This window comes from Scaptodrosophila lebanonensis, unplaced genomic scaffold, assembly GCF_003285725.1.
Source record: "Scaptodrosophila lebanonensis strain 11010-0011.00,11010-0021.00 unplaced genomic scaffold, SlebRS2 tig00000061-arrow-pilon, whole genome shotgun sequence".
In the NCBI taxonomy this organism is placed as follows: domain Eukaryota; kingdom Metazoa; phylum Arthropoda; class Insecta; order Diptera; family Drosophilidae; genus Scaptodrosophila; species Scaptodrosophila lebanonensis.
In genome coordinates this window covers 1,665,424-1,809,602 of record NW_022060554.1, presented here as the reverse complement: position 1 = coordinate 1,809,602, position 144,179 = coordinate 1,665,424, and the positions used below count along the sequence as shown (strand labels likewise).

Sequence of the window (144,179 nt, the reverse complement as noted above, 5' to 3'; positions counted from 1 at the left end):
AATTACCCCAAATTTTGGGCAAGATTGGAAGCAAGGTATGACAATAATGTTCTAATTTTTCAAGATTGTATATCTAGCTTATTTGAGCTACCTACGATGGTACAACCTGAGGCGACAGCTCTTCAAAGGCTCGTCGATAATGCATCTTCAATACGCGGATCACTTTTGTCTCTCGGATCTGCTCAGGAAATTATGGATAGCGTCCTATGCCATATTGTTCTTACGAAGGTGGATGCCGAAAGCAAAACCAACTACAACGAAAAACAAAATCTAGAGAAACTGCCGTCGTGGGATGAATGTTGCAACATTCTAAGTCGTCGGTGCCAGTTCCTCGAAAGTCAACGAGGAAGTATTCGCCAATCGGAACGGCGTAATATTAAACATGAAACGAAACAATCTTCTACAACAAGGGCCTTTGTAGGTACACAATGCCAATGTGTGTACTGCAAGGCAACTGCACACTACATTACCTCATGCAAGGATTTTGCTGATTTGTCACTGGAACAGCGCAGAGATGCAGTAAGGAAGGCTGGCATATGCTTCAACTGTCTGCGTAAAGGCCACAGGGTGAAAGATTGCTCATCCACATCCAGATGTAAAATTTGTCAAGCAAGTCATCATACTTTATTACACAGTTTTACAGTCGCAACTATTCAAAGCATGCAGGTTAGTTCACTTCCAGATAACGCAGGTCCAGTCAACATTAAAGTTGAAACCTCAACTCTACATTCGTCGAATGCTGCTGCAAGGATTACTCCAATCAAAAGAGGCATTCTTCCGACAGCCGTTGTATACATAAGCGACAAATGTGGTCAGCTACATTTGGTCCGAGCGCTTCTAGATTCTGGGTCAGAAGTTTCGTTTATAACAGAGGAAACTACAAAAAGGCTGCGACTTGACAAACATCGCATTCATCAGGAGGTCAGCGGTATTTCGGCTGTTAGGCAAAAAATCAAGTTTAATGTCTATGCTAAACTGAAGGCTCGCTGCACTGAGTTCAGTTGGGCTTCCACATTTTCTGTCGTCAAGCAGATTTGTGTAAATCAGCCACCGCAAACTTTAAAGACGTCAAACTGGAGTATACCACCGAACATTGTTCTAGCAGATTCAAAGTTCTTTGTATCAACCAAAATTGACATTTTGATCAACACTGAAGGTTTCTTTGAAGCCCTCAGAGAAGGCAAGCATAGTATGGGCAACGGAATGCCGTGCCTTATCAACACAGCTTATGGATGGGTAGTTGGCGGTGTCCTCGATCACAACGCTGATGGACAACTGCAACACTGCAACTTTTCTCAACAATCAGTTTCAATTGAGAGGCTAGTTCAGAAATTTTGGGAAATAGATAATTGTACTACAAAACCATCCGAATTTACAGAAGAAGAGCAACGCTGCGAGCAGCATTTTCGCCATACAGTTTCTCTTCTCGAGGACGGCCGGATACAAGTCCGACTGCCGTTTAAAAGATCACCATCCGAGCTTGGTGAATCTTACAAAACCGCACTACATAGGTTCAAACTGCTCGAACGCAGACTTGAAAGCAACCCGATTCTGAAGAAGGAATATGCTGGATTTATAGATGAGCATATAAATCTCGGGCATATGTCCCTTGCGTCCAACGTGGACCACACACAACCACACTTCTACATACCGCACCATTGCGTGTTGCGCCCTCAGAGCCTTACGACAAGGCTGCGAGTCGTCTTTGACGCATCAGCCAAAACGACTTCTGGCCTCTCATTAAACGATCTGCAAATGATTGGCCCAACGATTCAGCAAGACCTCATTACAACGCTTCTTTCATTTCGTTTACATAGATTTGCCCTCACCGGAGACATTACGAAAATGTATAGGCACTTTGTTATCGACGAAAGAGACAGGTGCTTTCAATCAATACTATGGAGACCTGATCTACGCGACGATGTGAAAGCATATCAGCTACACACTGTTACATATGGGATGTCAGCTGCGCCATTTCTTGCTGTTCGAGGACTTCATCACATAGCCGAACTGTACGAATCGGAATTTGCTGTAGGAGCCGCCGTCCTGCGGAATGACCTGTATGTAGACGACCTACTCACAGGAGCAGACACCATAACAGAGCTTCAACACAAAAAGGATGATGTTGTAGCGCTACTTTTGAAAGCAGGCTTGCAGTTAACCAAGTTCAGCAGCAACTCTAGTGACATTGCTGCTACCTCATCCAATGAAGTTTCAATCAAACTCGAGGATAATGAATTTGTGAAAGCGCTGGGGCTCGCATGGCAGCCCAATATAGACAAGTTTGCATTTCGCAATGAATTTGGACCACCTGACCAGGTAACAAGACGATCCGTTTTGTCAGTGGTAGCGCACAAATTTGAATTGCTGGGACTTATCAGCCCAATACTTATCCGCTGTAAAATCTTTATACAGGATCTGGCCTTAAAGGGTCTAGATTGGGACACGCCAGTCGACGACGTCTCTCGAAACAAATGGATAGAGATGCTGGAAGATCTTCGTACCATAACCACACTTCAGTTTCCACGCTTCGTTTTCACATCGCCAACCGAGCGCTGCGAAATTCACGGTTTCGCGGACGCATCTGAGCGGGCTTATGGATGCTGCATCTATGTTCGTGCTCAGCTGCCAGATGAGATAAAAACAAATTTACTCATTGCAAAATCGAAGGTTGCACCGATACGAGTACAATCATTGCCAAGATTGGAACTATGTGCCGCCCTTCTTCTGTGCCGCACGTGGCGCTAATTTGAGTCCAAACTGCGTTCATATACGAGCAACGTAACGTTTTGGACTGACTCAAGGATCGTTCTACAATGGATGAGAATGCACGCTTCGCAACTGCATTGTTTCGTTGGAAACAGGATTTCGGAATTGCAAGAAAACAGTGGTAACGTTACCTGGAGGCATGTACCGTCAGCGTCGAACCCTGCGGACATAGTATCTCGATGACTGGCTGACTGGGCCAAGCTTTTTATATTCTTCCGCTGAGAAGTGGCCGCAACTAACTGAAATTTTACCTACGACACTCGAAGTACGCGCCAAAGCTGTACTTATCCGTAACAACAGTAACGTGAACTCAGCAGTGGAAGAAGGCATACGGAGATGTTCTTCCTACACGCGAGTAATGCGAATCTTATCGTACGTCTACAGATGTTTTAATCGCATAAAGCCAAATTGCGAGTTGAAGCCACCAGATGTGGTACATATCCCTGCATCTGAAATTAACGCAACATTTTGGAAGGTAATCGCGCACATTCAACAATCGTCATATGCAAACGAGATATCCTTACTTCAAAAAGGGAAGAGTTTGCAATCCAGCTTGCAATGTCTAGCGCCGTTTCTACACCAAATGGACTGTGGCGATTTAGCAGTGTGTGTGATGAGAGTAGGAGGTAGATTGGCAAACTGCGACATGCCATTCGACGCCAAGCATCAAGCTTTAATACCTAGGAACCATCCGTTCACTCGTCTTTACATCGAATTTATACACAGAACCAACATGCACGCAGGACCGAGAGTTCTCATTTCTAAACTTCGTGAAAAACTCTGGGTAATCAACGCAAGAGAATTGATCAGAAAAGTGGTGCGCAAATGTACTGTAGTGTGCACACATAAGGAATACACACTGTAACACTTTGTTGCAATGTTTATACAAACTCAAGAGCTAAGCATAATCCATACGCGACGTAATATGATCGCGCATGCATTGGGCGACATAAGCGCAGCGTCAGTGCAATTAGTGTCAGCCACCTCAAGTGCACATAACATACTCTCTCGCGCTCTCGCTGCCAACAGCGCTGAGTACATAAGCTAGTATATAATGCAGCCGCTCCGCTGCCGGCGTATCGGGCAGTGCAGCTACGCGGCCTTAGCTTAGTTTACTTTAAGTAAAAATGTAAAAGTTAAAGTTTGAATAAAGAATTGAACACATCAACGCCTCGGGATTATCAATGCCAACTTTGGCACGGGACGGACAATTGGGGCCGTCCCGCTTACCGAGGACTAGTGCTATCGCAACATGGCGACCGTGACAGTGATCCTGGAGGATCAAGGACCAATCTAATTTGAAAAGATATAATCATGGCAGGCCTATTGGCTACATTGGCCGCATATGAATGTTGTATCAGGCTATAAATATTTGGCTGAAGCTAAAGACAGTACTTGCCTTTGTCGGATTTTTATTTCAAAGAGCAGAATATAACGTATTATAATTGAATTTATTTTGACAAATTTGCTAAGCGAAGTTATGTCACATATTATAAAAAAAAAAATAGAAGAACTAAATAACTGATGAGTTATCAAGAATAACCATCAAAGAATAGAAATAAAAAATAAAAATAAATAAAATTGCAAAAAGGGAAAAGTATGCAAGATGGCAAGGTAGACAAAAATCCTGCGCAGGAAAAGAAAAATGGAAATTGCCTAAGCAATCCATAAAATAAAAGCTTCAAAGCCCAACGTATACGACAACGTATACGTCAAGTAATATGATGTTGGCGATTTATATATGTACCAATGGAATTCTCGACTTAGGTCAGTTTTTCCAAAGGCTTGAAAGGCAAGCCGGTATATACAGAATCGACCACACTCAAAGAGGTACCGTGGAAAAAGATCTTTGAATTAGTTCAATAGATACTTTAAAAATATGGGCAATAAAGAATAAATTTAATAAGAGTAGCGCTACTCGACCCGGTGACCCAAGTAAAAATAAAAGAAGAAGCTATTTTGTCTGCATAGATTGTCTGTATATGAATTAGTGCATTTTTGAATGGCATTTTCAGTTGTACCTTTGCAAAGTACTTACGATTAAAGGACGAGTTAACTAAAAGGAGTCTCTACGGACGATACGTTCATGACCCTGTTCATTGGCATTCTCAAAATGCTGGGTCAGCAATCGCCAATCGTCAGTGGTTAGCTTTTACACAAATATATTTTTGAATGTTTTACTCTGAAGTACGGTCCTGTGAAGACGTTCATTATGGACTTGGGAACAGAGTATAAGAATTCAATAATTGAAGATTTATGTAAAAATCTAAATATTAAAAACATAACATCTACTGCACATCATCACCAGACTGTAGGAACCGTGGAGCGAAGCCACAGAACATTTAATGAGTTCATCAGGTTATACATCTCAGTCGACAAATCAGATTGGGATGTGTGGTTACAGTACTTCGTATATTCTTTTAATACTACACCCTCAATGGCACATGATTACTGTCCATATGAGCTAGTTTTTGGTAGAACCTCAAATTTACCAGAGTATTTCAATAGCATAGATAGAATAGAACCACTTTACAATATAGAAGATTATGCTAAGGAATCTAAGTTTAGGATAGAACAAGCTTTGAAAAGAGCAAGATTAATGCTAGAGTCAAATAAACATAAACAGAAAATTAGTTATGACAAGAATAGTTTAGATCTGAAGTTAAAAATAGGAGACCAGGTTCTATTGAAAAATGAAACAGGTCACAAGCTAGATTTTAAATATACAGGACCATATAAGGTAGAAAAAGTAGAAGAAAATAATAACATAATAATATCAAATAATAAAGACAAAAAACAAACAGTACATAAAGGTTAAAGATTTTTAATTCGTAACTTGAAGTATGGCCATACACAAGCATAAATACATATATATAAATATCAATAAATACATTAAAAAAAAAAAAATATACATCAATTTTCTATGATTACATCAAAAAAAAAATAATAATAATAGTAAAAAAAAAAAAATTATATATATAACTAGATATACATGAAATTAATAGATAAATAATTTAGAAAATAACTTCATAATATTACGTTATTTTTCAAAAGGAGGGAGATGTAGTGTGCACACATAAGGAATACACACTGTAACACTTTGTTGCAATGTTTATACAAACTCAAGAGCTAAGCATAATCCATACGCGACGTAATATGATCGCGCATGCATTGGGCGACATAAGCGCAGCGTCAGTGCAATTAGTGTCAGCCACCTCAAGTGCACATAACATACTCTCTCGCGCTCTCGCTGCCAACAGCGCTGAGTACATAAGCTAGTATATAATGCAGCCGCTCCGCTGCCGGCGTATCGGGCAGTGCAGCTACGCGGCCTTAGCTTAGTTTACTTTAAGTAAAAATGTAAAAGTTAAAGTTTGAATAAAGAATTGAACACATCAACGCCTCGGGATTATCAATGCCAACTTTGGCACGGGACGGACAATTGGGGCCGTCCCGCTTACCGAGGACTAGTGCTATCGCAACAGTACACACTGCTTCCATTACAAACCCCGCCTCATACAACAAATTATGGGGAATCTACCGGCGGACCGCCTTCGAGCCGAGCGACCGTTTATGGTTACCGGCGTCGACTTCTGTGGACCGTTCTACACTTCATACCGGATAAGAAGCAAAACTCCGTACAAAACATACACAGCAATCTTCGTTTGTTTTGCTTCAAAGGCAGTTCACATCGAACTTGTAACTGAGCTGTCTACAAACGCATTTTTACTATGCATCCGCCGATTTGTTGCGCGCCGTGGCATTTCTGCAAGGCTCTACTGCGACAACGCAACAAATTTTGTTGGCGCTGCATCCAAACTTTCCGACTTCGCAAGTCAAATGTTAAATCAACAGTCTATCGATTTAATACAATCTTTCAGCTCAACTAAAGGTTTTGATATGTGTTTTATTCCCCCCAGAGCTCCGCACTTTGGTGGCCTCTGGGAGGCCGCCGTCAAATCGGATAAGACGCTGGTCCTGAAGAACATCGCAAACGCACATTTAACACTGGAAGAGCTTCAGACCGTTTTCATTGAAGTAGAAGCAATCTTAAACTCAAGGCTGATTGCTCCCATAACAGATGACCCGAACGATGCCACAGCTATCACACCCGGACATCTCTTGATTGGCAATGCGCTAACATCGCCACCTGATCAGCCTCTGTTTTCCACATCGGATGATGCTGAGAAGAAAATGCGGTACCTTGACAGATGGCAAAGAGTGTCATACATTAAACAACAGTTCTGGAGCATGTGCCAAAGAGATTATGTCCACACTCTTCAGCAACGAGCAAGGTGGACAAGGGATCAACCGAACCTGAAGGTGGGACAAGTTGTAATCGTACATGAGGACAACCTGCCGCCACAACAATGGTCATTGGCCAGGGTGACTGCAGTCATTCCTGGAAAAGACGGCAAGGTTAGAGTAGCTGATATTGCCACAAGAAGAGGTACACTAAGGCGTCCGGTCCACAAACTTGCGCCTCTCCCTCTGGATGAATTTTGAAAGTCGAGCCTTTCAACGTGGGGAGGATGTTTGAGGAGATATTATTTACTGCCATATATTTATAAGTTGAATTTGAATTTAAACTGAATTAACGAAATGTATAATTGAATTTTGTCTGGCAACGCCAGTTATCTTAATTGTTTATGCATCTCTTTCGCTGTAGGCTTTGTCATGCCTGCACTAGTTCTTTATCATTAGTCTAGTAGCGACTCGCTTCTGTAATGGTCGAGTCCAGTCTCGACTCGATAAAGCAATTGGATTATATGCAGTGGAGTTTATTATAACGTTTTACAAAACCCAATAAAGTGTATTTATTTGGGCACGTTGTACAAGGCAAATGTGGAGCGTGGGGAGCTACTTGGGAGTGCAAGGCGAATAACTAATTTTGCTGGATTCTGCAGCTACAAAAGGTAATGAACTCGCTGACTCAAACGCCAAGTCAGCTTACAAATTACCCCTCATCACCACAATTAATTACAATACAAATGACAATAACAAATATTACAAAACTCAATATACATCGGACCAACAAAACCACAATCTTTGCTCCACCTGGTACAAAAAAATAAACCCAAAAAAGACTAACATTCAAAATATCTTGAAAAATTTACAACACAATGAACTCTCAAGGCTCGACCAAACCAAAATTATCAAACTAAGACTGGGTCACACAAAACTCACAAACGAACACTACTTAAATAAAAACATCTCCAAATTCTGTCCACTATGCCAAACAAACAGCCAGATAAATATTGAACACTTACTCATTCAATGTCCCACATTAACAGCCGCACGCACAAAATACCTAGCTGATAATAACCCCATCCACATCCTCTCAAATCCTACAGCAGAAAACCTAAAAATAATAATAAACTTCCTAAAAAAAACCAAACTATACAACAAAATTTAAGGCTATTACATATAAGCATCTGTCAACACATATCTATAAATGTAAATAATGTAAATATAAATTTAAATAGTACAATTAATTATTTAATTAATAGTTAAAATGCAAACAAATATAGCTTAAGGCCCTGGTAGCCAGGCTATAAACCTCTGTTAGCTTATAGTTTTAACTTTAAGCTAGCCCATAAATAAATAAATAAATAAAAATTTTTTCACCTTATAAGTTACCAGTAGGAAGGCATTTAAGGTATTTAAATGAACATTTTCTGTTCTTGACAAAAAATTGTTCAGTAGTCCGTTACATTTTTGTTCTTGCCAAACTATTTCGTTAAACGAACATGACCACTATAACTAATATTTTTTAAAGCTCGTTTTCCCCCCTTTGGAGCTAGAATTTTCCAAAAGCCTTTCTTAGTGTGCTGCTACACTATGATGGATACTATGAAAGGATACTTGAGTCCAAATTTCATCTTTTACCGTTTGGGCTGTGCGTTCATCACCAGGACAAACTGTTTTATATATAGAGATAACGCAACGTTTTACGTATATCCTAATTTTAAATTCACATTTGAGTCTTTTCGTGCCATATTGAGTCAATACGGTCACGCACAAACTCGGAATGTGAAACACGGCACTCGTGTCAATGCCGTGCAGCGATGAGCCACGATCAAAAAGCACTGACACTTCTCATCTCCATTTGCTAGAGTAAAACTTTCGATAGTTGAAGCCACCGATACCATCAAAATATCGAAGTTTGAATGCAATAAGCAGAATATTTAAATAATAAAATCTAATTATTTATTGAGATCGATAAGAACAAATCATATACATACATACATCTGCCCGCAATGCGAAGCAGAATATGCGTAGCCCCGTTATTCGGTTTCTGCTTTACTATCGCTTACGCAGTCGTTGCCTAGCGACGGTAACTGTAACATTTTGGCGTTTTGCCTTTGCAAATAACATTAAATGGTCAAAACGAAAGAAGAAGAGCGAGCCAATGACTTGCAGTTGTTGTTGTTTTTAGAGCATTACTTTTTTTACAATCAAACAACTGTGTTCGATTACCCAATGTATACATTAATACGAATGTAAATACATGCTATATTCATACACAGGCATACATACATACATACATATGTATGTATGTTTCTATTTACTTTTTCAACCGTACGTAGAGAACCGCACACATAGACACGAACAGCTGCTTGCATGTGTGTGTGTGTGTATGTATACTTAGTTGTCCCCAACTGTTTGATATTTTGTATTGTTTGTTCTGCCTGCTTTTGTAAAATGCATATTTTGAAAATCCTTGAATGCAAAGTTGTAGATTTAGTTACGTAGATTACATTACCCAAATTTTAAATCTATCGGACTAAATTTATAACACAACCTTTTCATTTGAAAAAATGAATAAATATTAAAACCCCAATAATTCAAGCTCCAACACAAATGAGTATGCAGTTTTGTTTGTATTCTTTTATAGATTATAAAAACCAAATTTAAAGTTGATCGATTCAAAAATGCAGAATTTTCAAACAAACTTTGGAGCTACTTTTCCCCCCTTTGGAGCTCGAATCCCCAAAATCCCTTCTTAGTGCGCATCTACACCATGATAGGATACTTGAGCCCAAATTTCAGTTTCCTAGCTTTTACCATTTGGGCTGTGGGGTGTTGATTGTGTTTCAATTTTTCCACGGAAAACCCCCCCTTTTTCATGCCCCAGGAAAAATGGTGAAAAACCAAGTATACAGTTTTTCTTGTGTTCTTTTTGAGAGTATACAAACTAAGTTTGAGTTAATTGGATAAAAATTGTAGATTTTTCATACAAACGTTGGAGCCCGTTTTCCCCCCTTTGGCGTTCGAATTTCCCAAAATTTTCTTAGTGCTCACCTACACCACTGAAGACAACATGTGTCCAATTTTCAGCCTCCTAGCTCTTACCGTTTGGGCTGTGCGTTGATTGCAAATAGCTTTTCGTTTACCGAATTTTCCACCGGAAAATCATTATTATTCAGGCCGCAGAAAAAATATTGAAAATCTAAGTATACAGTTTGTTTTGTATTCTTTGTGAGAGTATACAAACTAAGTTTGAAGTTAAATAAAAAATTGTAGATTTTTCATACAAACGTTGCAGCTCGTTTTCCCCCTTTTGGAGCTCGAATTTTCCGAAACCCCTTCTTAGTGCTCACTTTCACTATAAGAGGGATCTTGTGTCCAAATTTCAGCTTCCTAGCTCTTACCGTTTGGACTGTGCGTTGATTGCCAATCAGTCAGTCAGGACAAACTATTTTATATATATAGAGATTACGTCATCGTTTTATGTATGCACTTAGAAATGACTTTACTACCGCACTACAATTATTTATACATGCACATCAGAGAACTGCATGAGTGCCTATTTTTGTCACTCTAAGTATACTTACTGAAAAAGCGGTTGCGGTGTGATCGCACCCTCTTACTTTTTTGTCTATTCAGTCACTGACTTAAAAGGCATTTTTGTATTGCTATGACTGGATCACTCTAGCACTCTACAATTCATACTCTATCATGGGTGTATGCGGTGTATGCTTTATTTATTCATCGCACATTCTTCTTGTTGTTTTCTGCACTCGTACTTATACTCATACGCGCACAATACAAATATTGCGTGCACAAGAAACGATGAGAGAAGAGTTGACAAAATCAATGTGATGATTAGTGAAGCAAAGACCAAGTACTGCGAACACCTCATAGGAAAACCGAAGCGAAGCAAAGACCAAGTACAACGCATGTGTATAACTGCGTTTTTCTTATTTTTGCTCATTATGTACGGCAAATTACGAAGTAAATAATTCCTTTTAATTGTGTGAAAATCTTTTTTTATTTTGCATTGTTTATGTTTCAGCAATATGTGCAGATAAATGAAAATATTAGTACATATGTACAACAGTGGACAAAAGTATTTTGACAACACATTGCAAAATTTAAAACCGCTTATTTCTGCAAACTTAGAATATAATAGAAATGGATAACGTTATCCATTCAATTTTTAGGAGAGAAAAGATATTAAAAACTTTAAGAGAATAAAAGATCGCACTGATAACGTAACACATTTCTTTTCTATGGTTATCTGCGTAGTAGATTGTGATTTTTTGGCTGGACAAAAGTATTTTGACATTGCTTTTCATATTCCTTTTCAAGGATTTGCTTGCCGTACAATTTTTTGTTAAATAATAGGCAAACACGTTAAATAAGTGAATTAATTAAAAGTGAAATGGTCACTAAGTAAAAAGCAAATATTTCTGTAGAATACCTTAGCAAATAATAGAACATACTTAGACAAACAATTTATTACCAAATTAACAAAAAGAAGAAGCATTATTCCTTCAAAAAGAAGCTCAGTTCGGAAAGATCACGCAAAGCAAAGCCTATAGAATACACCAAAAGCAGTGTCAATAAGTAGAAAAACTATCCTAATACGGCTAAGAGAGGCCGATTTTTTTGCATATATAGCTCGTCCAATTCCTTTAATTCCAACAAAAAATAATCTAAAAAGGTTAATATTCGCCAAATTCCAATAAACAAGTCGCAATCGTTTTGGGAACTAGTATTATGGACAAATGAAAGCTCTTTTAAATATCATTTATCGAAGGAAAAGATTTAATGCACGTTGAAATGAGGCCCATGTGCGAATGGGGATTACATGGTGGAGGATTGGTAATGTTCTTGGGTGCATGTGCTTCAATGGCTTGAGAGCTTTGGTACCAATTGATGGAACAATGAACAAGGACAAATATTTACGTGGCCTGAATGAACACGCATTCATTTTCGGTGACCAGCTCATTGGACAATTATTTATACTGCTGCAGGACAACGCTCGATGCCACAAGGCCCAAATGAAAACTGCATTTTTGGGGAATGTCGAAGTCACTACATTAAATTGGCCACCTCAAAGCACCGATCTCAATATAATAGAAAATGTGTGAGCTTATACTATATATATGTATAGCCCTAAAAGGAGACTATATTGAATAAGCTAAAAAAAAAAATTTTTTTTAAATTTTTTTCATTCCCAAGGAGGTTACTTTTCACCCCACCTAGTATAAAAAGAAAACGAAATTCAAACTTAACAAGGACGTGCGATACACATTTTCTGCGTATTCGCAAAAGGCATCTTGGACTAATAATCTCCGAGATATAGGCGATTATACGAATGGAAAATCGGGAAAACCCCCATAGGGGGGAAGTGGGGGAGAAAATCAAAAAAATAAAACAAACTTGCACAGCATACACATAAGACAAGTCGATATAGCCATGTCCGTCTGTCTGTCCATCCGTCTGTCTGGCGTCTGAGCGCAAGGATCTCAGGAAGTACAAGAGCTGGAATAACCAAACTTGGTATCGAGGTTCCCCTAAGTCCTAGGCAGATCAAGTTTGTTTTTTTTATAGCCTGTGTATTTATAGCCGGTGAAAGGCTATACTAGTTTTGTGCGCATATATGTAACACACAGAAGGAGGCGTGGCAGACCCCACAAAGTATATATATTCTTGATCAGGATGAGAAGACGAGTCGATATAGCCATGTCCGTCTGTCTGTATGAGCGCAAGGATCTCAGTAAGTACAAGAGCTAGGATAACCAAAATTGGTATCAAGGTTCCTATAAGCCCTAGGCAGAACGAGTTTGTTTATTTTTTCTGATACACCCCCCCCCCCCCCGCCCCACTCCCCCGCAATTCGTATTTTTTCGTATAACTTCCGTAATTCTCGGAATTTTGAAATCATTTTGGTAGGTACATCCAGTTAGTACTAATGTGTCCGTGTGCCAAATTTCATCATGATAGGTCAATTCTGAAGAAAGTTATAGCCATAAGTAAAATCGCTGCTCATGCGCTGCCTGCAGCTCTGTCAGCAGCGCTGCCCGCAGCTGTTGTTGTTGTTGCTGCTTTTGTTCAACTTTGTGCTGCATACATACACGCATATGAACACGCATAGGTACGTGATGTAAATGTATGCTGTTTAAACTGAACATAAACATGTATTCTAATTTAATTTAATTAATTATTTTAATTAATTAATTCATTCATTTTTTTTAATAATTTAATTTTTTTTAAATTTTTTTTTTTTTTAATTTTTCTTTTTGTGGAGAGTACAGGCTATTTTACTGTCGGGCTTGCTCGACTGTAGCGTTCTATCTTGTTTTTTATTCAAATTTGGCTAATACATTCTTTTTGTGGTTACCTGTCCGTATGCCGTATTCATCATGATAGATCAATTCTGAAGAAAGTTATGCTTGCAGCTCTGCCTGCTGCTCTGTTGTTGCTGCTTTGGTTTGTAATGCATACATACACGCATAAAAACACGCTGAGACACGATCCTGATGTATGTAAATGTATGCTGTTGGAACGGTACATGAAAATGTCTCCGATCTACTTGAAGATAGTCATCTTGGCCCATTATTATTTACTCTCTTTATTAATGACCTCCCTTCTATCTTGTCACATTCTCAGATACTGATATATGCTGATGATGGGAAGCTCATCTTTTCTTATAACTATCCTCTCTTCCACACTCGTTTGCAGGATGATCTGAACTACATGCAGAGAGGGGGCTTGGTTAACAAATTGCACCTTAACTGCTCTAAATGTAAGCTTTTCTCTTTTTATCGGTCCACACCCCATCTAGTCACCTATACGATTGATAATGATTTTTTGCAGCGTATTTCTATTATTGAGGATCTGGAAGTACTTTTTGATTCAAAATTTAACTTCAATTTTCACATTTCTTCTACTTCTCAACAAAGCAAAGGGCGTTCTTGGATTCATTTAACGTTGGTCCAAAGAATTTAATGATCCCTATACCACTGAACTACTTTAAAGTTCACTGGTACGGCCTATTTTAGAATACTGCTCATGCGTTTGGTGTCCGCAGGATCAAATTGAGTCTGTTCAGAAACAATTCCTCCTTTTTGCTCTTTGCGGGATCCCAACCTTCTTTTGTCGCCTTACTCAAGCAGACTTCTGCTTATTAATCTTTCTTCATTGGCTAATAGGAGGACTGTTCTTGGAGCTGTATTTCTCCACAAACTGATTGCCGGTAGTGTCGATTCTCCTTTCCTATTAGGTTGTCTTAATTTCTCAGTTTCTTCTAGAACGACAAGAAATTATCTTCCCCTTTCCCTTAGTAGATCTACAACTGATTATGCATCCCACAATCCTTTTCGGGTTTTATGCTCATCTTATAATGATTATTTTCACCTGCTCTGTCTCCTCCTTTAATAAATGCCTCTCTGTTTAGCCATCTCCGGAATCTCTGAACAGGAACGGCTATGAGATGGGGCATAGCTTGCCGGACTGGCTAATAAATCTTCCCCCAACGGGTCACAGATTCCTTTTTTTATAAGATTTTAATTAATTCTAATCTTCTTCTCAGTTAAGTTTTTCTTTTTTATATCAGTAGATCTATTGACGCCTCTGACCACACTTGGCTGTGAGACGGGGCACAGCTAGCCGAAATGCAAATAATTCCCCCAACTGGTCGGAGACGTTAATTAGATACATATTAGTGTAATTTGATTAGATTTCCTCCTAATTAGGCTTTTCTTGCTTATAAGATGCTTTTTGTAATTTCTGTATATTGTCCCCGTATGTCGACTGTCAATTTTTGTTGACATACATATAAATAAATAAATAAATTTCCAAGTATCGCAATTTAACCAAGTTGGAATAATTTGAAATTTGCACTGGAAGCATACCCTCATAAAAAGATCAACATTTTGAAATTAAGCATGTTGTTTAATAGTCATGGCTTATTACTACTTTGAAATGTTCTAATACAAAGTTTAAAAATTTATACATGTATTAACGGTTATTGCCATTGGTTGCACTACCGTTACTGCAAGCTTTGCCATTGACAGAATTTTCAGCACGTGCCTGTTTCTGGTCCAATCCCTTTTCCCTCTTTACTCCATGATCATTTGTAAAATTGGAAAAGTCAAACTACAACGAAAGTGATAACTATGACGCACGATGTTTGTATTAAATTTATTGTAATACTTACGCGCTGTTCAAGAGTCATGTGGGAAATAGGTGGTAGCCCAATGCAGCCACGCAAAATATTCTCGATTGCGGCTCTCTGACGGAACAAAGAGTTTACCACCTGAGAATTTCGAGGAACCAAAGGTGCCTTGCACAAATAGCTCAGAAGTGAAAGAATTGGCTTAAATGGTACCCAGGGCGTACTCGAATGTGATGCGCTACGTATATGAATGCGAGAACTTAGCTCTGCCAAAATAACCAAATCCAATATTAGAGGCGTGGCCAGGAGCGAATCCTCACAGGTATTGTGAATGACTAATGTGTTATGGCCGCCCATCATTATCTCCGACGTGTACTCATCCATGGCACGCTTGCTGTCGCCAACGTAGGGCACATATTTTATAACAACGACATGATCTGGCTGCTCTTTGGCGCCATAGAGTATTTTGTTCGAAGCAACCATGTCATCGACTACATTGCTCTTGGATATCTAAATAAAAATATTCCGGAATAAATAAGTATAAAATTATATAACCTCTATTCTCATTGTAATCCTAAAACTAAGGCATTTGTTGTTCCATAGTCTGCCAAAATTACAAGCATACTCGAATGTGGTATGAACATACTTGTATGTACATGTGTAAAAACATATGGAATGCACGTCCTTGCTGGGCTGAATATTTTTGCTAACAATTACATACATACTTGTATGTCCAAGGACGTATGCAGGGAGAGGCACGGAGAGGCCATTGACCCGGCCCCTCCTCCTAAATCTTTAGAATAAACTGTCTTTGTCATTTTTTTGGCTAACTATTTTGCCTTTAAATGGAACTGAGTTTGATTTGTTTAAGTTTTTTTATTGATCATACGCATAAATTATTATTTAAACGCATCGTGCATTATTTAATCAAAATTTTAATTTGTTTGCCCCCTTTGGAAAAAGCTAAACGACCAATTGTTTCAGTCGGCAGCAACGCACGGCGAGCCGCGGCAGAATTTCTCGTGGGTCCGAATCAGTCGTGCTCTCATTTTACGAACCCTGGTTATTATGTACCAAAATGAGCAAATTTAATATCGGGTTTTCAAATGTAAACTTGATTGATACAATTTTGAGGTAAGAGTTTAGACTCCTAGTAAAAAACTTTAAAATACTGGAAATAACTTATTTTTCTTCAAAACAAATGAACACCGAAATAATGAGGCTTAAGATGTTTTCTCAATACACTTTTTCCTGTGCCAACAGAAGAGATTACCAATGCTTAGACGCTATTGAACCGTAATATTTGGACTGTCCTAGTAAAATTCTTGCTCTGTTGAACAGAGCTCTTTTACATAAAGGTTTTAAGCTTACATTTATGAATTGGGTAAACAAAATATTGCTAGCTGGCATACACATCAGCTACAAAGCTGCCACAAAGACACTGACATTCAATTGTCATATTTTCTTAATTTTAAAACTATATCAGAAGCAACAAATTCAAATTAAAATAAATACAATAATATAAGGTGTTAAGGCCACCTTATTAAAATACTTAATCATACTGTTAAATTTAGTATACAAAATTTTGTTCTGAAAATCTCACCTCCTTGGAGCGAAATTGTTCTGGCGCGGATAAATTTTTACCGTCGTTATTACCCAAATGGTTGTAGCTAACGATGGACACTGGCTTAATACCTGCTCCGACTAAGAAATCCACCAAAACGCTCTTTATTTTCGTTTGACCCGATTTAAAGTCGTCGCCAGCAATAAACACGCCTTTAGCTTCGGCCATCTCAATCAGGCCCGGTACGAAAGTATTTTGTGGAGAGCCATTGATATATGTGCACTGTGAAATATGAAAAACATTTCTTAATCTTGTTACATTGAGGAATAATCTGCTTTCATACTCCCTCATCTATACTGGCCATAGCAAAAATAGTAGACGGCGACAGCTCTGCTTTGTTCGCCTGCAGTGTAGTCTTCAGGTCCTCCATTGTGTTGTTTAAGCCCTCCCGTACATCGCAAAAACGCTCCGTATTGGCCGTCCACAACACTATGACTGTCTCCACGCCACTACGTTGCTTAAAGTCACGTATATCGCGACGGACTTGTTCGTACTGCTCCATTTTACTGCCCTTGATCACATTATTGGCGCGACCTACCTGATTTGCAGCTATAAAGCTAGGATCGTAAATAGAAGCACGCGGTTTCAGTCCGACCAAATTTTCATATAATTGATCTTGAACTCCAATATCGAGAACTTCTGCGCGACGCATCGCATCCCCAAGATTTAAACCACTAATATCCCATCCATCAACCAATATATCATTTGGCCTCACCATGGGAAGCAGCTCATTCATGGCCACATGTACATCGCTGCCTTCTTCATCGGAGCCAATCAAAACGGTAGAGGCTTGAGTTATGCTCCCGTACCAATTGGCTTTTTGAATTCCCGTTCGGGTTCGCCATTGCAACTGTTGACGATTGGCCTCCAACGCTGCCGTCAATGTAGATCCGTTATTCCCACCCCATCCGACAAGCATAAGACCCAGCTTAGGGACGTTCCGAGCCGTACGTATTTTTAATGCTGTCGTCTCCGGATAAACCTAAGGCGGTAAGATGGTCATTACTTTAACTTTCCAATAGGTTGGACTTTTATTGACAGTCTAGAATATGTTATACAATTTAGTTCAAACAAGAAAGGAATGCTAGATTCAAGTGAACTGAGCTCTTAAATACCCAGCGCCCATCCACTACTCTGTACATGAAATATACAAGAGTATATCCTAATATACCGCAAACCTATTTGCGGGAGGTGAAAAATGTACAGAGTATATATATTTTCTTGATCAGCAGGACAAGACGAGTCGATCCATGTCTGTATGAATACCTGGATCTCAGAGACTATAAAAGCTAGAGACACCAAATTTCCCCCTATGGGGTTTTCCCGATTTTCCGTTCGTATAATCACCTATATCTCGGAGACTATAAGACCTAGGGGCACAAAATTTTAGTGAAAGATGCCTTTTGTGAATACGCAGAAAATGTGTATGTGTAAATGTGTGTTTGGAATTTCCCTCCCTCCCTCCTCTAACCAGCTATCAGTGGTCACCCATAACTCTTATGTGTCCGTATGCCAAGTTTCATCATAGGCCGATTTAACAGGAAGTTATAGCTATATATATAATTGCTGCCCAAGCGCTGCCCGCAGCTGTTGTGCTGGTGCTTTGGTTGACTGCAAAAATCACGATTTGCGGGGGAGAGGGGGGAGGGAGGGAAATTCCAAAATACACATTTTCTGAGTATTCACATAAGGCATCTTGGACTTAAATTTGGTGTTCCCAAGTCTTATAGTCTCTGAGATATAGGCGATTATACGAATGGAAAATCGTGAAACCCCCATAGGGGGGAAGTGGGAGGGAAAATAAAACAAATTTGCACGGCGTACACATATAACGCATCTTTGTGCAAAGTTTGGTGTCTACATCTTATAGTCTCTGAGATCCAGGTATTCATACGAACAGACGGACAGACAGACAGGGCTAGATCGACTCGTCTCGTCATGCTGATCAAGAATATATGTATATACCTTGTGGGGTCTGCCACGCCTCCTTCTGCCTGTTACATTTTCAGCTCCCGCAAACCTAATATACTCTTGTTCATTTTATGTACAGAATGTACAAAATATTCAAAACATGCACATATACATTTACATCAGAATCGTATCTATACGTGTTTGTGTACTTGTACTTATGTATGTTTGCATTAAATAATTATATCAAAGCAGCAACAACAGGTGCGGGCAGAGCTTGGGCATATAATATATTTAAGTCTATACTTGTAACTTCCTTAATTCCCCCTTCCCATTCCCCTATGATACTTATAATGCGATCTCGTAATCACTAACTGGAGGTATTTTCCAAATCTGAGTATCAGAAAAACAGCCCAAACTTGTCCTTTTTTCGACTTAAGAAAATCTGGATACCAAGTTTGGTTATTCTTGCTGAGATCCTTGCGTTCATACAGACTAACGGACGGGCAGACGGACATGGCTATATCGACTCGACTTGTCATTAGGGATGTAAAAAAACATCGATATATCGAGCAGCGACGATGTTTTTACCACGATGCATCGATGTTTTACGATGGTTTTTTGCTAACGATGCATCGTCGATCCATCGATGTTTGTCCATACATTGAACATTATTCATGTTTTGTTGGGCGATCACATTTCTTTGTGCAGTTTACCGAAGACGGTATATTTTTATTATAAATTATTTGAAGTTTTTATTCAAATAAGTATATTGTAATATAAATATTAGATTGTTAAGTATTTGATCTTCATTTTTTCGTATATAATGTCACACTTAATATGCTTAAAAGGCGTAGGTGAAACGCGTCGTTGTTTTTAAAACTGTATATACAGGGGTGCCACAGAAAACTCCGGTGGTTTCGGCTACAGTTGTTTTTGAAAGAAATACGTTTCCAAGCCGGCTGTGAGACACAGCTGACTGTCGACGCCTACATTTGACTGACTAATTGTAATTAAATTCTGTAACGTACTAACTTAAAGAAATAACAAATATGCCATTTGCATTAATATTAGCCTTCAAGAATTTGCGGAAACGCCAATTAAATGTTGAAAAAATACAACACAAATGTTTGAGAAGTGCATCTGATCCCAATTTGGCGGAATAAAGAATTAAATAAATTAAATTAAATTTATTTGTAAAATTTTTTATAACATCATATGGAATTTTGCGCAATGTCGGGGTATGCTTCCATAAAATGGACGAAAATTGCGTCCAGTTATGGCGATCTATCTTTTCCCCTGCAAAAAACTAGCATTTGAAAGTGAATTCATAAATTAAACAAGTAGGGCAGCTAAAGTCGGGTGTCACGACTTTAAAATACTCTGTACATACATATGTGTACAATAATTATGCGTGTAGTATGTGTGTGTATGCCTGTGTATGTCTCGTGTGCCTGTGCAAAGGTAACAACAACAACAGCTACGGGCACTGCGTGGTCTTATGTACATGCAAGGACGTAGGCAGCTTTTACCAAATTTTACCAAATTAAAATATTTATTAAATAATGCACGATGCATTTATAAAATTACTTATGCACATGATCAATGAAAAAACTTCAACAAATCCAACTCAGATCGATTTTAAGGCGAAATAATGTGTCATCATAATGAACGTGTGGTCGACTTTATATGGCAACATTTTTGTAAAAATTTTCTGGAAATACGGGAGCAATGCGCGGGAGAGGGGGAGGGAGGGAAATTTCAAAATACACATTTTCTACGTATTCACATAAGGCATCTGAGACTAAAATTTGGTGTCACTAGCTCTTAGTGTCTGAGATATAGGCGATTTTACGGAATAGAAATAGAATAGATGGACTCGTCTTGTCACGCTGATCAAGAATATATATACTTTGTGGGGTCTGCCACGCCTCCTTCTGCCTGTTACATTTTTCAGGTAGTGCAAACCTAATATACTCTTGTACATTTCATGTACACAGTATAAAATGTCGAATGAAAATGAATTTTTTATAGCCTGTACCAGTAGGGTAAAAGGCTATATTAGTTTTGTGCGAATGTTTGTAACACACTCCCAAATTTTTGATAGACCGATTTTACAGGAAGTTATGGCGATAAATATATTTTCTGCCCAAGCGCTGTGCACGACTGTTGTTGATGTTGGTGGTTTGGTTGACTGCAAACATGCTCACACAGACACGAATAGACACACATAGACATGCATACACTCACATAGACGCAATTTCAATGTAAATGTGCACCTTTCACATGAGTTGAATACCGAGAATGGTAAAATCGATCAACATTTTTTATAGCCTGTACCCAAAGGGTAAAAGGCTATACTAGTATTGTGCGAATGTATGTAACATACAGAAGGAGGTGTGGCAGACCCCACAAAGTACATATGTACAAATATTATTGATCAGGATGACAGGCCGAGTCGATATAGCCATGTCCGTCCGTTTGTATGAACGCAAGGATCTCAGCAAGTACAAGAGCAAGAATAACCAAACTTAAATTAATAAAAGCTTTTTAAATATATACATATATTTTTTTAATTTTCTTTTTTGTGGAGAGTACAGGGTATTTTACTGTCGGGATTGCTGGACTGTAGCGTTCTATCTTGTTTTTCGCTTTAAATGTGTACGTCTGTCCCGTGCGACATCATGGAAATGTCCATATATACAGTATAAATATCTTTATTGACAGAGTATGTTAGAAAACAAACAATAAAGTTATGTTTAGTTTTAAATATAAAAATAAATAAATAAATAAACCATATCAAAGATACATAAAATGTACAAGAGTATATTAGGTTTGCGGGAGCTGAAAATGTAACAGGCAGAAGGAGGCGTGGCAGACCCCACAAGGTATATATATTCTTGATCAGCATGACGAGACGAGTCGGTCTAGCCCTGTCTGTCTGTCTGTCTGTCCGTCTGCCCGTATGAACATCTGGATCTCAGAGACTATAAGAGGTAGAGAAACCAAACTTTGCACAAAGATGCGTTATGTGTGTACGCTGTGCAAGTTTGTTTTATTTTCCCTCCCACTTCCGATTTTCCATTCGTATAGTCGCCTATATCTCAGAGACTATAAGAACTACGGACACCAAATTTTAGTCCCAGATGCCTTATGTGAATACGTAGAAAATATGTATTTTGGAATTTCCCTCCCTCCCCTCTCTCCCATGCAAATCGCGATTTTCTCCCGTAATTCTTGGAATTTCGAACTAAAATTTTGCAAATACCCCCGTATGCCAAGTTTCATCATGATAGACCGATTTAAAAATAAGTTATAGCCATAAATATATTTGCTGCTTGTTTTAATTTCTTTCATTATTGTAAACATATGTACAGAGTATTTCAAAGTCGGGACACCCGACTTTAGCTTTTTTACTTGTTTTATTACTAACAGAGTATAAATCTAAGACTCCGATCGCATTATTTTAGTTTATTAAACCGGCTTTTGCACCTGTTGCTTTTTCTTGATATTAGACAACGAGTCTCTGGTTTATTTTTGTATTTATTCATACTGAATTGTTAAAATTTGCAAACTAATTTCCATCTATATTTGTGAGTCGCATAATTAATTAAAACAGACAAAGAACTTGTTATAAATAATTTATCAACCCAAATTTACTGTAAATGGGTTGGATACACATTCCTTCTACACGTTACTGGACCCACCAACACTTTGTAAAAGCTTTAAATGTTTCCAGAGCTATCACTTAAAATGTGAATAGGTGTGCAGCAACATGCATGTATCAGGACATCATTAAGAGATAATATACTATAGTAATATAAAAGTATTTTTATACTCTGTACATTAAATGTACAAGAGAATAGAACACACCCCACAAAGTGTGTATATTCTTGATCAGCATGACAAAACGAGTCGATCTATGTCTGTCTGCCTTATGTGTGTACGCTATGCAAATTTACTTCTTTTTTTTATTCCATTCGTATAATCGCCTATATCTCAGAGACTTTAAGACTATATAACAAATTTGAGTTTTATTTAAATACGCAGAAAATGTGTATTTTGAAATTTCCTTTCCTCAGAATCACTGATTTTCAATAACCCCCGTATTTCTGGGAATTTCGAACTCAAATTTGGCAAATACTTCCAGTTTGATGATAAGTCCGTATGCTAAGTTTCATTATGATAGACCGATTTAACAGGACGTTATAGCCATAAGCGCTGCCCGGAGCTGTTGTTGTTGCCGCTATTTTGTGCTGGATAAATGCTGACACAGATGCGAATAGATACACATAGGCATGCATACACTCACATAGACTCAATTCCTATGCAAATGTGCAATTATACACCCCGAATACCAATAGAGGTAAAATATAGTAAATCAAAAATTTGTTTTATAATTTTTTTAATTTTTAAAATTTCTATAGGTATTCTACACATACATATGTACAGAGTATTTTAAAGTCTGTACATGTTTCTTCTCTGTTTTCTCTTATACCTTTTATGTGCAAGACTTGCAGTTACTTTCTTGATATTGTTTCAAATTCAAGGTCAAAACATACTACGACATTGCCCTTCAACATGCAGCAAGTGTCAGTTGTATCATATGTTAACAGCGGACAGGGTGAGTGTACAGGCATACATACATATGCTCAGTTAGCACCTGCAACACTTTGAATTACAGAAAATCAGAAATATTACACTAATAAATATATACATACTCGTATGTATACAAATTTTATTTACAATGGAATTGTTTATAAGTTAATTTGAAATTGTAAGCCCTATGTGAAATCGGATACTTTCGGCAAAAAAGGTGTTGCACACCGGAGAAACAGATAACATTCGATATCAGAAAAAATACACCCTACCTTAGAAAAATGTTGCCTATCAATATTTTTAATAATAAAACTGTAACAGGCAAATTGATATAAATTGATTGATATAAAATACACCCTACGCCACCAAATATTGAAATTGAAATTTGTTATTATTAAATTATTGTTGTTTTAATGTTTATGTAATCCACTCCATGTAATCATTCATGGTTTTTTAATAGACCAGACAACTTCCATGAAACCTAATTAATATTATTGACTTTTATGTTAATTAATTTAGTTTTACCCACCTGCACTTTACCATCAATTCGTTTTACATTAGATGTTTTATACTCATAGTCCGTTTCAATGAACTCATCATCAACGTGAACGTTTGGTGAAATTATCTCCAGCACAGAATCTTTAATAGGCCTCATTTTTTGCATAGAGTTCGTCTGCACACCTCTTATTTATCACTTTTACTTAACACAATTCACAAAACGATGATAGGTTTATTTATAAGATCCGATGCCTTTAACGAGAGAATGCCGCACGCAGAGGCGAGTATAGGCGACTTATGCTACTTTTGTATTCTCAGTCCAGAAGTTCGCCACGTAATGAGCTACTGTCTAGATGAACGCCGTATTTATTAACTACATGTGCAAAAATTTCTCTTGTCAGTGCTCTAAACCTGGCTCTCTCCACTCTTTGTTTTTATGAAGCAATAATTATCAGGCGACGCATTGCGCAGATGCGTTCTCACAAGAGCGTAAGAAATGGTTTCGTACGTAGAAAAAACCATGTTTTTGCTGAAAAAAATTATAGGTTATTCATCAATTTGAAAATTACGCGTTGTTCTTCATTAAAACTTAAATCTGGCTTTGAAATACAACTCTAAGTTCCAGTCTATATATTTATTTCAAGAACTGAGATAACGTTTTAAAAATTAACCAAATATATATATAATATAAAAATATATTCTACTATTACTTTTCTCATTGACGACCCAATTGTATTGATTGACATACGCCTAAAAAACACATGACGATATTTCAATTTCCACTTATACAGTAGAAACAATTTCATTTGAATGTTAAAAATGAAGAAAAACCGCCAATCAAGTGACAACTGGCTGGCTATAGGCATTGGAAGGTTAAAAGTGTGCCCTTTTTACTATGTACTTGTATGTGTTTATGTACAATGTATGGATTTACCTGAAGCAGGTGTCTTCATAAACAGTTTTTCCTTCACCCTCCCTTTTACAACCGTGTTTTTTTCGTTCTCAACTGGATTACCGTCTTGTCGCTTGTATTTTTGTAAAATAGGTAGACTTGGTAACAAATGAAGAAACATACACAGGTACATACACATAAGTACATACATGTACATATGTATATACATATATGAAAGTTAAATTAATATTTTTGCGAATCAATATTCCATTTATATTACTACTAGCAGGTCTTGTCCGTCTTTGCTGGGCTAAGTAAAATGTGCTTATAATTATAACTTTATTTACTATATGATATTCTTCTTTCGACGCTCTCTAAAGTTTTTTAAAGAGTTCATTCGTCGAACCTTTCAAAAAGCAAATATAATACAATAAGTACTATGTATGGTTATACGTAGATACATACATATGTACATATGTATGTATCTTCGTTACGCACCGGGCGGACTGCCAGTCCTCACTTAACTGTGTGCTTTCTCAACACGTTGTACACATGGTCGAGTTATCCCCGAAAAGTCCGACGCGGGACATTTAATTTTGATTTATAAATCGGGGCGTCCCGCCAAGATTGGAGCGTTCGGAACCGCTGATATGTACATACATTTAAATTTTTCATGCAGGCGTTATCCGGCTATATACATACACACATACATATATAAGTATGTATTACATTTTTTAATTCAACACTAATTTGTGTCTTCAATTCCAAATATGATCGTTGTGAATGTAAAAGGTGTGTTTTTGCTTTTGTAAATCGCATGAATACACTCACAAAATAGGCTTAACGGTAAATGACTCTTAGATTTGTTCAGAGTATATTTGTAGCGTTGTTAGCTAACACTAAAACGGTAAGTCGCTGTAAACACTAACCATACAACATATAGATGCGTCATTTCATACAACGAAAACGTCCCATCGAAATTGTTAGCGACAGCTCCCATAGCTGTTCGGGTATTTGCCGAATGGGAGCTGTCGCACTTCGGCTATGAGCCGACTGGGAGCTGTCGCATTCGTGCTCTCTGTGAGCGAATTTCATTTCATTCGCAGAGAGGCAGTCTACAGAGACGGTCGGTTCACGCCGCTTATGCTCTTTGTATGTGTGCGTGCACATATATACATGTATATGTTTATATGTATTTGTGCATTTGGTCTTTTGCTGTTTGCGAGCAGCAGCTTCAATTTCGTTTTCAGATTTTACCTGCTACATGGGCATCAGAATTTCATACACTGTTGCCATATTTCTGTCGCATTGTATTTTGGGATGCGTATGCAAGTGAAGTTTGTCAGTAGTGTATGGGTTTCTCATAACGCCTATAAAAGCACACATACATACAATTACATACATATTTATGTGTGCAAATGTTGTGTTCATATGCAGACCTTGACATTGTCATGACCTGCCTCAACTTATATTTATGCACAAGCAATTTTATTGATAGACTATTTCTTATTTTTGTTTGACTTGCATATTAATATGTAATATGTTTGTTCATATACAACATTAGATCGGTAACAAATTTGAGCGGCGAATTAAAAAAAAAAACAATATATATTAAATTATCAAAAGATGTACATACATATAAACATATATGTATGTATTTTTATTTATTTAATTACACTTGTTTTACAAATTTTACCACATTTTGCGACCCTTAAATGTACTTATTTTCATATTAAATATCGGCTAATTTGCCAACCGACATTTTTACCAAGAACATAAATAAAATAATATATTTTTAAACTAATATTTTTGAATTAATTTGATTTAAATGCCAACTGACATTTTTACCAAATATTTTGTAATTAATATGCAAGTCAAACAAAAATAAGAAATAGTCTATCAATAAAATTGCTTGTGCATAAATATAAGTTGAGGCAGGTCATGACAATGTCAAGGTCTGCATATGAACACAACATTTGCACACATAAATATGTATGTAATTGTATGTATGTGTGCTTTTATAGGCGTTATGAGAAACCCATACACTACTGACAAACTTCACTTGCATACGCATCCCAAAATACAATGCGACAGAAATATGGCAACAGTGTATGAAATTCTGATGCCCATGTAGCAGGTAAAATCTGAAAACGAAATTGAAGCTGCTGCTCGCAAACAGCAAAAGACCAAATGCACAAATACATATAAACATATACATGTATATATGTGCACGCACACATACAAAGAGCATAAGCGGCGTGAACCGACCGTCTCTGTAGACTGCCTCTCTGCGAATGAAATGAAATTCGCTCACAGAGAGCACGAATGCGACAGCTCCCAGTCGGCTCATAGCCGAAGTGCGACAGCTCCCATTCGGCAAATACCCGAACAGCTATGGGAGCTGTCGCTAACAATTTCGATGGGACGTTTTCGTTGTATGAAATGACGCATCTATATGTTGTATGGTTAGTGCTGTAAATAAGCGATCAGCTGAGATGCTAGAGATGGGCATGTGTCGGATGCTCTATATGTTAGAGCATCAAAACTATCGATAGTTGAATTCGTCGATACAATCAAATCCATCGAAGTTTGAATGCAATTAACAGAAAATTTAAATAATAACATCTTATAATTTATTGAGATCAATTAGAACAAATCATATACAAACATACATATGTACATCTGCCCGCAACGCGAAGAAGGATATGCGTAGGTCCGCTTTCATTTCTGCTTTCGCTATCGCTTACGCAGTCGTTGCCGTCGCGACGGTAACTGTAAACTTTTGGCATTTTGCCTTTGAAATTAACAGGCGTAAATGATCAAAACGAAAGAAGAGCGAGCCAATAACTTGAAGTTGTTGTTGTTTTTCGTTTTAAAAATTTGATTTAAAACCATAGAACATTATTTATTACAATCAAACAACAGTGCTCGATTGTGCAATGTATACATACATGCATACATACATACATACATACGAATGTACATACATGTTATATATGTACGTACACGGGCATACATACATACATACATATGTATGTACATATCAGGGTTCGTAAAATGCGGGCAAAACCTGTTCGGGCCCGCGAGAAATTCTGCTGCAGGTCGCCGCGGGTCGCTGCCGACAGAGGCCGCGGGTACGATCGGGTCGTCTGGCAGAGGTAACGGGTCGTGCGGGTACGCCGTGCTTCGCCGCGGGTCGCTGCCGACAGCAGCAGTGTCGTACGAGCCGGTCTGCAGTAGCAGAGCGCTCGTTCGTGCTGAGTGAGGCTATAAGGGATGAAATGCATCGCGTACATTTTGCCTTGAAATATATACACGCAAGCATTCCATCATACAAATTTAACACATATGTACGACCCAATCGTACCCGCGGCCTCTGTCGGCAGCGACCCGAAAAAAACCCACAGCAGAATTTCTCGCGGGCCCGAACGGGTTGTGAGCACATTTTACGAACCCTGGTACATATGCATGCATGTTTCTCTTTACATTTTCATACATAGACCAGAACTGTTACTTGTTCTGTGTGTGAGTGTGTGTATATGATGTCCCCAACTATTTGATATTTGCGTTCTTTGTAATTTGTTGTTGATGCATAAAGTTACTAATGAAAACCCCAATGCCAAATGTACCAAACAAAGAAAAAATTACTTTTAAAAATGTTAAATAATTTTTAATAAATTAACATTTCTTGCTCTGTCAGTGCAAGACGAATGAACATACATATATACATACATAGATTTGTACATATGTATGTGTGTACATTCACACATTAGTGTCTCACATTTTGCTTTGGCTATTTCAATCGTTTGCACGCAACTACACCAACAGCTGCTTGTATATGTGTGTGTGTGTATGTATACTTAGTTGTCCCCAACTGTTTGATATTTTGTATTGTTTGTTCTGCCTGCATTTGTGGAATGCATATTTTGAAAATCCTTGAATGCAAAGTTATAAAATTAGTTACGTAGATTACAGTCCCCAAATTTGAAATCGATTTTGTTTGTATTCTTTTATAGATTATAAAAATCAAATTTAAAGTTGATCGGTGCACAAATGCAGAATTTTCAAACAAACTTTGGAGCTCGTTTCCCCCCTTTGGAGCTTGAATTTTCCAAAATCCCTTCTTAGTGGGCACCTTCACTATGATAGGCTCCTTGAGCCCAAATTTCAGCTTCTTAGCTCTTGCCGTTTGGGCTGTGGGCTGTTGACGCGGTTTCCTTTTGTGCCCCATTTTTTTTTACAGGAAAACTCCCATATTTCAGTCCCAAATAATTCAAGCTCCACCACAAATTTCAAAAAACCAAGTATACAGTTTTTCTTGGAATTTTTTTGAGAGTATACAAATAAGTTAATCCGATGAATATTGTAGATTTTTCATACAAACGTTGGAGCCTGTTTTCCCACCTTTGGAGATCGAGTTTTCCAAAATCCTTTCTTAGTGGGCACCTGCGAATGTATGTAACACACAGAAGGAGGCGTGGCAGACCCCACAAAGTATATATATTCTTGATCAGGGTGACAAGCCGAGTCGATATAGCCATGTCCGTCCGTCCGTCTGTCCGTCCGTCCGTCCATCTGTCCGTCTGTATGAGCGCAAGGATCTCAGAAGTTACAAGAGCTAGAACTACCAAACTCGGTATCCAGGTTCCCATAAGCCCTAAGCAGGTCAAGTGTATTTTTTTATTCCGGCAGCGCTGCCCGCAGCTGTTGTTGTTGCTGCTGCTTGGGTTCAACTTTGTGCTGCATACAAACACGCATATAAATACGCAGAGACAAGATTCTGATGTAAATGTATGCTGTTGAAACTGTACATGAACATGTCTTTAATTTAATTAAATAATTTAATTAATATACTTTTTTTAATTATTTAAAATTTTTTTTTCCTTTTTTGTGGGAAGTACAGGATATTTAAGAGTTGAACTTGCTCGACTTTAGCATTCTTTTCTTGTTATATTTAAATTGTCATTTATGAAGTGGTTGAAATTGAATTGGTAGTCATTTAAGATAGTAGATGTAAGATTGAATTGTTAGTCATTTAAATTAATAGAAGTAAAATTGAATTGTTCATTTAAGTTTAAGTTTGTAATAGAAGTCAATGTTGTCATCTCTTGCGCCACTGTACAAATGAGTAAAACGTGTAAAACAGTATTAATCCAGCTGTCAACCTAAGCAATCGCGCCTTTATGTTGCCGAAAATCAACATTGTCTCTCTTCTCTTGTGACCACCGAAAACAGCGGACGTTTTATTCTTCACCAAGCGCAACAGCCGACTACTTTTGTCAACTTTTCCGCAGTTCCATTTGTTTGCAGCTATTTCACGTAAATGCATAAAAATATATTCCATTTTTGCTAACGATTTCATTTAAAAAGCATATTTATTTTATATCCATAAATGTCGGGTACAGCCATACTGTGCCGCCTTTTGGAGTACTTTCAACGTTCACGCCAATTTCATGATTATGTTGTGTCGAGCCAAAAAAGAAAAGCAAACGTATGCCCCATCTCTAGAAATTTAGTGATTTTCCGTTTTAGTTTGAACTATTTCCTGAGCAAATAGTTCTACACATGTAATTCAAAGGAATTCTGAGAGTCATTTAAGCAGGCCATCCACAATCGACTTTGTTACCCCAATTTGTTGCGTTCGACGAAATGTTCGACGTTAGTGAAGATGTTCGGGTTAAATTTAACACTCGACATTTTGTTCGCAAAGAAATGTTTCTGTCCTGCGGCCTTTCGTGCCAACATGCTCGATAGTGGATGGCAGTGTTGCCCGGCTGTGTTGCCCGAGCAACAATTTTTGCTCCAAATCATTGCATGCCCTAAACTGAGCCATCATTGTGGAAAAGTAAGACTAAAGATTATAAAAATAAACATTTTCGCATTAAACCTTGGGAAAATATACTTATTTTTTGGTTTACGCATATTTTAACTGACATTAAGGGGAAACCCGTGTTTTCGTCCGCACAGACGCATCCATTTGATGTGCGCACTAGCCGAATTTTTTTCAAATGATGTTCGCGAGCAATGTTCGCCTCGTTAATGGGCAAATGTACATATGTATATATATTTGTATATATTTGTGCTGCCGAATAAGTTCAGGAAACAAATTCCCCTATGGCCTGCTTTAGCGATAAGCTCATTCTTTGAATGTACAAGATTGCTGCGAACAAGAAGCACAAACAGAATAATACAGATGTATTTAATATAAAATAAGTAGAGAAGCTAAAGTCAGGTGTCCCGCCTTTGAAATACTTTGTACAAATGTTTAGAATAATTATAGTAATTAAAACAAGAGAGAACGCTACAGTCGAGCAAGCCCGACGGTGAAAAACCCTGTACCCCGACAAACTTCCGTCACTGAGTTATATGCGCCCATAGCAGCAGCAAAAAGAGGAAGAAGAAGAGCGAAGAAGAAGAGCGAACAGTTTGGAGGGGATTGTACTGGAGTGAGATTGTTTCGCTAATAACTTTTCTTAGAATTTACCGAATTGAATAAATTTTAAACTAAAGTAGATAATTGTACACATGTAATTCAAAGGAATTCTGAGAATCATTTAAGCAGCCCATCCCCAATCGACTTTGTTACCCAAAGGAAGCATCTTTGGTTATGCGTTCATTCAGACAGACAGACGGACGGACGGCCGGACAGGCGGACATGGCTATTTCGACTGGGATTGTCATCCTGATCAAGAATATTTATACTTTGTGGGGTCTGCCACGCCTCCTTCTGTGTGTTACATGTACACTCGCACGAAACTAATATATCCTTTTACCTTTTGGGTGCAGGGTATAATAAATATTAAGAAAACAAGAAAGGAATGCTAAAGTCGAGCAGGCTCAACTCTTAAATACCCTGTACCACCCCACAAAAAAGTAATTAAATTAATTTAATTAAATTAATTAATTAATTTAATTAAATTAATTAATTTAATTAATTTAATTAATTAATTAACTAAAATAATTTAATTAATTAACTAAATTAATTTAATTAATTAACTAAATATTCCATGCATGCATAGATACATTTACATTTACATCAGAATCGTGCCTTATGCGTGTTTGTGTACTTGTACATATGTATGTATGTGTGCATTGGGCCTGGTTATATGGCTATAACTTTCTTTCCGATCATTCTATCATAATGAAACTTGGTATACGGATATACAATTACTAACTGGATGTGTCTACCAAATTTTAGTTCAAAATTCCAAGAATTACGGGAGTTATAGAAAATCGTTAATAGGGGGGGAGTGGGGGGGTGGATCAGAAAAAATGAACAAACTCGTCCTTTCTCGGTCTCAGGAGAATCTGTATACCAAGTTTGGTTATTCTAGCTCTTATACTTTCGGAGATCCTTGCGTTCATACAGACAGACAGACAGACAGACAGACGGACAGACGGACAGACGAACAGACGGACAGACGGACATGGCTATATCGACTCGGCTTGTCATGCTGATCAAGAATATATATACTTTGTGGGGTCTACCAAGCCTCCTTCTGTGTGTTCCATGTGCACTCGCACAAAACTAATATACCCTTGTACCCTTTGGGTACAGGGTATAACAAGTAAAAAAGCTAAAGTCGGGTGACCCTACTTTGAAATACTCTGTACATATGTTTACAATAATTGTAGAAGATTAAAAAATTAAGTAAATTAAAAAACAAGTAAAAAAGCTAAAGTCGGGTGTCCCGACTTTGAAATACTCTGTACATATGTTTCCAATAATTGCAGAAAATAAAAAAATTAAAATTAATTTGATTAATTTATTAAATTAATTAAGAAGATTTATTTAATACATAAATAGAAGACATCTTTATGTACAGTTTACATTTACGTCACGTGTCTATGCTTATTTATATACGTGTATGTTTGTAGCACAAAGTTGAGCCAAAGCAGCAACAACAATAACAGCTGCGGGCAGCGTTGCAAGCAGAGCATGGGCAGCGAGATTTTTGTGGCTATAACTTTCTTCAGAATTGACCTATCATGATGAAACACGGACACATAAGCAATAACTGGATGTAACTACCAAAATTTATTTCAAAATTCCAAGAATTACGGAATTTATTTTAAAAAACAGGAATTGCGTGGAGTGATGGGGGGGGGGGGGGGGGGGGTGTATCAGAATAAAAAAATAAACTTGACCTGCCTAGGACTTAGGGGAACCTCGATACCAAGTTTGGTTACTCTAGCTCTTGTACGTCCTGAGATCCTTGCGCTCATACAGACAGACGGTCGGACGGACAGACGGGAATGGCTATATCGACTTCTCTTGTCATCCACATCAATAATACAAGTATATATACTTTTGGGGGTCTGCCACGCCTCCTCCTGTGTGTTACATACATGCGCACAAAACTAGTATAGCCTTTCACCCTTTGGGTACAGTAGAATCTGGATACCAAGTTTGGTTATTCTAGCTCTTCTGCTTTTCTTGCGTACAGACCGACTCGGCTTGTCATTCTGATCAAGAATATATATACTCTGCCACGCCTCCTTCTGTGTGTTCCATTTACAGTCGCACAAAACTAATATACCATTTTACCCTTTGGGTACAGGGTATAAAAATAAATATATGTACTAGGTGGGGTGAAAAGTAACCTCCTTGACCACCACAATGCGCTACTATTGCAAAAATGATTACGCCGCCTTATAATTCATTCATATTTAGGTAGGCATGTTGAAATTCAGCTTGATACAGCCCGGCTGATGTTTTTGTTGACGTGTTTGGCATCATGTTCGGCATGGAAAAAATGAATTTCATTCCCTCAAAAAACATTATTTTTTGAGACGCAAAACAGCAAAGGAAACTAAACAAAAGTTGGATAAATATTATGCGGCTAATGCTCCTTCAGGTTACACCGTGAAATATTGGTCTCGAGAGTTTCGTGGTGGCCGAAACTGCACTACCGATGAAGTGACAAGTAGAAGGCCCTCCGATGCGGTTACTCAGGAAAATGTCCAAAAAATACATGAAATGGTGTTGGCTGACTGAAAAGTGAAACTGCGCGAACTAGCAGAGGCCACAAGGGATAGTACTGAGCATACATGCCATATTTTGGGAGAGATTTTGCATATGAAAAAGGTATTCTGCCGTTGGTCATATTGGTTGGGAATCGGGAGGACGATTGGTGACCTTCATCCACTATTACACATCAGAGAACAGAATGAGTGCCCGGCAAAGGACTGAAGCTGGCACAAGTGCTCCGAAACAGCCGAGAGATGCTCAATGGGTCGGAAAGGTTATGGCTTCCCCATGCACCTTATTCACCTGATTTGGCTCCCTCGCCCTATTATCTCTTCCCAAACCTCAAAAGATGGCTCATCAATAAAAAATTCAGCTCGCGCGAGGAGATCATCGACGCTGCAGAGGCGTATTTAGTAGACCTTCCGGAAAATTAATTTTCAGACGGGATCAAAGAGTTGGAAAATCGTTGGAAGTGTATCAACCTATAAGGAGACTACGAGCCCTAACCACTATTAATTGGTACGGCTACGTTTTTTTCGATAGAGCAACTTTCAATGACTTTTTTTATTTGTGGGTGATGACTGCACAAACATATTTATACTTTTTAAAAAGGTCATTGAATTACCTTTAATTTTATACCAAAACATGCACACGTTTCACATAACAATAATGCAAAAAATCAATTTAAATACATCAACTTTTATAATACGAACTATTTTTGACCATTAATAATTGGTACGGCAGTATTATTTTTTTTAAATAGGACTGTAAAAAATAAAATATCAACAAAAATTGTAAAACTAACCTTGTATAAACAAGAAAGGAATGCTAAAGTCGAGCAGGCTCAACTCTTAAATACCCTGTACCACCCCACAAAAAAGTAATTTAATTAATTAATTAATTTAATTTAATTAATTAACTAAATTAATTTAATTAATTAACTAAATTAAATATAAAATAGTCCATGCATGCATACATACATTTACATTTACATCAGAATCGTGCCTTATGCGTGTTTGTGTACTTGTACATATGTATGTATGTGTGCATTGGGCCTGGTTATATGGCTATAACTTTCTTTCCAATCATTCTATCATAATGAGACTTGGTATATGGTTATATAATAACTAACCTAATATGATTACCAAATTTTAGTTCAAAATTCCAGGAATTACGGGAGTTATAGAAAATCGTTAATAGGGGGGGAGTGGGGGGGTGGATCAGAAAAAATGAACAAACTCGTCCTTTCTCGGTCTCAGGAGAATCTGTATACCAAGTTTGGTTATTCTAGCTCTTATACTTTCGAAGATCCTTGCGTTCATACAAACAGACAGACGGACAGACAGACGGACAGACAGACGGACAGACGGACAGACAGACGGACAGACGGACATGGCTATATCGACTCGGCTTGTCATGCTGATCAAGAATATATATACTTTGTGGGGTCTACCAAGCCTCCTTCTGTGTGTTCCATGTGCACTCGCACAAAACTAATATACCCTTGTACCCTTTGGGTACAGGGTATAAAAACATATATGCCATTGGGTTGTAATTTTTAATATATTTTATAATTTTTTAGCACGATGGCACGAGGTAAGCCAGGTTGTGAGTACGGTCGAGCTTCAAATATGGAAAATTTCAATTTGGGCAACAGCTATAGTATGAAATAAGAGAGAACGCTACAGTCGAGCAAGCCCGACAGTAAAATAGCCTGTACTCTCCACAAAAAAGAAAAATTAAAAAAAAAAAATTAAATTATTAAAAAAAATTAATGAATTAATTAATTAAATTAAATTAGAATATATGTTTATGTTCAGTTTTAACAGCATACATTTACATCACGTACCTATGCGTGTTTATATGCGTGTATGTATGCAGCACAAAGTTGAACCAAAGCAGCAACAACAACAACAGCTGCGGGCAGCGCTGCCGACAGAGGCAGCGCATGAGCAGCGATTTTACTTATGGCTATAACTTTCTTCAGAATTGACCTATCATGATGAAATTTGGCACACGGACACATTAGTACTAACTGGATGTACCTACCAAAATTGATTTCCAAATTCCGAGAATTACGGAAGTTATAAGAAAAAACACGAATTGCGGGGGAGTGGGGGGGTGCATCGAAAAAAAACTCAAACTCGTACTTTCTCGGTCTTAGGAGAATATGGAAACCAAGTTTGGTTATTCTAGCTCTTATACTTTCTGAGATCCTTGCGTTCATACGGACAGACGGACAGACAGACGGACAGACAGACGGACGGACGGACAAGGCTATATCGACTCGGCTTCTCATCCTGATCAAGAATATATATACTTTGTGGGGTCTGCCACGCCTCCTTCTGTGTGTTACATACATGCGCACAAAACTAGTATAGCCTTTCACCCTTTGGGTACAGGCTATAAAAATCGTATGCTTTCTAAGTCTACGGTACAAAATAAATTGTAAAGGTATAGAAAGATTGACAATATTCACAGTAATACAGTAAACAGAGGTCGAGTCTCAAAAATTACTTCACGTGACAAAAAAAGTTTGTCGACTATAATTCAAAATCAGCGAATTACAGTGAGAGATATAGTATAGCAGCAAAGTGGTCAACAAATATTGGGAAAACAGTAAAACATGAATGGACGCGACAGAAAATGAAACGAACTTAATATGGCTTCTATAAGGTATGTTTACAGCTCCTGTTGAACATAACAATTAATTTTGATATTTTTAGGCAAAAGAAAAACCTTTGCTCACAGCTTTGCCAATAAAAAATGACTGCTATGGGCAAGAGGATAGACTGGGTACTAAGGCAGTGGAACTCTATTATTTTTAGCGAGAAATCCAAATTTTATGTGTTTGTCGGTGACTCATCTTGTCATGCTGATCAAAAATATATATATTCTTTGTGTTACATATACACTCGCACAAAACTTGTATACCCTTTTACCATTTTATAAGACCAAATAATATAATTAACTGTGAACACGCCCAGAAGCATGCGTTATATCGCAGACTGAAGCATCATTTTTGGAGAGTTTGAGAGAAAGATACATTGGAAGATCTTCAGCATGAAGAAGAAAAAGTGAGGAAAGTGCTCGATGCGGGTGTTGGGGAAAATAACACCAGCTAGAGAGCGTACTCTCTGTCTGTGAAGTAATAAACTGAAACGGTGCGTCATATCATAACCCAATAACGAGTTTGATGACAAGTTAAGTAAAATAGAAAATATTCAATGCATAAGGTATCTGTGTGTCAAATTCTCCTTTTATGGTCTCTAAGGTCTAGGTGTTTATACCGCTTAATGAAATAAGAATGAGTAATGAGCCTGCTCGATTCTCTTAAATAAATTACGGGAGTTATGGAAGGTCACATAAAGCGGAAGAGGAATGCATCCGAAAAAAAAGGGCGGACATGGCTATATCGACTCATCTTGTCCTACTGTGTGGTGCTGCCTTGCCTTCCTTCTGCCTATTACATTTTTCTCTTTGTACAAACCTATGTCATATACTTTTGTACATTTCAGATACAGAGTATAAAAAGACTATGTAGATATCATATATGGTGCGTAATTCGAAAATGCTTTTTTTTTTTAAATTTTTGTTCACATAATCTGAATAATTGTGCTCAGGTACGTCACATCCAGAGTCAATAATCGCTTGTGGTTAGTGTTCTTTTAATAAAAGTTGTAACTCACTATAATTATTTTTGTAACCACTAAATAATTTTTGTCATATTAGGGTTATAAATTAAGAGAAATGATAACGAATTAATCTAATATGAAAGTAGGTAAAGTGAGTTTTAGGTTCGTACGTACATATGTATGTACAGAGTAGTTCAAAGTCGGGACACCCGACTTTAGCTTTTTTACTTGTTGTATACTTGTATGTATCGACAGCACTATTTGTTGATTTACTAAATAAAATAATATATATATATATATTTATATATATATATATATATATATATATATATATATATATATATATATATATATATATATATATATATATATATATATATATATACATATATATATGTCCTCCTTCGCTGCTTGTCTTATTTTCTGCCTTTCTTCATCAAAGTTGTCGCATATTTATTATTGATACATGAATGGTGCTGTTTATGACCTTCTGTACTCTAGCCACAAACTTAAACCATTTTTCAGGACTCTCTGATGACAGCTTGGATATGATTTGTAGTTTCGACCGGTTAACGCGCTCTACTTGGCCGTTTCCTCTGGGCACTCCGGTGGTACTCCAAACATGCTCGATACCATTTTTGCTCATGTACTCCTCGAAAGCTGAAGATGTAAACGCAGACCCTCGGTCACTGATGATGCGACTGGGATTACCGAAGATTTCCGACCAGCTGTCGAGCTTTTTAAGAACTTCTTCGCAGCTTGTTGTCTTTGTCGGATACAGCCACACGAACTTAGTAAATGCGTCGACTATAGCAAAAATGTATTTATATTACTTCGCTGTGGCGTTCATAGGTCCGAGATGGTCAACATGCAATGTGTGCAATGGCTCTCCTCCTTTCTCGACGGGATGAAGAAAGCCTTCCTTTTTACCCAACTGTTTGTTGTGGACAATACATTTAATACAATTGGCGATAACAGGAGCAACTTTTCCTTCCAAATGTGGTATCCAATAGCTTTGCTTGATCAAGTGCGTTGTCTTTTGAACAGCCCAGTGTCCAACATTGTGAGCGTCGACAATTATTTCTCGCTCCATCGACTTCGGTATAACCAGCAGATCAGTTCCTTCTATCGACTTAAACAGCAATCCTCCTTTGATTTTAAAATTGTCATAGGGGCGGCTGCTTAGAATCTCAAAAATAGCTTTTTGTTGAGCTGCAACCTTTTTGTTGAGCTGCTTTTATACGGGCTGAGACTTCTAACGTGACCACCATTACTTGCTGTGGGTAGCGACTCAGACAATCGACGTGCCTAAGACGATCTCGACTCGTGTGCTCCACTTTATACTCGAAGTCCTCCAAGTTTTCAGGCGGGTTGTTTTCTTTCATTGCATCAATATCAAACGGATTTTCATCACCCTGATCCTCAACGTCATCGTGTCCCTCATCTACATTGTTCATATCGCCAAGGTCCATTTCCTCTGACTCTGGTGGCTCCTCAAGCTCATTGTGAAAGACATTCGTTTGCTCTTCGTCCACGTCGGGACTCCTAATATCATCAATGTCCTTAGCTTGCTCCTTACGTTTATCCTCGGAGTTTGGCTCGTTGGTGGCGTCTAGCCCATCTTTTTCATGCTCATCCTTTCCATCTAGAATTTTCCTAAAGCCTTTCTTAGTGTGCTCCTACACTATGATGGATACTATGAAAGGATACTTGAGTCCAAATTTCATCTTTTACCGTTTGGGCTATGCGTTGATCACCAATTAGTCAGCGCAAAGTGTTATATATATAGAGATAGAGATATTTAAGATAGACTATGTGCAAAAAAGGGGAATAATTATAAGGGTATATCCTAAATTTAAATTCACATTTGAGTCTTTTCGTGCCATATTGAGTCAATACGGTCACGCACAAAGCACTGACAATTCTCATCTCAATTTGCTAGAGTAAAACTTTCGATAGTTGAAGCCACCGATACCATCAAAATATCGAAGATTGAATGCAATAAGCAGGATATTTAAATAATAAAATCTAATTATTTATTGAGATCAATAAGAACAAATAATATACATACATACATCAGCCCGCAATGCGAAGCAGAATATGCGTAGCCCCGTTATTCGGTTTCTGCTTTACTATCGTTTTCGAAGTCGTTGCCTAGCGACGGTAACTGTAACATTTTGGCGTTTTGCCTTTGCAAATAACATTAAATGGTCAAAACGAAAGAAGAAGAGCGAGCCAATGACTTGCAGTTGTTGTTGTTTTTAGAGCATTACTTTTTTTTACAATCAAACAACTGTGTTCGATTGCCCAATGTATACATTAATACGAATGTACATACATGCTATATTCATACACAGGCATACCTACATACATACATATGTATGTTTCTCTTTACTTTTTCAACCGTACGTAGAGAACCGCACACATAGACTCTAACTGTTGCTTATTGTGTGTGTGAGTGTGTGTATGTGATGTCCCCAACTATTTGATATTTGTTGTTGCTGCATAAAGTTATTAATGAAAACCCTAATGCCAAATGCACTAAACAAAGAAAAAATTACTTTTAAAAATGTTATATAATTTTCAATTAATTAACATTTCTTGCTCTGTCAGTGCAAGACGAATGTACATACATACATACATATGTAGATACATATGTACATACATAGATGTGCACATATGTATGGACATTCACACATTAGTGTCTCACATTTTGCTTTGACTATTTCAAACTTTTCATTTAAAATAGTGAATAAATATTAAACCCCCAATAATTCAAGCTCCAACACAAATTTCGAAAATCTAAGTATGCAGTTTTGTTTGTATTCTTTAATTATTTTAGAAACTAAGTTTTAAGTCGATCGGTTGAAAAATGCGGATTTTTCAAACAAACTTTGGAGCTACTTTTCCCCCCTTTGGAGATCGAATTTTCCAAAATCCCTTCATAGTGCGCATCTACACCATGATAGGATACTTGAGCCCAAATTTTAGCATCCTAGCTTTTACCGTTTGGGCTGTGGGCTGTTGACGCGGTTTCCTTTTGTCCCCCAAGAAAACCCCAATAATTCAAGCTCCAACAAAAAATTTAAAAAACCGAGTATGCAGTTTTCTTTGTATTCTTTTATTGATTTTAGAAACCAAGTTTTATGTCGGCTAAAAAATGCGGATTTTTTAAACAAACTTTGGAGCTCGTTTTCCCCCCTTTGGAGCTCGAATTTTCCAAAATCCCTTCTTAGTGCGCATCTACACCATGATAGGATACTTGAGCCCAAATTTCAGCATCCTACCTTTTACCGTTTGGGCTGTGCGTTGATCACCAATCAGTCAGTCAGGACAAACTGTTTTATATATATACAAGTTGATATTTGAGCGATTCATTTTTATCACTTGCCACTAATGAAAGTTCCGCTAAGAACATTTTTGTGGACTTAGATTCAATTTACGAGCGCAAAAGCTTGGCATCTCAACTTTCCGTTTGAAAGCAATTGCTATCTTTGAAATTGAAAAGTGGTACACCTTTAATCAATCATTTTAATATTTTTGACGATCTTATTACTGAATTAATTTCATCGGGTGCAAAGATTGAGGAGGTGGACAAAGTTAGTCACTTATTGTTGACACTGTCTCCTTGCTATGATGGGGTTATTACTGCTATCGAAACATTGTCCGAAGAAAATATAACTTTGACATTTGTCAAAAATCGACTACTTGATCAAGAGATCAAATTAAGAAATGCCAGTAAAGACACAAGCGCAAAAATATTACATGCTGTGAGCAGTAATGGGCATAATAAAAATAGAGAAATTATGGCTTTGAATAAAAACAACAAAATATTTCGTACAAACAAATATAAAGTAAAATATAATATAAAGTGTCATTTCTGTGGTAAAAAGGGACACATTAAAAAAGATTGTTTTAAATTTAAAAAGAGTCTACAGAATACTGATAAAGAGAAGGAAAAGCAGGCCCAAACAGTTGTAGTTGCGCCGGAACGAGGTTTTGCTTTTATGATTAGACAGGTAGTGAGCAATGCCGAAGTAGGTGGTGTGTCTTTTATTTTGGACTCTGGAGCAGCAGACCATATTATAAATAATAAGAATCTATTTGTTGATCACATCGATCTGGAATCACCTATTGGGATTGCAGTAGCAAAGTGTGGAGAGTATGTTCATGCTACAGCAAAAGGCATAGTTAAGCTCTGCAGCAGTTCCCAGGTGAATGTCACCCTATAGGATGTTTTATACTGCAACCAAATTCCTCATAACTTTCTTTCGGTAAAAAGAATGCAAGATTCTGGTATAACTATCGAATTCCACCCAGAAGGAGTGAAAGGTATATGTGAGTATAATGTACCAATTGTTAAATTTGAGTTATGTCATAATGCATACTTAACTAATAAAACAAATAAAAAAGAGTATCGATTGTGGCATGAAAGGTTGGGGCATATTAGCAAAGGAAAATATTTAGAGATGAAGCTTAACGGTATGTTTGAAGATATTCACCTTTTAAAAGAAATTGAGTTTAATGATGACATATAGTATGTGAAGCATGCATAAATGGAAAACAGTGTAGACTTCCATTTGAATAATTTTAAAATAAAGAGTACATTAAAAGGCCATTGTTTATTGCTCATCCCGATGTTTGTGGTCCAATTACACCTTCGACTGTAGATGGTAAAAATTATTATGTGGTTTTCGTTGACCAGTATACACATTATTGTGTTACATATCTCTTGACCTACAAGTCCGATATATTTTATAATTTTAAAGATTTTGTAGCAAAAAGTGAGGCCCATTTTAATTTGAAAATGGTCAACCTCTATATAGATAATGGAAGGGAATATTTGTCAAATGAGATGCGGCAGTTTTGTGTAGATAAAGGAATAAGCTATCATTTGACAGTACCACATACCAAATAGTTAAATGGCGTTTCTGAGCGCATGATAAGAACAATAAAAGAGAAAGCTCGCGCCATGATAAGCGGAGCACATCTAGATAAAAAGTTTTGGGGCGAAGCTGTACTGACAGCAAGTTATTTGCTAAATAGAAGCCCAAGTAATGCGTTACGAGGCAATAACAAAACCCCATATGAGATGTGGCACAACCGAAAACCAAATTGAAAATATTTAAAGGTGTTTGGTTCAATAGTATACGTACATCAAAAATCTAGGAAAAGAAAATTTGATGACAAATCGTCTAAAGCTATCCTTGTAGGTTATGAACCAAATGGTTTTCGACTGTGGGATTTAAATACAAGAAAATATGTGGTAGCAAGAGATGTTATAGTAGATGAAACTAGTATGAATTCTTAAGTTCAAATCCAAGAATCAGTTCCAGATGACAAGTTCCTGAACGAGAGTAAGGACGATGAAAATTCACACCAAGTGGATATCCTGAATGAGAGTAAGGATTATGGTCAAAGTAATATCCTGAATGAGAGTAAGGAATGTGCAAATTCAGATCTTTTAAATGTAGACCAATGCGATATCCCGAATGAGAGTAAGGATATTAGGAGCTGTGATAATAAAAGTGAGAATTTCCAGAATGATAGTATGGAAGAAGATTCAGTTGAATTTATATCTACTTCTCTTGAAAATTCTTGTAAGATAATTGATGTTCAATCCCCTGGTGAGCAGAGTGATATTAGGCGAAGTGAAAGACTAAAGGGCAAACCACTGACTTCTTACAGATTTCTAAACAGTTGCTTAATGAATGCTCTGAATTTCCCAAGTAACATTCCCAAGTATTTTGATGAGATTTAGGATAGAAATGATAAGGCACAGTGATATAAAGCTATCAAAGAAGAATTGGATCCTCACTATCACAATGAAACCTGGACTATAGTAGAAAAACCGGAAAATAAAAACCTAGTAGACAGTAAGTGGGTTTTCTCAATAAAACATGATGAATTTGGAAGTCCAACTAAATATAAAATGAAAAAAATGAAAGAGGAAATTATATGATAATTTCTGAAGGTTTATCACAAGGGAGGAATAAAGTCTGTAAATTAAATAAAGCTATCTATGGACTTAAGCAAGCAGCGAGATGCTGGTTTGAAATTTTTGAGAAAGCACTGAAAGAAATAGGTTTTGTAAGTTCAGAAGCAGACCGTTGCATATACATCATTGATAAAGGTGATGTTTTCAAAAATATCTATGTATTGTTATACGTAGATGATTTAGTCATAGCAACGAAAAGTCTTGAAACAATGTCATAATTGAAGTCATATTTAATGAGCAAATTTAGAATGACTCCTTGTCGAAATTTGATCGGTTGCCTAATGTATATTATGTTATGTACACGTCCTGATTTATGTACATCATTGTGCGTTTTGAGTTGATATACCAACAGAAATAACAAAGAACTATGGCAATGCCTGAAAAAAATTCTTAGATACCTAAAAGGTACAGTCAACTTGAAATTAACGTATGCTGACTCTGGGCAGGAAGTGAAGTGTAATCTAATTTGCTGGAGTTGTAGGAAACAGAACTCAGTGGCAGCCTCTTCTACAGAAGCCGAGTATATGGCTTTATTTGAATCAGTTATATAAGCTTTATTGCTGAAATCATTAATGCAAGGAATAAAGTTTCAAATAAACGAACCAATTAAAATTTTTGAGGATAATCAAGGATGTATAAGTATAGCTAATAACCCAATATGCCACAAACGATCAAAACATATTGATATCAAATACCATTTCTCCAGAGAACAAATAACAAATAAATAAAGTATTGTTGAGTATATTCCCACAGACAACCAGCTGGCGGATATGATGACGAAACCCCTGCCTGCAGTTAGATTCCTGAGCTTAAGAGGTCAGATGGGTCTTACTGATGACGACTTAATTGATGAAGCGAATTTTATATTGAATCCACGACTTTTCGTTTATATTTTTTTTGTAAAGAATTAATTGAATGTTTCATTTTTTTTTAATGGTCTGATTGGGTTTTTCTGGGTTTTCTCCAATCCTAGAAACAAATGTTGGACCATAGAATTGTATCTCCCCAGAATGCATTAGCTTGCCGAATAAGTTTAAAATGTAAACAATTTAATTATTGAATAATTTTTATTTTGTTTTAAGTTTTTTTTTTCAATCATTGTTTCTTTTGAGGAGGTGTGTTGAGAATACACATTTACTTCTACCAAATATCTATCTGGCCACTGTGGTGTTGTCGCAGTGTGTTGTTGCCAGATTGTGTTAATTATATACGAAGGCAAAAGCAACAATGATAAATGTATTAACCGTGAACTCTCCACGTATTCCCTTTTGCTTTTGTATAGTTTTCTCTTGTTGCATATAGTCGTTTTTGGTTACTCAATGTGAATGGAACGGCAAGCTGTGCGCAATTAAGAAACAATTAAAAGAAGTTTAATTGAACAATTTAAAACATAAAATAAAGTCTTTTATTTGCGTATTTTTAACAGGTACAAACTGTTTTCTCTCTGCGTACACTTTTTCGTTTGTTTCCGTAACTTCATATTTCTCTCGTAATTCTTTGAACGATGTGCAGCTATACAAATTGTATTTAAAACCAGTTTTAAGATCCACAACATATCGAAATAACGATTCAGTATCCATCACTCCACGGGCTGCAATGTTCTTCATTTGCAACAAATACTCATGAAAATGTTCATCTTTGCGCTTTGTGCGAGCACTTAATTGTTTGTGAATTTCGGCACTGCAAATTTTGCCTCGTTGAAATTCATCGATCACCTGTTCACGCAACGATTTGTACTCGTATATGAACGTAGACTCCAAAAACAATGCTGCTGTGCGCGTCATCTTGGCGTGTGCCTGAACATACTTTTGTTTTTCGTTCAAACCATACGCGTCTGCATTTAATTCAAAATTTGTGAACCACTTTTTCACTTGCATATTTTCACCGTCAAACTCCGGAATAATTGTAGAAAAATTTTCCACCACCAATTTGCCTTCTTCTTTGCTGCTATCTTCCGTTTGGCATTTCAGGGTCAATAGTTGCACTAGCTGTTGCATGGTAACGCTGTTTTCGGCTGTTGTGGTTCTGTTTGTTTCTTCTTGCATTCTTCTTGTTTTTCTCTGTTGCCCTGGGACCTTTCTGGCAACATCGCCTCATATGATATTGTCAGTGCGTGCTCACTTGTAACGATTTCTTTGTCCTCTTTGTTATTCGTTTTCGTGAGCGTCGACCGCGTTGAAACTGACGGCTTTTTTGCCCTTGAGACTACTGGCGCCTTTCCTTTTAGAATAAACTGACTCACTCGCACTCGCTTCGGCTTAGCAACTGTGGGTACTGGCGTCGGCTTTGGTTTGTAGCCTGATCTCGTTTTTCTGGCACTCATGTAACTTTAATTGAATTTAATGTACATATGAGTATGCATGCCACTTTTCACGCACTTTTTGTCTTTTTTTTCACAGCCTTTTTTTTCCACAGCTTTCAAAATTTTTAGGTTGAGCTCCCAAATGTGATCTTGTGTATCATACAATGTTTATTGTTGATAACGATACCAAGATATATGATATAGTTTAAAATAGGAATATAATGTAAAATGATGATGGCGAATATTCATTTGGCGGAGTTCCGAAACAAATCTTGAAAATGTTCTTAGTCTTCCCAAAAACTCCACACCTACTCTAGTTTTAGGCGATTTTAATTCCTGGCATCCAATTTGGGGCTCTCCTAAGAGCAATTGAAGGGGCGAAGTATTAGCCAAATACATAACACAGCAACACACAACTATATTTTACTGAACAACAAAAGCCCAACACACTACTCTACACACCATACATTTACTCATATAGATTTATCATTCTGCTCTGCAGAATTGGCCTGGGAAGTGATTGATGACCTTAATGGTAGCGCTAATTTCCCGATATGCATCTCTCTCTTCCCCACCCCAATTTACCCTACTTACACTGCCAAACCCACTTTCAAAAAAATGGCCAATTGGCAATTATTTTATAAAAAAATGCAACAAATTAACTCGCTTAAACCACCAAGCAATAATGTCAACAGAGAAGCTTCCTTATTAAAGAAAATTATTATCCAAAACGCCCATTTGACAGTACCATAAAACACAACATTTTCTAAAACTCATACAGTTCCCTGGTGAAATCCAAGGCTAGCTGCATTGAGAGAAAACAAAAACGCTTATTGGATGATATAAAAAAAAAACAAATTAATCAACCAAACATAATAAACTATAAGAAATGCTCTATTTAGAAGAGAACTCCGCTGTTGATAATTTTACCTCAGATATCCAGCCAAACTCTATCTCTATTAAAATTTAGTCAAACATAAAAAGATTATGTGGACCACATCAAACAAAACATATTCATAACCTTTATAATCCAATAACAAAAGAATTGTCAATAGACCCAAATACAATAGCTAACTCATTCGCACAATTTTGGTCAATTGAATCAGATGACATGAACTTCTCCCACAAATTCACCTTAAACAAAAAGAACTCTTTAATTTGTAATTTATCACATATTCCATGTAAAGCGACACTCGCAATAGAAAACAACATTACCTTTATTGAACTCCAGTCAACCCTGAATTCGCTCAAAGGACTCACACCCGGACATATCTTATCCAATGATCAAAAATACACCATTAGCCTTCCAAACTCTCATCCTTGATCACTTTAACAACATTTTTAATTCACATATACCACAATCTTTTAAACTAATACCCATTTTGAAACCTAGCAAAGACAAATCGGAATTATCTTCTTACCGTCCAATTTCACTGAACTCGTGCCTTGGTAAAGTTTGGATAAAATAGTAGCAAAAAGATTATGGTGGTTTGTTACTGTCAACAAGCTAATCCATAATAACCAATTTGGTTTTAAAAGGGGTAAATCAGTTACAGATGGTCTACTCTACGTAGACCACTTGGTAACTAGATCAATTTCAAAGAAGTAAAAAAGCTAAAGTCGGATGTCCCGACTTTGAAATACTCTGTACATATGTATGTTTACAATAATTATAAAAAATAAAAAAAATTAAGAAAACTGAAAAAAAAAAGTGATCGATTTTACCTTTCTCGGTATTCGAACTCACGTAAAGGGTGTACATAGCAATTGCGTCTGTGTGAGTGTATGTATGCCTATGGGCATCTATTCGTGTCTGTGTAAACATGTTAGCAGTCAACCAAACAGCAACATCAACAACAGCCGCGGGCAGCGCTTGAGCAGCGCTGCAGCAGCAAATATATTAATGGCTATAACTTCTTGTTAAATCGGTCTATCATGATGAAACTTGGTATACGGACACATTACTAACTGGGGGTATTTCCCAAATTTAAGTTCGAAATTCTAAGAATTACGGGAGTTAGAGAAAATCGCGATTTGCATGGGAGAGGGGGGAAGGAGGGAAATTCCTAAATATATATACTTTTTGGGGTCTGCTACGCCTCCTTCTGCCTGTTACATTTTTCAGCTCCCGCAAACCTAATATACTTCTGTACATTTTATGTACAGAGTATAAACAAGATAGAACGCTACAGTCGAGCAAGCCCGACAGTAAAATAGCCTGTACTCTCCACAAAAAAGAAAAATTAAATAAATAAAGTTAAATTATTAAAAAAAAATTTCATTAATTTATTAAATTAATTAAGAAGATTTATTTAATACATACATAGAAGACATCTTTATTTACAGTTTTACATTTACGTCACGTGTCTATATACGTGTATGTATGTAGCACAAAGTTGAACCAAAGCAGCAACAACAACAACAGATGCGATCAGCGCTGCAAGCAGAGCATGAGCAGCGATTTTATTTATGGCTATAACTTTCTTCAGAATTGACCTATCATGATGAAATTCGGCATACGCACACATAAGCACTAACTGGACGTAACTACTAAAACTGATTTCAAAATTCCAAGAATTACGGAATTTATAAGCAAAAACACGAATTGCGGGGGAGTGGGGTGGTGTATCAGAATAAAAAAATAAACTTGACCTGCCTAGGGTTTAGGGGAACCTGGATACCAAGTTTGGTCATTCTACCTCTTGTACCTTCTGAGATCCTTGCGCTCATACAGACGGACGGACGGACGGACATGGCTAAATCGTCTCGGCTTGTCACCCTGATCAAGAATATATATACTTTGTGGGGTCTGCCACGCCTCCTTCTGTGTGTTACATACATTCGTACAAAACTAGTATAGCATTTCACCCTTTGGGTACAGGCTATAAAAACAGTGTGAAAAAGAGTTAGGTATAGCAATGTCTTCTGAACAATTGCAGTCAATAATAGAAACTGCAGTTAACAATGCACTTGCCTCTCAAAAAATAAGTTTTCATGCACAGATACAGGATCTGAAGCAGCGTTTACGCAGTGTCTGTGTTAGGACTCCAGAAGTAGAGAAATACACGACGCAGAAATTCGTGTAACGATTAAGCGCAGCGAAACATTAAACATAGTGAAATCTTTGCCGGACTTTAAAGGAAAACATGAGACATACGTCTCATGGAGGAAAGCGGCACACACCGCCTATAAAACTTATGAGAAATATGACGGTAGCTCAAAACATTATCAGGCTTCAGGTATTGTTGTTGTTTGTTGAGTTAGCCCCTAGTAATAAACTAGTAGCTGAGTATTTTACAATCGGTACTTGAACCAAGTGTAATTCGGAGGAGCTGAAAGGGAATGTGAGATCATAAGAGCAGGAGTGTTCTTTTTGTTCTGTCTGTTTATTGATTGAAATGCAAGGGTTTATATATAAAATTGAGAATGTGCGTAGATCTAAATATTACTAATAAGGGATTCTTAAAATTTATCGTCGCTGCACTATGGTTTTTTTGCCCGTTTTTTTTGGCAGATTTAAATTAAATATGAGTTTATTTTAATTTTTTTGTTTTTTCCCCTCCCCACTTTGCCATGCTACACAATTTCGTTAATACTGTCCACATTTCAAAAGCTACATAAATAAAAACACGAATTGCACACGTAATTTATATAAAATCATCTATCTTTGTTTTGTTTTGTTCCAATCAAATAGGTAAATTTTTAGAAAAGTTATTATCGAAAACATTTCACTCTAGTACTACGCCCAGAAGCTACGGCATCAAGCTAGCTCATATTCTTATTTTTGCTTCCGCTATGGGCATATATAACTCAGTGCTTGAAGTTTGTCTAGGTACAGGGTATTTCACTGTCGGGATTGCTCCACTGTAGAGTTTTCTATCACGGCTCAAAATCGCCATCAGCATCAACAATCATGTTAAAAGCAAAACAATTTGTGTTTTTTTTGAATGGCTTTAAAGTTCGATTACAACTTGGCATGTGTTTTTTAATATAATTGGAGAAGGATTTTACTTTTACCGATATTAACATAGTATTGTATTCATCTAAGATGCTTACGTTAATTTTCTGTAACATATTCTGCTTAAATACGTATTGTGAGCCTTTGTTGCTACTACAAATTAATTTAATTTAAACAATTTATAATGAAATTAAAATACAATTTTTTATATTTAGACAACATTTTTTTTTTTGATTTTCTGCCGGGGTTTCCTCTAGTTTCCGACAGAACTCATCCAGTTTGATATTTGTCGGCTTCTCCTTTTGGTTTGATGCGGTATTTCTTGAAGATGTACACACCAACAATCACAATCGAACTGAAAATTGCAATATATGACACGACGTGGTGGTGTGTAATCGGATCCAAATTGTGCGGTAGCTCCTGGTCCAACATTGGCAAAAGTTGATATTTTAGGTTTTCTAAGTCCTCATGTCTGCTTGAGTTGTGATTCCTCCTTGTCAATATGGGACGCCTGTATTGTGTTGGTAGTTGTGTTATGACCAGTGACCGTAATACTTGGATTACGGATTCTGCACCGAGGATCGATTGTGGGTAGTCCTGTTTGCTTCAGTTGTAGATTAAACAGCTCGTTGTTGCAAATAGCTGAGAACTGCATCGGTTCTCGAGTTGCGAAAACCCATTGGTGTTTTGCGTGCATTGGTAGCCAGGGAAATAACTTATTCCTATGAGTCATTGCACAGTCAGATGGACTTTGATCATTGAAGATTTGAAATTCACAATTGTAGTCACTCGAAAACATCAATTGCTTGTCATAGCATATCCATTCATCATTTTTTAGCAGATTACAGTTGCGTACATCAGTATTAGTCAGACAAAATGATCCTTATGATTATTGACTGCTATGATCGGAACTTGAATATTGATCGTTGATATGTCAGACCGTGTTATTAGAGGAATTGGCACAAAGTTGTATAGCTCCAGTGGTCGAGATGCTCCGATTGGCACAGTCAATTTGAATATGATATGGTTATCCACCACTGTTCTTCAGCCTTTATCAATTTATAAAACTGAATAATATGGTTGCTACTAGCTGAACTGTAACTGCCCTTCCAATTGCCGTGGCGAGATGAAAAGCGGGTTTATAGTGCTGTGACGAATGTCTGTGAGAACCTTTAGTATCTCTGATAGCACTCTTTGTAGATTGGATGCCAGTAGTGTAAGTTGTGTGGTTATTGCCACATACCACTGGTATGTTTTGCCATGGTCTTCTAATCCTGTCAGTTCTTCCAATTGTTGTTCCCAATGGTCCATTCTTTTGTACAACGCAAGCTCGTTGCGTTTCAGAACGTTTATTGTTGAGTCAATAACCGAGGTTTGGTTTTTGACAAGCACTAGTAGAAATTCCTCATTCATTTTAACTTTGTGAATAGTATTGGACATCTCCTTAGCGTATTCCGAGTTGAGAACTCCGAATAGACTACTGGCTATGTTTCCAACGATGTCTAGAGAGGATCTCCTGGTTCGTTGGTACTTTAACAGCTCGTTTTCGGTTTGGAGCTCTTCCTCTATATGACAGAAGTATTTGTGCAGCGATACACATGCCTGTTTGTTATATGTGTGAGGACATAATTTGTTGAGACTTAGTATGCCAGATCGGAATACATCCATATCGTTCCAATACGGGTCTAAGTCGTAGTAGGCAATTATGTTGCATTCTGCAATTGCTAACTTGGCTGTCCCAATTCGTTCATAGAATAGTGCTGGGAAGCCTATCGGCTGGTGCCTTTTTGCTTCGGCATATTTCATTACATCGCTCGGATGTAGATGCAATAACGTATTATGTTTCTTATTGCAATTAAGGCATCCTCAGTATTTCTGGGGCGATTTTAGTTTAAATCTGTCGCAATGAAAAAGCGGTGTTTGGGCTGATTACAAAATGCACATGTTTTGTCTGTGTCAGCTTTGGCCGATGCGTATGCCTTATATTTCTGCATGTTTCCTTGCTTGCTTCCGATGGCCTCCAAAGCGAGAAAGCGTTGCTCAAGGAAGGATTTCAACTCATTTAATGATTGGAGTTTCCGTGTGTCCAGTATGGACTGTTCATACAAAGTGGGGGTTTGGCGATCCAATTTCTTCGTCAGAATGTGCAGTAAAATTGGATCCCATGAAAGTGTTTATCTTCATATTTTTCAAAGCAGCCATTGTTTCATGAGTGATGTCATGAAACTGTTTTATTGACCAGGCTTCACTCACAACTTGTGGTTGGCCTACGAGTTTTTTCAGTAGCTCTGAACATAGAACTCTTTGGTTGTTAAACCGATCCTGCAGTATTTTCCAAGCTGTCTCATAGTCTCTCAAGTGTGGGGTGTGCAGTAGCTGTTGCATTCATCTTCAAAACAGCACTATACAATACTACACAATAACATTATTATTGCCCGCTTGAAACTGCTCGCCTTGTTGACTAATCGTTCCAATACAAATTGTCGAAAAACTGCCCGATAGCGAAATATCTAGCACGTAGTTTCAGCTGGCACAGCTTCCTTGTTACGGTCCTTCCGTCAACCTTTGCTTTGTTGAGGTTTCTTGGGCTTCTTTGAGCACGACAAGAACTGCTGCCCAACAAAGCTCTCTTCAATAGAGTTCAATAGAGTTGACGTTGGTCGCCTTGTTGACCAATCCTTCCAATCCAGTTGCGTCCTCAAAGTGTGTGATCCTTTATTAAGGATCACGTCGGGGTTAGTCCCTAGTAATAAACTAGTAGCTGAGAATTTTACAATCGGTACTTGAACCAAGTGTAATTCGGAGGAGCTGAAAGGGAATGTGAGATCATAAGAGCAGGAGTGTTATTTTTGTTCTGTCTGTTTATTGATTGAAATGCAAGGGTTTATACACAAAATTGAGAATGTGCGTAGGTCTAATTATTACTAATAAGTGATTCTTAAAATATATCGTCGCTGGGGTACCATATGTAGCTAACTGAGTCGGTGCGTGCATATCCCGCGTAGGTTATATTGTGCACATGTGCAGCTATTATAAATCGGCTTGACTTTACGTATGCGGACAAGCGCCCCATATATTTAATAGAACAAGAAATGTCGACACTCCAACAGCGGAATTTGACACTATTACAGTACTACGACGAGGTAGAAAAGAAACTTACGCTACTAACGAACAAAACGATCATGACCTACGACAATACCATAGCTGTCGCACTGAACGAAAAGTAAGACCGGAAGATCTTCCTTCCGGTTTGGCTCTAGCCCAAGAGGAACGAACAGAGGCAACAAGTCAGAGACAGGATGCCGGCAGGGGAAAACGGTAATAGCCCACATTGGAAAATCCACATTTTAGTAAACGACAGGCACCTCCTAACGGACCTCCCCAGAGACAAGAACAACTTCAACCTATGGCCGTAGACAATTCATCAAAGTTTAGACAAATCATGCAGTATCAAAACCAGGGTAATACTAACAACCATGGACAGGCTAACAAGAGATCAAGCAGTGGCACTACAAGGTTTACGGGACCGACCCATCAAAGAATGAATCATTTGACCCAAGATGACTCTCCACCTGACCAATACACTTTTGAATACCAGACTGAGGCAAGCCTAGAGGTAGATGACATTAACGATGACCTTTTAGTGTACGACCAGGTTAATTTTTTATGCATAACTCCCTTCTACCAGACTTACATTTACGAGCATAATACTCAAATATTTTACAAGCCAGGGAAGAAGAAATAGAAGAAAATTACGTTGCAGATGCACTGTCACGACAAAACATCCACGCTCTAGTGGAAGATGCACCGATATTGCAACGATACATAGGGAGTTATCACTCACTTGCACTGTTGAATCTACAGACAAACCAGCCAACTGTTTTCGGAACCAAATAGTAATAGAAGAAAGTAAAAGTACTTAAGTAATGCAAAACGTATGGTAACCGATATTTTAGATAAAAGCGAACAGAAAGAAATAGAGTTACAGAGCACAATAGAGCATAGGGCCGCTCAGGAAAACGGAAAACAGATTCTCCAAGATTATTTTTTTCCCAAAATGACCCAACTCGCAAACGAAGTGGTTGCAAATTGCAAAATTTGTCAAAAAGATAAAAGATATATTGCACGTTGACATATTTTCAACTGACAAGAAATATTTCCTCACTTGTATAGACAAGCTTTCAAGGTTTTCGATTGTCCAACCTATTGCCTCCAGAACAATAATAGACATACAATCAGCAATCTTAGAGCTCATGAACTTCTACAGGTACACTAAAACAATATATTGCGATAACGAACCTTCCATAAAATCCGAAACAATAAAATCAGTTCTAAACAGTGGAAGCAGACTTGGGGACCACAGCCTTAATTAAAGGGAGGGTGGTTCATAAAGATAATATAAGGTAACTATAATATGGTTTTTCGACACTCGACTAATTTAACAATGTACGCGAAAATAATGGGTGAAACAGAGAAATTGAGGAACCATTTTCCTCAATCACACATGAGACAGATACTAGACTCGGGCATACGACACACGAGAACACTCTTACCAACAATATACATTCACCATCGGCACGCCAGAAGCATTAATATAGTAGGCACTGTTTTAAAGGTAGTAGCTGGGACTTTGACGAAACTGATACAACAGAAGCTCATTAAATTTACAAATTGGCAGGTAAATATTAATACGAAAACGCAAAAGCAGTTAAATAAGGTAACAGACGCAGTAAACATGCAAATAAAGGATTCAAATAATAGCCAAATAAACACAGAACACAAATACAAAATTTTGCTCTCAAGAAATAGATTAATTTCGGAACTTGAAACTTTAGTTTTTACATTTAATACATTAAATACGTCCTCAGTCGTATAATAATAAATAAATAATCACACTGAAGGAGGCGTGGCAGACCCCACAAAGTATATATATTATTGATCTTGTGACAATCCGAGTCGATATAGCCATGTCCGTCCGCCTGTATCAGCGCAAGGATCTCGGAAGGTACAAGAGGTGGAATTACCAAACTTGGTATCTATCTGGTTATTTGGTTTCCCTAAGCCCTGGGCACATCGTTTGTTTTTCCATTCCGATACCTCACCCCCCCCCCCCCCCACCCTTCACGCCCACGGAATTCGTGTTTTTCCCATTATTCTTGTAATTTTTTGAATTTTGTACTCAGATCGGAATCGAATTTTCCAGTCGAATCGAACTTCACAGTGTAAAAGGAAACTTGCGTTCAAATTTCAGCCTCCTAGCGCAGATGTAGTAGTTTTCGTCTCTTCAACATAAACGATAATGCAATACAGCTTAATAATTTTGTTTATTGATGTTTTTTTTATTGATAAATGTAATTAAATCGTAGTTCTTTAAATCGCATTATAATAATCCGAATAATAGCAGTTGGTTAATTTGTATTGTAGTAACCGCTAGCCATAATTCATATTTGTACTATGGGCAGCCTGGTAAGAGTTGGATATGTTTTTATGCTGTTGTTGAGAATTAGACTGATGCGTCTGTGAACTATAGCTTTTAAACAAGGACTCGTCTTTAACTAAATAATTTTCATGCCACCATTCAACAAAATCGTCAATTAACACAGGCCAAGCACCCTCAGAGTCGTAGTTGCTCATCTTATCATCAATGACCGTTGCAAAATCCAAGAGTAAATTCCAAGTGTCACGAGATATAGCCCGCTTATGTTTTTCTTCTAAAAACTTGCACCAAATATCCAGAAATTTAAAACGACCATTTAACACGATGCACCAGTAAGCAATAGCCATGTCCAAATCGATTCCTTTTTGACCTGGATCCTTAGCGTAGTTAAATGTAAAATGATAGAACTCTTTAAATTTGCCAGCGTCACTTAATTCCTGCTCTAACATTGGGAGCTTAGACTTCAGCTTCTCAATACTGTCCACACCCACATCACACATGCCTGTTATAAACTCGTCTCGGGAAAACTCACACTGAACCTCTGCGTGAAATTTCCAGGCTATTATAAGCACTAATTTTGAGTCAGGACTGAGCTCAAGATCCTCTAGAAATCGAATCACTCCTTGAGAATTGATCTTTTGAGGGTCGCACGGGTCCCGATATCTTGTAAACAAATGTTCTATTTTTTTTTTATCAAGTTCTCGGTAATAGTCCGGATCTTGATAAAAGTTATCACACGCCAGCTCAATTTTCCAGTCGTTTTTCTGAAGACAGAAGATTGCAGTCTGCTCTCCTGTTTGTGTGAGTGAAATAAATTTTTTGACTTTGTCACGGTGCGTTGATTTAAGTTTGTTCTGTAAAAAAACTCATATGAGTATAAATTTTCATTGAATTGTGCCGTCACTATAGATGCATGTTCTAAATATTTCAAATAATATACATATGTATGTACATATTGCGTATTTCATGTCAAAAAATTTTAAAGGACATGGTATATATTTAGATACAAACTATACAAATGTACTTTTATACACACATGCAATATGTATGTATGTATGTATGTACATATGTATGCGTGCATATACACACAAGTCGTACGTAATTAGGCCCTTTGTCAACATGAAACCCGTGCACATTTATTTTTGCATCTACACACATGTGCGTATTTATAAATATGTACACAATCCTGTGTTAAGGCTTAATTATTAAAAATTACTCTTTGTTACTATTTCGAACATACAAACGCAATTACATCCGTACAAAAATATACACATATGTACATACATACATACAAATGTAGATGGTACACTACATTAAAGGGAGTAAAAACTAAAGCACATATAACGCATATAATGTATATACATTCTATGAAATTCGGTACTTTAGATTTTAAAATGAGACCGACCTACCATTGTTTCTTGGCGTTAAGCACTTTAAATAAAACCCAGTTTGGTTGAGTATTTTTCCTCAGTTCGACGACAAACACACGCAGTTTGGCAGCACTGCTAAGTTATATGAGTTTCACTTGAAAGTTATCATTGGCCACATTTTATATTTCAACCTACCACCACTAATTGACCTTTTGGGCAATGTTCCCACTTTGGGTTTTTTCCCGACAAATCTGGATGTTTGCGCTGTACTTATTTGTTGCTCAGCAATTGCGCAGATTGACCACTTTAACAACTTTTGCACTACCTAATTTTAAGACGAATATTATGCGAATATTATATTAAATGATCACTCAGTTAATTACAAAACATTATAAAAAACATTTCTCTAAGCATTTTTTGCAAAACGAATTGCAGCTTTTTACGCTTCGTTGTCAAAATGTTTAGTTTTATTTTAATCTTCACACAAGAAACATTTTTCTTTGTAAAAAGTTGGCAGCACTGCTTGCGAACCATATATTAGTAACAATGGCGTAGGCGGGAGGGGGACAGGGGGGCCGTTGCCTCCATACAAAAAATTTTGCCATATAAACTCGACCACACGTTCATTATTATGACGCATTATTTCGCCTTAAAATGGTTTTGAGTTGGATTTGTTGAAGTTTTTTCATTGATGAACAGTTATACTTACATATACATATGTATATAAAGGAGGGCGCAGTACTTTGCAAAAATTATAAATTACAATTATCGATACCGCATTGTAAAATTTGGGTTCGAAATTCCAAGAATTACGGGAGTTATGGAAGATCACTGTGTGGGAGAGGGAAAAGGGAACAAAATTCCAAAATACACATTTTCTGCGTATTCACTAAAGGCATTTTGGACTAAAATTTTGTGCTCCTAGGTCTTATATTCTCGGAGATTTACGTGAATATACGAACGGCGTTTCCAAATATCCCCCATAATGGGAAGTAAGGGGCAAAATCAATCAAAATCACACATAAGGCATCTTTGTGCAAAATTTGGTGTCTCTGTCTCTTATAGTCAGTGCTGCCAACTTTTTAAAGAAAAAAAAGCTGTTTTTGTCATGAAGGCGAGTGAAAAAAAGCAAAAAATTTTTGCAAAATAGCGTAATAAAAAGCTAAATTTATTTTTACAAGAAATGCTTAAAAAATACATTCCAATACATTTTTCTATCATCTTGGTGAACATTTTAAATGATATTTACGCATTTATACATTATATACATTATATACATAATTAGTAATTGTAAGTCACTTTTTGCATAAAAATAACTCAATAAACTACCATCATTAACCACACATACGCAAATATTGATAAAAAATAATGATAAATCTGCTTCGTTTTTACATAAATGTTGGCAAAATTACAAAAAGCGGAAAAAAAGCTAAATGTATTTTTAAAAAGCCAGAATTCCCGCTTCCCGCAATTTCGAATATTTTCCCGCAATCTCATTTCAAAAACAACCAGATTTGACGGGAAAAAAGCCAAATTGGCAACACTGCTTATAGTCTCAGAGGTCCAGGTATTCATACGGACGGACAGACAGACAGGCCTAGATCGACTCGCCTTGTCATGCTGATCAGGAATATATAGTCTGTCAACTAATTGTTTGCAAAATGAAATATGTCACAAAAATTCAACTTTAACATAATTATTTATTAGGAAAGGCACTTGTTTTCATGTTCAGCCTTCCACAATATGTTTCATAAAGGTATTCTTAAATCAAATATTTAACAAAATTAATAAAAATACAAACAGAAACATAAAAATTCATAAAAAACAAAAAAAGCAGCAAATATTAGCTGTATATTAATTGTTTGCAAAATGCAAACATTTATCATAAAGTGGCGATATCTTTGTAACAAACAGCTATAATTGCCTAATATTTTGTAATCCCGACGAGAAAGCTTTGGGGGTCTGCCTTGAGAGCTGTTTAATATAAACTGTTCTAAGCTTAATTTGAAATGTTTCCGCCAATTCTTTGGGTGTTATAATGAAAAAACACTAATTGAATCAAATTATCATCAGTGCGTTTGCCAGGCAGTGCAAAAATCCTCAAAGTAACTGATATGTGACCGAACTGACGCAAATTTTACAAGGAATGGGTGCAACGAAGACTAGAAAAAACAATGCGACAGGTCGTTTTTAATTTTGCTGTCCCGTTACTTTTTCTATGGTCTTCTTTCAACCAGTGTTTACATTTTGCAAAGAATTAATTGACAGTGTCGTAAATGTCGTTGTTTTGTTTTCTTCATTTCTTTTACGTTTTTAATGGAAATTCGTCTCTTTTTTTTGACATACCCATAGCTTATACATATCTTAATAATAATTGTTAAATAAAATATTCCCAAATAATGCCATTATTTATAAATTATATGTTAAAGTTGAAATTTTGTGACAAATTTCATTTTGCAAACAATTAGTTGACAGACTGTGTGTATATACTGTCACATTTTTCACCTGCCGCAAACCTAATATAGTCTTGTACTGTATAAAAAACGATTCTTCGCAAAAATATGAACATCGATATAAACAACGATACATCGTTGAAGTAATCATCAATGTATCGATGGTTTTTACATCACTACACTGTGGGCTATTTATTGATTATTATTTGTTGGGTTTCACTGTGCAAAAAGTTGTGCGTAGAATAAACTGAGTCTCGTTGAAAGTGTGCTATATGAAAAACAGCTTATTTTATTTTCGGCTTAAATTCAGGCGATAAATCAAATTTAAGACGATGGGAGATAATGAGCAGAAAGCGTTACAGCTGATGGCTGAGGCCGAAAAGAAACTGACTCAGAAAGGTTTTCTTGGTTCCCTTTTTGGGTAAGTAATTGTAATTGCGTACCAATGTATGTATATATTTACTTTACCCAATGCAACATTTGTCCATGTAAAAACATATCGGTGAAATATTTGTACTTTAGTTATGTACATACATTTATGTAAATATGTATGTTCGTTATATGTATAATTTGTTGTTGTTGGGTGTTTGTAATTTACGCTATAAATGTTCGCGTAATACATATGTATGTATGTATGTATGTATGTACATATATATGTACATATGTACGTACCTGCCCCGTACTAACACATCTTTCCGTACTGTTGGTATGTAAATAGTACATATATATATGTACATACTTGCATACATACATACATATATGAAACAACGAAAATAAACAAATGTCGGATACCCCACATTGTAATACCCTATTTGTAAAATAATTATATAAATACAACGGTGGACAAAGGTATTTTGACATTAGAAAAATAAGATTGTTATGGAGATTTTTTATAATTTATTGAGTTCACAAATTTTAAAGACTTTTTAATTTATAAAGAATATATTAAGTTTCTTAAATTCAATAAATGATAATTGTTCATATTACAGTTTCGAAACTAAAGTCAATATTTTATAACTGTTGGTGGACAAAAGTATTTTGACAATTCAATGTTGGTTAACTAAAAGAGGGAAAAAGTTAGTACATATTGGTAAAAAATAACAAAAATATTATTAAAAATTAAACTCTTCTTTCATATCAATGACCTTTTGTAAGCATACAGGAATTGATTTTACGATATTTTTTAATGTTTCTAATAAAATATTGTGCCGAAGTCCTTGAACTTTAGCAGTCGTCTCGCACGTCCTTGATAAGTTTGAACTTCGTTTTCTTTTTATATAAGCCCACACATTATCTATTATGTTGAGATCGGTGCTTTTAGGTGACCAATTTGATGTATTGACTTCGACACTCCCCAAAAATTCAGTTTTAATATGGGCCTTGTGGCATGGAGCACCCAAGCCATTGAAGCACATGAACCCCAAGAACATTACCAATCCTCGACCATGTAATCCCCATTCGCACATGGCCCTAATTTCTTGGCAAATATTCTTTGGCAACTTCCAATAAATCTTTTCCTTCGATCCATGATATTCAAAAGAGCTTTAATTTGTCCATAATACTTGTTCCCAAAACGATTGCCACTTGTTTTTTCGAATTTGGCGAATAATAAACAGTTTAGATTATTTTTTTATTGGAATTAAAGGATTTGGACGAGCTACATATGTTAAAAATGTGCCTCCTTTAGCCGTCTTTGGGCTGTTTTTCTACTTATTGATATTATTGATATTGACACGATACACCAAAAGGGTGTATTCATCACATTTTCTTTAAGTTTCCTCAATATTATGCGGCCTTCTATAGGCTTTGTTTTGCGTGATCTTCCCGATCTGAGCTTATTTTTGAAGGAATAATACTTCTTCTTTTTGTTAATTTGTAATAAATTGTTTGTCTAGGCATGTTCTATTATTTGCTTAGGTATTCTACAGAAATATTTGCTTTATACTTAGTGACCATTTCACTTCTAATTAATTCACTTATTTAACGTGTTTTGCCTATAATTTAACAAAAATTACGATCAAACAGTGATTATTATTAATAAAAATGAGAAAGCGAATCCTTGAAAATGTATATGAAAAGCAATGTCAAAATACTTTTGTCCAGCCAAAAAATTACAATCTACAAGTACTACGCAGATAATCATAGAAAATACATGTGTTACGTTATCAGTGCGATCTTTTTTTCTCTTAAAGCTTTTAATATATTCCTTCTCTTAAATATTGAATGGATACCGTTACTATTCGAAATTTGCAGAAATAAGCGGTTTTACATTTTGTAATGTGTTGTCAAAATAATTTTGTACACTGTTGTATAAACCAAGAATAGAATGCTGAAGTCGGGCGGACCCAACTCTTAAATACCCAGTACCCTATCACACAAAAAAAAAATTGTATACCCTACATCCAAAGGGTAAAAGAGTATACTAATTTGTTTAGTGCGAATATATGTATGTAGCACAGAGAAGGAGGCGTGACAGACACCACAAATTATATACAGCGAAAACTCTCTTGGCCGGACAATCACGGTCGGGCAATTTTTGTCCGCCCAAGGGGATACTTAAATACTTTATACACCATCGGTGTTTTTAGAAAAAGTGTACCCCGAAGAGAGTGTCCGGATAAAAGAGGTGTCCGGATAAAAGAGGTGTCCATTAAGGGAGTTTTTACTGTACATATATTCTTGATAAGGAAGAATGACCTGATGAGTGAATATACAGCTGTTGACAACTAATTAACAACGACTAGAATTGAAGGGATTTTTCTACTCTCATAATAACTACAGTTGGTCTAACGGTACCTAATCACCACTTATCTCTTATTTAGCTATTCCTTTTTATAAATAGGTCGCAGTTTTAATATGAACAGCAACGTTTAATTATTAATTTCGATTTTTAAGTTGGTTAAAATTTTAAAAAAGGTTAACATTTTTGCATTTTCGGTACATTTTTATACAAATCAAGTAGGTTTTTGTAGATTATGGTTCTGAGAACGCATTTTAATTAAATTTGATCAATATAAAATATATTCAATCATGGGTAAAGGTAACAGATGTACCCCGGCCATGCGTAAGGCAATTGTTGAGCTTTCGGACACTGGTATGTCCTATCAGGCAGTATCAACAGAGCAAAGTTGCTTAAAAATGATGGTTTTTAATGATCTTAAGCATTTGCAAAAGTATGACACAACAGATAATATTCCACGCAAAAAGAGACCACCCAAAACAGCTTGAATTTTGGAATTTTGGGAGAGGTAAAATCGATAAAAATTTTAATTTAATTTATGTGTGTCTGTCTGTCCGTCCGTATGAACATCTAGTCACTGAGATGACTATAAAAGATAGAGACACCAAATTTTGCACAAAAATGCCTTATGTGTGTACGCTATACGAGTTTGTTTAATTTTTTTTGATTTTCCGCCCACTTCTAACCTATATCTCCGAGACTGTAAGACCTAGGGATACCAAGATGCCTTATATGAATACGCAGAAAATGGAATTTTGGAATTTCCCTCCCCCTCCCCCGCAATTAGTAATTTTCCATAGCTCACGTAATTCTAAGAATTTTGGACTCAAATTTGGCAAATACTTCTAGTTAATGATTATAAGTCCATATGCCAAGTCATGATAGGGAAGTTCTAGCCATATATTGGTTTTCTCTGCTTAAGCACTACCCGCAGCTGTTGCTGTTGCATCCAGTGCTGTCATAATTTTTGATCAAACAGCTAGATTGCCAAAAAAAAAAAATAAAATAAAGCTAAAAAAAGCTAAATCCAAGGCAAAATAAGCTAAATAAAATAAGCCTGCTTTAAAAACACTATTTTCTTGGTTAAATTTAAGGAAATACATATCTGTTTTAATGTTTTCATATTAATTCTATATTCTTAATTCATAATTTATAATTATAATATGAGATTCTTATAAAAAAAAATAGTAGAAAATTCACATTAAAATCAAGCTAAAAATTCTACAGTTGTTCATCTAAACTCACAGCCCCTTCGTCAGCATAATTTGGTGTTACGATTAAGTCCGTATCTTAAATTGAAAATTAATTAATATAATTATAATATAATATTTTTTTTTTTTTTTGCTCTCAAAAACCTAACTTAAGCTTAAAATTGAGTTAAGCGTATTTAAATTTATCCCATTTCTTAATTTGGATTTAAGTAAGATCACCTGGCTGAAGACCCGCTCCACTTCGCTAACACTTTGTTTATACACTTTAGCCATATCTTAATGCAGCGAAGAAGAATAAACCGTCTTATGCTAGAGCCTGGAGGTGATTTTTGATAGATTTTATTATCGAAAGTCGTTTATCACTGCTTATATTCATGATTTTAAGTGTTGACAAAGGTAAGGAAAAAATATATATGGTGAAAAATAAAGTAAAGCTAGAAAAAGGCTAAACAAATTTTTTTCATGCTGAAATTCCCGCAACCCCCTATTTTCGAATTTTTCCCGCACTGACATTAAAAAAAAAACAGATTTACCGGGAAAAAAGCTAAAATGGCAGCACTGGTTGCATTTGCTTTCGTTGAACTTGGTGCTAGAGCATGATAAATATCGATAGTAGAGTCCATCGATGTTTTCGATAATTTTGTATGAATCCATCGATACTATCTTGATTAACCCTTACATTGACGCCGTAGTAAATACTGATAATAGCTTTAGTTTTATGTGTGTAACTCCCTGTGATGTCCTGAGCTCTGTTCTTAAAATTAAGTCGAACGCCATTGTATGGAGTATGGATAATATGCATCCAAAATTTCTTAAATTAATTCTGCCCAAAATAATTAATCACATAACGCACATATGTAACACTGCGCTTACGACTTCGTGTTTTCCCGATACTTGGAAATTTTCCAAAGTAATTCCCGTTCACAAGGGTAAGGATGAATACACACCAATACCAATTCTGCCATTTCTATCCAAGGTTTTCGAAAATATTATGGCTATTCAAATCAATAAATACAACATTCATTACTGTGCAATAAGCAATCTGGTTTTCGCAAATTTAGAAGTTGTGCTACTGCCATACTAGACGTTACAGAAAATATTAGAGAGCAACTTGACGATAGTAATGTTACATGTTTAGTATCTTAAGTACCAAGTTACACAAATTCTTTAATTTTACAAGCAGTGCTGTAAAATTAATATCAACCTATTTACATGGACGAAGCCAAGCTTTGACAACCGATAGTGCTATATCAACATTTCTAGTTGTCCGTTACGTAGTATAAATGAGTGTGTGAATTTATGTAATGATGTACTGTAAAATGTTAGTAAATGTGCTAAGTGCAATGGCTTGTCACTAAATCCTGGTAAATCGAAATGCATTATAATATATAAAAAGTTACTGAGTACGGAAAATTTGCCTAAGTAATCACTCAATAACGCACAAATTGAATACGTAGATCATATCCTAAATCTTGGTATCACCATCAACAGTTCTTTGTCCTGGAGTGATCACGTATCCAAGGAAAAACTTATGGCTTACTCAGACAACTTTCGTTGACTCAGCAATTCTTGCCCATAGATATCAGACTATTAATCGCTAAAACTTATCTGATACCCACGCTCTTCTATGGTACAAACTAAATGTAGCATATAATAATATAGCCCGATATGTTTATAATGTAAAGAGGGGAGGGCACATATCCAGTTTGGCACACAGCATTTACCATATGAAGTTTAGAACATGGGTAGATTCTAGAAACTTAATTATGATGCATAAAATTATATATACCAGAGAACCGGGCTATTTATTTGAAAAACTACGTTTTAGTGCATCCTCAAGAACCAATAATATAAACAGTATACGATATTTATATATAGTATACGATGTTCTGAACGGCAGTTCTTTATTCATGCTACTCGTCTGTGGAATCAGCTACCTCAATATTCAAAGAAAATTAGTAGTGCATCGCAATTTAGGGACAAATTAAATTTGTTCTTAAAAATAAGTAACTAACAACAACTAACAAAATATCTGCAACATAATATAGTCTATTAGATTTAACTTCAATTTTATAAAATAGGTTAAGCAGGTTAATCAAACCGTCTTAAATTTTCACGGGACAGTGGGAGATCGTCCACATGTTTTTCATCAACGACCAAGACGTTCCAATGAACTGATTGAAATGGTAAGAGAGAGTGTTGCCCAGGACCCAAATGTGTCGTATCGCCACCGTGCTCAGCATTTTAACGTCAGTGGATCCACTCTGCGGCGCATTTTTAATGACGATTTGCATTTGTTTCCGTATAAAGTGCAATTAACTCAAAGAATTTTGCCGACAGACTGTCCACGTCGCTTGGAATACGGCCAAACAGTTGCTCGAATGGTTGACACTGAACCTGATTTTTGAAAGCAAATTTTGATGACTGACGATGCCCATTTCACACTCTCTGGCGGCGTTAACAAGCAAAATTGCCGGATTTGGGGAACGGAAAATCCACACGAGATTCATGAAACACCATTGCATGATCAAAAAGTGACTGTTTGCGCCGGTGTCTGCGCCAAAACAATCATTGGGCCATTTTACTTCAAAGAAGGCGAAACAGTTGATGGGAATCGATATCGGTGGATGTTGGCTCATTATGTCTGCCCGCAAATGCGTGAAAAAGGTCTGAACGGTTGCTGGTTTCAACAAGACGGTGCGTCATGCCATACTGCAAATAAAACAATTCAGTATTTACAACGAAAATTCCCTGGACGTCTGGTATCAAAAAAAGGCGATATTGATTGGCCACCCAGATCTCCAGATTTGACGCCTCCGGACTTCTTTTTGTGAGGATATTTGAAAAGCTAAGTTTACGCCAGCAAGCCTCAAACCATTGACGAGCTCAAGGCAAATATTCGTGCAGAAATCATCGCTATACCACCTGAGATGCTAGAAAAAGTGATGGAAAACGCAGCAAAAAGGGCGCATTTTACTGTGTCCAATAAAGGCGGCCACTTGATTGATGTTGTTTTCAAAAATTAGTCTGAAGAAATTGTACAGAACCAAATTAAATAAAAATATCTCATACTTGAAAATCGGTTGTTTATTTTCAAAGATATTCAATGTTTACATACCGACATAAAAGATGGCGCACCCTGTACATGTTAGTATTGAACAAGCGTATTTTGTTGTAAAGGCTTTTTTTCCTGAAAATGTTTCCACAATGTTTCTCTCTTCGCCGTGGCGCTTCCAATTTTTGATTCAGAGACTGTTGTTTCTTAAAAAACAAGTAAAAAAGCTAAAGTCGGGTGTCCCGACTTTGAAATACTCTGTACATATGTTTAGAATAATTATAAAAATTTAAAAAAATTAAGAGAATTAAAAAACAAGAAAGGAATGGTAAAGTCGAGCAGGCTCAACTCTTAAATACCCTGTACCACCCCACAATAAAAGAAAACAAATTAATTAATTAAATTAATTTAATTATTTAACTAAATTAAATATAAAATATTCCATACATGCATACATACATTTACGTCAGAGTCGTGTCTATGCGTGTTTGTGTACTTGTACATATATATGTATGTGTGCATTGGGCCTGGTTATATGGCTATATCTTTCTTTCTCAACCTATCATAATGAAACTCGGATATATAATCACTAACTGGATGTGTCTACCAAATTTTAGTTCAAAATTCCAAGAAGTACGGGAGTTATAGAAAATCACGAATAGGGGGGGGGGGGGGGGGGGGGGGGGGGTGCATCGGGAAAAATTAAGCTTGCCCTTTCTGGGGTTCAGGAGAATCTACATACTACTGGCTATATCGACTCGGCTTGTCACCCTGATCAATAATATATAGACTTTTTGGGGTGTGCCAGAAACAGCTGCGGACAGAGCTTGGGCAGGCATAACATTTATGGTTATAACTTTATTTCTAATTGATCTATAATGAAACCTAATGCTTCGTATTCACATAAGGCATCTTGGACTAAAATTTGGTGTCCCTATGGTAGGAGATTATACGAACGGAAAATCGGGGAGAATCAAAAAAATAAAACAAATTTGCACAGCGTACACACATATCGCATCTTTGTGCAAAGTTTGGTGTCTCTAACCTCTTATAGTCTTTCAGGTCCAGGTGTTCATACGGACAGACAGACAGACAGATAAGGCTAGATCGACTCGTCTCGTCATGATGATCAAAAATATATATACTTTGTACATAAATATTAATAAACTAAAACTACACTTACCTAGTTTTTGTATTCCTTTTAACGTGCCATAATTTCACCGATAGTTCCAAAATGTAAAACTATCGATCGCATATAGTGCCATCAATATTTGTCGTGCTCTACTTTGTGCGACTTTAGCTTCTCCATTTCTTATTCCATCAATTAGTTCCGACTCAGTTTTTCTTTTCAGACTCCTATACTTTGCGTGCTAACCATCTCCAAACATTTTGCATAAATTAACACATCCAGCTGGTCATAAGTCAGTCACCGCTCGATCATGCAGAATAAGAATGATTTTGGACATGGTCATCAATTTAAGCGTATGACTCGCGCACGCGCACTAGCATAGTCGTGCGTAAGCAACAACAGGGCATTCACCGTCCACTTGCACTTGCAGAATGTGCCATATCAGCAAATGTGGGTCACAGGGCTAGCTTTCATTTGAAGAACCTTTCTATACTTAAAGTTAGTTGATTTTTGGAAATAAACCGCGGCGGTCATCGCCACATCAAAACTTTACATTAAAAGTCTACTCATGTGTGCGCCACCGCCCATCTTATTAATTCGCTCAACAGCGAATTGGTGTAAAACCTACCTAAATAGTGCTACACCGCGCACCCCATGCATTTGCCCAACAGCGAACTTGCTTAATTTAGGTTTGCGCGAGCTGAAAAATGTAACAGAAAGAAGGAGGCGTGGCAGACCCCACAAAGTATATATCTATTTTGGGTGACAAGACGAGTCGATCTAGCCCTGTCCGTCCGTATGAACACCTGGATCTTAGAGACTATAAGATCCTTTATGTGTGTACGCTGTGCAAGTTTGTTTTATATTTTTGATTTTCCTCCTATGGGGGTTTTCCCGATTTTCCATTCGTATTGCCTATATCTCAGACGCTATTGGTGCTAGGGTTACCAAATTTTAATCCAAGATGCATTTTGTGAATACGCAAAAAATGTGTATTTCGAATTTTCCTCCCTTCCCCCTCCCGCCGTATATGTATATATGACCAAGCAGTGCCCGCAGCTGTTGTTGTTCTTGTTACTGCTTTGCACAGGCACACACACATAGACGCATAATTATTCTACATACATATATAGAATAATAATATAAGAGATAGACACACCAAATTTTGTACACAGAGGGAATCTGTGGGAATATGTGTACGCAGTACGAGTTTGTTTTATGTTTTTTGTACCCTCTACCCAATGGGTGAAAGAGTATACTAGTTTTGTGTGAATGTATATAACACACAGAAGGAGACGTGGCAGACCCTGTAAAGTGTATATATTCTTGATCAAGATGCCAAGCAGAGTCGATATAGCCATGTCCGTCTGTCCGTCCGTCTGTATAAGCGCAAGGATCTCAGAAGGTACAAGAGCTGGAATAACCAAATTTGGTATCTAGGTTCTCCTAAGCCCTAGGTAGGCCAAGTATGTTTTTATACTCTGTACATGAAATGTACAAGAGTATATTAGGTTTGCGGGAGCTGAAAAATGTAACAGGCAGAAGGAGGCGTGACAGACCCCACAAAGTATATATATTATTGATCAGCGTGACAAGACGAGTCGATCTAGCCCTGTCTGTCTGTCTGTCCGTCCGTATGAACACCTGGATCTCAGAGACTATAAGAGATAGAGACACCAAATTTTCCACAAAGATGCGTTATGTGTGTATTCTATACGAGTTTGTTTTATTTTTTTGATTTTCCCCCCCACTTCCCCCCTATGGGGGTTTTCCCGATTTTCCATTCGTATAATCGCCTATATCTCGGAGACTATAAGACCTAGGCACACCAAATTTTAGTCCAAGATGCCTTGTGTGAATACGCAGAAAATGTATATTTTGGAATTCCCCTCCCTCCCCCCTCTCCCCCGCAAATGCGATTTTCTCTAACTCCCGTAATTCTTGGAATTTCGAACTAAAATTTTGCAACTACCCCCAGTTAGTAATTATGTGTCCGTATGCCAAGTTTCACTATCATAGACCGATTTACCAAGAAGTTATAGCCATAAATATATTTGCTGCTGCAGCGCTGCTCAAGCGCTGCCCGCGGCTGTTGTTGATGTTGCTGTTTGGTTGACTGCGAAAATGCTTACACAGACACGAATTGATGCGCATAGGCATACATACACTCACACAGACGCAATTGCTATGTAAATGTGCAATTATACACCCTTTACGTGAGTTCGAATACCGAGAGAGGTAAAATCGATCATTAAACTTTTTTTTAATTTCTTAATTTTTTTTATTTTTTTTATTTCTATAATTATTGTAAACATATGTACAGAGTATTTCAAAGTCGGGACACCCGACTTTAGCTTTTTTACTTGTTATACCCTGTACCCGTTGGTTGAAAAGGTTTGTGCAAAGCATCTCCGACCCAATAAGGTATATATGTTCTGAATCAGCATGACGAGAGAAATTGATCTAGACATGTCCGTTCGTCCATCTGTCTGTCTGGATGAACTTCTGGATTTCGGAAACGGGTTCAAGTTCAATTCACCAAACCTGATATGCAGACCTTCCTAGTCCCTAGTCTATGCGAGTTTATTTTATATTTTTCGTTTTGTAGATTAGAGCGTCACTTTCCACCCTTCACAATAGTTTTAATTTTGGTAAGCATTTCTGTTACATCAAGTCTGAATTCTGCTGAGGATATGAGTTTGCCACGTGATGCATTGGACCAATGAGCTCGTTGGTAAAGGAGTTACGTAATACTCATGGTTAAGGTGGTAAAAAAAAACTCTAACTTGCAAACAAGTAAACAAGTAAAAAAGCTAAAGTCGGGTGTCCCGACTTTGAAATACTCTGTACATATGTTTACAATAATTATAGAAAATAAAAAAAAACAAGTAAAAAAGCTAAAGTCGGGTGTCCCGACTTTGAAATACTCTGTACATATGTTTACAATAATTATAGAAAATAAAAAAAATTAAGAAATTAAAAAAAAGTTTAATGATCGATTTTACCTCTCTCGGTATTCGAACTCACGTAAAGGGTGTATAATTGCACATTTACATAGCAATTGCGTCTGTGTGAGTGTATGTATGCCTATGCGCATCAATTCGTGTCTGTGTAAGCATTTTCGCAGTCAACCAAACAGCAACATCAACAACAGCCGCGGGCAGCGCTTGAGCAGCGCTGCAGCAGCGCTGCATCAGCAAATATATTTATGGCTATAACTTCTTGTTAAATCGGTCTATCATAATGAAATTTGGCATACGGACACATAATAACTAACTGGGGGTATTTCCAAAATTTTAGTTCGAAATTCCAAGAATTACGGGAGTTACGATTTGCGGGGTAGAGGGGGGGAGGGAGGGGAATTCCAAAATATACATTTTCTGCGTATTCACACAAGGCATCTTGGACTAAAATTTGGTGTGCCTAGGTCTTATAGTCTCCGAGATATAGGCGATTATACGAATGGAAAATCGAAAAAACCCTCATAGGGGGGAAGTGGGGGGGAAAATCAAAAAAATAAAACAAACTCGTATAGAATACACACATAACGCATCTTTGTGGAAAATTTGGTGTCTCTATCTCTTATAGTCTCTGAGATCCAGGTGTTCATACGGACGGACAGACGGACAGACAGGGCTAGATCGACTCGTCTTGTCACGCTGATCAATAATATATATACTTTGTGGGGTCTGTCACGCCTCCTTCTGCCTGTTACATTTTTCAGCTCCCGCAAACCTAATATACTCTTGTACATTTCATGTACAGAGTATAAAAAGACAGAGGCGTCCCACACAACAAATGCCAAATAAAATGTTACTCAGTTTGGCCATTGGCCTATTTGGACCGAAAAAAGAACTTGCGTCTAATATACATATATAGCCCATGTGCGCAGAACTCTCTTAAAAAGAGTGAGAAAAATTTTTACTTAAATGAAATCTCTATATATATAAAACAGTTTGTCCTGACTGACTGATTGGTGATCAACGTACAGCCCAAACGGCAAGAGCTATGAAGCTGAAATTTGGGCTCAAGGATCCTATCATAGTGAAGGAGCCCACTAAGATTTTGGAAAATTTAAGCTCCAAAGGGGGGAAAAATCTATACAATCTATAAAAGAATACAAACAAAACTGCATACTCGGATTTTTTTTATGGAGCTTGAATTATTGGGGTTTTAATATTTATTCACTTTTTCAAATGAAAAGTTTGTGTTATAAATTTTTTCCGATCCATTTAAAATTTGGGGACGGTAATCTACGTAACTAAATCTACAACTTTACATTCAAGGATTTTTAAAATATGCATTTTACAAATGCAGGCAGAACAAACAATACAAAATATCAAACAGTTGGGGACAACTTAGCACACAAGCAGCTGTTCGATTAGTTGCGTGCAAACGATTGAAATAGCCAAAGCAAAATGCGAGACACTAATGTGTGAATGTACACACATACATACATATGTACACATCTATGTACATGTACACATCTATGTATGTATGTTCATTCGTCGTGCACTGACAGAGTAAGAAATGTTAATTAATTAAAAATTATTTAACATTTTTAAAAGTAATTTTTTCTTTGTTTAGTACATTTGGCATTAGGGTTTTCATTAGAACTTTATGCAGCAACAACAAATTACAAAGAACGCAAATATCAAATAGTTGGGGACATCATATACAAATTAATTAGTCACTCTGAACGTTATAATTAAAACCGTAGCTGGTCGAAAGACGCAGCATTAAAACACGGAGTGAGTTTTATTCGGATGCAGATGTGCTGAGCTTGTGCCTCGTGCAGCGCGTCACATTACCGCGGCGGACGTCGTTGACCAAGCTGCTGCCCATGGGAATGTTGGGTCAGCTACTTGGGTGCAAATGCCTGGCGGTGAATTTGCTCAAGCATTTGCTGGTTGGGTTGGCGTTGTTGGTTAATTACTCCCCCTTTCAAGACGCGGCCGTCCTCGGCTGTGCTGATGCTTGCCACCATCTTCTTTCGTTCGCATGTGTTTTTTCTTTTCATCATGTATTGTCTGACGAAAACACAGCCGCAGATCGCCAGGCAGCCCCCAAGTCCCATGGAGATTCCCACTGCCAGTTTGGCATTTGCAACTGCCTCATCCTTAACCTCCTCAATAACACGTATGTTATCTTCGTTTAGTCTGTGGAGGAAGAGAAGGCTCAGCACCGGGTCGTGTGCACCGATGTAAAGCAACGGAGACGATGCGATCCCTGGGAACTTGCTTTGAGCGTTGTTGCGGTTCACGAATCTAGTGTCGTTAATGCGGGCAGAACCTCCGAATGTGACAAGGTAAGTGCCAGTCATGGTTATCTCTGGCCCGTCGTCGACGCAGATTTCCGCTATGCGATCGTTGACGATGATGATCCCGTCATCGACTAGCGTTACCGGCTCCAAGTGGCTGGGTCGAGATTGGCAATGGACCACCTCGCCAGCGTACAAGCCTCGAGCGCAGATGTCTTGATTCGCCGCCTCACAAAATGTTGCTCCTGTCGTGAGTTACTGCGAGAACCTTGCTTCCGCAGTCCGCTACGATGTTGTCGTCAAGTCCAAGAACTACTCCGTTGTGCGCCACCGGAAATATGGTTAATTTCTTACATGCTAATTTAACTCTAGGAAACGTTATTATAAAATGAATTACATCTAGTGATTGCAATACCTTAATTTTCAAGCACCTTGCCATCTCTAAGAGTGTGCTGTGAATGCGTTCCACTTGCCCATTTGACGTACTATGTAGCGGAGGCGCATTCTCCATAGTAACCCCAAAATTGTTTAATAAAAGCGATCTCACCGTTTCCGACTTGAGCGCCGGTTTATTATCACAGTAGATCTCGCGGGCGTATGGAAAGATGTTCATGGTGCTTTCACATCCTCTATTGTCCGTGATGCAATTGGTTGTACCACAGCAAATTTAGAGAACTTATCCACACATGTCAAAAAGAGTTTCTTATCTGTTGAGAAGATATCTATGTGAAGTCTCTCACCCGAGTGGGACGGAATTGGCGTCTCGCCCAGTTACTGTTTCCTTGGGTCGTACTTTGCCCTGGAACAGACCCTACAGTTTGATACAACTTCGTTGGCGAGCCTGGTCATCCTAGGGAAATAGTGGTCAGACAAGACCTGTTTTACGTTCTCTTGAGCGGCCCCATGAGCTCGATTATGCTCAGTTGTGAGGATCTCTCTTCTTTCATTGATGTCGAAGATGTCCGCCACGAATTTCTTGCAGTGCCAGAACTTCGTGGCCGGAAAATTCCGAACCAAGTCGTTCTGAATGTATGCTTATGTGGGCAGGTCGCAGTATATTGCATTTACCACGCCTGTGTTAACCACTTCTTTCACTTGCTCGAACAGATTTTCTTTGTCCGTGAAATCTATCATGTGGCGAGTTTTTTCACCAAACAAAAGAAAATTTCGCTTTAGTGGGAGGCGCGCCTCCTCTAGGACAATCTGATTCCTGAAGCAATTTAAGGGCTTGTCCGTGGACAGCTAACTGTGCATAGTGGCTGCGTCTGATTCAGGGTATTGGTCTTCCAATGTATTGACACTCTGTCGCGACATGGCGTCGGCAACATGGCGTCGGCAACATGATTTTCCTTGCCTGGTTTATAGAATACCTTGGCGTTAAGCTCGTCTATGCGTGCCTTCCAACGCTTAATTTTTGCGTTAGGGTTTTGCTCCGAAACGGCAAACGTCAGCGGTTGGTAGTCGGTAAAAATGTTTATGTCTTTAACTCCGTAGAGGTAATGACGAAAACTATGGCAAGAAGCTCTCTTTCATTTGTGGCATAGTTCATCTCCCTGTCCTTCAATGTCCTAGAGATCATCGTAATCGGACGACCACCTTGGGAAAGAACTGCCCCTATGCCATGACCCGAAGCGTCGGTCGTTAGATCAAACGGTTTTTTATAATCAGGGTAGATTAGCATAACATCCTCAGATGCGAGAATGTTTTTAAATTTTTCAAACGCATAGCACTGAGATTCGTCAAACTCAATAAGAACTTTCCTTGACTTGTGCTTGCTGACTGACCCATTTTCTCCTTTAAGAATGCTTGAGAGGGGCCTTGCAATTGAAGCAAAGTCTTTTATAAAGCACCTATAGTAGCTCGCCAACCCTAAGAATGATCTGAGAGCGAACAAATTTTTTGGCTCACCAAATTCCCTTATGGCTTTCACCTTTTCATGGTTTGTTCTTGCGCCTTCGCTGGTTACAATGAAACCGAGATACTCGACGCTTTTTTCTGCCTCATTTTCAAAAAAAACTATAACATCATCGACGTAGACATAGCAAGTCTTGCCGATCTGCTCGCGCAAAACGTCATCGATGGCCCTTTGAAAAATACTGCCCGCATTCTTTAGACCAAACGGAAGTCGGCAAAATTCGTACTTCCCCCCATTTACCGAGAAGGAAGTTTTCTCACGATCACGCTCAGCCAGCGTGATCTGGTGGTAACCAGATTTTAGGTCTAATGTTGTAAAAAATTTGGCTTTACCCAAATTAGCCAATATCATTGAAATATTTGGCATCGGGTAAGTATCTGCCACCGTCTTCTCATTGAGCTTCCGAAAGTCGATTACCAGACGTTTCTTTTTGTTGCCCAACTCATCGGTGCCTTTTTTGTGAACAACCCAGATTGGGTTGTTGTACGGTGACCTGGATTTTCGGATTATACCGTTCGCTAGAAGGTTCCGTATTTCCATGGTCACGAAATTAGCCACACCATTAGAATATATTGGCTGAGTGTCCGTCGTCCTTATGGTTGCGACGACCGAAGTATTATATGGCAGAGCCTCGTTTGGGTCTACGAAAGCCTTTATTCTATTTTTCAGCATTTTAATAAAGGTTTTTTTTATCCCTTCTGGTGCTTCAATGTCGTCAACTTTAGTAAATTTGACATTACAGAACCTGTGGTACTCAATCTTTTCCGATTTGTCACCACATTCCAATTCACCCGTCCGTAAATTTAGGACCACACCCACTTGCGTTAGCAAGTCAAGGCCAATGATCCCATCAAACGTTAAGATGATGTTGAGCAAAAAAAATGGTGCTTTAACACCAAACATTCTCAAAAAACATGTTTTCTCAATACTGCTTGAACCGTGCAATGAGTGAATTGAAAAGGGGGTATCGACCGGGACGACATTCCTCATACCCGTATAGGGTTTTATGTAGTTTTTGGAGGCGCCCGTGTCGATTAAAAACTTCATGACTACCCCCGCTACTCTTCGTCTGATAAAGGGCAGCAGGGAGCTTCCTTTAAAAAATTCGCGAAGTCACTCTCGCAATCGGCCCCGATTTCATCGGCAATTTGGGATACCGCGTCGAGTGCGGCCGAATTGTAAGTTACACACTCTTGCCTTGCTGGAAACCCCCGTAGTGCCTCCCTGAGTTCTAATTCTGCCCTGAAGCAGTAAAATGTCGAAATTTCGATGAAGAGGGGTCTACGTCCATGGGCTCGCCAAAATCCCCCTGTGTCTGTTCATTTTGTGTTTGATCCGGCTGCTGCTGGCCGCCCTGCTGTTGGCTAAATAATGGACTTTTTCCTTGTCCTGTCTGAGACCCGCCTTTTAGCCCTTGCTGCCTCATCTGTTGTCTACCGTGTGGCCGCAGCTCCACACTTTGCTGGACCCCTTATCTTACTCCTTATTATGATAACCGCCTGGAAATGGCGGGAGCTGCCATTGTAAGGCTTAAAAATTCTGTAGGCGGCGAGTGCCGCTTGACGCCAAGACACGTATGTCTCCTGTGTGCCGAAGAACTCGGCTAAGCACTTCACAGCGTCTAAGGGCTCATCACAGTGGACACCCTCCACTATTTCTACATCTTTATAAACTTCTACCTCCGGAGGCGCTATTTGTACAGTTTGTATGCGCTGTGAGAGTTCGTTAATTTTGCGCTTGAAGTCCCCCTTAAGGGTTTCTGTTCTCTGATCATACAGTGCTGCCAAAGCGGAGGTTACCGCCGCATCGATAATGACCCTTAATTCCTCAGCGTTCATTTTCCTTTCTGCTCGGTCGATTTGGCAATTTCTTCCGCCCTCGATCAACAACAACACACAGACACAAAATATTATTTCACCTTAAGGTTTTAGGATATATAAAAATTTCTCCTCAACTGTGTCTATTAACTTAACTCTACTTACATTACTACTAAATCCATCCTATTACAAGGCAGAACTGCTGTAGACGTGGCGGCGGCTTGGTGGTGGTGGTGCGGCAGCGACGTGGCAGTGATCTGGTCGTTGATGATTAGATTGATGATTGTACTACTCTCTCGACACTCAGTGCCGGGGTTCTTTTTTTTATCAACTCTCTCAGCACTTAGTGCTGGGGTTCATTTATTCCTTTTTTTTATATTTTACACATGTGTTTTCACACAAAAAGTTTTCCACAAAACTATTTTTATTTTGGGCACAATTTAAAGACTGTTCCCGTGAGTTTTTTTTACGTTGGGCGCCAATTAGTCACTCCGAACGTTATAATTAAAACCGTTGCTGGTCGAAAGACGCAGCATTAAAACACGGAGTGAGTTTTATTCGGAATTTATTACTGCGCAGTGATGCGGCAGTAAAAATCGATTATTAAGAACTAAATTACAAAATATAAATCTTACAAGCTAGAGCCCAAATGCGGCTGCCTACACCGCCGATGTGCTGAGCTTACGCCTCGTGCAGCGTGTCACATTACCGCGGCGGATGTCGTTGACCAAGCCGCTGCCCATGAGAATGCTGGGTCAGCTACTTGGGTACAAATGCCTGGCGGTGAATTTGCTCAAGCATTTGCTGGTTGGGGGGCTGAGCGTTGTTGGTTAACGTACACACACTCACACACAGAACAAGCAACAGTTCGTGTCTATGTGTGCGGTTCTCTACGTACGGTTGAAAAAGTAAAGAGAAACATGCATGCTTATGTATATACATATGTATGTATGTATACGTACATATATAGCATGTATGTACATTTGTATGTATGTATGCCTGTGTACGTACATATATAGCATGTATGTACATTTGTATGTATGTATACATTGGACAATCGAGCACTGTTGTTTGATTGTAATAAATAATGTTCTATGGTTTTAAATCAAATTATTGATTGTATCGACGGATTCAACTATGGATAGTTTTGATGCTCTAGCACATAGAGCATCCGACACATGCCCACCTCTAGCATCTCAGCTGATCGCATATTTACAGCGACTTACCGTTTTAGTGTTAGCTAACAACGCTACAAATGTATTCTGAACAAATCTAAGAATCATTTATCGTTAAGCCTATTTTGTGAGTGTATTCATGCGATTTACAAAAGCAAAAACACACCTTTTACATTCACAACTATCATATTTGGAATTGAAGACACAAATTAGTGTTGCATTAAAAAATTTAATGCATACTTATATATGTATGTATGTATGTATATAGGCGGATAACGCATGCATGACGGTCCAATTTTGGCGGGACGTCCCGATTTATAAATAAAAATTAAATGTCCCGCGTCGGACTTTTCGGGGATAACTCGACCGTGCGTACAACGTGCTGAGGAAGCACACAGTTAAGTCAGGACTGGCAGTCCGCCCGGTGCGTAACGAAGATATGTATGTACATATGTATGTAACCATACATAGTACTTTTTGTACTATATTTGCTTTTTGGAAAATGAACTCTTTAAAAAACTTTAGAGAGCGTCGAAAGAACAATATCATATAGTAAATAAACTTATAATTATAAGCACATTTTACTTAGCCCAGCAAAGACGGGCAAGACCTGCTAGTAGTAAATAAACCTATAATTATAAGCACATTTTACATTTTACCCAGCAAAGACGGGCAAGATCTGCTAGTATCTTTATAAATGTTTTCAAAGGATTTGAAGTACCTACCTACATTTTGTTTATGTTCGATTTATTTGACAAAGATCTCTGCTTATAAAGATCAGTAAATCCAAAAATTAAATGAAAGTGATTTTTATACCCTGTACCCGTAGGGTAAAAAGGGTATATTAGGTTTGTGCAAAGTATGTAACAGACAGAAGGAAGCTTCTCCGACCCCACAAAGTACATATATTCTTCATCAGGATGACAAGCCGAGTCGATATAGCGATGTCCATCTGTCTGTCTGGATGAACGCAAGGATCTCAGAAACTATAAAAGCTAGAATAACCAAAGTTGGTATCCAGATTCTCCTAGATCCGAGAAAGGACAGTTTATTATTATTTTTTTTTATTTTCCTCCCCTCTCCCTGCTACAGAATTTCTTCAATACTGTCCACATTTCAAAAGCTACACAAACCAAACTTTGCACACGCAATCTATGTACAGTTATCTACTTTAGTTTAATTCGGGTCAATTATTATTATTACAATATTTATAGCAGGAAAGGGAGCTATTTTTAAATTTGATTTTTAAAAAATTATTGATTTATTTACTTTAAGACAATTGGGATTAATAATAAGTATTTTATCTATAGGATTTTATAAATGAGCTTAATTTTCCAATTCGGTTAATTCTAAGAAAAGTTATTAGCGAAACAAATTCTCTCCAGTACAACCCCTCTTTTGTTTATTTTCACTTTTCTAGTAAATAAACCAAAAATCAATTAAATCGGAGATTGTGCCAAACAAAGGGTTAAGTATGTATGTATTGAATATTTTTTTATTTAATGAACTTAATTAATACATTTTTTTAAAATTAATTTAAAATAAAATTTTTTTGTGGGAGTGGGTACAGTGTATTTACTGAGTTTGCTCGACTGTAGAGTTCTCTCTGTTATTATGTTAGCAAATATGGGATGTCACAATATATTAGTTTTTGTATGCAAAAGTCAGGCAGAATTACACGTACATACTTATATAGATTTTAAAAATTCCAAAATTGAAAACTAAAAACAATTGGACAAGTTAGAGTCGGGTGTCCCGACTTTGAAATAATCTGTACATATGTGTAGAATAATTATAGAAATTAAAGTAACTAAGAAAATTTAAAACAAATGGAGAAGCTAAAGTCGGGTGTCCCGACTTTGAAATACTTTCTACATTATGCGTGTCTATGCGTGTTTGTGTACGTCTCGTGTGCCTGTGCAAAGTAGCAATGTAATTATTTGTAATCAGATTACATGTGTAAATTTAAAAAAAAGAAAAGCATTTTGATAATTTAGATCGCGAAAAGAAAGTATTTTTTCTTTTTGGGTTGAAAAAATAAATTTGTTAATTACAACACTTAAACCATGCATAAAATTACAAACATTACCGGCATTTCTTCCTCAGAATATGGAAGCATTATACTGTTAAGAATATTAACGTGACCCAAAGACAAATTTGGTCCTTAAACAAAAATATTGGACCAACATCCAAACGATGAAAAACATCCCCATGATTATGTTGACACCAACATCCCTAATAGTTTTTATAGTGTCTTGGGGGGGTTATACTATTGTGTTGTCCACATAGCGTGGATGGATGTGCTCTTTGGTGGATAAATTACCACACGTTGAAGGCATGTATTTAGGAGAGTTTTTCGTGAGGAAATATTTTTGGGTCATGCTCTCGCCATGGGCTGGAACCCACAACCTCTTGTTTGGTACGCGTGCACTATCCACTACTAGTTTTATATGAGGTGATAAATTTTTGATTTTCTTAAAGTGCTGCGATTAATTGTGTTGTCTTTATTAGGGCTGTCGAGGGCGGAGGTAGGGGAGTATTTTTATTGGGGTTTATAGTTGTGTAAAAACCCTAAAAACCCTGTGGAAATGATCTATATATATAAAACAGTTTGTCCTCACTGACTGACTTATTGATGCACAGCCCAAACGGTTAAAACTAGGAAGCTGAAGATTCAAACTTGGCTTGTGTAATCTATACAAAGGGCTGTTTTCCCGTGGAAAAATTGAAACGCAATCAACACCCCACAGCCCAAACGGTAAGAGCTAGGAAGCTGAAATTTAAGCTCAAGTATCCCATCGTGTAGGTGAGCACTAAAAAAATGTTGGTAAATTGGAAAACGAAAACAAGCAACTTCAAATTTGGTTTTTATAATCTATAAAAGAAGGCAAAAAAACTGCATACTCGGTTTTTCAAAATTTGTGTTAGAGCTTCAATTATATATTTTAATTAATATTATTATTATTAATATTTATTCACTTTTTCAAATGAAAAGTTTTTGTTATATGTTTTGTCCGATCGTAACTTTGCATTCAAGGATTTTCAAAACATAGAAATACGGGGTTTGCTTTACAAATGCAGACGGAAAAATCAACATAAAATGCATATCAAAGTTGGGGACAACTTAGTATATGTCGTAGAGTCAGTCTTTGCTGCATTTTTGGTGGCAACACATAGACGCAACCTAAGTAACGGGGTTTTTGCGAATGCGTGTAAGGCATGGTAGCGGGATGAAAGAGAGGGACTGCTCCTGAGTTAGGTCTAATCGTAGAGCGCTGAATGTAGAAAAGAGGCAGAGAGGACGATAGATTCACAAATTGCGAAACTACGTGAGAGTGCTTTCTGAAGTCAGTCTGGTATGTGTTAAAGAGACGAGCAGTATTGTAAAAAAAAAAATGGAACCAAATTATACACACCCGACATCAGAAGTGGGATCTGCGTCGCTTAAAGATCATGGCACTAATTCGTACCTTACAGCGTTGGAAGTACAAAACCGTAAATTATTAGAGGTCATCAAAGCTATGCAAACATCACATGTCGCCTTGCCTAGATTTAATCCCGACTGTGCTGGAGCGGACACTTCAGCGTGGTGCACTACAGTTGACCTTTTTTTGCGGATACCATGCTCGACGGTGATAGCATTAAGTTAGAAGGCAGCGCATCACAGTGGCTGGGTGTTTACTATCAACGCGAAATCTCGTAACGGGTTACAACAACAATTACAAGCACACGCTTTAAAGAAGCTTAATTTAGATGAAAATTCGTATACTACTGGTCCAGAACAAAAGAAGTCAACGTTTTCGTCTCAGGTGAAATGCAATTACTGTGGCAGGGCGGGCCACAAATATGCCGAATGTCGTGATCGATTGGAGAAAGCACATAGCACAAAAGGAAAAAGTCAAAACGTAAGCAGCGCATCTGAAGCGAAGACCGGTCCAATATAAAATGTTTTAAGTGCGACGTAATTGGACATTACGCATCTGCATGTCCAAAAGGGATAATAGGTGGAGGCGACAAGACCTATGAGAAGCGTATAGACATTTGCACAGTTGCTCCACCAATGGGAACAATAATCGTATCCGGTGAGTCTATTCCATTTTATTTAGACTCAGAAGCTGAATGTTCTTTGGTCAAGGAAAGTGTAGCTGATAAATTGAAGGAAAAGAGACTTCATAATATTGTAAAACTAAACGACATAGGTAATGAGTCTATTTGTAGCACATTGCAAGTTTTATGTAATATAAATGTTGAACAATATTATTTTGAGATTTTGTTGCACGTTATTATGGATAAGTTTCTAAAATATGATGTGCTGATAGGACGAGAGATTCTAAGCCAGGGCTTCAGTGTATCCATGGATGCTGACATTATATCAACTGATAGTAACCTGAATGACTCTGATAAGGCCGTCTCTTAAAGAATATTTTAAAATGGTTAATATCGCTGATATTGTAATTTGGGTGATAGGTTAGGAGGTATTTGGTGGAGCTTTTTGCGGAGGCGTCTGCGGTATCGTTTTCTTGGATGTTACAGTGTCCAGGAATCCAGGCTAGAAGGGTGTTGGGGAAATTTTTAGGCAGGAGTTGACGACCCTTCCTAACTATAAGGATAGTTCGAGATGGCGTCATAGGGAGTCTTAGGTATACAGATTTTAATTTATTGGTCGATTTTAGACATGATAAGAGCTTTTGAGACTAATAACAGTGAAGATAAGAATTTTATTAAGGTTAGTCTGTTGGAGAGGGAAGCAGGCAGGTTATCTATGTGGCTATTCCAGTTATAGCGATGATTAAAGATTAAGAATTCGTAGGCTTGTGACATTTTCAATAGGGGAGAGAGTATTGTATACGTTTACTTGGCAGTGGTGTTTTTATACCCTGTACCCAAAGGGTGAAAGGTTATACTAGTTTTGTGCGAATGTATGTAAAAGGCAGAAGGAGGCGTCCCACAAAGTATATATATATTCTTGATCAGGATGATCTTGGTATTCAGATTCTCCTAAGACCGAGAAAGTACGAGTTTAAGTTTTTTTTTTGACGACGCACACCACTCACAATTCATTCAGAAATAGTATCAGATACCACTATGCATCTCATGCAAAACAGCTTGGTGAAATTGAAAGGGATGAAACGGACCGCACACATTCCGGCTTGAAATATATACACACAAGCGCACCATCATAAAAATTGCACACATATGTACATATGCGTGCCTGTCACGAACGAGCGCTTGGCAACAACCCACGACTACCCGTGGCAGAATTTCTTATGGGTAGCCGTGGCTCGTGAGCACATTTTATGAACCCTGATTGAAATATAAACGCACTTTCACGCACTAATTTCGCACGCAAAGTCAAAGTCGTCATATCATCGCAAATGTTTGAGAAGCGCATCTGATCCCACTAAAGAATTCTACATGTGTTGTTTATTAAAAATTAATATATTTTTTTACATTTTTTATATCGTCATATCAACTGCAAAACAGTGCGCACAATGTGCAAGGGTAGAGATCACAAACTCACCCAATTCCTACTCCAAATCCAGAGAAAGGAGTGCAGACTTATAACTGGCCTATTGACAGGTCACTGCTTAGTAGCGGCCCATGTCAAGAAGATGGGCATCACAGCTGAGGACAGATGCAGGAAATGTAAAGAACCCGAAGCGATAGAAACGTTTGTACACCTCTATACTGACAGAACCAGGTACCTAAACGCACATAATCTTGCCTCGTTGAAGGATGCAGCTAAATGTTCTCCGAAAGCACTGCTGGCGTTTGCAAATAAAGCAAGCTGCTAATGTAATTCTAATAACAATCCCCTACCGACCTCCATCGCTAAGAATCACTGACCCCTTGGGGGAAAATTTATTAGGCAGCCCGGCAAGCTATGCCCCTGCTCACAGCAGTGGTGATCAGTGATTCTGCCGGAGGTAGCTGAAAATAGAAGATTATAGTGAGGGGAGAGAGAGCTCACTTGGGATTCCACTTGTGAATTTGTCCCATGTGAATACTTTGGTTTTTATGCAATTACCTTGGAAATGAAAAGTTACCATAAATCTACCTTAGCACCAATTTTTCATTTTATTTTTTATAGCCTGTACCCAAAGGCTAAAAGTCTATACTAGTTTTGTGCGAATGTATGTAACAGGCAGAAGGAGGCGTGGCAGACCTTACAAAGTATATATTTTCTTGATCAGGGTGACAAGTCGAGTCGATATAGCTATGTCCGTCTGAACGAGTTCAAGGATCTCAGAAGCTACAAGAGGTAGAATTACCAAACTTGGAGAAAGGACGATTTTGTGTTTTTTTCTGATACACCTCCCCACTCTCCCGCAATTCGTGTTTTTCATAACTCCCGTAATTCACATTTGGCATATACATCGAGTTTGTGGTTATCTGTCCGTAAGTGTCGTCATGATTGGTCAATTATGAAGAAAGTTTTAGCCATAAATAAATTGCCCCCCATGCTCAGCCTGCAGCTCTGCCCGCAGCTGTTGCTGTTGTTGCAGCTTTAGTTCGCATACACACACGGATATAAACACGCAGAGGCACGATTCTGATGTAAACGTATGCTATTGAAACTGTACATGAACATGTCTCCACTTTTGTAAATATGTATTGAATAATTTGTATTTAATTAAATTCAATAATTTAATTAATATAATTTATTTTAATTTTAATTAATTTTTCCTTTTTTTTTTGAGGTACAGGGTATTTAAGAGTTGAACCTTCTCGACTTTAGCATTCCTTCCTTGTTTCACTTCAAATGCTACATTATGGAAATGTCCAAGTACTTACTCGTATGGTCTTGCCTATTTACATCAACAATACAGGCGACTGCTTGTTATACTCTGTATATAAAATGTAGGCTTGCGGGAGCTGAAAATGTAACAGGCAGACCCCACAAAGTATATATATTCTTGATCAGCATGACGAGACGAGTCGATCTAGCCCTGTCTGTCTGTCCGTATGAACACCTGGATCTCAGAGACTATAAGAGGTAGAGACACCAAACTTTGCACAAAGATGCGTTATGTGTGTACGCTTTGCAAGTTTGTTATTGTTTTTTATTTTTCCCCCGATTTTCCATTCGTATAATCGCCTACATCTCGGAGACTATAAGACCTAGGGACACAAAATTTGGTCCAAGATGCCTTATGTGAATACGCAGAAAATGTGTATTTTGGAATTTCGAACTCAAATTTGGGAAATACCCACAGTTAGCGATTATGTGTCAGTATGCCAAATTTCACAATGATAGACCGATTTAACAAGAAGTTATAGCAATACATGTAAATATATTTGCTGCTCAAGCGCTGCCCGCAGCTGTTGTTGATGCTGATGCTTTGGTTGACTGCAAACATGCTTACACAGACGCGAATAGACGCGCATAAACATACATAGACTCACATAGACACAATTGCTATGTAAATGTACAATTATACACCCTTTACGTGAGTTCGAATACCAAGAGAGGTAAAATCAATCAACAAAATTTTTTTTAATTCCCTTACTTTTTTTAATATCTATAATTATTCTAAACATATGTACAGAGTATTTCAATGTCGGGACACCAGACTTTAGCTTTTTTGCTTGTTTTTCAATTTTTCTTGTGTATAATTTTATAACAGTGAAAATAAAAAATCACAGATCGATCAATTATCATTGAATCACAGATGGTTTTGGATTTTCAAATGCTTAATTGGTAATTCAAATACATACAAGGTGCGTTCGAAAGTAAACAGGACTTTTTGAATCTAGCGCCCCTGTTGGCGCTATCTATATGTCGACTGGTGCGTTAGAATCTGCTATCTTTTTCGATTGTCCAGTGACAATTTCATGACATTTCATCGATTGGAAGTGCAGTTATTGCGTTTTATGTGACAGTATGTTTGTGTTATCGGTGCGAAAATGAGCTTCGAACAAAGAGCCAACATTAAATGTTGTTTTAAAATTGGTAAAACTTTTACCGAAACGTTTAAATTGATGGAACAAGTTTATGGCGATGATTGCCTATCCCGTAGCAGAGGGTACGAGTGGTTTCAACGTTTTCAAAGTGGTCGTGAGGACATAAATGACGATCAACATGTGGGCCAATCAAAATTCGTGATCACCGAAAATTCCATCGAAACTGTGTGTGAATTTAAAAAATCAGTAGAAATCATCATTGAAATTGATGGAAATGGAATTGAACATCTCCAAAACATCGATTTATCGCATTTTGACCGAACATTTGGGCTTACGAAAGGTGTGTGCTCGGTTTGTTCCGCACAAATTGACTGACGACCAAAAATTGCTCTCATCGATCGAAGCTTGTGACCGATTATTTGACCAAAAATCACATTTTAACCATTAACCACTCGCCGTATTCACCTGATATAGCACCGTGCGACTTCTACCTTTTCGGAAAAATGCATTTGCCCATGAAAGGAAAGCGTTATGCAGACGTAGAGGCCATTCAAAAGGCTTACACCGGCATACTGGCGGCCATACCGGCCAACGAGCTAAAACACTCGTTCGACATGGTTTTGGATCGTGTAAAAAGCTGTATTGAAGCAGAAGGAGACTATTTTGAATAAAATAAATTGATTTTGCCGAAAAACCCATTTGTTCTGTGTTTTTTTTTTAAAGTCCTGTTTACTTTGGAACACACCTTGTAGTTGTAATAGAGCCACAAAAGGATAAGCGAAACTGGAATTCTTTGGTATGCAAATCAATCTTTGCATTGCGATATCTCAACATAACATTTAAGCATGTTTTAATATGAAAACTCATTCGAAACTACTATTTCTCTTAATTTCCTAGTGGTTCCAATAAGATTGAAGATGCGATTGAGTGCTATCAACGGGCCGGGAATATGTTTAAAATGTCGAAGAATTGGACTAAGGCAGGGGAATGTTTTTGTGAGGCAGCAAATTTGCATGCACGCTCTGGAAGCCGACATGACGCTGGTCTTTGTTACGTCGATGCTTCAAACTGCTACAAAAAGGTTGATATTGAGTTCGCCGTTACATGCTTGATGAAATCCATTGACATATATACAGACATGGGACGATTTACAATGGCAGCAAAACACCATCAAAGCATCGCTGAAATGTATGAGAGCGACCACAATACGTTGGTAAGTATAATTAAACATATGCATTTTATAATTTGCTATTTACATAAAAACAAAAAAAAGTTGTATGCTCCAATATGTGAAATTTAAATATTTAAATGTATGAATTTGTTTACAAATCACAACAAAAAATCAAATATGGTGAAAGACAGTTTACCTACCCAATTTGGTAGCGTAAATTATTATAAATCCTACCTACTGCAAAGTAGTGAAAAAATGTCAAGTCACGACACGCGTGACAACTAGCACAATTTGGGCACGGGCCGTGTTTTCTTGACAATATGAGCTACAACACAGTCTTAAGAGTAGTGTCATAGTAAAACAATGGATAAAATGGTAGTAGCTTCATGGTAGTCGCGTGTACGGCATATTCCAGAGTTGGTAGACCGGCTTCAGCTAAGATGCATTTAACCGGGGAAGTTGGAAAGGCATTTAGGCTGCGACGGATTGCTTTATGGTACGGCGCTTGAATTTTTTTCCGGTTAGAACACGAACTCCATCCAAAAATAGGCAACCCGTATTCCAGTTTAGTGAGGATCAGAGCTCTAGTTATATTTAGAAGGGTATTAGTATGTATGTGTGAAAATTTTGAACTTAAAAATTTTATGATATTAAGTCTGGTGTCTAAATTTAGTGCAAGTTGTGAGCAGTGTTCTTTGAAATTAAATTGAGAATCAAATATAATCCCTAAGACATTAAGTTTGGTAACATTCTCGATAACAGTATTGCGATATGTTAAGTTGTTGTATTTGGCAGAACATCTGTGTTTTCTGCAGATATGCAGAAACTTGTACTTTTCGGTAACAAGCGTGGCAACCGATAGGTCTCCCCATTTTACAATGTCGTATATTACTAAAGGTATAACGATTCATGTATAATTTTCGTATCTTTGATTTTTGTATATATGATAGCATCATCTGCGTAAATGGCTAATTTGATGTTTTTATGACCTATGATTATTTTATTAAGTTTTTTAAAGGCAATGAATGAATGCCATTATGTAGCGGGTGTAAACTGGAGTAGGTCCCGTTAACTCGGACTCGAAAAGTACGCCGAGTCATAAAGGCCTTTACTGCGTTAAAGGCCCTAGGACCGACTCCCCAAAGCCCAAGTTGATAAAGAACGGCGTGTATCCCCACGCGATCAAAAGCTTTTTCAAAATCTGTCGCTAAAATTGAGACGTGATTTCTGGAAGAAAGAGCGTCTGAGACGAAGTGTTGAATTTGAAGAAGTGCGTCAATTGTGCTTTGTTTACGTTTAAAAGCGACCTGATTATTAGAAATCAAATTGTTTCTGTTCACAAACCAAACAAGCCGTTGGGCGATGATTTTCTCAAATAGTTTGCTGACGCAGGAGAGTAAAGAGATCGGTCTGAAACTAGAGATCTCGTGTGCTGCCTTATTGGGCTTGGGGAGCGGAACAATAGTCGCAGATAACCAAGCATGGGGACAGACGCCATTATCTAGTATTAGGTTGTAAATTTTTGTTTTGTTTCTATCGGGAGATTTTTTAACATGGGGTATGATATTTTATCAAATCCAGGCGTTTTTCCTTTTGTTTTTATTAGAGCAGATCCAAGTTCAATGATATCTGGATTGCTGTTTTTTATGAGAATATATAATTTGTGATAATTATTTATGTACCCATTCATGTTCCATTGAACAATTTTAATTGTCATTAGAAAACATAAATAAATAGATAAAAGAAATTATATTTTTACGAGGGAATGCAAGCGGAGCAACTGATTAAGAATCAGCCACTTCCATTGCATCGCCTGAGTCGCTTGGGCTTGAGATATTTGTTTGCTTAGGTCAAAAAAAGTTTTTGGAGTTATATGTTTTGTGGTGTTTGTTTTTAGGTAGTTTGTTATTAGGTTTGTCTTTGTTTTGTGTTCGCATGTGGAGTTGATATCTTGCGATAATCTGTTTAAAGTAGTTGGTATGGATCGGGGGATGGGGGGAGTAGATAGATTGAGATGTTGAGCTGTCGTTTTTTGTTCTAGGTTTTCTGCTATTTTGTTTACTGATAGCGATGTTTTGGTTTTGGGGGCCGACTCACCGCTAATATTTTTGTCCGTTTTGGTTATAGGAGGCAATGTTTCGGTATTTGCAGTTACAGTGGAATAAGAAATGCCAGAAGTTGAGGGTAATTGAGCTTTCTGTTTGAACAACATACGGGCTTCTCTTATGGTGCATTTGTTTCTGGTTATTATTTTTAGAATTTCCTTTTGCTCTTGAAATTTTTTGCACATGGGAGATGATGAGGTATGTTCTTCTTTACAATTAGCGCATTGGGTGCGTGTGCATTTTTCTGGGGAATGTGGAGGCAAATTACAGTCTTGGCAAACTGGGGGGTTCTTGCAATATTTGGCTGTGTGTCCCAGAGGTTACAGCTTTTGCAGCGCATGGGGTTGGGAACTTTTTCAGTGTACCATGAAATGTTTATGTTATTTGGAAGTGTGTATAAGTTAAATGTAAGTAAGACTACTCCAGTAGGTGTTGGGGTACTGTCAATCATTTTTGTGAATTTGTAGATAGATGTGACATTAAGTTCATTGATAATTTCTTCGTCAGGGATATTGTTTAAATATGGGGCAAAAACTGTACCTTTAACGCTATTTAGGGTTTGGTGGAGTTTACAGGTAATTTCGCAGATACCCGGCAGAAGTTTTGTTTTTAAGAATTTATCTGCCACATCGTTATTTTTTGCTAGAATGAGAAGTGATCCATCACGTAGTGGTCTGATCGAAATCGTTTCTTTTGAGATCAGTTTGATGGCATTGTTTAACACAATGCAGGAATAATCTGTTATGGGATTCGTATTGTCAGACGAAGAGAGAGAGATGTATTTACGGTTTTGGGATGTTATTTCAGGGAGCTCAAGGAAATCGAGCGGATTACGTTGGAATTGTCTTTTCTTTTTTGTTTTCGGGCTATCACTTAAGAAGGAAAACTGATTTTCACTCGGTTCAGGTGGCCTAGAGGCCATGGCTCTTCTTTTTTTTCGATCCGAACACGTTTAAAAAAAAAAACGAACCGAACCGAAGCAAAGCAAATAGAAGAAAAAAACAGAGATAAGACTTGTACTTGTACTAAGCGAGCTTATTAGCGAAGACGTCTGTACCCGTACAAAGTTAGTCGGCGACTGTGAAAAGGTTTAGAAAGCGAGTATGACCTCAATTTTTCTGCTGATGAATTTGATTACTTGCCAGAGGATAACAAAGTTGAATAAAGTTGAACGTCAAAATGAGTTAGACGTGAATGGTAGTGGTACTCCTGTGATAGGTATCACGGATGTGGACTCTGATAGAGCTCCATTAAGGGCGATGAGGAAGGTAATCTATTAAGAAGGCAAAGTAATTTAAATTTGAATGAAAAACAACTTCAACTCCTGATATATACCGCCTTACCTGCCGAAATAATGAATCCACCGCAGCCTTGCTTTTTTTATACTCTGTACATGAAATGTACAAGAGTATATTAGGTTTGCGGGAGCTGAAAAATGTAACAGGCAGAAGGAGGCGTGGCAGACCCCACAAAGTATATATATTCTTGATCAGCATGACGAGACGAGTCGATCTAGCCCTGTCTGTCTGTCTGTCCGTCTGTCCGTCCGTATGAACACCTGGATCTCAGAGACTATAAGAGATAGAGACACCAAATTTTCCACAAAGATGCGTTATGTGTGTATTCTATACGAGTTTGTTTTATTTTTTTGATTTTCCCCCCCACTTCCCCCCTATGGGGGTTTTCCCGATTTTCCATTCGTATAATCGCCTATATCTCGGAGACTATAAGACCTAGGAATACCAAATTTTAGTCCCAGATGCCTTATGTGAATACGCAGAAAATGTATATTTTGGAATTCCCCTCCCTCCCCCCTCTACCCCGCAAATCGTAACTCCGTAATTCTTGGAATTTCGAACTAAAATTTTGGAAATACCCCCAGTTAGTTATTATGTGTCCGTATGCCAAATTTCATTATGATAGACCGATTTAACAAGAAGTTATAGCCATAAATATATTTGCTGATGCAGCGCTGCTGCAGCGCTGCTCAAGCGCTGCCCGCGGCTGTTGTTGATGTTGCTGTTTGGTTGACTGCGAAAATGCTTATATGCTATAAGAGATAGAGACACCAAATTTTGCACGAAGATGCGTTATGTGTGTATTCTATACGAGTTTGTTTTATTTTTTTGATTTTCCCCCCCACTTCCCCCCTATGGGGGTTTTCCCGATTTTCCATTCGTATAATCGCCTATATCTCGGAGACTATAAGACCTAGGAATACCAAATTTTAGTCCCAGATGCCTTATGTGAATACGCAGAAAATGTATATTTTGGAATTCCCCTCCCTCCCCCCTCTACCCAGCAAATCGTAACTCCCGTAATTCTTGGAATTTCGAACTAAAATTTTGGAAATACCCCCAGTTAGTTATTATGTGTCCGTATGCCAAATTTCATTATGATAGACCGATTTAACAAGAAGTTATAGCCATAAATATATTTGCTGCTGCAGCGCTGCTCAAGCGCTGCCCGCGGCTGTTGTTGATGCTGGTGCTTTGGTTGACTGCACATATGTTTACACAGACACGAATAGATGCGCATAGGCATACATACACTCACACAGACGCAATTGCTATGTAAATGTGCAATTATACACCCTTTACGTGAGTTCGAATACCGAGAGAGGTAAAATCGATCAAATTTTTTTTTTTATTTTCTTAATTTTTTTTATTTTCTATAATTATTGTAAACATATGTACAGAGTATTTCAAAGTTGGGACACCCGACTTTAGCTTTTTTACTTGTTTTTTTTTTGTAATTATCTTTGTGATAAAAATAAGTACGAAACTAATCGTTATGCAATCAAAAAGATCCTTAGTCAGATGTTAACGTCACACACCTTTGGAAATTCGTCAATTTATTGTCATGATGTTATTTATGTAGTCTTTCGCCTATTTATGGACGTCTTTCAAAGGTTTGCCAATATTGGAGCACAAAAATTAGGATTAGTATGAACCGATCAAAAATTATGATGCGCAATGCGAAGCAGAATATGCGTAACTCCGTTATTCGGTTTCTGCTTTACTATAGCTTATTCAATCGTTGCCTAGCGACGGTAACTGTAATTATATCCTGTACCCAAAGGGTACAAGGGTATATTAGTTTTGTGCGAGTGTACATGTAACTCACAGAAGGAGGCGTGGCAGACCCCACAAAGTATATATATTCTTGATCAGCATGACAAGCCGAGTCGATATAGCCATGTCCGTCTGTATGAACGCAAGGATCTCAGAAAGTATAAGAGCTAAAATAACCAAACTTGGTATACAGATTATCCTGAGCCCGAGAAAGGACGAGTTTATTCATTTTTCCCGATGCACCCCCCCCCCCCCCCACTCCTCCCCTATTTACGATTTTATGTAACTCCCGTAATTCTTGGAATTTTGAACTACAATTTGGTAGACACATCCACATGATTATATATCCGTATACCAAGTTTCATTATGATAGGGTAGTTAGAAAGAAAGTTATAGCCATATAACCAGGCCAATGCACACATACACACATACAAGTATGTACAAGTACACCAACACGCATAGACACGATTCTGATGTAAATGTATGTATGCATGTATGGAATATGTTATATTTAATTAAGTTAATTAATTAAATTAATTTAATTACGTTAATTAATTAATATAATTTAATTTTTTTTTGTGGGGGTACATGGTATTTAAGAGTTGAGCCTGCTCGACTTTAGCATGCCTTTCTTGTTTTTTGCTGTGCAATAAAAAGGCGTAAACGATCAAAATATGTGAACGAAAGAATAAGAGCGTGCCAATGTACATACATATGTACATATGCATCCATGGGTTTTGTTTTGTTTCTCTTTACTGTTTTAACCGTACATAGAAAACCGTGTATATGTAGTACGCCAAGGGCGTACGCAAGTTTTCCAAGGGCTTGAACAGTTAACAAAAGGAGGAAGCTTACATCAAACCAGCATTTATGTTTTCGCTGCTTGGGCAACCACGATATGAGGAACTGTGAGAAAGAATGGAAATGTCAATTCTGTAATAATGGTCACAACACCTTGTTGCATGAAGAAGCGAAGAAGGAATGTGTAAACTACATGACCAAAACAAATGGTCAAGACACACTTTTGGCCACAGCTCTAATCAAAGTAAAAAATGCAAGAGGAGACTATGAACTGCTTAGAGCTCTTATGGATGGAGGATCGCAAAAAAGAAGGAATTTGTACAGATGGCACGGAAATATCGAGAAACACCGTTCAGTTAAAGATAAAACCCAGATTTGAAAGCAAATTCGAGACTCGAACTAAGGCATTGGTAATGCCAAAGTTACAGAGAGTGCTACCAGAAAAAGGTTTTAATATGGACATACACTTCAACAAGCCAAGTAAAATTGATATTATTATCAGAGCAGACCTATATCCATTTATAATGATGGCTAATGTGAAAACCGTCAAAGGAATATTAGGTCAAAAGACAAAGTTCGGTTGGATAATGTCTGGAAATATAACTGTAAAGCCGCGCAGTAAAGTAATCACTGCCGCAACAACAGTACATCAGCATGAATTGGAACACTTTTTGGAGCGGGAAAATGAATCCACTGATTCAAAAATATATATGCAGCCAAAATGGCGAAATTCTCAAAAGCGGAAGTTACTCGAAACGTCTCAATCGCATCTAGCAAAACCGCTAACAACGAGATCAAACTAAAAGACTTATGCAAATTCATCCCGAAATCCAATGAGGTTGTTCAGAATTTCATTGACAACAACACAGAGCAGGTAAAGACTGATGCACTGCACAACATGGTCGCTGGAAACATTAAGGATCGCCAGCAGAGCGATTTGGTAAATGTGGAGCATAAGGACGGCAGACTGGAGAAAGAGAAGCGAAAGCCTTAGAGGAGAGCAATCATATTGGACCAGCAGCTCACACCCATCAGATTGAAAAAGAGTCAAATTAAAACAAAGAGGGGTCGTGTGAAACCTGCCTTTGACCTTCTAGGACCAATTTGGAAACGAGGGCGTGCTGAAGCCAATCTACCCATGTCGAATTTGACTTCCCAACCAATCATACAGCTGATCCAGCGGGGTTGTTGGAAGACAAGTATGATGCCGACTACGACGATGTGGACGAAGCCCATAATGTCATTGCCGAGTGGAAATCGGCGTCTGAAGCGAAGCCAGAAGACATCCTGCACGATATGCTCAACAAAGTAGCTGCTGGTGACGATGATAAATGATGGGCCATCTATCATTAATTTTAGTAATAACAGTAATTATAATCATAACAATTTATGCTAGATTAAGATGTATGCAACATAGGCAATTGTTAGCTGTAACTTTTTCTGGCCCCCGGAGAATGTTCAGGCATGAACATACGGCATCGTTAAAGGACTAGCTCAAGTGTCCCACGACTGCCTTAAAGACCAACGGACGTTACATTGCTGCCTGCGTTATGTAAACGCGATCCCACGCCTGCACACACATTACGGTTCAAGTGTTAAGTGACAAGGATCGCGCATCTGCATCGTTTAGAATTACACTTATAGATTAAGGTTTACAAAGCTGCATACAACACTGTGTTAGTTAAGATAGGCTAACCAATAGAATTAGACGTCCTCATGCGGCGCCCTACAAACGCAGCATGCGGACCATCCTTATTATAGATATTGTCCAATAGAAATCAAGTTCCACACGCTGCTGCTCTACAACACAGCGTGAGGTTTGAATAAAAGGACAGATCGTGCGACAGCACGAGTAGTACAAATCAAAGAACTGACGCGTATTCATTTCAAGTGTAAAAGTATCTACAACATGTGTACACACGTTCACATATTAGTGTCTCACATTTTGCTTTGGCTATTTCAATCGTTTTCTCGCAACTACACGAACAGCTGCTTGTGTGTGTGTATGTGTGCTAAGTTGTCCCCAACTGTGTGATATGAATTTTATGTTGTTTGTTCTGTCTGCATTTGTAAAGCGAGAACAGTATTTCTATAATTTGAAAATCCTTGAATGCAAAGTTGTAGATTTAGTTACGTATACTACATTACCTAAATTTGAAATCGATCAGACAAAATTTATAACACAAAATTATCATTTGAAAAAGTGAATAAATACTAAAACCGCACTAATTCAAGGTCCAAGACCAATTTCAAAAAACCGAGTGTGCAGTTTTTTGCATTCTTTTATAGATTTTAAAATGCAAATTTTAAGTTGATTGGGAGAAAAATGCGGAGTTTTCTAACAAACTTTGGCGCTAATTTTCCCCCACTTCTTATTTACAAATATCACTTAGTGCTCACCTACACTATGATGGGATACTTGAGCTCAAATTTCAGGTTCCTAGCTCTTACCAGGGCTGTGGGGTGTTGATTGTTGTTTCATTTTTTCTACGGGAAAACCCCCCTTTTTCATGTCCCAGGAAAAATGGTGAAAAACCAAGTAGTGCAGTGTTTTTTGAATTCTTTTATAGATATAGATTTTTATAGAATATAAATGAAAATTGTAGATTTTTCATACAATCTTTGGAGCCCGTTTCCCCCTCTGACGTTCGAATTTTCCAAAATCGCTTCTTAGTGCTCACCTACACCATAAAAGACATCTTATGTCCAAATTTCAGCTTCCTAGATCTTACCGTTTGGTAAGTTTAAAGTAAATCGGATGAAAATTGTAGATTTTTCATACAAACGTTGGAGTCCGTTTTCCAACACTTGGAGCTCGAATTTTCCAAAATCCCTTCTTAGTGGGCACCTACACTATGAAAGGATACTTGAGTCTAAATTTCGGCTTCCTAGCTCTTACCGTTTGGGCTGTGCGTTGATTGCCAATCAGTCAGTCAGTCAGGACAAACTGTTTTTTATATATAGATTATTTTACAAAGACCTCTACTTTATAAAGACTACAATAAAATTATCGCCCCAAGCGTATTTGTTGCAGAAATGCAACATACTCTAAATATTTAATATATATTCTAAAACACAGTAAATCAAAAAAATAAAAGATAGTGTATTTTTATACCCTGTACTCAAAGGGTAAAAGGGTATGTTAGTTTTGTGCGAGTGTACATGGAACACACAGATGGAGGCGTGAAAGACCCCACAAAGTACATATATTCTTGATCACTATGACAAGCTGAGTCGATATAGCCATGTCCGTCTGTATGAACGCAAGAATCTCAGAAACTATAAAAGCTAGAATAAGCAAAGTTGGTATCCAGATTGTCCTAGGTACGAGAAAGGAAGAGTTTATTTTATTTTTTGGAATTTTCTCCCCCTTCCCCCGCTACAGAATTTCGTCAATACTGTCCACATTTCAAAAGCTACAGAAACCAAACTTTGCACACGCAATCTATGTACAGTTATCTACTTTAAAATTCTAAGAAAAGTTATTAGCAAAACAAATTCTCTCCAGTACAACCCCGCCAATTTGCGGCAACAAGTTCGCTCTGCTTCTTCCTCTTTTTGCTTCTGCTATGGGCGCATATAACTCAGTGACGGAAGTTTGTCCTGGTACAGGGTATTTCACTGTCGGGCTTGTTCTAGAGTTCTCTCTTGTTTATTTTCACTTTTCTATTAAATAAACCAAAAATCATTTAAATCGGAGATTGTGCCAAACGAAGGGTTAAGATTCTCGTCTGCGAATATCTTCTGTTTTGATTTGTTGAGCTGTGATTCTTTTGCAGCTTGTTCTTCTCACTTTTGAACTCTGAGCACGCTGGAGTGACCCCACAAATTACATATACTACTATACTAAAATTGAAATTCTATTTCACATGATATCTCATTTAAATTTGACACTCATCTGCCGGGTTTTTTCATATTATATCCGAAAGCCATGAACATTTTGTATGATTAAAGAATTATATGACTTTTTCATGGATGCCATTGTCAGAACTGGACTAAATTGAAATGGGACAACAAAATCAATCAAAATACAGTCGAATGGGGACGTTCTCTTTTGCGGAACCTAATCAAAGTCTCCTCAAAGTACCATTGAAGTACATCTTTTCCAATAAAAGCAGAATCATCGTAATCGGTTGGCGTGATATTGAGTTATTCGTCCATTTGTCTTGCATATACTTAATGCAAATTTACGACTTATGTGGTTTTGTCATGGATGTCATTGTCACTAGCACTAGCTTTCAAATAAAAGAATCATAAAAATCGGTTCACCCAGTCGAATGTGTTGAGGTAGGTAGGTAGGCGCGGCAGCCAGAGTGTAAACCTTGACCACTTCCCAAATGTCCGTGGTTGGCTGCATGTCTGCGCAAGTATTATATCCATCCAAATGCCTGGATGAAATTGGAAATATCTATCGGCAGATTTGGGAGGAGGCTAGCTCTTAGAAAGCGTTGTCCTTGACAATGCTGGTCAGTCGCAGGAGAGGTGGGTTACAGTTTTGTCCGCTTCTACAGAAGTCGTTGTGGAAAAGTCCTAATCTGGCGACATGGGTGCCAACCAGCCAGTGCCCTGTGACGACTCAGATTACGGCTAAGCATTGGCTTTTGCTCTGTTTGCAAAGGTCTGAAGATCGTTTCTTGTTGCGATTGGGCCACGTCTGACGTGTGATTTTATAGGAGTCTGTATCATTGGTCCACATTTGATTTGCAACAGAATCGAAGTGGTTCCAAACTTACAGCTTGCAGCTGGCCAATGGTATACCGTCGCTCTTCTTGTCTGGAAGGAGGGAAGCGGTGGTACCGTGACTTGCCAGCTCGTCGGCTATGCAATTCCCCTAGATATACATATGGCCTGGGACCCAAATAAGGTTAACTAAAAACTGTGCTGTCATCTCGGCAAGAGATTTGCGACAGTTTTGCACTGACATCGAGTTCGATGTAATGGCATTTAAGGATTTTATTGCCGCGTGGCTATCCGAGTATACACAGATTTCTCTGATGTCTATGGCTGGGCTTGGCAGTATAAGGAGAGCTTCTTGAATAGCTATAATTTCTGCCTGGAACAAACTGCAGTGATCCGGGAGCCTAAAGGCTTTTTTGATGCCAAGTTCTTCGCGAAAGACGCCCCCGCCTACACGGTTATCTAGCATAGAACCGTCTGTATAGATTTTGATTGAGTTGATGGGGCCTGAAGGGTCAGAATTCCATTCTTCCTCAAAGGAAATGTTTAGTATGAAAGGGAGTGAGGAGATACTCCTTGGGGATAGTCAGTGACTGAGGGGGTAGTATCATTTTCTCTCATTATTTTGGGATGACCAAAATATTCTTCTGACCACTAGTTGGTTGCCTTCATGTGAAGAGCCGCCAACTGGCGTTAATTTTCCCCATAAGATGTATTGCGAATATTCCCAGAATCGCATCTAGTGCATCGATAGAATGCGACTATGGCTTTTCTCACTCTGTCTTCGACGTGCAGATTCCAGTCTAGCTTACCATCCAGTATCAAACCTAGATATTTGGCTGAGCTCCTGAAGGATAGTGGTACCCCATTTAGTAATGCACTTAGCACCAGCTCTGTTTTGCTGGGATTCACACTTAGTATACTTGACATCGCCCAAGTTGACAGTGTACCTTTGTCATTTTAGGGAATTTACCCGAGAAGGAGATGGTCTTCTATGTCTAAGAAGGCGGTAAGGGTGTAAATTTTGGTATTGAGGGCCTTTTCAATACACGAAGTAACGGCGTGGAGTGCCGTTTCTGTAGATCTTCCCTTACAGTAGGTATATTGGGAGCTTTAAAGTTATGAGAGCGGGATCTTGCATTTTATTTTATTTATTTAGAATATCAACAATAGTTCTGTCGATTATATAATATAACTTAATATAACAATTTAAACTAAACTTAAAAGATAAGAAAGCCTAACACAAAGCTGTACAATAACGTCTATTAATGCCTCCGACACGTTGAGGGAATTTTATTTGCCAGTTGGCCAGCTGTGCCCCGATTCACAGCCATATGCGGTCAGAGACATTAAAGACCTAAAAAACTATGCAAAAAGTAGATAAAGGTGAAAAATTAATTCTATTTAACAACTAATTAGAAAAAGTACGAAGTAGAACGAGAAAGAGAAAAAGAAAGAAGGAAAGAGAGACAGAGAAACAGAAAAAGAGAAAGGTAGAAAGAGAGACAAAAAGAAAAAGAAAAAGAGGGAAATCTCCAACCCGGTGGGGGAAATTTTAAATGCCAGTCCGGCAAGCTATGCCCCAACTCACAACAGTAAGTGGTCAGAGATTTCCCCGCAGATAATTATAAAGTATAGATTTAATAGAACAGAGAGAGAGCCCTGTCGAAAGTAAATGTGAAAGATCGTTATAATGTCTGCACATGACCCGAAAACGATTGTGCAAAGCGTAATCGGTTGTGCATCTGGCCAATATAAACGGCAAATAATTCCTTGTTGGTCTACAAGGAACTGAAAAATTAAGGCGACCTAAGAGGGCATAGGAGTCAACCTCACCAATAACCAACTTGTGGAGAAAAACTACTCCAAGAACCGTCCTACGATGTACTAAGGAAGGAAGGTTTATAAGCATCAGCCTGCTAGAGTACGATGGCAAGCGGAGATTGGGATCCCAGCTTAAACCACGTAGAGCAAAAAGAAGGAATTGCTTCTGAACAGACTCAATACGTTCCTGTTGCTTTCTATACTGCGGACACCAAACGCATGAGCAGTATTCAAGCACAGGGCGTACTAGTGCAGTGTAAAGAAGCTTAGTGGTATATGGGTCATTGAATTCCTTGGACCGACGTTTAATGAATCCAAGTAATCCCTTAGCCTTATTAACAATACTAGATATGTGAAGGTTGAAGTTCAATTTGGAATCAAAAAGAACCCCAAGGTCTTCAACAGTCGATATACGTTGCAATGGCACATTGTCAATCGTATACGTCCCAAAATAAGGCAAGGTTCGGTGAAATGTCATGAACTTACATTTAGAGCAATTGAGGTGCAAGTGGTTAGCTAAGCACCAAGATTGCATGCAGTTCAGATCATCCTGCAGGCGATGAAAATGAGAAGGGTCTTTGTAAGTCAGAATAAGTTTCACATCATCAGCATACATAAGAATATGAGAGTGTGACAAGGTAGCGAGAAGGCCATTAATAAATAATGTAAAAAGTAAGGGGGCAAGATGGCTACCTTGAGGCGCACCTGATGATGCAAACACAGGCTTAGAAATGTGCGACCTAAGCAAGATCCGCTGGGATCTGTCTTTTAGATAAGACGAAATCCAACACAAAAAAGCGGAGGGAAATCCTATGCGACTTAGGTTAAAGAGCAGAAGATCATGGTTCACAGAGTCAAATGCTTTACTGAAGTCAGTGTAAACGACATCAGTCTGCATTTTTGAAGTAAATGCTTCATTTACCAAAGAAGTAAATTCCAGCAAATTGGTCGTAGTAGACCGTCTCTTTATGAAACCATGTTGAGCCGGAGATATGACAGATTTACAGAGGTGCTGCAAAGTGCTGCAAACTATTTTTTCAAATAATTTCGGTATGGCAGACAACTTTGCAATTCCTCTGTAGTTTGAACTACCATCTTTTTTATGAAGAGGAATAATAAAAGATTCTCTCCAAATAGTTGGTAAGATCGAGGAACCAAGTGACAGATTAAAGATTTTAAGTAATGGCTGTAATAGGGAACTAGAACACTCCTTGAGAACAAAACTAGGAATTTTGTCAATATGAAGATTTAAATGATTTGATAGCAGATAGTAGACAGCTATCAGTAATTATGGGAGCGTAAATAGTGTGGGAAGATGCAATGCTATAAGGATAGGAGGAACTACTAATAGAGACAGAGGAATAAGTTGACTGGAAGAAGTTGGCAAACAAGGCAGCAGCTTCAGAATTGATGCTGGCTTTTTTGTCACCAAGGAAAAATGATGAAGGTAGAGAAGCAGTTTTACGTTTAGAATGAACGAACTTATAGAATTGTTTAGGGTCCTGTGCAAATTGTATGCAAGCATCGGGCAAGGTAATTATTATAACATCGTGAATTAAGAAGAACAAAATTCGATTTCACTATAGAGTATTTATGGAAGTCAAGAGATAGGTCCGACTGATTATACTTTTTAAAACATCTAGATTTAACATTTTTTAAGTTTGAAAGTCTTGGTTAAAACCAAGGACGTTTTGATGACGAAGACGATATGACACTATTTGGGATACAGACATCAAAAAGATCATTAATAGTGTCATAGAAAAACTTGACGGCTATGTTCATATCAACCGCACTAAAAGGACCAATTAGTTGCTAAAATAAGTTCGTTAAGCAAAGAAAAATTTCCTAGGCGAAAGCAACGTCGTGTTTTGTTAGAATTAAGTGTAGGAATAAAGGTGTGATTTGAAATGATGATTTCTAAAATAGGGTGGTAAGTATCTTCAGGCACTGACAGAGGTAAAGACCTAGAGCCTACTGCGCTACTAGGGTCAGTGACATAGATGAGATCAAGCATTTTGCTGAGGTGATTAGGTATAGAATTAATTTGAAACAAAGAAAGGTTCAACAGGCAATCCAAAAATTCATGCTCTGCTGAGGGCACCAAATAATTGGACTCATTGAAAAATTACTATTCTATGTTAGGCAAATTAAAATCACCTAGCACAACAAACGCATCTCTGTCACGGAGATGAGTGGAAATTGCTTTAATACAAGTTAATTGTTGCATATAAACCTGAATATCGGAAGAGAGAGGTATATAAGAGCAAAAGTAGAAAAGGAAAAGTTACTTTAACAGTAACAAATTCAACATCTTTTGGCACATCACCATCAATGATTTCCGACCGAAGGTTGGATTTGACTGCAATCAGTACCCCTTCGCCTCGACGACTCGGACGATCATGACGAAAGATGCAAAAGTCATCTGATAAAATTTCATTATCAGAAATCATAGGATTTAACCACGTTTCTGAAAACGCAATAATATTAGAATCAAAAGAAAAACTGCTAAGAAATAAATTCCCGAGCTTGGACAAAAGACCCCTAACATTCTGATACAGAATATTAAGCGAAAAAGGTTGCGAGTCTAGTTTTTTGAAGCCATACTTGACGTTGGTTTCGAAGAAAGAGTACTAGACTGTAAATCAACAGGCAGTGACGAAACTCGTTTTTTCTGCCTAAACTTATGGACAATCATATGTGGAGGCCAAAATTTTGGGTCACAAATAATTGTAAAAGCCTCAGGCGGAACACTTATTTTAAACGAGGCTATTTCACGGGGCTCAGCAAAACTGAACTTCGAAATAGATGCACTAGACGTCAATTTACTGGCAATATAGGCTGCTATAGATTCACAAGTTGTATCGGAAGATAATCTTGATACAAAAACTTGTCTTCTGGGAGCTATAACAGTAAGAGCCGGCTGAGGCAGAGCAGCAACTGACGCACAATCTGCAGCTCGTGATGAGACTGCGGGGGAAATTGCAGAAAATGTTATAGAGGAAGCTTTCTTAGGAGCTTTCGAGGCCACTACTGTCTTGCTTACTGCAGGAGGTTCTATCAACTGGGCTAAGGTGACCTGAGTAGGAGAAGGCACAGGGGAGATTTCAAACAAATTTCCAGGGGAAGCAGACAACGAGATTGCTGGCGATAGATCAAGATCTACTGGAGAACTTGGGCGTAATGAGGTTGACGGCGCCGAGCAAGGCGGTACCTCTAGAAATTGAGGCTCTAACCTACGTTTGGGGGAAGACACAAACTTATATTGACTAAGCAACTGTTCTCCAGAGTCGAACTCAGTTGAAAGTTACTTAGTTAACTTTTGCAATTTTAAAAATTTATTTCGCACGTTATTATACATACGCGAGAAATTAAATTGGATGTCAATGCATACAGGGCATGATTACCTCAAACCACCACAGCCTTTTTTAGGTGAGTAAACTTTGTCGAGGTCATGACCACTTAATCCTGCACATTTAATATGCATAAAATTCTCGCACAACCAACAGTTAACAAACCGAAGTTAATCAGAATCAATTGCATCTTTAACTGTGCAAGACTTGTTGCAGCAAAACATTGTGGGCAGAATAAATATAAGGATGAATGACCTAAATAACGTATCGGCACTAAGATGAGCTTTTAGGTACTGCGACAAACAGCAAACACAAATAACAACAAGAATGCTGAGTGAGAGCAAAGTGCACACAAACCTTTTGCACGCAAAGGGCGCTGCTTAAAAGCAAAATGCAAAATAATTGCAAAAACAAAACGCAGTGCACCGACGCCGAAACTATAAAATTATAAAATAAATACCTGTTAAATGCACAACCACTAAACTGAGCACAATACGGGCCAAATAGACATTAACTTCACAAAGTAAAAATAAATTAAAAGCTGCTTTAAAAGGCAAAAATAATAAAAAACACAGAGCTCAAGAAAACACGTCTTTCACTTTCTCTCTCTCTCTCTCTGAGCTCTCTTGCCCACCTGATATTATTCTCGGATAATAGATCAATCAGCGTGTGAGGTGGACCATCGCTTGGCGCATTTCTGGTCAATCTTTTGCTCTCTCTCTCAGCTCTCTTGCCCACCTGATATTATTCTCGGATAATAGATCAAGCAGCGTGTGAGGTGGACCATCGCTTGGCGCATTTCTGGTCAATCTTTTGCTTGTGGAGCTGGGAAAATGGGTACCTAGAAGCAGAAGTGACTCCTCACTTGAGGTCGTCCAAGTCTTGTCTGGCTTCTGAAAGTATCCCAACGTTGAGGGAGTTTTTGAGAGAATTTTCCTGGTGGTTTTGGTTCTCTCCCTTGGGATCTGACTGCGTTGAAGAGTTTCATGGGTTTTTTCCGTAACTCACTGACTTGTGGAGTCTACCAGATAGGCTTAAGTTTGCCCCTTGGTTTCCCAATGGGACATGATTTCTGCAGCGCGGTTACGCATGCTGCAGTGAACCTGTTAATTAGTGATGTGAACTCGACTAAATCTGGGCCCTGTGGAGGGTGGTCTGGTAGTATTCTGCTAATATGTTTCGAATACGAGGAAAAATTTGTGCGTCACGTATTTATTTTTGCGATTGGCCTCTCGCTCTTTAGAGATACTTCGAATTCAATATATCTATGGTCCGAGAAGGAGTGTTCTAGAAGAACTCTCCACTCGGAAATGCGGTTATAGAGTCGGTCTGACGCTAGAGTGAGATCAAGAACCTGGCTTCGATTCCTTATCACAAAACTTGGATGTGAGCCAACATTACAAAGCAGTATGTTAGTAGATAGGATGTAGTTAAAAATTATCTCACCCCGTACGTTAGTGTCAGTGCTACCCCACTGAGTGTGATGAGCGTTGGCATCGCATCTTATGAGCAGATCCATATTTCTCTTCCTGCTGTCCTCTATGAACTGTCTCGTCAATAGAGGTGGAGGGTTGGCTTCCTCATAAACTATGTAGGCGGAGCATATTCTTATAGGCTTTGGCTTAGCCTATATCAATGTCACCGTCGCTAAAACTAGATAGCAAGAAAATATTTATGTTTCTCGTGAATAAAATGCAGGTTTAGGTCTTGCCTGTGCCGTTCGCTGTGATCAGCTTATATCCTTTGTCCTCAATCCAGAAAACTTGCCTCTGTAAACACATGGTTCCTGAATGAGGACTATGTCGACATCATCTTTGCTACGACGATGTAGTAGGACAGCTGCTTTTGCTTTGCAGTGGTGGAGATTAATCTGTAGAAACCTGTCGGCCTCGTCGTCATCTACGATTTTTCTTTTTTTAAGTTTTATTTATTTATCGAATCATCTCTTACGATAAGTAGTCAAATCTTAATCTAATATAGTTCTTTAATTAATTACAATAAAATAGTTGAATTACGGACGTAACTGTTATTGCTGGGTTGGGAAGTCTCTTCGCCGGAGTCATGTATGGCTAGCATGCCAAGTTAAATTCTGCGCAAGTCTATTTGGATGGTTCCGAAGCTTAAGCTGGTATTTTGCTTTCACCTTTGCGATTTCATCTTTAACAGGTCCCACATTTAAATCTTTTCGGATATTTTCACTGCGTATGTACCTGGGTGCCCCAGTGATGGTTCTCAGTATTTTCGATTGAGCTCTCTCGATTAACTCTCTTATTTGTTTGTTTAGAGTAAAGGTTACATGTTTGCACTTTTGCTTGTTTACATGTATGCGCCAGTCTGCTAGCCATTCTTCTATGGCCACGAGGTGAGATGATAAGAGTTCTGTAGCTCTTGTTGAGCACTTGGAGCGACTAAGGATGGCAGTATCATCAGCAAATTTCGAAATTGATGTATGACTATTTGGTGGTATATCTGCTGTGTATATGATATACAGTGTCGGTCCAAGCACGCTTCCTTGGGGTACACTAGCTTCAATTGGATGGTATTCGGAGAGGAAATCTTTGCATCTAACTGCGAAACTTCTTTGCTGTAGGTATGACTCCAGTATTTTATGGATGTTCTGTGGAAGTAATATTTTGATTTTGTGAACTAAGCCATCCAGCCAAACGCGGTCAAAGGCTAGGGCGACATCCAGAAAAACAGCGGAGCAATACTCTCGTTTGTCAAATGCATTTCGTATCTCAGAGGTTATTCGGTTAGCTTGTTCAATGGTTCCAAGTTTTTCGTGAAAACCAAATTGGTGATTTGAAATTGCACTGTTGGTGTGTAGGTGCTGCTTGATGCGATTCAGGGGTAGTTTTTCGAATATCTTCGATAGTCACGGCAGGAGACTGATAGGTCTATATGATGATGGCTGAGACTTGTACTTTCCGGCTTTACCATCATCATTGTGATGCCAGATTTTCTCCATTGTTGAGGATAATAGCCCCATTTCATCATGCTGTTGAAAATGATGGTGAGAAAATATACTGCACAGCTCGGCAACTCAATGATCATTTTGGGGGAAATTAAATCGTGGCCCGGCGCTTTTTTTTTTACTTTGAAACTTGGCCCTTATTGACACCTGTAACTTCTGCTTGAAATGCGATAGGCGTGGTAGCTTCAAGAAGATTGGTTAGTGGGATCACAAAGCTATTTGTTGCTGGATGTGGACGTTTTCTAAATGGGCGGCAAATAGATTTGCCTTCTCTTCGTTGCTGCGAGCCCACTTTCCTCTTTGTGTACGTAATGGTGATTCACTCTCGATTGGTGAACATAAGCCTGATTTAGCTTTCCACAATGGGAATCGTTTGCTGTTTGGGGAGAGTTGCTCCATATAGTCCTCTTGACCTCGGTTTTTCTCATCTTCTAGGGTTTTGCGCAGTAGATGGTTGGCCATTTTTAACTTGCCACTCCCGCCGAAGCCTTCTCTATTTCGTAGCAGCTCCTTAAAATTCCTGGGAACACGACTGCTATTGTAAGGTTTATAAGCTGTGATTTCTGGAGTGGAATGTTTTGCCGCCAGTGACATTACAGACACTAATGCTTTAACTGAGGTATCTATGTCATCTTTGCAGTTAATGTTTGGACAGCCATCAATATGGGAACTTGTGCTCCACACAAATCTGAGCCTGTGGCACTTTTCTTGTAACAGCAAAATCAATCAAGTCTGGTTGATTAAATCCTTTGAATCTGTGGGCCAATATGTAGGCCAGCCCGGAGAAATAAAGTCAAGCTTGTTTCGTGGTGTTATTATAGCGTTATCAGTACAGTTGTCTTCCTTTCGGGTTGATGAGTCGGGATCCCCAATGTGTGTGTTTGGCATTGTAGTTACCAGCTGCTATGAAGCGGTCACCTAGTAGGTCGAAGAAATGTACAAATTCTGCTTCTGAAACGGAGAAGCGCGGCTTAAATAGCCGCTTTGTGTTTCGATGTGAATTGTTGTGGCCTTTAGATAAGTTGTAGCAAATGATGGTAACGGATAGTGCCTGATGCGACTCTTTATCAGGATGCCAGTAACTCCATGAGCCTTACCATCGGGATGATTGGTCGCATAGAAGTTGTAGCCAATGAGATGAAAATAATTTTTGTTAGGTGAGACTCTGATATAAACATGGCGTCAATGTCATAATGATTGAGGAACTGTAAGAGCTCGCATTTGTGCTGTGAAATACCATTCGCAATCCAAAAACATATTTTTAGTGAAGCCATTTGAGTAGCTTTCTGTTGGATTAGTAATTCCAGAAGGAGATTTTGATTGCGCATAATTTTCTGCATCGTTTGTTGTATTGCTACCATTGTTAGAGTTGCCAGAATTGATTCAATCCCACTAGGCAATTGGGATGGATTTCCAGTGGTATGTTGGGTAGTAGTTTCTGGCCCCATTTGCGATGTTTGACGATTCATTATTCGTGCAGTGGTTTGTTTAGAGACTGAGGCGTACGACTCGTTGGTGTAACTTAACGCTTTAGCAAAAGATACTACTTGAATCGTAGTTGATGGTATGTTTTATGTTTTATTTTATTTCTATATATTATGTATGTATGTATTATTTTGACTTCAAGTCCATCTTTTATCTCGCTGACTGGAACTGTTGGCTTGATTCCTTTGATAACCACTTGTAAACCCTTGCTACTTTTAAGTTTTTCAACCAATTCTGTACAATTTGCCTGCCGCACATAAATAGGTGGCGGCTTTCGTTGCTTGGCCTTAGCTTTTTCTTCTTCAGGTAAACTGAGAGTCGTGAATCTATTGTTTTTCAGCGCCTCAGCGATCGAGCTAAGTCTGTTTAACGCTCCGTTAGCGCTTTGCGTACTTTTCGGCTGGGAGAGGGGCAGGTCGCGGTGAGTTGACAGTACCGGGCGCTGAGAGACTGGTGTTGTTGTTGTTGTACTTGTCGTTGTAGTTGTCGTTGTCGAAGTCGCAGACACAGTTGTAAGCGATGGCATTGTACTGGTCGTTGTTGTTATCAGCAGTTCATTGGTAGGACAGTAGGGGTCTGGGGACGGGCACTGGGCACTCCATGACCCACTTTGCAATGTGCGGGGTGAGCAGGTTTTCTTAGTTCTAAAGGCAATATATGATTAATTTACATGGGTCACACGAGCATAAGTGCCCATGCATACCCTGAGCGTATTTTCGCGAATTAATTTGGTTAATTTGGCGTTAATTGCACTATATTTGTAACACACGGTGGAGCGAAATAAAAATACGTCCGACGTCTACGACGTTCACAAACCAACTTTTCATCTAGGATGGAGTCCTCCTCTTCCTGGCCTAGTGTCGCGTGCCCCCTCACGAGCTCTTAGGTCCCTCAAGGATATCCTCCTTGTCCGATGCGACCTCCATTCCAGGATTTTCTGGCTCCGCGTCAGCAAGACACGTATGGCTTCCGACTCGTAGTCATACCTAGCTAGACCTTCAATTTTGGCCAGGTCGTCCACCGATTTTTTGTTAATGATCAGGACGATCTGACGTGTTACTTCCGCCTCCCATACTTTGACCACACTCCAGTCATTTGAGGGTTGCAGATATGGAGTATTAAAAAATCTGCTGTCTTTTCCGGCTTAGCCGATACCCTGACTCTGGCACGTGACCTTGCAGCTCGTTCTCGGCTCCTGTGTCTTGGGATAAGACCATCCTTGCTGCCCAGCCTGCATCATCGCAGATCGGTGGTAGTACTCCACTTGACACCAGGTCCGTCAGAAAACGACCTTGCAGCACGTTATCGACTCCTGCCCACCTGTGTCTTGGGATAAGACCATCCTTGCTGCCCATGTCTAGGACACCAATTAGGATCATATCCTTCGCCACTTCTGCGATCTCTGCTTTTTCGGCGCATTTTTGTATCTTCTTACCTGAATTGCAGACTTGAATCCCGGTAAGATCTTCTTGACCCATTCAACCATTCTTCGGCCGTGTGGCGGCGTCTCGGGAGCGGTATGGTTTTTTTTTGCAGTATGTCTGCTGCTCGTCTCTTGTCTTGAAACTTCATTTTATGTAAGTCAGTCTAGAAATTACTAGCCCTAAATGTCGCAATCTACTATATATTTACATAAGTGGGTTTGTATGTACATTTCTATGTACACACCTATGTTGTCTGTAAGATTGAGCTGCATTTCGTGACCCAATTTTTTCATTGGGGCATGAATTGTTGTTGGTAAATAGGAAAACGAAGATTATTGTATGTACATATGTATCAGCGTTGCCAGACGTCCCGGATTTAGAGGGTCGTCCCAATTTTTAAATCAAAATTAATTGTCCCGGACAGACCCAGTGCTAAGGAAGTGACACAGACAAGTGCAGATAGGCCACCTGCCCGGCGCGCAATGAAGATAATCGCGCGGAGGAGAGAGGGGTGCGTCACGCAATCGGTGCGTGCAACCGCGACTTCTCTTTTTCTTTTACTCTTTACTTGTTCCTATTTGTTGAAATTTGCTGTTGGGCTAGTTCGTTTGAAACTTTAGAGTGTCGGAAGAGAAAAAGCATATTGTAAATAAACTTGTAATTGTAAGCAAAAATACTTAGCTCACCAAAGACGTGTAAGACCTGCTAGTCAGCTTATACACCTAACTCTTTTAATGCTAACTCGGTCTAACGCGATTGCAAAATTGCTACCTTTTCTCTTTTAACGCGGTGAAATACCTCGTTCTAACGCGATTGACAAAATCCATTTTGTTATTTTGTCGATTATTGCATGAGTATCTTTGGGTATAGTATGTATCACCATACATGAGATGTGTGTATAAAAAGGGAAGTCCCACTTTCTACACCATCAGAGTAAGAATGAGTGCATTCTGATAAATAGTTGCTAAGGTGAGCAAAACTTGATTTCTTCAGACGCGCACATAGTAAGATTAAAATTCTTGTGATAAGTGAAATGGTTTAACCGTTGAATGAAATAAAATGGTATAAAGTAAATTATACAAGTTGCAGTTTCTACATGGCAACAAAAGAAAATAAACCATATAAGGTGCTATGAAGCTGCTATGAAGCTTTACGAGCCACTAAACAGTCGAAAATTGCAGATTTTGTTGCCACGCAAGGGGAGCCACCATATACAAAATGTTAATTACTAAAGCTGCTATAAATTCCACTAAATGAATTTCCATTTTATTTTAATACATATGTGTTCTCTTTTTACTTTTGAAAATTTTTGCCATTTGAATAAACCTTTTTATGTTTTTGAAACTAATAAATTTAAACACTAAAAAATTGTGTATGCATTTTTCGAAGTCTAGGAACGTAACCCCTCATTTTGTATGGAAATACATGGTATATTGGAGCTTAAAGCCGCCCATACCATGAGTACCATACCGCTATGGTTCCATCCTTTTGAATTCCCCGTCCCAAAATTTGAATTTTTCGTAAAATGCAAGACGGGCCATTTTATGTCGGTTGAATGGCTTTGGTTTATGCACCTTGGCGTCATATTGGAGACCCATTTCCTTTCTCCAAATTTTTTGCAACTGTAGCCCAGTTATTTGCATCTTTAATCCTGCCCTAATTTGGGATCATCTCATTACTTTGGTGGTTGCCAAGCTCGAATATGCCGTTAAGTACGGTCACCAACTGCCCTTTTCAGGTTGTTTTGAGCATATTATGGCGAAAATTTTAAAAAGTTTGAGACTACCGTTCTGATGCTTATTTATTGCTTTAACAATAACACAGACTTTAATGTAATAATCAGCCATAGTTTTGATCATTATTTTATTTTCTGTGCTTAACTCGTCTTCGCGGGGCATTTGAAATAATTATTAATTTTAAGTTCGCCATAACACAACGTTACGGCTTTTAATAAGCCTTCAATAAATCTTCTTAACCATTCTTTTTTTTTCTGGAGATAATAAGTTTGGTTCATACTTAAAATTTAAAAGGATAAAATGCACATTTATCAATTTGCTATAAAATGCATGATCTGGGGTTCTTTTAAATGCTAACGGTAGTTGAGATAAAGAGCTGATAAGAAACGAATGTATGAGAAAGCAACACAAAGTAAAAGAGAAAAAAATTGTATATTCAAATCACTAAAACATCTATTAAAATAACGGTAATATCAAAAACAAATTTTGCACATATATCAAACGATGTACATACAGTGGTTCACAGCTTATTTCAACCAGCACCCCGAAAAAAATTGTTGTATTTACATGTACATGTACATTCGTCTTGCACTGACAGGACAAGAAATTAAATTAATTAAAAACTATTTAACATTTTTAAAAGTAATTTTTTCTTGGTTTAGTACATTTGGCATTAACTACAATTTTAATTTTTTGGTTCCCCTTTGAAAAATGATGCGTACGCCCTTGTCGCACTACGCATACACGCTTCTAAATCACGGTTTTAAATCATAAATGAAATTTTTAAAACTAAAAGCAACAACAGCAACTGCAAGTCATTCGCACGCTCCTAATCTTTCCTTCACATTTTTTGATCACGTTTGATACGTTTAACGAACTATTTCGGCAAGAACAAAAATGTAACGGACTACTGAAAAATTTTTTGTCAAGAACGGAAAATGTTCATTTAAATACCTTAAATTCCTTCCAACTGGCAACTAATAAAGTGAAAACATATGGGTAGGTCATGCACAATATTAATACAATTTGAGATATTACTAGTGTATTGAGCCGGGCTATGACGGGCATTACCTGCTATTTTATTAATATTAGGTCCTGATAGAAACAAACCAGACTTTGCAGAATGAGCGTTTGATCGAACGAGTATAGTGCCGTTATTGGTCGAGTATTGTTTGGGTATTGCGCGAGCAATACTCGGGTATTACTCGAGTATTGCGCAGATTCTACCCGAGTATGTCTAGAATATTGCGTGGGTTTTACCCGAGTATGACCGTATATGTACATATGTACATATTTATGTATTTGTGCCTGCATGTGTTGTTTGCAATTATGCGCAAAAATGTGTATATGTATGTACGTATTTTAAATATAGAGGTACAGAATGAAAAGAAAACATATGTATACATATATTTATTTATATACTCTGTACATGAAATGTACAAGAGTATATTAGGTTTGCGCGAGCTGAAAAATGTAACAGGCAGAAGGAGGCGTGGTAGACCCCACAAAGTATATATATTCTTGATCAGCATGACAAGACGAGTCGATTTAGCCCTGTCTGTCTGTCTGTCCGTCTGTCCGTCCGTCCGTCCGTATGATCACCTAGATCTCAGAGACTATAAGAGCTAGAGACACCAAATTTTGCACAAAGATGCCTTATGTGTGTACGCTATACGAGTTTGTTTTATTTTTTTGATTCCCCCCCCCCCCCCCACTTCCCCCCTATGGGGGTTTTCCCGATTTTCCATTCGTATAATCGCCTATATCTCGGAGACTATAAGACCTAGGAACACCAAATTTTAGTCCAAGATGCCTTGTGTGAATACGCAGAAAATGTATATTTTGGAATCTCCCTCCCTCCCCCCTCTCCCACGCAAATGCGATTTTCTCTAACTCCCGTAATTCTTGGAATTTCTAACTAAAATTTTGGAAATACCCCCAGTTGGTTATTATGTGTCCGTGTGTCAAGTTGATAGACCGATTTAACAAGAAGTTATAGCCATAAATATATTTGCTGCTGCAGCGCTGCCCAAGCGCTGCCCACGGCTGTTGTTGATGTTGCTGTTTACTTGACTGCGAAAATGCTTACACAGACACAAATAGACGCGCATAAACATACATACACTCACATAGACGCAATTGCTTTGTATATGTGCAATTATATACCCTTTACGTGAGTTCGAATAATTATTGTAAACATATGTACAGAGTATTTCAAAGTCGGGACACCCGACTTTAGCTTTTTATACCCTGTACCCGTAGGGTAAAAAGGGTATATTAGGTTTGTGCAAAGTATGTAACATACAGAAGGAAGCATCTCCGACCCCATAAAGTATATATATTCTTGATCAGCATGACGAGAGAAATCGATCTAGACATGTCCGTCCGTCTGTCCGTCCGTCTGTCCGTCTGTCCGTCTGTCCGTCCGTCTGTCCGTCTGGATGAACGCGAGGATCTCAGAAACTATAAAAGCTAGAATAACCAAAGTTGGCATCCAGATTCTCCTAGGTCCGAGTAAGGACGAGTTTATTTTTTTTTTTTTAATTTTCCCCCCCTTCCCCCGCTGCAGAATTTCGTCAATAGCGTCCACATTTCAAATGCTACCTAAACCAAACTTTGCACACATAATTTATATATATTTGTCTACTGTTGTTCAAAATTTTATTCAATTCGGTCAATTCTAAGAAAAGTTATTAGCGAAACAAATTCTCGCCAGTACAACCCCCACAAACTGCAGCAACAAGTTCGCTCTTCTTCTTCCTCTTTTTGCTGCTGCTATGGGCACATATCAGTGACGGAAGTTTACCTGGGTACAGGGTATTACACTGTCGGGCTTGCTCGACTGTAGCGTTCTCTCTTGTTTACTTGTTATATTATGATATTTAGCATGATTTCATTATACTCTGTACATGAAATGTACGGAGTCAGCATGACGAGACGAGTCGATCTAGCCCTGTCTGTCTGTCCGTCTGTCCGTCCGTATGAACACCTGGATCTCAGAGACTATAAGAGATAGAGAAACCAAATATTGCACAAAGATGGCTTATGTGTGTATTCTATACGAGTTTGTTTTATTTTTTTGATTTTCCCCCCCACTTCCCCCTATGGGGGTTTTCCCGATTTTCCATTCGTATAATCGCCTATATCTCGGAAACTATAAGACCTAGGAACATCAAATTTTAGTCCAAGATGCCTTGTGTGAATACGCAGAAAATGTATATTTTGGAATTTCCCTCCTTCCCCCCTCTACCCCGCAAATCGTAACTCCCGTAATTCTTGGAATTTCGAACTAATTTTGAAATACCCTTAGTTGGTTATTATGTGTCGGTATGCCAAGTTTCGCTATGATAGACCGATTTAACAATATGTTATATTCATTAATATATTTGCTGCTGCATGGTTGACTGCTAACATGTTTACACAGACACGAATAGATGCGCATAGGCATACATACACTCACACAGACGCAATTGCTATGTAAATGTGCAATTATACACCATTTACGTGAGTTCGAATACCGAGAAAGTTAAAATCGATAAAAAAAATTTTTTTTAATTTTCTTAATTTTTTTTATTTTCTATAATTATTGTTAACATATGTACAGAGTATTTCAAAGTCGGGGAACCCGACTTTAGCTTTTTTACTTGTTTTTTAGAAAAGGAACTCAAATATCTTAAAATAAACAAATTAAAATAAATTAAAATATCAAAACTGCAACTCCAAAAACTAAAAAGGAAGCTAATAGTTTTGTTGGATTCTTTAATTTATATGCATATACATACTTGCATATAATTTATATGCATATACAAACTTGTATACCAAGTTACTATTGAACTAATAGCCGAGTTTTTGCAGTTGTGAGTCGAACTGACTGGTTGGTAAGGTTTCGTTTAAAACCAATCATTACTTGCATTCATGCACATGGGAAAGTTAAAATCGATAAAAAAAATTTTTTTTAATTTTCTTAATTTTTTTTATTTTCTATAATTATTGTTAACATATGTACAGAGTATTTCAAAGTCGGGGAACCCGACTTTAGCTTTTTTACTTGTTTTTTAGAAAAGGAACTCAAATATCTTAAAATAAACAAATTAAAATAAATTAAAATATCAAAACTGCAACTCCAAAAACTAAAAAGGAAGCTAATAGTTTTGTTGGATTCTTTAATTTATATGCATATACATACTTGCATATAATTTATATGCATATACAAACTTGTATACCAAGTTACTATTGAACTAATAGCCGAGTTTTTGCAGTTGTGAGTCGAACTGACTGGTTGGTAAGGTTTCGTTTAAAACCAATCATTACTTGCATTCATGCAAGAAGTTTCGGGCACAACCGCTCACTTCTGAGTTTTTGCAGCTTTGATTCGAACTGAGTGTTCGTTGAGGGCTCGTTCGCAACCAGTCATTGCTTGTCACTATACCCAAATGAAATTATCATACCAAGTATGGGTAAATATTCGAGTATGATCGAAAGTGTAGAACTCCTTGGAGTTCTCTGGTGTTTTTAATCAAAACTTCTGCAAAGCAAACAAGATTTCAAACATCCCAAAAGCACCTGTGGCACCGAGAATTGGTTTTGAGGAGAAACTTGGGAGGAAGAGATTTCTGTGGCACCCCTGATTATCTACTTGTATTTTAAATTTCATGCTTTTCGGTTAATTCGAAGAAAAGTTATTAGCCATCAATTTCACTCCGGTACTACGCCCACAAGCTGCAGCACCAAATTCGCTCTTCTTCCTTTTGCTATGGGCGCATATAACTCAAAGTCGGAAGTTTGTCTGGGTACAAGGTATTTCACTGTCGGGCTTGCTGGACTTGAGCGTTCTCTGTTGCTTTTACTGTAACATTCTCTAATGTACTGAAATGTCGCCACATTTAATCTGTTTTTCATATTTTCAAGGCTAAAGCTATACAGCATTACGAACAGGCTGCGGACTATTTTAAGGGCGAAGAGTCTGTTAGCTCTGCCAACAAGTGCATGCTCAAAGTTGCTCAGTATGCTGCTCAATTGGAGGATTATGAGAAGGCCATATCTATATACGAGCAAGTTGCTGCCTCGTCGCTTGAGAGTTCGCTGCTTAAATACAGTGCCAAGGAGTATTTCTTCCGTGCTGCTCTCTGTCACTTAAGCGTTGATCTGTTAAATGCGCAGCACGCCATCGAAAAGTATTCACAGCAATATCCGGCTTTCCAGGACTCTCGGGAGTATAAGCTAATCAAGGTACGATTTGGTGAGACGTAATATTTAGTTATACATAAATGATGCATGGCAAGTATTTTCATTTCAGTCTTGTAACATATGTATTTAGTATATATTTTTTGTTTATTTTTTTAGCCCTGTATTAAAATGGTATACAAGTTTAGTGCAAATGTATGTAACGGCTAGATAAGTGCCTGGCATACCTTGCAAAATATATATACAAGGTGTGTTATAAAGTAAACAGGACTTAAAAAAAAATCAGAACAAATGGGTTTTTCGGCAAAATCAATTTATTTTATTCAAAATAGTCTCCTGCTTTAATATAGATTTTTGCACGATCCAAAAGTATGTAGAACGAGTGTTTTAGCTCGTTGGCCGGTATGGCCGCCAGTAAGCCTTTCATGCATTTTTCCGAAAAGGTAGAATCGGTCACAAGCTTCGATCGATGAGAGCAATTTTTGGTCGTCAGTCAAGTTGTGCGGAACAAACTGAGCACACATCTTTCGTATGCCCAAACGTTCGGTCAAAATGCGATAAATCGATGTTTTGGAGATGTTCAATTCCATTTCCATCAATTTCAATGATGATTTCGGCTGATTTTTGATGAATTCACCCAAAGTTTCGATAGGACATACTGACACTTAAAACGCAATAACTTCACTTCCAATCGATGAAATGTCATGAAATTGGAAAATCGATAAAGATATCAGATTCTAACGCACCAGTCCACATATGCACCAGGGGGTGCAAGATTCAAAAAGTCCTGTTTACTTTCCTTTTTATATTTGGGCTTTAAATAAATTGATTTGTTCTTTTTATACTCTGTACATGAAATGTACAGAAGTATATTAGGTTTGCGGGAGCTGAAAAATGTAACAGGCAGAAGGAGGCGTGGCAGACCCCACAAACTATATATATTCTTGATCAGCATGACGAGACGAGTCGATCTAGCCCTGTCTGTCTGTCTGTCTGTCTGTCCGTCCGTATGAACACCTGGATCTCAGAGACTATAAGAGATAGAGATATCTCGGAGACTATAAGACCTAGGGACACCAAATTTTAATCCATGATGCCTTATGTGAATACGCAGAAAATATGTATTTTGGAATTTCCCTCCCGCCCCCCTCTCCCCAGCAAATTGTAACTCCCGTAATTCTTGGAATTTCAAACTCAAATTTGCAAATTCCCCCAGTTGGTAATTATGTGTCCGTTTCACTATGATAGACCGAAAGAAGAAGAACAAGAAATTATATCCATGAATATATTTCCTGTTGTTAATGTTGCTGTTTGGTTGACTGCAAACATGTTTACACAGAGACGAATAGAAGCGCATAGACATTCATTGTTTTATATACGTGCAATTATGTATACTATACACTCTATACGTGAGTTCGAATACCGAGAGCGATAAAATCGATAAACAATTCTTTTTAATTCTTTTAATTTTTTTAAATTTCTATAATTATTTTAAACATATGTACATAGTATTTCAAAGTCGGAACACCCGACTTTACCTTACAAACAAGTAGTTTGTAATTTTCTTAATTTTTATAACCTGTACCAGGAAGGTAAAACGCTATAGTAGTTTTGAAAGAATGTATGTAACACACAAAAGGAGTCCTGGCAGACCCCACAAAGTATATACATTCTTGTTCAATATGACAAGCCGATCGCAAGGACCTCAGAAAGTATAGGTGCTAGAATAAACAAAATAATAACTCAAAAGTAAAATTTTGATTAAATAATGCACGATGCATTTAAAAAATAATTTATGCATATGATCAATAAAAAAACTTCAATAAATCCAACTCAGTTCCATTTTAAGGCGAAATAGTGCGTTATAATAATGAACGTGTGGTCGACTTTGTATGGAAAAAACATACACCCTTGTTTATTATGATTGATTAAAGAAATTTATAGCCATTAATAAAAATGCTGCTTATGCTCTGCCTGCAGCTCTACTGGCAGCTGATGTTATTGTTTCTGCTGCTCCGACTTATTCTTGTATAGACGCATAAACACGATGATGAAAATGTATGCCGTTGAAACATAAACATATGTCTCCACGTATGTATTGAATATATTTTTTAAAATTTAATAAAATAATTAAATTTTTTAAAATTAATTTTAAAATTAAAACAAGAGAGAACGCTACAGTCGAGGAAGCCCGACAGTGTAATACCCTGTACCCAGATAAACTTCCGTCACTGAGTTATATGCGCCCATAGCAGCAGCAAAAAGAGGAAGAAGAACAGCGAACTTGTTGCTGCAGTTTGGGGGGGGGGGGGGGGGGGGGGGGGGGGGGCTGTACTGGCTTTGCTAAATTCAGGTTAAACAACGTCGATTTGTCGATTTTGTATAAATCCATCAGTAACGTTTGAAGAAAACTCCAGATTAGTGGAGGTTGAACGGCATTTAATAAAACCATGTGGGGAATCAGAGAAAATCGACTTACAATGATGTTGTATTTGAGATGCAATCATTTTTTCAAACATTTTTGGTATGATACGTCTCAACGCCTTGATCCCCTTCTTGAAAATGGGAGAGATAAATGATTCTTTCCATAGAGAGCGAAAATAAAAATTTGTAAGAGACCAATTATATAGTTTTAAGAGAGGGGGACATAGAGAAAAAGCACAGTATCTTAAAATACTGCTGGGTACCAGATCAGTGCCAGTGGAAAAAAAATTCTTCAGTGATTTTAAATTCTGGAGATCAGATTCTATTATTCTAGGGTTGCAGAAGATGGTTGAATGAGATATAGGGAATGGGTAAGGAGTTCATCTATTAGAGGTAGAGGAACTATAAGTGCTTTGGAAAATGTAGCGAAAATATTGGAAATGTCCCCAGTCGAATCCGCTTTTCGGCTATTCAAAAACATAGAAAGTGGTAAGGAGTGTGATTTGCGCTTTCAATTAACGAAATAATAAAAACGGCGGGGGTCATCACGAAACTTTAATCTGCAACGATTTAGATCTTTTTAGCATTCAGTGTTTACTAAATTAAATTTGGACCTAGTGATAGAATATTAAGAAAAGACTAAATTTGATTCACATTTTTCCCTTAAAATTATCGAAGGGCTTCATAGGGCACATATTTAGCTTGAAAATAATTTGAAGTGTCGGATGGTAGGGATCTTCGGGAGTGGAAAGAGGGTCGATAGTAGATACATTGTATCTTGAGCTATCATCCACAAATATGAAATCAATCATTTTAGCTCGGAAGTTTTTGAAACCGTTAATTTGGTTTAGAGAGAGGTCCAAGAGACCATATACGAAATCATTTTGAGTAGAAGGTAATAAATGAAGGGTAAGTTAAAGTTACCTAAAACAATAAAGTGATCATTATCACAAATAAGTGATAATATTTATTTCATTTCGGCTAAATGGTGCATATAAACATTAAGATCAGAGGAAGGGCTTATATACGAGCAAGAGATAAAAATCTATTGAGGCGGCAATTAATACACCTCCTCCACGACTTGGTCTATCAAGCCGGTGAATTATATAATTATTAACAAGAATTTCATCATTTGAATCATGACTACTAAGCCAAGTTTCAGAAAAAGCTATGATATCAGCGTCGAAAGAGGGAGGATGAACGCGACTTTTCTCTCCTTTCGTATTCGTGCACAATAGTTTGCTCAGACCAAATAACAGGATCTACAACCTTAGAAAATAGTGACTCAGGCAGATCAACCTTGAACGAGGAGTAGTTTCTATTCTGTTTAAAATTGAAGTTTCTAACAATTAACTCGGTTGTTTTCAGTAAGCAGAAGGTGGTTAGTAATGTGGAATTTCTCATCAAGTTTAGAGGTGTTCGGTAAGTATCGCTAAATAAAGATAGATTTATGGGGAGCAACTGTTTTCAATAATTCAGGCGCTACCATAACAGAAGAGGAGAAAATTGTGGACAAAGGATTTGGGTGGACAACATGAAGTTGCGATGCATTGCCATTAGCAACAACGGAAGGCATCTGATAGCAAGTTCGATGATTAAAATCATTAACAGGTGCTGCAGCTAGTTCCTTAGAGACATCAGCCGAATTTGACGGACGAATATCTGTTTGAGTATTGTTACACTGAGCCAATGAAACCTCCGCTGTAGCAATTGGAGCAGTTGTGGTAACATTAGTAGAAATTCGCTTTTCTGAATCGGCCACTAAATCTGTGCTAGTGGCAGTAGTGACAGAGGCACCAGGTAACAGAGGAGACGATGGTTGCTGTGGGCAAGAGATTCCATCGGAGTTCATTAAAGAGTTATCCGTTTGAAGGGACCGTGCAGGAGCATCAAACGTAGGCGACAATATGATAAAGTTTGGCGTAGTAGCTCGGTCAGGAACTGAAATTTGCAAAACGTTATTATTATCAGAATCCGTCAACGAGTTACGTTTATTCCTGTTCCTTCTATGAGATTTAGACCGCAGTTGTAATCCGTTAAAAAACGAGTCGAGAGCATTAAATTTGGAGGCCAACGATCTTTAATTATCATTTATATCCTTAAGTCCATTCCTGGTTTGCACCATGTTAGTTCGCATCACCATTTCCATAGGTCTGCAATCCGGACAAGTCCAATTGAGTCCCATGCGTAGCAAAATAAAATCAAGTACGCGTCCATTATGTCCTGCGCATTTAACATGCGACAAGTTATTGCAAAGCCAGCATGATAAAAACTGATCAGTTGCAATTTTGTTTTTAAACGCATAATTTTTTATGCAGCAGGTAAGCATAGCGACAATATGTGTTTGTCAGTGCAGTAGCTACACAGATGGCTGAAATGACAAGCAGAGTGGCCGTGTCTAGTCCACACGGTAGAAGAAGTATAGGCAGAGATGACAAAAAGCAAAAACAATCACGGGTGTTTGGTGTTTACGCGGTTAGCAGAGCTTTTAGATCGACTGGATTTGTGTTGTTGTTTACACGTCTGAACGCGTAACTGTTCCTGAGCACAGCGTATGCAAGACTATACAAGTATGTATGCAGAATGCAACAACAATCACACACATGCTGCACAAACAATATTAATTCTTGGGGAATGTCTTTCACGAGGCGATATTTAATAAAAACTCGAAATAAAATATAAATTCTTAAATTTTAAAATATTTGATTTTACCTCTCATGGTATTCGAACTCACGTAAAGGGTGTATAATTGCACATTTACAAAGCAATTGCGTCTGTAGGTCTATATGCATGTCTATGTCGAAAAAATAAAACAAACCTGCACAGCGTACACACATAACGCATCTTTGTGCAGAATTTGGTGTCTCTCGCTGTTATAGTCTCTGAGTTCCAGATGTTTATACGAACAGACAGACGAACAGCCGGACAGACAGTCGGAGAGACAGATCGACTGTATATTTTATATACAGAGTATTATAACTTAAACGTTTTCCAAAGGAACATAAAACTTACACAAAACGCAGCCAGCGACTAACATTATGTCTCTAGCTTGCACCGCTAGCAAATGCGAAATTGTTGGTAAGATTGTCGGCGACTCTTACCTAATATGCTGGTTGTGTAAGAATTTCGCGCATATCAAACGCGCCGGTTTTGGCTACAACGGGGGCCTGAATGACATTATTTCCAACAGAATTGGCTTAACGTGGTCTTGCGTTGCTTGTCGAAAAATAGAAGCTGAAATGCGCACCTTCATGAGGCAAACACGTACCAGGTTCATTGAAGTTCGGAAACAATTTTAAGCCCTAAATGAGAAATTCCTAACTTTTGAGTCGCAATTTCTCTGTCTCGAGCTCCTTAGTGATTCTCCTAAGAGGCACTCTGTGCCTCCCTTGAAATCTACCAACATTTGGGTTGTATTGATTGGTGCTTTCTGCAAACGACTAAAAATATAGAAATTGCGGTCCAAGCATTTTATCAAATATTATACTCTGCCGTTGATTTATTCGTACCTAACTACTTTTACTTCGTACAAGCCCCCCTGGTTCTCAAGACATGTATCCTTCCTCAAAAAAAAAAAAGAAGCCAGGCTTTATAAAAATATCAACAAACTGGTACTTCAGTCGATTTTCTCATCCGTCCGCTCCGATTTTCTGACTACATAACTCAATGTAAGGAGAACATTCGTAACGATCCCAAACAATTTTTCTCTTTCTTAACTCTAAAAGGAAAACAAGTGGCTATCCCTCCTCCTTTTATCTTAATACGACAAACGAAACCTCTACACTAAATATTTCTAATTTATTTGTCACCTTGCAACTATTCTTTAAGCTACCGATATCCACTATCAAACTATATTTCAGCTGGGCCTGACAAGATACCGAGCTGCATTATTAAACACTGCGCCGTAGCTTTGCCTAGCCCAATCACATGTCTCTACAACAAGTCAGCTTCCCAACGATATGGAAAGAATCCTACATCACCCAATTCATAAAAAAAGATAGGGGTATCGCTAAACTATCTGCCATACCCAAGCTTATGGAACAGTTAGTTACCTCTCAGCTGCAACATCATTGCAATTCCATAATCTCCTCATTTCAGCATGGTTTTTACCCCATAGGTCAACGTCTACTAACCTAATCGAGTTCATATCCCTCATACACCGCAGTTTTCAGAAAAAACATCAGGCTGACGTCATATTTACTGATTTCAGTAAAGCATTTGACTCAGTTAATCACGCTCTTCTGCTTTATAAACTCTCACTCCTTGGCTTCCCCCCGTATTTAGTAAGCTGGATCTCTTCATATATGTATACTAGCAGGTCTTGCCCGTCTTTGCTGGGCTAAGTAAAATGTGCTTGTAATTATAAGTTTATTTACTATATGATATTCTTCTTTCGACGCTCTCTAAAGTTTTTTAAAGAGTTCATTTTCCAAATAGCAAATATAGTACAATAAGTACTATGTATGGTTATACCTACATATGTACATATCTTCGTTACGCACCGGGCGGACTGCCAGTCCTGGCTTAACTGTGTGCTTCCTCAGCACGTTGTACGCACGGTCGAGTTGTCCCCAAAAAGTCCGACGCGGGACATTTAATTTGTATTTATAAATCGGGACGTCCCGCCAAAATTGGAGCGTTCGGCAACGCTGATATGTACATACATTTAAATTTTTCATGCAGGCGTTATCCGCCTATATACATACATACATACATATATAAGTATGTATTACATTTTTTAATTCAACACTAATTTGTGTCTTCAATTCCAAATATGATCGTTGTGAATGTAAAAGGTGTGTTTTTGCTTTTGTAAATCGCATGAATACACTCACAAAATAGGCTTAACGGTAAATGACTCTTAGATTTGTTCAGAATACATTTGTAGCGTTGTTAGCTAACACTAAAACGGTAAGTCGCTGTAAATATGCGATCAGCTGAGATGCTAGAGATGGGTATGTGTCGGATGCTCTATGTGCTAGAGCATCAAAACTATCTATAGTTGAATCCATCGATACAATCAATACTTCCATTGAAGTTTGAATGCAATTAACAGAAAATTTAAATAATAACATCTTATAATTTATTGAGATCAATTAGAACAAATCATATACAAACATACATATGTACATCTGCCCGCAACGCGAAACAGAATATGTGTAAGTCCGCTTTCGGCTTCTGCTTTACTATCGCTTACGCAGTCGTTGCCTAGCGACGGTAACAGTAAACTATTGGCATTTTGCTTTTGAAATTAATAGGCGTAAAAGATCAAAAAGAAAGAAGAAGCGCGAGCTAATGACTTGCAGTTGTTGTTGTTTTTCGTATTTGATTTGAATTTGATTTAAAACATTATTTTTTACAATCAAACAACAGTGCTCGATGGTCCAATGTATACATACATACATACATACGAATGTACATACATGCTATATATGTACGTACACAGGCATACATACATACATATGTATGTACATATGCATGCATGTTTCTCTTTACTTTTTCAACCGTACGTAGAGAACCGCACACCTGCATAGGGGTCATCCCTGTGATCACTAACACGGCGTCATCCGAAATCGTCCGGAAGCCGCTGCAGACGCGGAGTGCGCTCAGCCGATACGTTGCTACGAGGTCCCTGACGTAACTTTTCCTGGTTACCGCGGCTGCCCAAATTGGTGCCGCATATAACTTAATCGACTTCGTTACGCTTATCAGAAGTAATCTTCGTCCTTGCTTGGGCCCACGCATGTTGGCCATTATTCGCGACAGCGCCCGTGTTACCTCCGCAGCTTTCTTGTTTGTTTGCTCCAGATGTTCTCGAAAGCATAGCCGTGTATCCAACCTGACTCCAAGGTATGTAATGGAGCGCTTGGATGGAACTAGGAGACCTCCGATGCGAATGTGCACCTGTTCTACGGTTTTGCGACTGCTGATAAGCACAACCTCAGTTTTGCCAGCCGCCAGTTCGAAGCCAACCGTGGACAGCCAACTCATAATGGTTTCGATGCAGCGATTGCATGCATCTTCCACATCCCTCTTTCGCAACGCCTAACCCACTAGTTCCGTGCCATGCGGTAGCTGAAGGCGGAGAATTCCGTCGTACATGACGTTCCAAAGCAGCGGCCCTAAGACCGACCCCTGAGGAACTCCAGCGACGACATTAACGGTTTTGGTGCCTGATGTGCTGTGATATCTAAGTAAGCGATTGCTTAGGTAACTTCTAATGGAGCGTACTAAGTGCGATGGTACCCCCTGAGCTGCAAGTGCGTTGAGGATGCATCCCCAATTTGCCGAGTTGAACGCGTTTTTGACGTCGAGGGTCACCACAAGGCAGTATTCCTTTGATCCACATTTCCACCTGTTGCCTGATAACGCTTTAGATGCGATGTCCACCACTTTGCTGATTGCGTCAATCGTGGACCTCGTTTTCCTGAACCCGAATTGGTTTGGAGATAGGCCGATGGCTGCCTCGAGCCTCACGCACAGCAGTCTCTCCAGCACCTTACCGAATGAGTCCAGGAGACAAATCGGCCTGTCGACGAGGGTATTTCAGATGGCTTGCCAGGTTTTGGCAGCAGGACTAGGTTCTGCACCTTCCAGCAATCTAGGAATATTCCTTCTCTGACGCACTTTTCAAAGAAAGCGGCGAACGTCTCGGGGTGCATGCACAATGCCAGTTTGAGGGCGCGGTTCGGTATTGCGTCCGGACCCGGCGCTTTGTTGGGCTTCAGGCTGCGAGCGGCTAGTATCACTTCATCCGTCATGACGTCGTCAATGGTGGGCGATAGTGCGTCTGTGGTGGATATCAGCACTGGCGTCTCTGGTCTCGAGGGGAATAGAGTTGCGACAATCCGAGCGAGGTTCTCGGCATCCAGGGGTGCGTCGCGACCACCAGCATGAATGCGCTTTACTACCAGCTTGTACGCCTTCCTCCAGGGATCCTGTTCTGCGGAGTCGCACAACTCTAAAAAACATCTCTTCTTGCTTGCTCAGATAGCACTTTTCAGCAGTCGCCTAGACTCCCGGTAGGTATCCTGCCTGAGCGAGAACAAGGGCGAACCACGTGCTCTCTGGGCCCCTCTCCTTGCACTGATGCATGATGTGCGTAGTACTGCGATATCATTATTCCACCAGTAAACTGGAACGTGGTGGCGCCTGTACATCGAGCGTCTGACCATGCTGGCGTCGCATGCAGTACGAATTTGGGACGCGGCGTCTAGAGCCATGGTCTGCGGGTCCCCGGAGAGGCAAAAGCCACTGAGGGCTCTCGCAAATGAAGCTGGGCAGAATGACTCCAGCTTGTATGCCACGTTGTCGGGCGGTGGATTCGTAAAGTTGCGGGATGTATCGCCGACTGTAACTATGATGGCCACGTGGTCGCTTGCCGTGTAAGCAGTGCTTATAGTCCACTTGGTATGGCTGTGGAGGGAGCTGTTAGCGTACGTCAGGTCGATAATGGAACCGATGCCTGCCCTGCTGCTCACTTAGTATCGCCAGGGTGATGCTCTCCTCGTTGATTGTCTGCAGCAGCAGGTCCTGCGATGCGATGCAATGATTAAGGTTGAGCTGAAGGATCCTTAGCATCTTGTTTGTCTTACTCCTTGTATGCCGGACATTTGAAGCTGCCAGTGGCGCGGTCAGTCGATGGTAGACTCTTCTTTGCGCACAACAAGCATTTCGGGATTTTTGCGCAGCTTCTGGCTAGGTGCCCCTTTTCACCGCACCTGTAACAGGCATCTTTAAGGTCCTCTACGCTGTTACACCTTGCTGCCATGTGACCGAAACCAAGGCGCTTGTAGCAACGTGTTGGTCGGATAACTCCTCGGATGCGGCAGATAACCCATCCTACCCGTACTTTCCCTGTTTCTATCAGCACTCTTGCCCTCTCCACAGGGAGCGATAGTAAAGCTATCTGCTGTCCGCCGTTCACCTTGCGGATTGACTTTATTGCATCTGAACCGATGTTAAAGTCCTCTCCAATTGACCTGAGCGTTTCCAGAATCTCCTCTTTGGAGACCAGCCCGTCCAGATCCCGGAACTCCAGCTGGGTCTCCTCCACTAGCGTCTTGACTACAGCCATGCCCTGCAATGCCGCCTCCACAGCTTCGTGCAGCCTCCCAATGTCCATGACATGTCGCATCCGGCCTGGTAGGATTGCCATTTCCCTTCACTGCCTGTGCGAAGTCCTTCGGCAGGGTGACAGGGGCCTGGCCACTCGTAGTTTGCGATGCGGTGGCAGGCTTCTGGCTTCCCGCATCTTGTGTTTTTTTTGGCGGGGTAGCGCGCTGGGTGCTCCTGGGGTCTTTAAGCCTTTTCGGGATGCCCGTTTGAAGTTGGCTGGATGCTTTAGGCCAGGGCTCTGCTGTTTGTACGCCGATTTCGCTGTAGGACGGCTTCACTCCAATGCCTGACCAGTCTATCTTGCTGTATATCGAGCTATACAGCCTCAACATTTCTACAAACACCTCTTTGTCCTGCTGGTTGACGTGACGCTTATGTTGGCCTTCGAAAAGGCGGCAGACGGACTGCAAGTGGGTACCCAGCTCCTGCATCTCTGCCTGGGCGGCGGTTGGTTGGGCTGGAAGGCCGTTTGGCACCGTTTCTGCCGGCAGAGGTGAGACCGGTAAAGGCGTTGTAGACAATGTCTTTGCCAGAGGCGTTGAGAATGGCGCGTTTGGCGTGTATGCCGGCTCGGCTGAATTTGCTACACGCAAAGATGCTGCAGGTGAGCATAGTAGTGGAAAGCTCTGAAGGGCCACTGACGGTGGAGCTGACTTTGGTGGGGATCTGGCCACCAAGGACCTACGCGCGAAAGGGTTCACGCCGGTTACCATTTCATTGGTTTGTAGCCAAAGCTCGTCACCTAAGGTTGCCTGCGGATGGCCTTGCGAGAATGGGAGAGGCGCCTCCAAGTGGGACTTTGGTTGTGCTGTCCCGTTACCGCCCTGTATGGTACGGTATGATCCTTGCAATTGTTGCACCCCCGGTGGCTGGTCGGTGGGAGCCACCTTCTGCAGCCCATGCAGTTGTACGTCTGTCATCGAGGCAGGTTCTTAGCGACTTCCCTCGGTGCTCATGAATTTCTTCTTGACAGGATGGGGGATATCCCGTCCCTGCACGGTCGGCAGAGCCCCAATCAAGTACGCCGCCGATGCGGTAGGGGTTGGAATATAGCCCGTCCGGCCTTTGTACAACTCGCCTTAAACTCAGCCCCAAAACTTCCAGCTCCTAAAAGGCTGCACCGCGATTTGGGGTATAAAATGCGAATTGCCGAGTGATCCTAAAAGCATGCAGCACTAGTGCTGCAATTTTCTTGGCCGTGACCGCCCTCACGCCCTTAAAACACAAAATTTTCATTTGAAAAGGTGAATAAATATTAAAACTCCAATAATTCAAGCTCCACCATAAATTTCGAAAATCCGAGTATGCAGTTTATATTCTTTCATAGATTATAAAAATCAAATTTAAAGTTGATCGGTGCAGAAATGCAGAATTTTCAAACAAACTTTGGAGCTCGTTTTCCTCCCTTTGGAGCTTGAATTTTCCAGAATCCCTTCTTAGTGGGCACCTTCACTATGATAGGATCCTTGAGCCCAAATTTCAGCTTCATAGCTCTTGCCGTTTGGGCTGTGGGCTGTTGACGCAGTTTCCTTTTGTGCCCCATTTTTTTGCAGGAAAACTTTGGAGCCTGTTTTCCCCCTTTGGAGCTGGAATTTTCCAAAATCCCTTCTTAGTGGGCACCTACACTATGAAAGGATACTTGAGTCTAAATCTCGGCTTCCTAGCTCTTACCGTTTGGGCTGTGCGTTGATCACCAATCAGTCAGTCAGGACAAACTGTTTTATATATATAGAGATGTATCAGAACTCAACGCTCATTATATAAAAATGCACTATCCAAAATCGTTAACCTCTCATTTTTGGCATGCCCCATCATCTTAGTACCTTTTTGGTTGTCCTTTTTATAAATGAGGTAGTATTATATTCAAATGCCCTAATGTAAGCGATGACCTTTGATCTATCATCACATCTGAACCTTCAAACTGACCTAAATAAATTGCATTTGTAGTGTTATAATAACCTTCTGTCGCTTAACCTTTCGAAATGCAACTATATGACCTTCCACCGCTCTGCTGCCCATTTTGTTTCCTATACTCTTGGGAATTCTACTTTTAACCGAATAACCACGGTTAACGATCTTGGTGAACTTTTTGATAATAAATTATGTTTTAACAGCCATATTTTAGTTATTGTCACGAAAGCAAGAGGACTTCTTGCTTTTATCAAACGTTGGTCGAAAGAGTTTGACGTCCCGTACACTACGAAATCATTGTACATATCCTTGGTTCGCCCTATCTTGGAATATTGCTCAGGCGTCTGGAGCCCACAATACAATGAACAACAAATGTTGTTTGAATCCGTCCAAAAATAATTTTTACTGTTTGCTCTTCGGAGTCTAAATTGGGATCCGCACAGCCGCTTGCCTTCTTATAGATCCAGATTAAAACTAATAGACCTACCATCCGTACATCACCGTAGAATTTGTCCAGGAGTGGGTTACTCCTTCACAAGCTTCTTTCTTGTGATATAGATTCCCCTTTCCTTCTTAGCCTTGTAGACTTGGCAGTTCCCTTCAGATTTACTCGTGTATTTCGTACCCTTGGATTGCCTATTTGTAGATCTACCTTTGCTTCACATGAACCCTTTCGTGTGTTGTGTTCTAATTACAATTATTTTTCACGCAACATATCCTTCGAACACTCCATTAAGACTATTTCATCATTAATATACTTGCAACTTGATTCTGACAGTCTCTTATCCTATATTACTCTACTACTTGTTTCACTTGTTGAATTTGTGTACATTTAAACAAAAAACTAAAAATCTTTGTTTATTTTCTCTGCAGATTCTGTGTGAGCACCTAGAGGAGCAGAACATAGATGGATTTACTGACGCAATAAAGGATTATGACAGTATTTCACGCTTAGATCAATGGTATACTACAATCTTACTTAGAATTAAAAAGGCAGCAGACGAGGATCCCGACTTACGATAAAAACATTAAACATATGTAACAGTTAAAGTATAGTAAAATACTAACCTTACTAGCGTCAATATTAATTACAGTTTTAAATAAACCTCCTTTCGGTTTTCTATTTAGCCGGTCTTGAAGCGATACCCATATATTATATTAGAATATTATGATCATATACTAATAATAACCACATTAAAAATCGGCGGTCTGTAAGGCGTTACACATAAATCAAAATCACACTTTTCTTAAATTATGTAATACAACTGCTATTTTTACATAAAAGCTAATTCATAGAGCAATTAATGAAAGACCTCAAGATTATTCGGATCCAAATTTGTTTACATAAATAAACGATAAACTTAAACTGAACACACCAATTAAATAATCATAGCTCAATAAAAACCCCCTACATAAGTCCATACACATATGACGTGTTAACAACGCAAAGTAAAGAAGCCCATTTTGCCATTTATATATGATACTAGGCGACTGTGTTTTAATTCGCCGCAATACTCGGCTTTCTTTTTCTTAAATTTTTCGGTTTGATTTACTACCTCCTGAATGTATCTTAAATTATAAAAAAATAAAAATTTATTATTTAACACCTAAAAAAAGATTTATTATTATACTCTGTACATGAAATGTACAATGTATATTGGGTTTGCGGGAGCTGAAAATGTAACACGCAGAAGAAGGCGTGGCAGACCCCACAAAGTATATATATATTCTTTATCTACATGACGAGACGAGTCGATCTAGCCCTGTCCGTCTGTCCGTATGAACACCTGGATCTCAGAGACTGTGAGAGGTAGAGACACCAAACTTTGCACAAAAATGCGTTATGTGTTCGCTGTGCAAGTTTATTTTATTTTTTTGATTCCCCCCCACTTCACCCTATGGGGGTTTTCCCGATTTTCCATTCGTATAATCGCCTATATCTCGGACACTATAAGAACTAGGGACACCAAAGTCCCAGGTGCCTTATATGAATACGCAGAAAATGTGTATTTTGGAATTCCCCTCCTTCACCCCTCTCCCTCGCAATTAGTGATTATCCATAATTCCCGCGTTTCTTGGAATTTTTCATTGAAATTTGGAAAATACCTCAGTTAATGATTATGAGTCTGTATGCTAAGTTTCATCATGATAGGCCGATTTAACAGGAAGTTATAGCCATATACGTATGCATGACCAAGCAGTGCCCGCAGCTGTTGTTGTTGTTACTGCTTTGCACAGGCACACGAGACATACACACACATACACGCATAATTATTCTACACATATGTACAGAGTATTTCAAAGTCGGGACACCCGACTTTAGCTTCTCTACTTGTTTTTACATATAATACATGTATTTCAAAAAATTTAAAAATCAAAGAAATGTTTTCTTACCGTTTCATAATTATGAAACAAGTTGTTTTAAAGGGACTTTTTGATTTTAGGCAGAGCTTGCAAATAACTGTTAACCGTTTTTCCCTTTGAGGTCTACTCACGAACATAACCGAAAACCTGTACTCTCCACAAAAAAGGAAAATTAAAAAAAATTTTTCATTTAAATTAAATTATTAAAAAGAATTGAATTAATTATTTAAATTAATAAAGAAAATTTATTTAATACATACATAGAAGACATGTTTATGTACAGATTTAACCAAAGCAGCAACAACAACTATGTTGCGGGCAGAGTTGCAGGCAGCGCATGGGCCGCGATTTTATTTATGGCTGTAACTTTCTTCAGAATTGATCTATCATGACGAAACTTGGCACACGGACACATAAGCACTAACTGGATGTAACTACCAAAATTGGTTTCTGAGCAGAACACTTCATTTGTCTTTGTTATAGCCTGTACCCAAAGGGTGAAAGGCTATACTAGTTTTGTGCGCATGTATGTAACACACAGAAGGAGGCGTTGCAGACCCCACAAAGTATATATATTATTGATCAGGGTGACAAGCCGAGTCGATATAGCCATGTCCGTCCGTCCGTCTGTCCATCCGTCCGTCTGTCCGCCCGTCCGTCTGTATGAGCGCAAGGATCTCAGAAGGTACAAGAGCTAGAATTACCAAACTTGGCATCCAGGTTCCCCTAAGCCCTAGGCAGGTCAAGTTTGTTTTTTTTTTATTTTGATACACCCTCTTCTTATAACTTCCGTAATTCTTGGAATTTTGAAATCAATTACATCCAGTTAGTGCTTATGTGTCCGTGTGCCAAGTTTCATCATGATAGGTCAATTCTGAAGAAAGTTATAGCTATAAGTAAAATCGCTGCTCATGCGCTGCCTGCAGCTCTGCTGGCAGCGCTGCCCGCAGCTGTTGTTGATGTTGCTGCTTTGGTTCAACTTTGTGCTGCATGCATACACGCATATAAACACGCATAGGTACTTGATGTAAATGTATGCTGTTAAACTGAACATAAACATGTATTCTAATTGAATTTAATTAATTCATTCATTTTTTTTAATAATTAAATTTTTTTTTAATTTTTCTTTTTTGTGGAGAGTACAGGCTATTTTACCGTCGGGCTTGCTCGACTGTAGCGTTCTATCTTGTTTTATGCTCGTTTAATGAACATACAGAGAGCAATCCGATTGACAGTTTATATTTTGAGAATCAGTAGACGAACCGAAAATTTAAATGCTCAGCCCAAACGCTCAGTAATTCACACACACACATACACACACACACACAAAACCCGTTACACACACTTCAAGTTAATGAAATAATTATTAATAATAGTAAAATAATAAAAGTAATGTATCAAAGGGATAATAATTATTTATTATTTATTCTGCGTTGAGCTTAACAACTAATAACGAATTTCTTTATGTTTATGGCTATAACTTTCTTCATAATTAACCTATCATTATGAAACTTGGCACACAGACACATAATCTCTTTTTGGATGTATTTGCCAAATTTCCAAGAAATACGGGAGTTACGGAAATTATGGGTCAGAAAAAAAAACACAAACTCGTCCTTTCTCGGGCTTAGGAGAATCTCGATACCAAGTTTGATTATTTTAGCTCTTATACTTTCTGAGAGCGTTGCGTTCATACAGACAGACATGGCTATATCGACTCGGCTTGTCATCCTGATCAAGATTATATATACTTTGTGGAGTCTGCCACGCCTCCTTCTGCCTGTTACATACATTCGCACCAAACTAGTATAGCCTTTTACCCTTTGAGTACAGGTTATAAAAATGTCTTTCCGTCTGTGGTCACAATTTTATTATTGATGAAACGACTGCCACTTCACTAGTTTCATAACTTATTTTTCTTTTTTTTTAATGTTTTGTTCTTCGTTATGTCCATTGCTGTCCATTGCATTAAATATTTCGGAATGTTTCGCTGTCAAATGGCATTTTAAATGTGTGGTATGCGAGCCTTCTAATTATACCCTGTACCCGTAGGGTAAAAAGGGTATATTAGGTTTGTGCAAAGTATGTAACATGCAGAAGGAAGCATCTCCGACCCCATAAAGTATATATATTCTGAATCAGCATGACGAGAGAAATCGATCTAGACATGTCCGTCCGTCCGTCCGTCTGTCCGTCCGTCCGTCTGAATGAACGCAAGGATCTCAGAAACTATAAAAGCTAGAATAACCAAAGTTGGCATCCAGATTCTCCTAGGTCCGAGAAAGGACGAGTTTATTTTATTTTTTGGAATTTCCCCCCCCCCCCCCCCCCCCCCCCCCCCCCTTCCCCCGCTACAGAATTTCGTCAATAGCGTTCACATTTCAAATGCTACCTGAACCAAACTTTGCACACATCATATATATATATTTATCTACTGTTGTTTAAAATTTTATTTTATTTTTTTTTTAATTCGGTCAATTCTAAGAAAAGTTATTAGCGAAACAAATTCTCGCCAGTACAACCCCCCAAACTGCAGCAACAAGTTCGCTCTTCTTCTTCCTCTTTTTGCTGCTGCTATGGGAGCATATAACTCAGTGACGGAAGTTTAGCTGGGTACAGGGTATTACACTGTCGAGCTTGCTCGACTGTAGCGTTCTTGTTTTAAACTGCATATGTTGCATTGACATTTATTAGTTCCAGCATCAAATTTAAAAAAAAATACACTGTACATGTAACACACAGAAGGAGGCGTGGCAGACCCCACAAAGTATATATATTCTTGATCAGCATGTCAAGCCGAGTCGATATAGCCATGTCCGTCTGTCTGTCTGTATGAACGCAAGGATCTCAGAAAGTATAAGAATAACCAAACTTGGTATCCAGATTCTGAGCCCGAGAAAGGACGAGTTTGTTCATTTTTCCCGATGCACCCCCCACTCCCGCCCTATTTACAATTTCCTATAACTGCCGTAATTCTTGGAATTTTTAGCTAAAATTTTGTAGACACATCCAGTTAGTGATTATATATCCGTATACCAATTTCATTATGATAGGGTAATTAGAAAGTAAGTTATAGCCATATAATCAGGCCAATGCACACATACAAGTATGTACAAGTACACCAACACGCATAGACACGATTCTAAAATGTAAATGTATGTATGCATGTATGGAATATTTTATATTTAATTTAGTTAATTTAATTACATTAATTAATTAATTTAATTTAATTTTTTTTTTGGGGTGGTACAGGGTATTTAGCATTCCTTTCTTGTTTATTTTGGTCCCGGCCCATTTTTCGCGACAATATAATGAACAATCCAAACACACAGAAAAAATAAGTGACAAGAACAAATAAGTCATACACTTACATGCACGCACACAAACGCAAACAACTTTTATTTTCTCGCACAGGACGAAATGTCCAGTAAATAATCAGATAAAAAGGGAAATAAAACAAGTAAAAAAGCTAAAGTCGGGGGTCCCGACTTTGAAATACTCTGTACATATGTTAACAATAATTATAGAAATTAAAAAAAATTAAGAAAATTAAAAAAAAACAAGTAAAAAAGCTAAAGTCGGGTGTCCCGACTTTGAAATACTCTGTACATATGTTTACAATAATTATAGAAAATAAAAAAAAAACTTCTTGTTAAATCGGTCTATCATAGTGAAACTTGGCATACGGACACATAATAACTAACTGGGGATATTTGCAAAATTTTAGTTTGAAATTCCAAGAATTACGGGAGTTACGATTTGCGGGATAGAGGGGGGAGGGAGGGAAATTCCAAAATATACATTTTCTGCGTATTCACGTAAGGCATCTGGGACTAAAATTTGGTGTTCCTAGGCCTTATAGTCTCCGAGATATAGGCGATTATACGAATGGAATATCGGGAAAACCCCCATAAGGGGAAGTGGGGGGGGGGGAATCAAAAAATAAAACAAACTCGTATAGAATACACACATAAGGCATCTTTGTGTAAAATTTGGTGTCTATCTCTTATAGTCTCTGAGATCCAGGTGTTCATACGGACGGACAGACGGACAGGGCTAGATCGACCCGTCTTGTCATGCTGATCAAGAATATATATACTTTGTGGGTTCTGCCACGCCTCCTTCTGCCTGTTACATTTTTCAGCTCCCGCAAACCTAATATACTTCTGTTCATTTCATGTACAGAGTATAAAAACTGGTTTTTGCTTGAACTGAGAACGATTTATTTAACAAACGTAGTAAACGGTTCAGTTGTGAATATTTCCCAAAAAGGTCCGTAAGTAACAGTTATTTTGTGACGTAGAGAAACGGTTGACAGTTATTTGCAAGCTCCTATTAAGTTTAATAGTATAACTTTAATGTTGCAGGAAACAGTAGATTTGAGCTAACCAATAAAAAAATATATTTTATGATACGCCCAATTCAACTGTTCTCTAAAGAGCTTCTACGTGCCCATCGCAGGTTTAGACCGAACACTCGACGGGGTAACGTTGATTTTTATAGTCTGTACATGAAATGTACAATAGTAGCTTGCGCGAGCTGTAACAGACAGAACGAGGCGTGGCAGGCCCCACAAAATATATATGTATATACTTGATCAGCATGACAAGACGAGTCGATCTAGGTCTGTCTGTCCGTATGAACACCTGGATCTCAGAGACTATAAGAGCAAGGGACATCAAATTTTAGTCCCACATGCCTTATGTGAATACGCAGAAAATGTACATTTTAAAAATTCCCTCCCCCTTCTCCATCGCAATATCTGATTTTCCATAACTCCCTTATTTCATTGAAATTCGGAAAATACCTCCAGTTAGTGATTATGAGTTCTTTTGCAAAGTTACATAATGATAAGCCGATTTAGCAGGAAGTTATAGCCATAAATATATTCGCTGCCCAAACTCTGACCAAGCGCTGCCCGCAGCTGTTGTTGATGCTGATGCTGTGGTTGACTGCAAACATGCTTACACAGACACGAATACACGTGGTATTCGAACACCAAGAGAGGTAAAATCAATCAAAATTTTTTTTTAATTTTCTTAATTTTTTTAATTCTATAATTATTCTAAACATATGTACAGAGTATTTCAAAGTCGGGACACCCGACTTTAGCTTTTTAACTTGTTACACTACGGATATAGGGCATAAAAAGGCAGAGAGATATGGTACTCTTACTGTTGAATCAATTCCCACAAGCCTAACGGTCTTTGCACGCAAATCCAAATTACTAGAGAGTTAGAGCTGTTTTGTAGTGCTTTATGAAATTGACCTAACAATATGGTATCATAAAAATATTAAACGCTCCGAATTTTACGCCATCATTTATTTAGTAGGTGCATTTAAAAATTCGAATCGCTTGAGTTCTGTATATGTACATATAGTATATGCAAACGTACATACACACGGCTATGTGTGTATATTAAAAATTATCATTCTAAAATTCAGTTGAACGTCTTTTTATTTCTATTATAAATTACATTGCCAATAGATTACTTAGCAAATAAAATTATTAATTAAATCCGGAATAGTCGAAAATAATGTTATTTTATGTTGAATTTGTATTCTGTATTAGAAAAAGTAGACGAAACAATTAAAACATGTTAGAAAATATATCAAAAAATATAGTTTTTAATGCTATGTTATTCATTTATAATGTTTTAATTGTTTTACTTATAAATCGAATGTTGAAAATAAACATATTTATAATAGCACACTTTGTAAAATGTAACCGCGTTGTGGTCAGACGTCTAGGCAAAAGGTGCATTGTAATAGAAATATGTTGCTTATTGTGCAATCATGCAAGCCTGTGCTGAAGACACAAATCTTAAAGTCAGGGAAACGACGTTTCTAAAATTTTGGCATTATACCATATATGAAAACGTGCTGTTATTTTTTGCTTTATTTCGAATGTATGGTACACGCCTGCGAATTATGTATACAAATTCATATGTACAAGACATACTATACATATGAAAAAATTATTGTTACTTAAATTAATTTGTAAATCTTAATTATAAAATAAAGATTTTTTCTTGTTGCTTTTTCTATGATTCGCAAGCAGAACCCTGCCGGATTCAGAGAGTCACTACTCCACGATGAAGAAAGAATTACTAGAAGAATTAGGTATTTTCAACCTAACCTGTTTGGTCAAAAGTTCACTTAGATCACTGATCACAAACCACTAGTATGACTTAAAAACCTGAGAGAACCAAACTCAATGCTTGTAAGTTACTTTTAAAATACGATTGCGACTTCGTCTACAAGAAAGGCGCCATAAACGTGGTAGCGGATCAGAATCATTATCGATGTGTTAATAGTGATACTACAATAACTCATATAAACAACAAAATCTTAAGTTCAAAAAGACCTTTAAATGAATATTGCATACAAATAATTTTTAAAGAGGCCGATCCTCCAAGCTCCACTATCGAAACCCTGTTCTAAAACAAGATTAGGCGTACTATAGGAAAACCCAAATTCAATTTAGAAGACATAACAAAAACACTGAGGGAAATCCTAAAACCAAACAAGACGCGTGCTGTATTTACAACGGACACGATATTTAAGATAGTACAAGAAGCATATTCTAAGTTCTTTGCTCCAACCAAAAACTATAAAATGATTAGGTGTGATACACTATCCAAACGCCAGAGAGGCAAATCGAGCATATTGCACAATACCATACTAAAAACAACCATCGGGGTATCGATGAGGGCGTACGGTTTATTTTCCAGCTATGAAGGAAAAGGTGACTCAATTCATTAATAAATGCGACACCTGTCAAACTCTTAATTATGGCCGACAACGGCAAAAACCTGTATCTCAAAAAACCGAAACTCCAAGCAAAACGATAGACATTATACATATAGATCTATAAACGATCAATGGAAAAACAATCCAAACAGTCATCGATAAATTTTCCAAATTTGCCGATGGATTTACTATCCCATCTAGAGATGCCATTAACATCACTAAACACATGATGTTTTTCTCTAAAACCCATGGTATCCCTAAAAAGATAGTTTATGACCAAGGTCCCGAGTTTTCCGGGTTAATGTTTAAAGAATTATGTGCACAATATAATATTGTTCTGTGGCTTCGCTCCACGGTTCCTACTGTCTGGTGATGATGTGCAGTAGATGTTATGTTTTTAATATTTAGATTTTTACATAAATCTTCAATTATTGAATTCTTATACTCTGTTCCCATGTCCGTAATGAACGTCTTCATTGGACCGTACTTCAGAATAAAATCTTCAAATATAGCCTTGGCTACTGTCATTGCACTTTTGTTCTCTATTGGTATGGCTACAAGGTATTTTGTTAAGTCGCAGATTAAAGTTACTGCGTATTCATTTCCTTTTTCGGACCTAGGTAGTGGACCGATCGTATCCACAATTACCCTATCGAAAGCTTTTATTGGCGTATCTGTTATTATTAATGGAGCTCTGGTATGTTTAGTCGTTTTCGACTTTTGGCATTTTGGACATTTTTTTATATAATTTGTAATGTCTCTTGTTATATTTTTCCAGTAATAATGCCTTTTTATTTTTGCCATTGTTCTGGCTATACCCGTATGGCCTCCTTGTATTGGATCGTCATGGAATGTGAACAGTATTGCTTCTTTTTATACTCTGTACATGAAATGTACAAGAGTATATTAGGTTTGCGGGAGCTGAAAAATGTAACAGGCAGAAGGAGGCGTGGCAGACCTCACAAAGTATATATATTCTTGATCAGCGTGACAAGACGAGTCGATCTAGCCCTGTCTGTCTGTCTGTCCGTCTGTCCGTCCGTATGAACACCTGGATCTCAGAGACTATAAGAGATAGAGACACCAAATTTTGCACAAAGATGCGTTATGTGTGTATTCTATACGAGTTTGTTTTATTTTTTTGATTTTCCCCCCACTTCCCCCCTATGGGGGTTTTCCCGATTTTCCATTCGTATAATCGCCTATATCTCGGAGACCATAAGACCTAGGAACACCAAATTTTAGTCCAAGGTGCCTTGTATGAATACGCAGAAAATGTATATTTTGGAATTTCCCTCCCTCCCCCCTCTCCCTCGCAAATGCGATTTTCTCTAACTCCCGTAATTCTTGGAATTTCGAACTAAAATTGCGAATACCCCCAGTTAGTAATTATGTGTCAGTATGCCAAGTTTCACTATGATAGACCGATTTACCAAGAAGTTATAGCCATAAATATATTTGCTGCTGCAGCGCTGCCCGCGGCTGTTGTTGATGTTGCTGTTTGGTTGACTGCGAAAATGCTTACACAGACACGAATAGATGCGCATAGGCATACATACTCTCACACAGACGCAATTGCTATGTAAATGTGCAATTATACACCCTTTACGTGAGTTCGAATACCGAGAAAGGTAAAATCGATCATTGAATTTTTTTTTATTTTCTTAATTTTTTTTATTTTCTATAATTATTGTAAACATATGTACAGAGTATTTCAAAGTCGGGACACCCGACCTTAGCTTTTTTACTTGTGCTTTATTTGGGTCACCGGCTTGAGTAGCGCTACTCTTAATGATTTCAATATTTTATTGCCCATTTCTTTAAAAGATTCTATTGAAGTTGTTTCAAAGATCTTTTCGCTCGGTGCCACTTTGAGTCGGCTGATATTAAGCACACCGGCTTGCCTTTCAAGCCTTTGAAAGAACTGACCTAAGTCGAGAATTCCATTGGAGTACATATCGCTAACATCAATTCTTGCTATGACTTTTTCTCCATGCTTTAGTAAACATGTTGAATCTGTCGTACGCAAGGTCACTACTTTTCGTACCTCGTCATTTATAATGACTTCGTATACGTTGGGCTTTGAAGCTTTATTTTTAGTTTGCTTATGCAAATCTACTTTATCTTTCTCTGCGCAGAGATTTTTCTGTTTACTTTGATTTCTTGTAGTGACTTTTAGTATTTTGTTTCCTTTATGTATATCTTTTAAGTCTGTTATAGTTATTCTCGACAACGCATCTGCTATATGGTTGTCTTTCCCCTTGAGGTATTCAACTGTGAAATCATACTCCTCTAAGTCAAGTCTCATGCGCGTCAGTTTTAAGCTCGGGTTCGTCATTGAAAACAAGTAAGTTAAGGGCCTATGATCGGTTTTGACTGTAAAGTGTCTGCCATAAATATATGGTCGAAAATGGTTTATTGCCCAATGGATGGCTGCCAGTTCTTGCTCCGTTGTATTTTTGTTACTTTCCCCTTTTGTAAACGATCTTGATGCATACGCTACTGGCAGCTGTGTCCCATTATGATTTTGGGTCAGTACAGCTCCACAAGCTTGTTTACTCGCATCCGTCGTTATGCAAAATTCTTTGCTAAAATCTGGGTACTGCAATAACGTAGGCTTCATCAACTGGACTTTCAAATATTCGAATGCTTTTTGACATTCATCTGTCCACTCAAACTTAACATTCTTTCTACATAATCTTGTTATGTGCCGCGAATAATCGGCGAAATTTTTTATAAAACGTCTATAATAATTGCAGAATGCAACGAATCTTCTAGCGCTATCAGCGTCCGTTGGGACTGGGTACCTTTCTATGACATCATATTTCTTGCTGTCTGGCAAAATTTTGGGCCATAAGCCCAAAAAGGTTACCTCGTGCCTGAAGAATGAGCACTTTTCGGGGTGAAATTTAAGGTTGTGTTTTCTACACAAATCAAAAACGCTTGTAAGATTCTTAATCATATGTTTTTCTGAACACCCGATGACAATCAGGTCATCCATATATAAGAATGCCTGAGTGGGTTCTATATCCGAAAATGCGATTGTCATCATTCTTTGAAAGCTTTCCTCAAGCTCTATTTGATGAAATCCTGACATCAGATCCAAACATGAGAAGTACTTAGCTCTACTCAATTGATCGAGAATATCATCAATTCTGGGCAATGGAAATTTGTCGGACAAGATTTTTTTATTGATCTGGCGATAGTCAATCACCAAACGCCATCTTTTACTATCAGAACCCGGCAATAACTTCTTTGGAACTATCAATAATGGGCTATTATATTCTGAGACTGACGGTTCTACTATTTTGTCTCTTATTAGCTTCTCGACTTGCTTTTCTACCTCTTCTTTTTGGCTATGTGGAATTCTATAGTTCTTATCTTTTGTTTGTAGAAATTATTGGTTGATATCGATTCGGTTTCTATTCCGAATACGTCAATGTACTTGGTGCATAGCTCCGTAAGAGCGTGTTCAAACTGTGATGGGAAATTTTTACTTAGTCTATCCAAGACCTCAATATGACTGCTGTTCGTATTTGTTTCTATTATTTCATAATCACTCAATGGTTCAAAATTTACTTCGTTTAACTGAATGATTGCATTTTTATCTGTGGTATTCAAAATTCAGACAAAAATATTTTTAGAGTCTGCAATGGAGTTCCCAATGTATACTCCGTTTTGAATTTCTTGATTTGGTATGAATATATACTTGCTTGTAGTATTTATGGAAATTTTTCGGACGACTTCGGATCTTGCTGGCAAAATTGTGAAACTATTTTGAAATGTATGATGTATTGGGATTTTTATAGAGTGATCAATATTATTAGGTCACAGTATGAGCCAATCACTCTCCTGATTTAAGTCTATTTGACAATTATATTTCTTCATAAAATCTGTACCTATTATTCCATCACATGGAATCGGAAAGTCTGAATCTACTATATGACAGTCATGAGGGATGGCATAGCATGTTGATAGGAGTTCTGTCATTGCCGATCCTTTGGAATTGGTTGTTCCCTCACCTATACCGGACAATTGAGTAATATTATTATAATTGACGTTATCAAACGAGTCCGTATCTTCCTTTATTAAATACACATCTGCACCTGTATCAACCAGCAATGTGTACAACTTATGTGTTGCTTCATTTTTTAGGGTAACATAAAGATTGAAATTAAGATTTATTGCGTGAACCGTTTGTTCCACAGTTTTCTTTATCCCAAGGGTTTTTACTGGTTTTCCGACGTGGTTTGCACCAGTCGGACTTGGCTATAATTGCTGTTATTTCGTTGGTAGCCATTCTGGTAGTTTCGACTACCACGATGGTTATCTCCACCGCGATAGTTATTTCCACCGCGATAGTTATTTCCACCGCGATAGTTATTTCCACCACGATAGCTATTTCCAACGCGATAGTTATTATAACCTCTGGCTCTATGATTATTACTGAAACGTCTGTCTATTTGCTGGTTTTTATAATACAAAATTGTATCTGTTCGTCCAGTTGCATCGGTACAACTATTGACAAACTTGGAGACAGCCTCATTCATATTGTTGAATTGGCCGGCCTCCATTACCAGCTTTACCCTGTCAATGTTACAATTCTTTATCATTGATTTTACAGCATGTTGCGTACTGTATTTAGCGGCTATCTCCAATGAAAGTCCATCGTTTATGTATGCACTCTCTAGAGACTTTGTCAGTTTTTCTACCTCTTGGGTTACTGATTAGCCGTCTTGCTCTTCTGTTGAAGGTTCATCAGTTTGGCTGTAATAACCTTAACTGAGTCACCTTTTACAGTGGCAGAAAGTTTGCCAACAATTTCAGCAATTGAGTTCTCACTGCTAATTAAATTGCGTGCGTTGCCTTTGAGCTTTGTTTTTATTAATTGGACTGCCGTTGACTCGTGTGTCTCTTTAATTGAGTCCACCAACTGCAACGCGTCCAAGAAGCTTCTCAAATTTTCGGCTTTGCCATCAAACTCCGGTATCAGAGATGACGCCGTTTTTAAGAATTGTATCTGTGTCTGCGACATTTTTCTCAATTGCGGCCTGTTTTCTATTGTATCTAAGCTATCAGCCACTTCGCTTCTTGTGGGGCTGTTATTGGGAGTAAGTCCGCTTTTGGAATCTTCTTCCGAAATTATGCTAACATATGCCGTATTTGGCGATTTTGACCTGGGACTTATTGACATTACTTCATCTTCGTCCACAGCTATATATGTATGTCGCCGCGCTACTTATGACATTTGGCAAGTGTATATCCAAGCCATGTCTTTCTCTAACAGCGAGCAGCTGTTCTCTTAGACGTTTGACAACGTCTGAAGCCTGAGTCCAATGGAGACCCGTGAGCCTAGGTTTGCTTTCTAGGAATATCTCTCGGACCTCGTTATAATAATGCACCAATTTGATGGTGTGCCTATTCAATGTGCCAATCTGTATTGGCCTATTTTGAGTGAGGCTTTTGTATGATTTATCAAATTCAGCTCGCAGCTCTTGCATAGCATTCCAGTCCATGTATTATGGATAATTTTGATGATCAGTAAGAATTTTTTTTTCATTGGACTCCTAGCTAATTAAGTTGAACACCCTTTTTTTTACTTTTTATTCTTATGTTTTTATTTATTATTTATTAATTTTTATTTATTTATGGTTCTTCTATTCTATTCCCATATTTCATAATTATTATTTATTGTTTAAATCTATTGTCCTGGTCATCTACCCATTGTACATAGTGGTTGATGATTCTACCTAGGTGTGGATTTCTTTCCACTCTTGGGCATACTTCGCAATTTGGCAATTTCTTTATGATCTCGGACTTGGTCAACAGATTATAATTGTACATTGGTAAAAATGCACATTGTACCTACCTATACATTCGTTTTCTAACTGGTCAATTGTAATTAACTTTGTGTATGATTTTAAAATTTCCTGCACTCTCGTTATAAAGAGTGGGTCCCTGTCTAGGGTTTCTTGAAAGGAAATAGTTTTTCTACCTGTCCTTTTTATTTATATTTATTTACTAATATTTTTTTCACTGCCGGCAGTAATGGCTGTATATTTTTTTTTTATATTTTATCTAAGTCATTTGCCTTACTCAGAATTCTCTTTTTGAGGCATTTATTGTGTAGCTTATGCAGCTTAAAAAACAAATTCGCACTCATTAACACAACGATCACTACCAACAGGATATTTATCATTTCTACATTTACTTTCTGTGATTCCACCTTATTGACAATTCCCGCAGTGGAATCTACTACCTTAGTGTCTATCAAACCCATTTTGGGTATATTACTTATTTTATTGGTAACTATGCCACTTTTATATGGCTTATCTATTTCTATCTGATCTATCTTACTTATACTATTGCTATTCATTCATACTATTGAAAAAAAAGAAATTGACAATTTTCCTGCCTATTTGTTCGTACAGCTTTACGGGCTGTATTTCTAATCGGGCAGAAAAGGTTCCGCTCAATTTTAAAATTTTCCTTATTAATTATTTTACAATTTGTCTTATAGGGTATTTTACAATTTTTGTATCTTAAATAGGTTTACAAAAGTTTTTTTTTTTTAACAATTAACTTAATTTTCTATGTATCTCCATCCATGGTTCCCAAATTTGATGTATTCTCCAGCATCAGCTGGGCGTCGCCGGAATTGGCACGCTGATGCTCCCTCGTTGGCGCAGGTGGTGGTTTGCCTCCCGCACTTGTCGCTATTTTGATGTGGTGAATTCCCGCATCAGCTGGGCGTCGCCGGTGTGGCACGGTGATGCTCCCTCGTTGGCGCAAGGGGCGGCCTGCCTCTCGCACTTACAGTTGTCGTCGGCGTTTTTCCCAGCGCTGGTGCAAAAGGCGGTCCTATGCCTTTCGCACTTATCGAGCCACTAGTTTATTTCGTCGGGGCTGTCTTCTGAAGGATTCCAGTTACATTCTCTGGCATCTTTCTTAGGAGCAGGATGTTGAACAATTAGTTCATTTGTGTATTTATTGTAAGTGGCACAGGGTGAGCGAGTTTTCATTAGTGACTCTGACTGTTGGAGTTCACTATTTATTTTGGTATTAGCTTTTTTTTGTCATTTAAATCTTGATATTCTTTACTTTTTTTTTGTGTTCTCATTTATGTTCTCACTCAGCCCTGTACTCACTCAGTATTGTATCCTCCGTCCAGATCCTTTTCATCCTGTCCTGCTTCAGTTGCCTTCATTGAATTTTGAATTTTCCTGCTTTTCCTCCTTCTCTTTATATTCCATAATTTTGAGACACTGTTACTGGACGAGTCATCTCTTCTCCAGGTTGAAGTTGCTCCACCTCCGTTTGGAAGTACTTGCGCTTCACGTCAAAGTCCATAATGCTAGTATGATTGGCTAGCATTCTCGTTATCACTTTTGTAATATTTTTAATGTTGGTTGTTTTTTATAATTTTTTCGTATGCACCCAACTTTTAATCACAATAATGCAGAAATGTATAATTTTTTATAGCTACAATCGGAGGTGCGAAGATTGCAGCTGTCACGGTCGCCATGTAATAATATGCGTTGTTTCCAATTTGGTTTTTATTCTTTTTATTGCTTTGTCCCAACACTCAAACTTAAAACTTAAAACTTCAACTTCAAACTTAAAACTGAATTCTTACATTTTTACTTAAAGTGAACTTAGCTAAGGCCTCGTAGCTGCGCTGCCAGAGACGCCGGCAGCGGAGCGGCCGCATTATGTATTTTACTTATATACTTGTACTCAGCGCTGTTGGCAGCGAGAGCGCGAGGGAGAATGT

The 144,179-nt window shown here is 38.2% G+C and overlaps 3 protein-coding genes across 5 annotated transcripts; 1 reads left to right on the top strand and 2 right to left on the bottom strand.

The window, feature by feature from the left end:
• Nucleotides 1-14,934: 14,934 nt before the first annotated feature.
• On the bottom strand, nt 14,935-24,136 carry LOC115624569 (inositol-3-phosphate synthase). The gene is made up of 5 exons (XM_030519297.1): nt 23,839-24,136; nt 17,086-17,784; nt 16,782-17,024; nt 15,221-15,688; nt 14,935-15,159 (listed from the first exon to the last, which is right to left on the bottom strand). The coding sequence occupies exons 1-5, from the start codon at nt 23,971-23,973 to the stop codon at nt 15,022-15,024; spliced, it is 1,683 nt and encodes a 560-aa protein (XP_030375157.1). The 5' UTR covers nt 23,974-24,136; the 3' UTR covers nt 14,935-15,021.
• A 30,089-nt stretch (nt 24,137-54,225) lies between these two features.
• Nucleotides 54,226-128,427, top strand: LOC115624724 (alpha-soluble NSF attachment protein). 2 transcript variants are annotated; one of them, XM_030519546.1, is made up of 5 exons: nt 54,226-54,241; nt 59,134-59,244; nt 85,928-86,243; nt 114,560-114,880; nt 128,162-128,311. In XM_030519546.1, exons 2-5 carry the CDS (start codon nt 59,156-59,158, stop codon nt 128,309-128,311), a joined length of 876 nt encoding a protein of 291 aa, XP_030375406.1. In that variant the 5' UTR covers nt 54,226-54,241; nt 59,134-59,155. The 2 variants fall into 2 exon arrangements, with proteins under 2 accessions (XP_030375406.1, XP_030375407.1); XM_030519547.1 differs by lacking the exon at nt 54,226-54,241 and having other exon boundaries at nt 59,042-59,244; nt 128,162-128,427.
• Nucleotides 54,869-56,580, bottom strand: LOC115624725 (DCN1-like protein). 2 transcript variants are annotated; one of them, XM_030519548.1, is made up of 3 exons: nt 56,566-56,580; nt 56,410-56,502; nt 54,869-55,854 (listed from the first exon to the last, which is right to left on the bottom strand). In XM_030519548.1, the coding sequence occupies exons 2-3, from the start codon at nt 56,410-56,412 to the stop codon at nt 54,994-54,996; spliced, it is 864 nt and encodes a 287-aa protein (XP_030375408.1). In that variant the 5' UTR covers nt 56,413-56,502; nt 56,566-56,580; the 3' UTR covers nt 54,869-54,993. The 2 variants fall into 2 exon arrangements, with proteins under 2 accessions (XP_030375408.1, XP_030375409.1); XM_030519549.1 differs by lacking the exon at nt 56,566-56,580 and having other exon boundaries at nt 56,410-56,516.
• Nucleotides 128,428-144,179: the final 15,752 nt, after the last annotated feature.

What these genes read in the sequence shown, in the direction of transcription:
- LOC115624724 (XM_030519547.1), top strand. Translation starts at nt 59,156, where the DNA reads ATGGGAGATAATGAGCAGAAAGCGTTACAGCTGATGGCTGAGGCCGAA. An exon ending in TTTCTTGGTTCCCTTTTTGG is followed by an intron (nt 59,245 to 85,927) that starts GTAAGTAATTGT and finishes TTAATTTCCTAG; the next exon opens with TGGTTCCAATAAGATTGAAG. An exon ending in GGGAGTATAAGCTAATCAAG is followed by an intron (nt 114,881 to 128,161) that starts GTACGATTTGGT and finishes TTTTCTCTGCAG; the next exon opens with ATTCTGTGTGAGCACCTAGA.
- LOC115624569 (XM_030519297.1), bottom strand. Translation starts at nt 23,973, where the DNA reads ATGCAAAAAATGAGGCCTATTAAAGATTCTGTGCTGGAGATAATTTCA. An exon ending in TGGCCAGTATAGATGAGGGA is followed by an intron (nt 17,025 to 17,085) that starts GTATGAAAGCAG and finishes CATATTTCACAG; the next exon opens with TGCACATATATCAATGGCTC. An exon ending in AACAATTTCGCTCCAAGGAG is followed by an intron (nt 15,689 to 16,781) that starts GTGAGATTTTCA and finishes ATTTTTATTTAG; the next exon opens with ATATCCAAGAGCAATGTAGT.